The sequence below is a fragment of the Trachypithecus francoisi genome, unplaced genomic scaffold (genome assembly GCF_009764315.1).
Source record: "Trachypithecus francoisi isolate TF-2019V2 unplaced genomic scaffold, Tfra_2.0 Lachesis_group1, whole genome shotgun sequence".
NCBI lineage: Eukaryota > Metazoa > Chordata > Mammalia > Primates > Cercopithecidae > Trachypithecus > Trachypithecus francoisi.
In genome coordinates this window covers 159912322-160056500 of record NW_022681454.1, presented here as the reverse complement: position 1 = coordinate 160056500, position 144179 = coordinate 159912322, and the positions used below count along the sequence as shown (strand labels likewise).

Genomic DNA, 144179 nt, shown 5'->3' with positions numbered 1-144179 from the left:
ACTATTCATCTGACAATGGTCTAATATCCAACATCTATAAGGAACTTAAACAAATTTACAAGAAAAAAAAACAGCCCTGTTCAAAAGTGGTCAAAGGACACAAACTGACACTTCTCAAAAGAAGATAGATATGTGGCCAACAAGTATATGAAAAAAAGCTCAACATCGCTGACATTAGGAAAATGCAAATCAAAACCACAATGAGATATCATCTCACACCAGTCGGAATGGTTGTTATTAAAAAGTCAAAAATAACAGATGCTGGCAAGGTTGTGAAGAAAAAGTAACGCTTTTACATTGTTGGTGGGAGTATAAATTAGTTCAACCATTGTGGAAGACAATGTGGAGATTCCTCATAGACCTAAAAGCAGAAATACTATTCAACCCAGCAATCCCATCACTGAGTATATACCCAAAGGAATATAAATTGTTCTATTATAAAGACATATGCATGTTTATGTTCATTGCAGCACTATTCACAATAGCAAAGACATGGGATCAACCTGAATGTCCATCAATGATAGACTAGAAAAAGAAAATGTGGTACATATACACCATGGAATACTATGGAGCTATAAAAAGAAACAAGATAATTTCCTTTTTCAGGACATAGATAGAGCTGGAGGCCATCATCTTTAGCAAACTAATGCAGGAACAGAAAACCAAATACCGCATGCGCTCACTTATCAGTGGGAGCTGAATGATGAGAATACATGGGCACATGATGAGAACAACACACACTAGGGCCTATCAGAGGGTGGGGAGTGGGAGGAGGGAGAGCATCAGGAAGAATAGCTAATAGATGCTGGGCTTAATACCTGGGTGATGGGATGATGTGTGCAGCAAACCACCATGGCACACATTTATCTATGTAACAAACATGTACATCCTGCACATGTACCCCTCAACTTAAAATATAAGCTGGAAATAAAAATATATAAAATAAAAAATCCTGAAGATTAATACCCCCAGAGAGAAAAGAGATATATTTGATCCACTGAAAAAGAATCCTATTTAAAAGGTAGTATCAAAGAACAAGATAGAACTCTTGGAAGTTAAATATCTGATAACTTTTCTTAAACATTTAATATCAGGATTGGAAGAGAAATAGAGAAAAAAAATGAAGAAAAGGAAAGATAATTAGAAAATCAATCAGGAGACCCAACTGTCTCATATGGGGTTCCAGACACAAAGAACAGAGAAAATAAAGGTAAGAAAATTACCAGAGGAAGATTGTCAAAGACATACCCCAGAATTGAAGGATATTCTGTTCTATTGTTATTTTAAAAGATCACCAAATTGCAGAGAGAAAAAGAAAGAAAGTAAAAAATGAATAGAAAATGAAAGAAAAGAAAAATAGTTAACATTAAATTGTATGAGTCATTAAAAAAAGATTGTAAATTATTCTCAAGAGAAAGAACAAAAGTTCACATATAAAGAATCAAGTATCTATGTTCTAGTTTTGTTGCTTTATAAACCCACTTAGTGGCTTAAATTACCAACAATTTATTCATCTTATGAGGTGGCTGGAGGATTCACTTCCAAGATGGTTCCCCTACATGGCTGGCAAGTTGATGTTAGTTGTCAGGTGGTGGCTCAGCTGGAATTGAGGACCAGAGACCTGGATTCCTCTCCTTGTGGGTCTCTTCATGAGCCTGCTTGGGCTGCCTCACAGCATGGTTGTGTTTCCAAAGCAAGTATCCCAACAGATATGAAGTGGGAGCTGGAATTTTCGTCTAACATAATTGTCAATTCTGCCATATTCTAGTAGTCAAGAAATCAGTGACCAGATTTAAGGGGAGGAGACAGAAATTTTACCTCTCATTAGGAATGCTGGTGAGGAATTTAGGGGCTATGTTTTAATGTTGCCAAAAGGTTCTATGTCCACATCTATGAACAATGGGTCCCATTCATTGTCACATGAGAAATGGTAATATGGTTTGGGTGTGTGTCCCTGCCAAATCTCATGTTGATATATGACTCCCAATATTGGAGATGGGGACTAGTGGAAGGTGATTGGATCATGGGGATGGATCCCTCACGAATGGTTTAGCATCATCCTCTTGGTGATAAGTGAGTTTTTGCTCATTCAGTTCACATGAAATCTGGTTGTTTAAAACTCTAGGATGGCCCTCTTCTTCTTATTCCCTCTCCTACCATGTGATATGTCTGCTTCTTCCTAACCCTCCACCATGACTGTAAGCTTCCTGAGGCCCACACTAGAAGCTGAGCAGATGTTGGTGCCATGCTTGTATGGCCTAGAACCATGAGCCAATGAAACCTCTTAGCTTTATGAAAGAGAGAGAGAGAGAGAGAAAAGAAAAGAAAAGAAAAGAAAAGAAAAGAAAAAAAAAGAAAAGAAAGAAAAAGAAAGAGAAAAAAGGTATCCTTGTTTGCAGATGATATGATCCTATATTTGGAAAAACCTAAAACTCCGTCACAAAATGATCAGAACTAGCCAAGTCAGTAAAGTTGCAGGATATAATATCAATATACAAAAATTAGCAGTATTTCTATATGCCAACAGCAAACAATCTGAAAAAGAAATCAAGAAACTAATTTCATACACAATAGCTACAAATAAAACAAATTACCTAGGAATTAACTCAACCAAAGAAGTGAAAGTTCTCTACAAAGAAAATTATAAAACATTGATAAAAGAAATTGAAAAGGGCACAATAAAATGGAAAGATATTCCATGTTCATGTATTGGAAGGATAAATATAAAATGTCCATAGTGTGTAAAGCAATCCACAGATTCAGTGCAATTTCTATCAAAATACCAATGACATGCTTCAAGTAAATGCTAAAAAAAATCAAAAATTATATGGAACCACAAAAGACCCAGAGTAGCCAAAGCTATTCTAAGCAAAAATAGTAAAACTGGAGGAATCACATTACCTGACTTCAAATTATACTACAAATATGTAGTAACCAAAACAGCATGGTACAGGCATAATATCAGATACATAGACCAATGGAACTGAATAGTAAATCAAGAAGCAAATCCATAATTTTACAGTGAGCTCATTTTAAAAAAATTTACCAAGAACATATATTGGAAAATGGACAGTGTCTTCTATAAATGGGGCTAGGAAAACTGGATATCCACCAGGCATGGTGACTCACACCTGTAATCCCAGAACTTTGGGAGGCTGAGGCGGGCACATCATGAGGTCAGGAGATTGAGACCATCCTGGCTAACACGGTGAAATCCCGTCTCTACTGAAAAAAAAAAAAATACAAAAAATTAGCCAGGCATGGTGGCAGGTGCCTATAGTCCCAGCTACTTGGGAGGCTGAGGCAGGAGAATGGTATGAACCTGGGAGATTGAGCTTGCAGTGAGCCGAGATGTGCCACTGCACTACAGCCTGGGAGACAGAGCGAGACTCCATCTCAAAAAAAAAAAAAAGACCTGGATATCTACACACAGATAAATGAAACTAGACCCACATCTCTCACCATATACAAAAATCAAATCAGGATGGAATGGAATAAAGACTTTAACATAGACCTCAAACTATGAAACTACTAAAATAAAACATTGAGGAAACTCTTCAGTACATTAGACTGGGCAAAGTTGTTTTGGGTAATACCCCACAATCCCAGTCAATCAATGGATCACATCAAGTTAAAAAGCTTTTATATAGCAAAGGAAACAATCAACAAAGTGAAGAGAAAACCTACAGAATGGAGAAAATATTTGCAAACTATCCATCTGGCAAAAGATTAGTAAGGAGAATACATAAGGAACTCAAACAACTCTATAGGAAAAAATCTAATCATCGATTAAAAAAATATACAAAACATCTGAGTAGACATTTCTCAACAGAAGACATACCATTAGTCTACCTTTTTCTTAATTACATGCCCTTAACATTAATAACAGCTTGCAGTTTAGAGCATAGACATTTATTTAATTTTTTAATTGGGAGAAGGACAATCTCTTCTATAAATGGTGCTGGGAAAACTGGATATCCATATGCAGAAGAATGACACTAGACCCCTACCTCCCACCATATAAAAATCAAACAAGAATGGATTGAAGACAAATCTGCCACATTTTTTAATTGCTAGTGTCCCTGTGTTAGTCTTCTAAGACTGCAATAACAAAATATTATAGACTAGATGGCTTAAACCACAGAAATTTATTTCCTCAGTTCTCAAGGCTAGAAGGTTAAGATCAAGGTGTCCATCTATTTGATACCTGGTGAGGACTCCATCCTGGCTTGTAGACCATGTGCACAGGGAAAAAGAGAGCAAGCTCTTTGGCATTTCTTCTGATAAGGACATCAATCCTATTGGATCAAGTCCCACTCCTATGAGCTCATTTCAACTTAACTTCTTCCTTAGGAGCCCCATCTTCAAATGTAGCCACAGCTAGGAGATTAGGATATCAAGGCATAAATTTGAAGGGGACACAAACATTCAATTCATAACAATTCTGTGTAAGAGTTTGTTTCATTCAATGTGTTCTGCATAATTGGAGTTATCCGCTTCATTTTCTAAAATAATTTATTTTATTTTATTGCTCTGGTCTTTACTAAGGATTTGCTATTCAGCCCCTTTGCAGATGCTCTATGTCTAGGATCAAAGTTTTCATGCATTTATAGCAATAGAAAATCCATCTGAAACATTCATAAGCAAGAATAAGTCTTGCCTGAAGTATAGGCCGAAAACAGATATCCCACCGAAAAACACTATGTCACTTCCTGGGTGTATTATAAAAGCCCCTATTGGAATCACTGTCTTAGCTTACTAGTGAAAGAATCAGATGAGAAAATAAGTAATTTTTAAGTGTTCATCCTGGTCACCAGAAAACAGTGCTGTGTGACTGAGAAGATGAAAACAGTGCTTTTACATTTCTAAGGTCAAATTGCACATGGCTCCAATGAAGGATCTCAAAGACCTTCAATTGCATAAGTGGCACTGCGATTGAAAAACAGTAGTCAATTCCATGACTATCTGAAGAATTTTGTACAAATCATTTGACCTAAGCCATATTGTCACCTGAAAAAGTAGGAATAATAATGTCTAACTTAAGGTGGTATAAGTAAAGGCAAATAAGTAATGTCTAAGCATATTGTGAATTGTAAAGCTCTAAGAAACTCTAAATGAACTCATATTATTAATATTCTCTGAATCAAAATAAATATTAAGTAGCTTCTAATCTCTTGGCCGTAATTCACAGTAAGAGGAATTGTTATTCTTTCCTTTAAATCTGTCAATTGGTTGTTAACCTAGGGAACAAGAACTTCCTTGAATAATATTCTCTTATTTTAGATAAGAAAATGAAAAGGAACTAAAATTTTAGATTGATTTCTCAATTAAAATAGAGGAAATGAATTAGAGTATACATTTTCAAGCATGAGAATCTCTTCCAAACCACATATAAAGATTGACTTCTTATGCTTTGAAATACACATTTTTTCAGAAAGAATAAGAAACTAAGAAAAATGTGCTTTTTATTCTTTTTGTAAATATTCAACTTTGTAAGCTAAGATGCAAACATGTGAAAGTTGAATTAAAAGTGAGCCTAGAATTAAATACAGTTGAAAGTAATTCTGCTCAACAGGCGAAACATACTTAACCTCGGGGACAAATATGTCAGTTAAATGTGTATTCTCAGATTTGTGAATCAAAAGACACATCCAAATTTGTATGATGATTGCAGAATTAGCTCATTTTGATACTCTAATTTGAGGTTAAGAAAAGAGAAAAACTGTATTCTTATTAAAAGTAGGAATTATTTCCTGTTTACTAGCCTAATAGTTATTTTGACTGATTTTCACCCAGGAAATCTAAAGGGAGTTAGAGAATTTTTACAAATTCAAAGTAAACTGTATTTCAGGGAAAGGGAAATGAGGAAATATGTGAATAAACTTCAAATAATAAAAAACTTAATAGTTATAATTTTTTTCATGATTCATTTGCCATAAATTGTATAAGAAATACTAAATGTACTAGTGGAAAAAACACATCATCTACATATTTTATGCATAGAGAGTCTGTGGAGAAACACCAAGAACATCTATTTCTATGAGAAACATCAAAGAAACAATGTTAAGCATTAAAAAATATTCTTAGAGGCACTTTACGCTGTTTTTATACAATAGCCAAAATGTGAATTAAGTCAACACAGTAGGACATTGACTTGTAACTTTTAGCTTTTTTTTTTTTTTTTTTTTTGAGACGTAGCCGCTCTGTCACCCAGGCTGGAGTTCAGTGGCACGATCTCGGCTCACTGCAAACTCTGCCTCCCAGGTTCAAGCAATTCTTCTGCAAGTAGCTGGGATTACAGGCATGCACCACCATGCCTGGCTAAGTTTTGCATATTTAGTATAGACGGGATTTCACCATGTTGGTCAGGCTGGTCTCTAACTCCTGACCTCGTGATCTGCCTGCCTCGGCCTCCCGAAGTGCTGGGATTACATGCCCCGCTCCCAGCCAACCTTTAACTATTTTAAGTGTTCAAGTAGTGAGTTTATAAAAAAAATTGTATAGTTAATTTAGTTTTTTTGTTAAATTAACATTTCAAAAAACTTCCCATGAGGATAATTTAGAAATTTAGTATGAAAAATCTTTTTACTTACTCTCACCTTTCATTACCATGTTTTGTGAAGAAATATGTGACTCTGTCCATAGTAAAATGGTTACTTTTGAAGCCATCAATGAATCATAGTAAAAATAAACATTTTAAAATTGCCCTCTTTATGAAGGGAAGAAAATGGAAGAGTACAATTCATGTTCACTTTCCTTTGAAGTTTGCTATGTGCTATATATTGAACATATGTGTGTAGAATGCTCTGGGGTAAATCTGAAAGCAGAAACAAATCATGACATTTATAACCATTTGCTAACACTTGGCTAGATTATTTTAGGCTGTCATAAATTTGTAGTGGGTTACCATCTGTGTCTCTTTAAAATTTATAACAAGGAAGGAAGGAGACTATGTCTCAAGACTTTGAGAGTTTACTCTCTGGGCATGAATTTAAACCATCTATTTTTTGCCCTAAATCAAGGGACTGTGTGTACTAGTGATTTTTCTTACATTCATGGCAATTACTACTGAATACTAATGCAGCTATGTTTTATACTGCAGAATCCATTTTTACATATAGTCTCTATTAGACAATCAAGAAATTCTCCTACTTGTTATTTTATTGTTCTGTTCATGTGAATATAGTTCTTGCTCCTCTCCTAAACTGTATGATTATTACTAAAATTAATTGCAACTAGTTAGTAAAATGTACTCTGTGGGTGTTATAACCCATCTGATGTGACTAATATACTTTTTAGTTCTCACTTCTTTAAAACATTTGTTCTATCGTATATGAAAGTTTTAAGTCACCCAAATTAGAAATGACAGTGATAATAACTTGACATTTAATTCAATTTTAGCCATCAACTTCAGTACATGAATTAAAAATATAGACACAGAGAAGGAAATGAAAATTTTTATTTCCTTTTAAACAGCATATCCTTCTTAGATTGCTTTTTGAATACTCCTATTACATGTGAAGTACTTGTGAAGTGAAAATATCTCCTCTGAAATGGGCAAAGTGATTATGTACTGATTTCTGTGCTACAGTAATTAGCTTTTCAAAGGTTAGCAATTTTAGTTTAGCATTTGAGGGCTCAATGCTTTATCCTGTATTTTTGTATTTCTGTATACTTTTATTACTGGCATAATTTAAGGGCAGTCACATTCTACAATGCCTATGAACATGGCACTTTACTTCCATCTTATGGATCAGTTGCTTAGCAACTGTGTGGAGGATGATCAGATCTAATATCTCTCTCCAGAAAATGTCAACAACTAAATGGAATAAGTTAGAAGTTTCACAATATTTTAGCAGTTTACCATATATGAAGGATTAGTAAGTAGATTCATTTTCCAATATATTTTATTTTTGTTCCTAAAAACTAAGGCTCTTTTTGAATTACATTATTTGGAAGTTAAATATAACTTTTTACTCGATCTTCAAGTTACTCCTGATAGTTGAAGATTTGTGTCACGTGTTAGTTCTTAGATTAATCAAAGTTTTGTAACTAACCAAAAATATTATTTTAACTGAACACCTGTTACTTTCAAAATCGATTTTTACCTCCACTCAATGTTTTTACTCCATCAAACATTGACAATCCTAGTCAATGTTACATAAGTGACCAAAGCTTTAGAAGGTAAAGGAGTTAAGGGAAAGAGATAACAATAATATCCTTTGGTGTGATTTAAGAAAGGAAAATAATGATAGATTTATTGGATACTATGGATAGATAAGACAATGAAAAACTTTCTAGAATAGTTAAGCTTCCCTGAATGCCTCTTAAATATATAGAGTAAATAAAAATAACATTTGTAAAGGCACTTAACATTTTTTTCTTAAATCATTTTAATGCAATTAGTATATAATTTAAAATGGAACCGCTACCTCTAGCAATAGCTGCTATGAATGGTTTACCACATCAAATAATACATGAAAGAGACATCTCCAGGGAAAAAAACTGACTGTGTTACATTTGGAGATGTAGATTTGTTCTACAAAGACATTGTGACAATTTACATTTTGATTTAAACTATTGTATTCATTCATTTAACAAATATTTATTGAGTATGTACCAGATACAAAAATCGATTCAGGTTATGAAGAAGTGGGAAGTCAGGAAGTACAACAATGTGTACAATATATTTTAATACTCTCAAGTAGTTAATTACATGAGTTATGAATTTAGCTTTAAGATTGTCACTGAGTTCATCAGCAAAGGTAATAGCTTATCTAAATAAAGTGATTTTACGTAATAGCTCAAATTAAATTATCTACAGGAATATTTAGAGAATTTTTAGAAATAATTCCACACGTAAATTATAATAGACTCATAATGCACTGTATATATAGACAATAGTGAAATTAATAGCTTTTTTAAAATTAGGTATTTTAAAAGACACCAAAGAGAAAACATAAAGGATACCAACACAAATTTTGGCCACGAATTGTAATTCCGGTAGATTTTTAGAATAGGTATTATGTGGATGAATAAATTTTCTATATAGCGAAGAAGCAGAAGTAGTTTTTTCATTGAAAAGTACTGATTGCAATACAGATCAAAATCACATGAGCAAAGATTATTAATATTTTTTTGGCAAGAATTAAAATGTGAGACTAGTCAAACCCAGGGCCTGTGTGCTTGTTGCAGTATTCCCACGTTCCTAAACAGTCTGTGTTCTATTAGTCAATTAGTATATTGATCAAATAGTGACAGCTGGTGCCAAGAGCCTTTGAAGTTCAAGAGAATTATAAAATTATACACTAGTTTCTAAATGTTAGTGAATATGTTAAATCCTTTTACAACACAATGACTAAAATCAATCTGTCAATATATCTTTATTATCGTAGTGAACCATAAGCATTGACTCATTCAATGGTTTTGTTTTACATTTTTGAAATTATTCTATTTAAAACAAATTTTAGACTTATTAAAATGATGATTTGTCATAATGTGCTAAGATGTGATTTGCTTTGAATTAAATACTTTTCTAACTTTATTTGCCCTTATGTTAGTTATGTATTCTATGGGTTAATTCTGGAATTAAACATGCTTTCTTCCCTTATTAGAATCTAATGAAGATTATTATTTTTAAAACCTTAACTCTATTTGTTCCATGTCATTTTTGCATTATTGTTTTCACGAATTTTTTTTTTTTTTTTGAGACGGAGTCTGGCTCTGTCGCCCAGGCAGGAGTGCAGTGGCCGGATCTCAGCTCACTGCAAGCTCCGCCTCCCGGGTTCACGCCATTCTCCTGCCTCAGCCTCCCGAGTAGCTGGGACTACAGGCGCCCGCCACCTCGCCCAGCTAGTTTTTTTTGTATTTTTAGTAGAGACGGGGTTTCACCGTGTTAGCCAGGATGGTCTCGATCTCCTGACCTCATGATCTGCCCGTCTCGGCCTCCCAAAGTGCTGGGATTACAGGCTTGAGCCACCGCGCCCGGCCACGAATTTTAATTATCTCTTATTTTAACTCCATAAGACATTACTATCATTGCATTGTCAGTAAATAATAATTTATAAATATTCACATTTTTACTCTTTCTAGCACTCTTTATTCCTACTTACATTTACATATTTCCTTCATGATCATTTTTCTTCTTCCTGTTTAACTCCATTTAGCACTTAGAGCTTCTTTTACAGGAGGTCTTCTGATCGTAAATGGACAGGTTTATTTGTCTGAAAACATGTTTCTGCCTTCTTCATTTCTAAAGAACATTTTTACTAGGTTAATAGTTATTTGCTTTTAGTACTTACAATATTTTATTCCATTTTCTTCTTAGGAAGTCCACTTTAAAGTCAATATATATGTTCTCTTTGGCATTAGAACTGCTTTAAGAATCTGACTGGGTGCATGCAGTGGCTCATGACTGTAATCCCAACACTTTGGGAGGCTGAAGTGGGTGGATCACCTGAGGTTGGGAGTTTGAGTCCAGCCTGGCCAACATGGTGAAACCCCATCTTTACTAAATATACAAAAATTAGTCTGTTGTAGTGGCACATCCCTGTAATCCCAACTACTCAGGAGGCTGAGGCATGAGAATTGCTTGAACCCGGGAGGCGGAAATTGCTGTGAGTCGAGATGCCACCACTGCACTCCAGCCTGGATGACAGAGCAAGACTCTGTTTAAAAAAAAAGAAAGAAAAAGAAAAAAAGAAAACTTCTCTTGCTTCTCATTTTCCACAGTATGACTGATATTTACTGGGATGTTTGTTTGTTTGTTTTGTTTATTACTTATTTATTTTTTCTGTTGGAATTATCTGAGCTTCTTAAATCTGTAGATCTATAGGTTAACATCCTTCATCAGCTAAGGAAAACCTTTGGCCAGTGTCTCTGAGTATTCCTAACCCGGTCTCTCCTGCCATGTTGGAGATACAGATACAGATAAACAGACATATATAAATATGAAAAGAGAAACTAGATCGATAGATATGGACATCTGAGCATGGCTTGCATAATTTTTATAGCTTATTTTTTCCTGTTTGTTTTAAATACCTTAGTAAGTACAGAGGAACCTTGCAGAAGGAGTGGGGAAACTGTGGTATTTTCTGGGAACACCTGGAAGACTGGTACCGACCCTTGAGTAATGTAAGAATGAGAAATGCTAGCTAGTGATTTATAATGTATTGGTAAAGTTTTACATTTCCTTCGAGGCATCTAAAACTGCATATCAACATCATTTAGGAATACATGGATCATTGGTTTGCATGTTCCATAAACAGTTATATAGCCTGATTTTAGTAGTAGGACTAGCAGAACAAAAAAGATCTCTCAGTAAATACAGTTACATAACCTGATTTTAGTAGTAGGACTAGCAGAACTAAAAAGATCTCTAAGTAAAATTGTGACTGCACTTCTCTGACACAAAGTTACCATCCACATTTCTTGATAATTCATAATCCAATAGAGTAAATCCTGTGCCATTTAGAAAGGAGCATTTAAGGGCTTCACTTGTAAATTTGCAAAATGATCAATGGCTGTCTGTCATTTAATTATCCTGCTGTACTATCGGCGTTACCTTTATGTGAGTACACCACGTAGAAAATTTTGAGTTCTTTTAATCATCCAACCCTAAGTAATTGTGGTAATCTCTGCTTCAATTTGCATGTTTTCTATTTACTTGCTTTAAAGTTTAATTAACTAATCCTACATTCTCTTCTGTCTGATCTACTTTTAAGCCTAGCCATTGTATTTTTGATTTCGGATCGTATATATTTTAGATTTTGAATGACTTTTAATTATTTACAAAGATTCCATTTTTCATTTTGTATGTCTTATCTTCTACTTGCCTAGACATGTTAATTGTTTTAAAATTCTTGCCTTCTAAGACCAATATGTGTATTACTGGGGAGTTTGTTCCCTTTTTATGTTTTCTTTCTTTTAGTCATATCATGTTGCTGCTTCACGTGTCTAGACATTTTGATTGAATGCCAGATGCTTTGTAAACACACACACACTCTCTCTCTCTCATTTAGAGTCCTCCAATGACATTTCTTCCTCCAGAGTTGGTTGCCTCTTGCCTGTATTTGGCATGCAGAGCAATCACAGATCCCGATGCCCTTCAGCAGATCAGTACAATCAGGGACTGAGCTGAGACCTAGCTTGCAGTTGGGTAAGACTTATTCTATATCAATCTTGACCCTATTCCTAGGGAGTGGCCCTCCAGTGTTTCTTCTCCTCTGCTTTCTCTGAACTTATACTGCTACTTCTGGACTTTTTATTGTTTTATTGCCCTGTCAAGCTAGTTGTTTACCGATATTGCAGTGTTTTAATTGTAAATGCTGAAGAGTATATTTGAACATCTGATCGGACTAGGTGCTCCCCATTTCTCTCCTTTGCAGGAGATGCATTCTTTACCATTTACCCTTAATATAACTTTAGAAATAATTGTTTAGCACCTCCACAAAATGGTGCTACTATTCCATTTAGTTAATATATTAACAAGAAAATAAAGGCACATTTATGATGTTGATTTTTCCTTTCAAAGAGGTGATGTTCTATTTGTTCTATTATAACTTTTGCTTGGGAGTGTTTAAGTATTTGTCATATACATTTCCCACATCTCTTGCTTATATTTATGCTTATGTATTTTATTTTAGTGTTACTAACACAAGAAATTTTAGTTTCAATTGTATCTTATGAATTGTTGCTGTTTGTAGGTATGAAGACTATTAAAATTTATTTATTTGATGTTAATTTTATGTCTTAACTTCCTGAGTTTTGTTGTTATTTAGATTTGCATTTTGTTTTTCTAATATAGTATATTATTATCTATAATAATCTTACATTTTCTTTCAAATTGTTGTACATCTCTTTTCCTTTGACTGATTGCATCATTAGACTGGCTAATAAAACATTAACTAGCAGGTGAAAAATAATAATTATTCTCTTTTTCCTGTCCCAAGGATTTTACCATGCTAACAGTATACTCTTCAATTTCTATTTCAAGTGATTTTTATCAGTAAAGTGTGTTGGTTTTGTCATATGGCTTTTTAGCATTGTAAAGAGATAATCATTTGATATTTTTCTCCTAAGAAATATCAATTGTATTAATCATTGTATTAATATTGGCTTCATTACTGTTTATTTAAAATAATTAAAACTTTACAATATGCTAAAATAGTAAAATAACATATTAAAATACCATATAACATATTGAAAATATCAATACCAAAAATATCATAGCATGCTACATTATTTTTGGATGAGCTGCTGGATTTTTTGCTAACAGTTTTACTTAGAATCACTCAATCAATAATCATAAGTGAGACTTTTTTCTTATGATTTCTTTATCTGATTTAGAAATCAATATTACGCTTCCTTAATAAAAACAATTTGGAAATTTTCTTACTTTATCTATAATCTGGAATCATTTAAGAAGTATTAAGATCTCTGGAGTTTTAAATTTTGGTATAACTCTTCTGTGAAAGCATCCGTACATGACACCTTTATTGGTGTGGGGGATAAGAAAAAGGCAGTGAGAAATTTCATGATTTTATTTTAGTTCTATGGCGATTTTTCTGTTTGCAGTTTCTATGTTTTTGTTATTTGTTTAATATATATTATAAAGTTTATTTGAATTTAGTTGCACAAATTTCTGTTTCAAGAGTTATTTCTTCTCTTTGAGATTATTTTGTATACTTGTGTTATTTTATTCTTTTGAGATTTCTTAACTTCCATATTTGTGCTATGTCTTTTTTATGTTTTACTGGGCAAATAGTTTATTTTGTCTATTTTCTTTTTTAAGATCTGACCTTTTGTAAAATTTTAATATTAGCTCTATTAGTCCTACATTTATTCATTTAATTTTTTAACCATATTTAAATATGTTTTTGTATTTTCCATTACAGTACTTTTAGTCCTTTTTGGGAGTGGGGGAAGTAGTGTTGCCATGTTTTTATTTATTTTTCTAGTTTCACGAGTTAATAATTTATCATCCTTTTTTCATTTTAATTGATATAACTAAGCTTTGCATTTTTCAATGATCATTGCTGTAATTATGTTTCATAGATTATGATATTGGCATGTTTATTATCATTTTTCATTAAACAGGCTACAATTTTGCTTCTTCTCCAGGGCCAAGCATTATTTAGTGTAATAACACTAATTTTCTCTAGGAGAAATATTTTAGTTTTTATTTTGCTATTATTTTTAGTTTTTATTAAATTCTAATTAAAGTACTATTTGTCTTACTGCTACCTTATGTAGCTTATAGTGTTTTTACCTAAGGCATAATGAACTTTTATAAATGCACTATGATTACTTAAGAATATGGTACATTTTCCTTTATCAAGCTCTAAATAGCAAACTATACCCTGTAGCTCTATATTAATAATTACACTAACAAGTAATGTTCTTACATTTGCTATTTTATTTTAAAATTTTGTCCATTTGACCTCGTCTTTGACTGAGAATAGTTTTTTATCACTTAATTTTTATAATTTCTATTTCTACTTATTTATTCCCCAATTTTCTGTAGTTCCTGCTTTACAAAGGAGATTTCTACCTTATTTCACTTGACAAATATAACTTCTTGCATGTTTTTCCTGTGATCTATGGTCTTTAGATTATATAATGTACTGCTCTTCTCTGTGTCAGTAGAACATGTTTTCTTGAATTCTATTATGTCTTTTATTAGAGTTATACCTTGTGTGAACAAAAATGGTTGAATTCTTGAATGAAACACACACAAATAACAAATCTTACCATAATCAGACATTTCTAATGATTCAAACAATACAGGTAATCACAGGCTGCAGGCTAAGCATTCTTTTCTTGGAGAAGTCCTATAGTATCCATTAATTCCCTTTTTTCCCCTCTAATAGGATGTATCATGGCTTCAGCTTTCACAGAGATTTGCTATGATTGATGAATGTGGAAAATTGCATACAGGGAGCCACTTTATTCTGGAGCCTCCCCATTTTAATACAAATATAATTAGTGTCAATTATACTCTGTGTGTGTCTATATCCTTTCTCCAGACAAAGGTGCCTCATGCATCCACAAAATTCAGTTCTGTTAACTATAAACAATACAGACAGACTAGAAATATCCACTCTAATAATTATGCACAGCAGTTTAAGCTCTTATATCACAAATGAATAATAAAATCTGTTGAGTATTTCAATTAGGAAGGATGATCATTTTTAGACTGCATAAGTGCTCAAGAAGTTCTGAAATAATTTATCTATGAAGACATTGATTGAGAACAGAATCTTATTAGGGCTTTTTAAAATACAGAATTCAGACATGCTTAAAAATATAAGCACATTGTTGGACACCAAAGATAATAATAATTAATGTAGACAGGGAAATTGAACTTTAGAGAACATAGATATTTTTATTGGTACCAAATTTTGTATCTGAATGTAGCTAAGAGCAATTCACACATTTATGTATTTTAAAAATGTGAGCTTAACTTTATTCTGTGCTACAACCTTGTTGTCTTTTAAGGGGAGGGAATATTTACCATCTTTCACTTTTCGGGTACTACAACACACACAACAAGTTTCAAAACAGCAATGAGTATTTAACATATATTATTTAAAAAATGTATTCCAGGGAAAGTTAATGGTATATAAGTTTGTAAAACTATAAGAAGCCTAATATAAACTCACTCCAAAACTCTTAGATTCTTTTTCTGATGTACAAGTCATTAAATTTTAAATTAAAACCCATCTCTTCATTTTTTCTTATTAATACTAATATTACAAAATATAATATTTTGAGTACTATATTTTTCTCATGAGGGGGAACAGTTTTATTTTTCCTCACATATACTAAATATATAATTTCCTTAGAATATTAGGAATTCAATATCAATTAAAAGTTTGTGATCATATTGCTATTTAAAAATTTTTAATTGCGATAAAATACACAGAACATAAAATTTACCACCTTAACTATCTTCAAAGTAAATTTTGGTGACATTAAGTACATTCACATTGTTTTGCTATCATCACTACCATTCATCCACAGAACTCTTTACCTTGAAAAAATATAACTTTGTACCTATTAAACAACAACTTCCCATCCTTCTGTCTCTCTAACCCCTGGCCACCAACATTCTACTTTTTGCCTCTATTAATTTAACTACTGAGGTACTGCATATAAGTGGAATTATACAGCATTTATGTCTTTATGACCGGCTTATTTCACTTAGCATAATGTCTTTAAAATTCACGCATATTGTAGTATGTGTCAAAATTTCTTTTATTTTTAAGACTGAATAATATCCCCCATTGAACATATATGCCAAATTTTGTTTACCTACACCTATTGATGGACACTTGGATTGTGAATAATGTTATCATGAACAAGTGTTGACAAATCTCTTTCTGTCCTTATTTTCACCCCTTTTGGATATATATCCAGAAGTGAAATTGCCTGAACATACAGTAATTCTATTTTTAATTATTTAAGGAACTTCCTTTTACTTTTCCTATAGTGACTACACAGTTTTTCATTCCCACCAACAGTGCACAAAGGGTCCAATTTCTCCACTTCTCACCAACAATTATTTTCTGGGCTTTTTTGTTTGTTTGCTTACTTGATTTCCTTTCGGTGTTTTTTGTTGGTTCCTCTGTTTAGAGTAACTATTCTAATGGGTGTGAGGTCGTATCTCATTTTGGTTTCAATTAGCATTGTGCTAATGATTAGTGATATTGAGCATCTTCTCATGTGTTTATTGGTGATTTGCTTATCTTCTTTAGACAAATATCTATTCAAGTTCTTTACCCATTTTTTAAAAATTGTGTTGTTCGTTCATTTTTATTGTTTTTAAATTGCAGCTCATTATATACTCTCAATATTAACCCATTGTCAGATGTATCATTTACAAATATTTTCTCCCATTCTTTGAGTTGCTTTTTCACTCTGTTGACGGTGCCCTTAGATGTATGGAAATTTTAAGTTTTCTGTAGTTCAATTTGTTAATTTTCTTGCTTTGTTGCTTGTGTTTTGGTGTCAAGTTTAAGACATTATTGTTAAATTCAGTGTCCTAAACTTTTATCTTACGTTTTCTTCTAAGAGTTTATAGTCTTAGCTTTTACATTTACCCTTTAATTTTGATTTAATTTTGAGTGTGGGATAAATAAAGGTCCAACTTTATTCGTTTACATGTAGCTATTCAGTTTTCCAGCACCACTTGTTACAAAGACTGTCTTTTCCTTCATTGAATGGTCTTGGCACCCAAGGTTAAAATCACTTGACCATGTATGTCACGGTATATTTCTGGAATATCTATTCTATTTCATTGGTCTATATGGCTGCCTTTATGCCTGCCCCACTACTCTGTTTTGATTGCTGTAGATTTGCAATAAATTTTGAAATCAGGAAATGTGAAACCTCCAAATTTATTCTTATTTTTCATAATTGTGTGTGTGATACCTCCAGCTTAATTCTTCTTTCTCAAGATTGTTTTAGGTATTTGGTGTTTCTTGAGATTTCAGGTGAATTTTAGGACACATTTTTCTGTTTCTGCAGACACACATATACACACATTATTTGGTAGAGATTATATTGAATATGTAGATCACTTTGATTAGTATTGACATCTTAACAATATTCACTTTTCTAAATCATGAAGGTGAAATGTCTTTATTTATTGGTGTCTTCTTTAATTACTTTGGCCAAAATTTTGGAATTTTCAGCATATGTCTTTCCCTTTCTGGGTTAGATTTATTCCTAAGAATTTGTATTATCTATCTATCTATGTATCTATCTATCTATCTATCTATCTATCTTAGAGACGTAGTCTTGCTCTGTCACCCAGGCTGCAGTGCAGTGGCCTGATCGCGGCTCCCTGCAAGGTCCGCCTCCCGGGTTCACGCCATTCTTTCACCTCAGCCTCCAAAATAGTTGGGACTACAGGCACCCGCCACCACGCCAGGCTATTTTTTTTGTTTTTTCGGTGTGTGTTTTTAGTAGAGACGGAGTTTCACCGTGTTAGCGAGGGTGGTCTTAATCTCCTGACATCGTGATCTGCCTGCCTCGGCTTCCAAGGTGCTGGGATTACAGGCCTGAGCCACCGCGCCCGGCCAGAATTTTTATTATTTTTGATGTTACTGTAAATGAAATTGTTTTCTTAGCTTCTTAATTTTATTTTTGAAATGTTCATGTTAGTTTATAGAAACACAACTGATTTCTATGCACTGATTTTGTATTCTGTGACTTAGCTAAATTTACCAAATAGTAATTTAATTTACTAAATTATTTAGTTTTTGTATGGAATCTTTAAAATTTTTTACATATAAGATCATGTTATCTATGAGCAGATTTAATTGTATTTCTCCCTTTCCAATTTGAATGTTTTGATGAAATTCTTTTAATTTAAATATCATTAAAGTAGCAAGTCCTTTAATTTCTCTTTAGAAGTTATATTGAATTTAAAATAACCACAAGGCAACAAAACAGAAGAATCTTTTATCCAGACTTAACATCCACTTTGAAAAAATTATCATAATCCCATGAGTTTAGTTCCTAAAATCATTAATTTATCATTTAAAAAATCTCTGCTTTTACTAGTATATATGAAATGTTCATAGCTGCCCTCTGGCCCACACACAAACATTGAAACTGAAACATCACTCAATATTTATGATGGTTTATACTCTAAATGAGTTACCTAGCCTAAGTTACGTTAACTTTCTTTATGTATTTTTTAAAGACGTGGAAAAGACTATGAGTGCAATACTTTGCAAAGTCGATGATTTTCTTCCTGCTCCAATTTGGGTCAGGTTTTCTCCAAAAAAATAAATATTTAGGACTCAAGCAAGGCAATTATCACTTCTCAGCCTTTTGCCCAAGATCAAGTAAAGTAAAGCACTTGCCAATGATGACCCCCGAATGAACTTACATTTTCTACATTTGCTTCATCAAGGAATACAGTAGTGCTTCTCTGTCATCTCTAAAAATACATACTATTTTTATGAAGGATATTTTATGGTAATTTTATCAAATAATATACATTTGTATATAAGATGTATGCCTTTGAAGTGTGAGAAGGACATGGTAAACAGTGAATTTATACCTGCAAACAGTTTGCATGAATCCTTTTTAATATGTGTGAACAACTGATACATAGAACAGGATGAATTAACTATATGAATTAATTCAATCCATATTTATTTTACTTTTTCACTAATATGACTATCAAGAATTTTTCCTACAGATGCATTAGCACGAGCATGCAAAGATATATGTAATGCACATCTATGTGCATGAGGAATATTTCTGCAGTTCTGTTTAAGATACCAATGCTTCGAAACAGCCCAATAAGTAAATAATAATCATCAATAAATTAATAAATCTCTATAAAAAGGAAAATGTGTGAGATAACTATTCATTTCAGAAAATATACATTGAATGATTGCATTTTCTAAAAATGTTTATGTGTTCTTGTCCGTCTAAATGTTACCTATTTGTGTATGAGCATCAATATGATATTGCTTTAAGAAACAAAAGTCTTAGATGCATAAAAGCTTTTGATATTGCTACCTCTAAGGAAGAGTTTTGGTGTGAAAATATTTAGAAAAAGTTATTATAATTTAGATAAATTATCTAAAACTTTAACAATTTAAAATATAGCATTGTTATATATTTTCTTTCTGCTGTTGCTGATACTACGTATGAGGATAAGACCTACATATACACAGATATGAGTGTAAATCCACTTGACATGAATTTTAAAGCATTTATTATACAATTCTGGTAAAGTCTATGAATAAGCTTAACGTAAAAAATACATTCTCAGGCAAATAGTCATGACATTTTTAAAAAAGAAAACATTACAAAAACAAATGTACCATGAGTAAGTTTGTATCAGGTATCCGTTCTATCCTGGATTTAAAAGGATCATTAACTTCACTGCAGAATTTAAGCAGGTGGTATGTAGAAAGAAACCCATCTATCAAGAATAAACATTTTAAAATATATGAGTCCATTGAGGTTCCTTGTGTAAACATTGTGTTCAAGGAGCTAGAAAAGTAAATTCAGTTATTTGATTTGTGTTTGCAGCTAACCAGGTGGTTGCAGCTAGACTTTTGTCCTGCAAGAACAGTTTTCTGCTTCTGTCTCATTGCAACAAAGTAACAGACAGACTGAAGATTTCTGCCTGTGGTTCAGCCCTGAGGAGCTTCAGATCCTCACTCCTTCATGGCTCTAAGAAAACTTCTAACCCCTGTACTCTACTTTGAGGACTATCATTTAGCTGTATTGCTACATTTAAGCAGTGGTGTACTACAGGGAAAAAGAGACCCCAGCCAGCCCTGATTTGTAGTGTTGCAGTGTAAGTGCTCCCACCCTGGCTGGTTTCAAGCTACCAATGTGCTGTCTCTGGATAAATATGGAGTTGGGTAGAGGTGTCAATAATCAGCTCTCATAAGCCATTGCAAGCTGGCTCCAGCACATCACTGATTTAAGATGCATTTAGTCTCTGTTCACTTATTTATACAACATAAAACTATAATTTTGTTACATTCTTAAAATGACTTTTTATTACATACATTACACATGCACACACACCCATAGAAGTTTGTGTATCTGTATTTGTATATGTGTGTGTATCTGTCTCTCCACATATATATATATACACACACACACATATATACGTATGTATAGATGCATTTTTCTATCCTTTTCTTATTCCACAATGATATGATGTCTGGTAATATTCTAGCAAGAGGTTGATGAGAAAAGCTTGGTCCCAAAATGAAGATGACCTGCAGCAGGGCCACAGCTGAGTTACAGTGGACTGTGTTCTGTGGTACGAGCAGTACAAGCCTTTGTTGTTGTAAGCAACTGGTTTTGGGGAGTCATATGTTACCCCTCCATAATTTACCACACCATATGTAAGATACGGCCTCTATGACCTAATGGAGTGGCCTGGGGAAGCATGACAGCCTGGCAATGAAAGAAATTCAGGTTAAAATATACTAGTTGGAGGAAATAATCTTTTCAAAATTGGTTCAGTAAATGTCCGGCAATGTAGTCCCTTGTATTTTGAATTATACCTTTCTCCTAGTTACGTAACTGGGAATTCAAAATAACAGTGACAGCTTACAATGCATTTTTAGGTATGTAAGAAGTTATTCTCACAAACGACTTTACGTTGCAATCCCAGCTCAAGTAAACATTTATGAACAAATCATCTAACCTTGGTCTTCTTTTTAAAGCACCTCTGAATGAGGTATGATATGCAATCTTTACTTAAGTCATCATAATCCCTTTTACAATGAGAAGTCTAATGCACACAACAGACTTAAATGTACTGCTGATGTTTCATCAAGATGAGCTTTAAAATAATTACCCTCATGTCAATGCTTTCTCTTATAAAAACCTAAGATCAGTCTTCCATTGCCTGCCATTCCTTCTTTTAGCCTAGCCCTTTGCACTTTTTAAATGATTGGGGTAGGAAGGGTATTGTAGACCTTGCTACATTTCAAAAGGAATCACCAAAGCTTCCTAAAGTGCCTCACAATTCCTGTCGTAAATATGACATGATACATACAGGCATATTGAACGTGGCTCTCCTCCCAGCTTCCCCCATTTGGCTCCCGTCTTAGAGTCTTTGTCAGTCCTTATGCTATCTCCCCATTTTGGTTTCACTAATGTCTAGTGCATTTAAAACAAACAAACAAACAAACAAAAACTTCATTAAAACATTTTTTAAAGGATTTTCTCCTTAGTTCTACCAAATCTGTAGTTCAATTGTTGTAAAAGCAGTGAGGGACAGTGAAACTTACCTGGGGATCTTTATCCAATTACACAAATCTTTAAATTCTTCCCAAATTTCTGAAGTGATATCACTATATTACACAGAGAGTTACTAGGTGTAGATGAATAATCAGATGAAATTAGGAAAAAACTTCCCAGGTGATTTTGGTAGGCCCATTTTTCACATCACTCCACCCCTCACTGTCATCGTCCTTTAGGAATCACGAGTGTTTTAATTCTGTATTTCCCAAACTTGGTTGCATCGAAATCACATGAAGAGATGAAAAACAACAGCAACAAGAAAATCAAAAACTCAAAACAATGTTTAGGCTTACTGTGATGTACTAAATTTCGGTCTCTGGAGTTGAGGCTGGAAACCTGGACTGTGAATAGCTTACAACTAATTCTGATGTAGATTCACTACTTTTAATTAGGCCTGTCCCCCCAGGAAAACAACTGGGTAAAATTCTCACTCTGCCATCTTTGGCTGAAGGTCCTGAGGTCTCAATTTCAGAGCTGTGGTGGGAATCATTTCTAACTAAGTCTTTTATCACATCTTCCTCGCTGACGGTGACTCTTTCACGTTTAAGAATTTGTGATTTCATTGAATCCTCTTGAAAAATCCATGATAATCTCACTGTCTTCAAGTCAGCCAATTAGCAAATTAATTTCCATCTGCAAGCTTAATTCTCCTTTGCCATGTAACCTATTTACAGGTTCTGGTGACTAGGACATGGAAAACTTTGATGTCCACTGTTCTTGCTATCACACTCCTTATAAAATGGATAAAAATTATTTTTAAAATTTTGTTATGGGTATGTGTTCCAATGTGTGTCTGTGTGTGTGTGTGTGTGTGGGGGTGTCCATGTCCTGATACAAAACATAATTTTTACTATGGGTACTAAACAAAACCAAACTACAGCAAATACGTCTATTGATCCACCTGCCTATCTGTCATTTACCTTTCTATTTTTCTGTCTATCTCTATATATAGAAAACCACTAGGGTATTATTTTAACCTTTTGCTTTCTTTCTTCACATCTAGAGTTTTTCTGAAGAAAAAAATATGTGAATTCAATTTCAGAAGTAGTCTGAAATAATACAGACAGTCTTCTTTAATATGATAGTCTCTATATAGTAAAACATGTCTATTATATGTAATTTACAAAACTCTATTTGTAAATAGAGTACAAATAGTTCTTAAACTGATTTACCCTTGAATTTGGAAATTAAAAGTGAAACAAATTTACTTTCAAATTGATTTGAGGTTGTATGTAATGTGAAATCGTTTGAAAACATCAGAATTAATATTTCAATGGGAAGAAATAAATACATGTAATACCACATATGTATTAGTTAATAAAAATGTGTTTTCCAGTGATGAAGACAAAATTAAAACCATCAAGATCATAAGTTTTATTATTTACTACAGGGAAACATTCCATTTTTATTTTATTATGTATCACTAGATTCAAAAGAAAGTTACTATGTGGATAAACACAAAGGGAAAAATAATTTGTGTAACATGATGAACAAATTTTCGGCACTTATCAAAAAATACCCAAATTTGATATTTTCAAGTAAATATTATTTTGTAAACTCTGAATAAAATTAAAGTTATAAACAATGGAATATTGACATTCAACTTGTATGCCAGGTTGCTCTGGTAAACCTCAAACCCTTCACAGGTTTCTTTTCAAAGAGATCCATATGTGAAAGTTAGTTTTGATATAACTAAGTTTATATACTCTTAGTGTTTAATTGATCATACAAAATATGAACCATGCTGTGTAAAATGTGTACAATTTGCTACTGACAAGTGTTGGCAGAACTTATATCTTAAAATGATTGAGCACTTACTGAAAGCTTAAGAACGCTTGTCATTCATGTGCTTAAACCTTAAGCATTTTCTCACAAAGGACAACAAAAAGGCAAACAATGTTTAAAGAAAAACTGTAAACTGAACACAAATTAATATAGATTTAATTTAATCATAATTGCTAACTTGTTTAACTTGTTTAACTCTGTTTCTTCCTTGAATTCTCTTCAGGGTGCCACCAGAGAGTCTTACTTATTTGGGAAAAAGAATGTGTTGCAGATGGCTAGTGGTGGGAAATCGAAGGCAGAAATGCTAACATTCAATTCAGAGAATGGGGAAATGTCATATATAGAAGTATGTTTCTATCTACGATCTGTAAGTCCTATCATTGACTTAAATATAAGGCCAGCAATTAGGACAGTAATAAAATTCTCTTTTTCTTTCTGGCTGAGATTTAACTATTTTAGTTAACTTTGGAAGCACAGCCATTCCGTGGCTGAAATATCTGTTGAATTACCAGTGTTGTTGCTTTATGCTGTTGAGTCTAATAAACCCATAAGCGAAAGTGAAACTGTGCACAAATGCCAATTTGACATCTATAGCAAGAATTTAGGACCAAATACGTTAAAGGTTGCCCATTTAGTAGTAGCTCGCGTTTATTCGGAAATTGCTTTGCCAAGATCTATGTAAGGTGATTAATGTACGTTGTCATTTAATTTTCACAGAACTATTTTTACTAGCATTTCGGAGATGAGAGAAAAGAAAAAAATATATATTTTTTTCTTTTTATATACTCGTAATAAAGGCTGGACCAAGATTTGAAAACAAGAACTGAAAAAAAATTGTTACATTTTGATCATTATGCGATTCTAAAAGTGTAAAGCAAGTATACTAAAAATAGAGTACAAATAGTTCTTAAATCTGGTTTACCTTTGAATTCAGATATTGAATGGATGTAATTGTCTTTCTTTTTTTATTTTCCAGCTTTATGGAAATATAATTCACAAATAAAATTGTGTATTTTATAGTGCATGACATAATCTTTTGTTATACATATACATTTTGAAATAATTACAATCAAGCTCGTTAACATAACTATCATCTCACATTATTACCTTGTGTGTGTGGTGAGAGTACTTAAAATGGACTCTCTCACCAACTTCCAAGTATACAATACAGTATTATTAACTGAAGTCATCATGCTGTACTTACTCCTGAACTTACTCATCATTTTTTTTTCAATTCAACTTTTATTTAGATACATATGCAGGTTTATTACATGAGTATATCACATCCAGGTAGTGAGCATAGTAGCCAATAGGTAATTTTTCAACCTATACCCTCTGCTCTCCCTTCCCCCTCTAACAGTCTGCAATATTTGTTGTCCCCAAGTTTATGTCCATGTGTGCTCAATGTTTTGTCTCTACTTGTAAGATAGACCTGCATGTTGAACATAAGTCAATACAGTATTTGATTTTCTGTTCTTGCATTAGTTCACTTAGGATTATGGCCTCCAGTTCCATCCATGTTACTGCAAATGATATGTTATCATTCTTTTTAATTGCTGCATGGTGTTCTGTGGTGTACATGTACCACATTTTCTTTATTCAATCCACCATTAATGGGTACCAAGGTTGATTCCATGTCTTTTCTATTGTAAACAGCATGGCAATAAACTTACTTGTTACTGCAACTTTCTACCCTTTGGCCAATATCTCCCCATTCCCTCTAATGTAGTCCCTGGTTGCCACGCGTGTACACACAGAAAGAGAGAGAGAAAAACCCTCATATATATGTAAGGAGTCTATGCAAATGATTAGCTGGCTGCTGATCTGTCCATATTGTAAGGAAACTATATGGAAGACATAAAACAAAAAAGTTACTGCCAGAAAGTAGGTGGAAAATTCCCAAGAGCTCCCACAGGCCTATTGACTCTTTATGTTCTCATCAGTAAGATGGAAAGACCTCCTACTACATGGAGTGTCAAGTAGAAGTAGGGTCCTCAGAGTATTGCCTTCATAGTGAGGGGAAATTAGCCTCAAGCTAAAGACCACTCTGGATTCACTCTAACAAAGTTTAAAAGTAAGCTTTAAGGTTCCAAACTGAGTCCAAGTAACTCAAATACATTGCAGTAAAAGCCTAATACTCTTTGAAGAAATACAAATATATCATCTAAAAATATAAATCACAAAATCTGACATCTAAAAAAAGTGATCAGGCATGCAAATATACTAAATATAATCCATAATCAAGGTAATATTAATTAGTAGATACATAAGAACAAGTGACAGAATTGTCAGATAAAGACATTGAAAGAGCAATTATAAATACATACCACATATTCAAAATATAGCGAAAAGCATGAACATAATTAAGCAAGTAAGGGAAGTTGCAGAAAGATCCAAATTAAACTCCTGGAGATGAAAAACATAATATCTGATAAAAATACACTGGGTGGAGTTAGCTGCAGATTTAGCATCAATGAAGAAAAGATTTAAAAAATATATATTTGAAGACATACAATAAACCAGTCCAAATTAAAACGCAGAGAGAAACATGTCTGAAGAAAAAATGAACAAAGTATTATGTGAGAAAAAAATGAAGCAGTTTACTTTAGATGTATCTGGAGTCCCAAAAGGAGAGGAGAAATGGGGTTGGGTAAGGAAGGGGAAGCAAAATATTTGAAAAGCTAGTAGCTGAAAAGTTTCCAAATTTGATGAAAATTATGAATTTATAGTTTCATGAAATATAATGGACCACAAGCAAATATGCATAAAAAACACCATAAAAGTGCACCATAATCACAGCAGCTGAGCCAAAGAAGTATACCCAAATGTGGTATTTGGTTCTTTCATATACGGAGCACAGTATATCTTTCATAATGGTAGAGTGTACAGGGGACCACCCAAATTATCTTTCATATTTGAATTAGTATTTCAGGTATCAGAACACTGAATCCTAAGAAACTCTATTCAAGCAAGAGGCCGCTTTTTGCCATATACGTACCCCATCTAGATACGTACAGATATCTGCTGTTTTCTATTCGCTAAGTTCAGTAAACATGATATCACCAATGCATTGAACCAACATGATATTCTATGGCATGATGAAATGATCAGTTTCTCTCAGGAGAGTTGATATATGCTTAAGAAAAACGGAAACGTGTTCTGCTGTCCCCATCCAGTGAAAGCAGAATTCTTCTATTCATTTGTTTGAAGTAAAAATTATTCTCCAATTAATACCTGTGTACCATTTTGTCCTGTGTAAATACCATATTCAATTGGAGGTATTATCTAATGTTTAACTAACTTACATTAATTTTTCAAGGAATAAATATCTTTTTTCACAGACAAAACAACTGAATGAAAGGACCTTGTAATACGTTTCACCAACTTTTCTTTTATTTAAGATTTTATTTATGCAGTAATCTTTGTGATATACCTGGAGATTTGGTATTGTTTCAGGCAAGCCTCTTTAAACAGAAAATTAGGAACTATTTCTGTTGGCATAGAAATGAGATATTTGGTTTGCAGTATAGTGAGAATTATTGAAAATTTTGTAAAATTTTACAATTAAAATTGTAAAACGTCAGCTTTACAATTCACAAGTGAATGTCTTAACTATTTCATTAAATGCTTTGAAGTCATTCTACATTTACTTCAGAAACTTGTTGGATCAAACTCTAGGTCTTAATTTTGGCTGTATGAGCCCTGGAGCTTAAAAGTTTAAGAGATTCTCTTCAAGAAATTGTAACAAATCTCTGGATCAGTCACTATCCCTGGAGATAATTTGAAGTGTATAACCTGGTATTTTATTTCTGCTTTGCACAGGACAGCCTACCTTGTATCTATCATACCTATCATATTTTACTATGTCATTTTTCACTCTACCTATTCAAGTTGTTTTCAAAGGACAATTTATTCCAGCTGAACACAAATGATAATGTCAGTAATCAGGGTTCAGCTCTATGCAGCATATGGAACAACAGCTTCCTGTCCTATAACGTCAATCAGATTCTCACTGACTTCAATAAAACAGATTACATTCCCATCCAAAAACATCTATTACATAGACCTACTTTTGGTACCAAACACAATATGAGTTACAGGCAACAAAAACCACACTTTAGCTATTTTAAATAAAATGGCTTTAATATAAGGTGTCAGATACTTACAAATAATGAGAAGGGCTGCCACAGCAAGACCTGAACTGAAACCAGCAATGACTCCCCCACAAATATGCACTTTGGCCCCTAAGAACACTGCTATATCTGTTAATAAATCATGATGCTCATTTTTAAACTGTTAGTTCCAAAGTTAGCCACTTTCATCAAAACCTGGGAATGACGAATGGATCTCTACAACAGCTGGTTGTGGGAACATAATGCCCTACATGGAATCTGGGAATTGGGAAGTTGTGTCTGTTAACTTCAGTTATAGGAAAATGCTACTTTAGCTATGATACGGCAACAGAAACTTCCTACCAAAACAATCTGCTTCAGTAGATCCTTCATTGCTCCAATAAATTCTGTTAATACAACACCGCCTAGTGTACTTAAACAATACTGCTTCTCAACTCTAGGAAAAGTACCCAAATCTACCATGGGTACTTCTGATTGAATGATTTCAGTGAAATCCTGGATTTTATTTCTAGGATTTTATTTTTAATTCTGTTGTTTTACATGTTTATATAAATAGAAATAATTTAGCCACAGCAGTTTTTAAAAAATATGTCCATCCATAGAGAGCATTTATGAAGAGTCTGGATGCAAATAACTAGATTGTCTTCTCCATCAGTGAAGACAGCTTTGTACATATTTATGTTCTGTAGTTTATACCATTTAATATATTTTTGTTTGCTTTCCAAATATATTGTTCATAAAGTACTTTAACAATACTAAATGTTCTCTTATAAATCACATAATAATCTTACACCATGCACTCGCCAGGTTTAGATATACATACCTCAAGGTGGAATGGTCCTTCTAGTTGACAGTCACCATCACATTTACTTCGACTCAATTCTGTCCACTCTCCTCAAATGAGCCATATTTTTATTATTCCTAAATCCTTACCTCTTTTCACAATCCCTTTCACTAATTCCAGATAAACGCTTAAAGCTTCTTATTATAAATATCTGTTAGAAAAATCACAGTAGCTCATCAAAATCAATGTGTCATCTGAATGTGTCTTATTTTAAAAAGTCAGCTACTGTTGTAGCATTCTTTCATCTTAATTCATGAAATAACTATAGATTATATTTAAACAACATCCTGACAACCATATTTGCCTTTAATTCTCCTTGTCTCTTTATTCTTCTATTAGATTTTAAAGTCCTTATTTAAAAAGATATATTTATTTATTATATGCCATATTCACTACATTTTATTGTGATTATATGTTGCTGTGTCTCTATTTCCAACTGGACTGTGACAGTTGATTTTTTCCAAACAGAAGCATTGGTTCAATATTATGGTTTATTTATATTTATATCACCAGGATTCATTTATTGAGTGCCCAACATAATGTTCTAAATAAATAAACAAACCAATACAAACACACATTTTTCTTATATACATACACCTGCATAAATGGAGTCAGAATAAAGTAGGTGGAAAACAGAATTTCATGCAGCACATTGAATTTAAGTAGAAAGTGAATACATTTCACATGTGTTTTAAGTTAATTCTGCCATTTTTTAAAAAAGAAATTGAATAAGACATTAAATAACAACAAAAATTTTAGGAATTATAACATAAAACTTTCTGTGTTTTGTTCACTACAGGTTTTGTCACTAAAGAACTAAATGTAAGTAGGTATATGTACACAGTACAATGATAGTATCTACTCAAAACTGTATTTGGTAATGGGCATATTGCTCTCTTGAACAAAAATTTTAGCCATGCCTAACAACACTAATTTGCCAGAACCATACTAAAGATCGATTAAAAGTATCAAAGCATTTGGAGTCTAGTTGATATATGTGATTATGAGTCAATTTAAACTATCATAGAATAACAACACTGTTTTTTAACAATACAAATAAAGCAAAAATGTACACAACAACATTTTATAAACCAAAATCAAAGTGATGATCTAATTTGGTGTGGCCTATGTCAAAGTTTCACTCAGAACTCCAAAGAGGGAAAGTATTTGATATCATTCTAAGAAACCAGGCACTATATACTTGAGAGGAATAAAACCTGGAAAGCAGACAGACCACCAACTTATTTATTCAATTATTTATCCAATAAATGCCTATCAAATAACTTCTTCGTGCTTGGGAAACATTTAAATATCAAACTGAACAATAAGACACACAAAAACTCCTATTCTTTGGAGTGTAAATGCTACTGAGGTGACTGCCCAAAAACTGGGAACATAATTAATATTAAATTAAATAGTATCATAGAAGGTGATGTGAGCAATGCAAAAACTAGAGAAAAGTCACAGGGATTAAAAGTGTCAGGTAAGTGTGTGCAGAAATTTTTGCAATGTGGCAATTTAAATAGAAGTTCCAGAGAACAGTTCACTGGGAGGGCAACATTTGAGTAAAGATTTGAAGCCACTACAATGGTTAACCGTGTGAATATATGGAGGAATGGTATTCCAGGGAGAGGGAGAATGGAATATAGAAGTCATTAAAACAAAATTACATAAGAAAGAACTGTAAAGAGGACACTAGCTAGAAAAAGACGGACAGGTGGGAGTAGTAGAGGAGGTCAGAGGAAACAGAAGGGATAGTATGAAATAATTGTCTAAATAAGGAAGTATAGGCTGTGCAGTGGCTCACACCTATAATCCCAGCACTTTGGGAGGCTGAGGCAGGCAGATCACTTGAGGCCAGGAGTTCGAGACCAGCCTGGACAACATGGCAAAACCCCATCTCTACTAAAAATACAAAAACTAGCCAGGCGCAGTGGCACGTGCCTGTAGTCTAAGCTACTTGGGAAGCTGAGGCAGGAGAATCGCTGGAATCTGGGAGGTGGAAGCTGTAGTGAGCTGAGATTGTGCCATTGCAATCCAGCCTGGGCGATAAAGCAGGACTCTATTTCAAAAAAAGAAAAAAAAAGAAAAAAAGGAAGTAGCAGTATTGTCAGACAATATTAATGCTCAGTCAATATTCATAGTCATAAATTTAGAATGTGGCTAATCAGTATCCTCTTGTATTTGTCCCAAGCCACATTCAGCCGGGCAGGTGAAGATGTGCAATAGATGAAGAGCTAAATTTCATCAGGGTTGCAGTTACTACACAGTCAGATCCATAATACATAGAATACAGCCTACTCAGTGGCATTCCCCTTTCTGACCCAATTTTATAACTTACTTATTTGAGCACAAGACAAATGAAAATCTATTTGAGAATAGCAAGTGCCTTCAATATAGCAAGAAACAAATATCTTAGAAGCAATAAAAAAGGTATTTCCCTTTGAGCTAAGCTACATACTTTCTGTTAGTTATTCAAAATTCACTGAGCTGAAAGTTACAGAAATTGGATTACTATTGAAAATTGAGAAAATAATATAGTATTCCAAAGGAATTATACAGTTCAGAATTATATAATTTCAACAAAGTGTTTGAGACGAATAGAACTTTCCCCCAAGAGTTTATTTTGCTGCATTGAAATTTTATTAAACAGATGATCAGCCATAACATAAAGCTATAGAATATATTCTATGAAGTAAAAATACATAGCACTTCCTTGTGAATTTTCTTTAAATGGTCAAATAATTTATTATTATTAGTTCAAGTGATGAGGGATTGTATCAAATGTTACAGAAGTGGATAACACAAAATCTATAACTTTTCTTTCCCTACCTTTCCTTACTAATAATTTATCATATGTTTGAGTCCTATTTTCTTCCCATTATGTCTATAGTTAAAAAGAAACCCTCTTCTGTAAATGAGCATTATGATTCTCTTCTGAACTTCTTAAACTTAAGCCCATCTATGATGCTTCCAAGTTAACAGCACCATGCCCTTCCAAAGGCATAGAAACAGTGGGTAGTTACAGCCACCCAACCCCATTTTTGCATAGAAGATATTGTTACCATGGCAACACAGGACAACAGCAAGCAGCAGCACACTGGTAAGTTCCCTGAACTTTAATAAATGGCTCTCTTTTATTTAGTGCTACATTCATTGCCTATACAAGATTTAAAAATCAACAGGATGCTAAAATCTGCAATGCCCATATAAAATTATTTAGAAAGGCCATTTCTTGCTTCCACAATTTTTATGTGCCTTGTAAATTAGTGCTTTTCAGTATTTACATGACTTATCACTCTACAAAAACATGACTGGTTGAAATAGAAGAGTAGTAAATAGAAAGCAATTTAACATGAGTTAGTGTCTCACTATTTCATATTTAGTTTTGTTAAGTATATATGTGTGGGCACACCTCTCTCTCTGTCCGTAATTCTTATCTCTAGGATCTGACTCCATCAGATAAAATTGTTTTTTTTCTTTTAAACTCATTTTTAATGAGATTTCTACCTCCATTGAAAATGAAACCACATTACGTAAGGCAAGTGCTCAATATAACTGTGCTTGATTAGTCATCAAAGTCATATAGTTTGTATTTATAAAACCAGTAATTAACACTTAAAATAACTCATTTCACTCATGGAAGATATGAGTTATTCACATTTTTAGTGAAAACATCAAAATAAAAGACTCTCATTCTCTCAGACTTCAGTGTTTTAAAATTCTGTCATTTAAAATTGTCTAACAACTCTTTTTTCTACCCCTCACATCCCTCTAGTCTTTATCAGGATGTTTTTATTTATTTATGTATTTATTTATTGATGTGTTCCACTTCTAATTTTAACCAATAATTGGCTTTATTTGTGCTGGAATAATGACTTCCTGCCTTGACATGGTAGGTCTTGATCTTTGATTCTCAGGAACAAGTTGACAAGCCTGGTATGATTTTGTATCTCCTCTTTGTTCTCTAACTCCTGGCTGTCCAAAACACATGACACGTATTATTTTAGACTGTGATGAGTCTGTAATCATGTTTTATTTTTCTGGCTTTAAAAAAGGCAGAACTTGAAGTTCACAAAAATATTTTTTAAATAAGAAGTTTTATAGGCTGGGCGTGGTGGCTCAAGCCTGTAATCCGAGCACTTTGAGAGGTCGAGGCGGATGAGTTCAGGAGTTTGAGACCAGCCTGATCAACATGGCGAAACCCCTTCTCTACTAAAAATACAAAAATTACCTGGGTGTGGTGGCGTGCGACTGTAGTCCCAGCTACTCAGGAAGCTGAGGCAAGAGAATCACTTGAACCCGGGAGGCAGAAGTTGCAGTGAGCTGAGATCACACCACTGCACTCCAGCCTGGGCAACAGAGGGAGACTCCATCTTAAAAATAAAAATAAAAAGTTTTGTCAAGATAATAATTTACATACCATGCAATTTACCCACTTATATGTACAATTCACTGATTTTAGTATATTTACAGGTTTGTGCAACTGTCACCATAGTCAGTTTTAGAACATACTTATCATCTTAAAAATAAATATGAATATAAATCCATATTTAGGAAGTTACGGGTGGTTGGCCACTATGAATGATCTTTAACTTTGTTGTAATAGCTGCTTTGCAACATGACTCTGCAGAAGTGTACTTTATATAATCAATTTTCAATTGAACTATATTATTTATAATTGTATTTACTCTCATTGTTAATTAGATGTGTCAAAATTGCAGATTTTAATCTATTTTTTCTTTTGATTTCCTAAAGACTAGTTTCAAACTAAATTTTATTAATCAATTTTACTTCCTTTTTTTATTTTTTATTTTTTGAGAGGGAGTTTCCCTCTTGTTGCCCAGATTGATGTGCAATGGCGTGATCTCTTCAACTTCCACCTCCTGGGTTCAAGTGATTCTCCTGCCTCAGCCCCCTGAGTAGCTGGGATGACAGGCGCCCACCACCATGCCTGGCTGTTTTTTGTATTTTTAGTAGAGACCAGGTTTCGCCATGTTGGCCAGGCTGCTGTCGAACTCCTGACCTCAGGTGATCCAACTACCTCAACCTCCCAAAGTGTTGGGATTACAGACGTGAGCCACCACACCCAGCCAATTTTGTTATTCTTTATATTCAACTTCTTAAGTTGAATCAGTCTATTTATTTTCTTCTTTCCATAATAATCTACTTTATAATATTTAATTCTAAATTGTCACACAGTGTTCAACCAAATTGCTATAATTACTCTCATTTCTTAATGTAGGCCATTTATGCATCATTCCTGGAAACCGTATATTCCAGAGGGCTTAGCTACAAGATGGATAAGGAATATCTGACCCACATTCGCATTCATTATGGTGCATTTACCCCCATAATCCAGTTTTAGAGCATTTTCCATCACCAAATAAAATCATATGGGCCCATTTACAATCCCCATTCCCACTCACAGCCCCAGGTAGCCAGTAGTATATTTTGTATCTCTTTTGGGCATTTCTCATAAATAGAGCTATACAACAAGTATTTTTATGTGTTTGAGTTCCTTAATTTAGCATTATCTGTTCATGTTTGAAAAGAAACACCTCCATTTGGTTGGGAAAGGGGATCATTTTAAGTTTAGTAAGACAAATCAAAGGCTCTATTTTGAGGATCTAGACAGCTCCCATTAACATATAAAATATTTCTATTGTCATAGAGTTATATTTCTGCAGATTATGTTTCTTTTTAGAGTGAGTGTGTGTTTGGTGGTTTTTGTTTTGTTTTGCCCCTATGGGGAAGGTCTATCAGTCTCTGGATTGCCTCCTATTATGCCCTTCCTGAACCATGTGTACTTAGGTAATTTGATTAAAACTTTACATGTTTAGTGAAAACTCCAGCATCCTACCCAATTACTACAGATATCCTGGGGAAGACATACTTAATTTTCTTGTTTCATTTAAATATACATATTGCACTCTTTTGGTGTTGGTCAAACTCCCTTTTTTTTTTTTTTTTTTTTTTTTTAGGTGAAGTTTCCCTCTTGTTCCCCAGGCTGGAGTGCAATGGCACTATTTCGGCTCACTACAACCTCTGCCTCTCAGGTTCAAGTGATTCTCCTGCTTCAGCCCCCTGAGTAGCTGGGATTACAGGTGCCCACCAACACAGCCAGTTAATTTTTGTATTTTTAGTAGAGATGGGGTTTCACTGTGTTGGCCAAGCTAGTCTCAAACTCCTGACTTCAGGTGATCCACCCGCCTCAGCCTCCCAAAGTGCTGGGATTACAGGCGTGAGTACTGCACCCAGCCCAAACTCTGTTTCTTCAAGTTAAAATGAATTAACCACTAGAGGTGAGGTAGCTTTATCTAATTGGAGAGAAAAACTAAAAGTGGTTCCATGGCTATGCATCACATCCGAAAACTAAATGTTAAATGTTGTATATCCAACTTATTAAAATACATTGGTCCTTATCTCCTCCAGAGAATATTGCCTTTAACCATGTTAATGGGACTATTCTGCCTCAATAAATTATTTTCATCTCTGCTTCTTTTAAGGTTTTATTTTGTTGTGCTAAGAAGAGCTAGTTACATATTAAGTGCTGAATTTATATTCGCATTTGCCATAGTTCTTTGATGGTTTTTACTCATTCCTGTCATGATTTGTTGCAATTATGTCGATAACAAAGAGATGTCTTACCATGAGAGAAATTCTGATGTCATCTCTTAAGACACTTGTCTCCTACTTCCTGGCCCTCTCCTTCACACTCACTCGCTCCCTCTTGCTCTCCCTTTCCCTGCTCACAAGTCCGATGATAACTTAGACTATCGTTGTTTGCTATGTGGATTAAACCCATATTCAGAATTTTCTGTAGTGAAATGTGTTGCTTTTAGAATCAGAATGCTATGTTTACCTACTTGTGTCAAATGAGGACATATAAAATAAAAATTTCTAAAAGTCACCAATTTAAAAATGTTCAGTTAAAAAAAAAATGACATGAACCTCTCCTGCCTCTTCAAAACAGATATTCTTGAGTCAGTTTCCATCTGAATGGAGTAAGCACAGAAGATCTCGGTCTACTTTCTCGCTGGTCGTAACAATATCATCTTGCAGACTAATTGCCTCTGGTCAGAGGAAATTAGGTTGAGGCCCTTAGGATCCTTCCCCACATCATTCTTGTTCGAAAATTCTGCTGAATCCTCTCTTGTTTCACAGGAGCTACTGACATTCATTCTTGACCTTATTTCACAGGTTTAAACAACTTACATGAAGCTTCAGTTCATGCAAATACAAAAGATGTTTCAGAATTAATGTGGCTTGTAAAAGGTTTGAAAATTATTATGACTTAGATTTGAATGAAGCAATCTAATGTAAAAAATAAAGCAGAAAACAGGTCAAAGAGGCCATGTGAGTGTAACGTTACTAACATACATTACAATGGGGAAATAATCACTTTGAGTTGATGCTGAAGTACTGTAGAAGCACAGATCCACTGAGAAACACAATTGATTTGGATCATGATGTTTTAAATTATAACGTTTTTATTTTCATCAAGGAAGATTTTGGATTAGAAACAAAAATTTTATATAACATTAATTGTTGTTGGAGGAAAGTAGTGAGATGAATATTTTTGTCATATTGGTAAGTTTCACCATTATAGCAAATATTATATATTAACATAATACTAACATACAACGTTTGTGAATATATGTGAGATACTAATGAACATGCATGCCTTTTTTGTCATTCCACAGTTATTTCAAACACCATGTTAAAGTCAAGTGATGCCAAAATCTGTTTCCCTACATGTGTAATCATTTTTCTATGTCCTTTGAAAAGTTTGGCAATTCTCATTTTCAAGAAGAAAATTTAAATATAAATTACCAAATATAAATTAGGTATTCTATTTTCTCTGAAAAATTACTTCAGAAAGTTTCTCAACGTAATTAAATGAATTCTAGAAGTCAGGTTATGTTATTCAAGACTTTTAAAAATATCTCTTATGTAAATACATAAAATGGACTCTTTAAAATACAGTTGGCCCTCCGTATCCCTAGATGACTGTTTCTAGGATCCCCTGTAAATACCGAAATCCAGGAATGATCAAGTTTCTTATGTAAGGTGGCATAGGATTTACATATAATCTCGCATTCTCACATATACTTTAAATATCTTTAAATTACTCATAATACCTATAACAATATAAATGTTGTATAAATAGTTGTTATGCTATATTGCTTAGGGAATGATGACAAGAAAAAAAATCCTCGTATTTGTTCAATGTAGACACAGTCATCCAATTTGTTTTCCAAATATTTTTGATCTGCAATTGACTGAATTCACAGATGTGGAATCTGTGAATATGTGGCACCGACTGTACATAATTGCATTACCCTTTTAAAAGTGTGAAATATGGGTAAAACAATTAGCTATTTCTTGTGTTTACATGAAGATCAATACTTCAAAAGTTATTACAGTTTATAATAGTAATTTGAGAATATTTGACTTGAATTTAGGAAAAGTGTTATGTTAAGCTTAGATCTGAAAGTCTTATTTTAATTTCAAAATTAAAACATTATCCTCTTCCAAAGTAATGAAATCATAGCCTTTCATCATCAGCAAAGACCTGAGAGATTTTCTCGGAGAAAATGTAGCTACCAAATGTCCTTACAGAGTTGGCATTCATGGTGATAATCTCTGTATTACAGTTGCATTCTTGGTACTGCCTTCCTTTAGGTTTAGATATTAACCATATACTTATTTCATAATTAAGCTACTTTTATTTTCCATGATCTGGAGTAATCTATGGAATGTTTGAAAAATCTGATATTTGATAGTTTTGCAGAGTTCCTCATTCCTTCACTCTATGTTTTCTTGAGCTAAATTTATGGTTCCTTACTCTGTTAATTCTGTCAAGAAAATATTATACCTGTAATCCCAGCACTTTGGGAGGCCGAGACGGGCGGATCACGAGGTCAGGAGATCAAGACCATCCTGGCTAATACGGTGAAACCCTGTCTCTACTAAAAATACAAAAACTAGCCGGGCGAGATGGCGGGCGCCTGTAGTCCCAGCTACTCGGGAGGCTGAGGCAGGAGAATGGCGGAAACCCGGGAGGCGGAGCTTGCAGTGAGCTGAGATCTGGCCACTGCACTCCAGTCCGGGCGACAGAGCGAGACTCCGCCTCAAAAAAAAAAAAAAAAAAAAAAAAAAAAAAAAAAAAGAAAATATTATATTAATTTGCCATTTGGATTTACTCTTTCTCTATTCATTACTTAAGAAGTTTTTATGTTCATTTTTGTTGTTTTCTTTATTATGTTATTTATATTTCCCTAGTTTTTGAGCTAGGCATTTAGTTAACTTATGTTAATTCTTTCGTTTTATTGATAAAATTGTTTAGGCATATAAATTTTCTCAGATTACTGTTTTAAATGCATCTCATAAGATTATATACATATGTGTGTGTATACATATATACATATATTTACTTATCTATAGTTTCTATTAACATATTTTATAAATGCTGACATTTTAGTTTATAATTAATCTGCCACCCAAGACTTACTTAATGGGAAGTTTTGAATTTTCAGGTGGATGAACTTTTTTCTATATTAGTGTGTGTGTGTGTGTGTGTGTGTGTGTGAGAGAGAGAGAGAGAGAGAGGGAGAGAGAGATAGAGAGAGAGATGTGCTTCAGAGAGGAGGTAAAATGTTAAAAGAAAACAATTCAAATAAAAATACAATTTAAAATATCATTGACTGTGTTATTTAATTTTACTAACAATATATTGTTTAAAGACCATGACAATGTTCTTAAGAATTCCACAATAAATACTTCATAATATCATTCTAGTTTCCACTGTTACAAAATATTTTGAATAAAACTTCTCATAGCATCAGGAAATTTAATAAATACTCTACTACAACAAAGAGATGGCATCACAGAATCAGAAGTATTAGAATACAAATGTTACTGAATTTAATTTCTGGCAGGATGTCACACTTAAATACTTGAACAAACTTTTTGGTATACCCAGAATAACTGAACAAAAACATTGTATGGATTATTGAGGCCAAAAATGTCAAGAAAATGCTCATTTGTCAGGATAAGCCACTCTTGCAGACAGCAGTTACCTGTGGTATCATTGTCACCTGATACTCCACAGCCAGAATGTTAACATGCCGTATGCCAGAAGGAAGAGTAGAGTGGAAAATCATACTAGAGATGTCTTCATTAAGCTCCAATTTGTGACAGGTTACATTTTAATGGTTAAACTAAGAGGAATGTAATTCCTGTTCTGAAGACAAAAATAATTGACAATAATTGTCATTTTCTTCCTTGAATCTGCAAAATAAAAAAAAATAAAGAAGATAAGAAAGATAAGACTATTCCTTGAGGCTTTCTTATCATGAACTTATATTTGCATTTATGTTGGGCTATAATTCACACTACTCGTATGTATTGGAAAACCACATGCCTCTATATGGTCTTTGAAATAATAAAAATAATAATAAATATTTGTTTGAGACATCCCTGAGTTAGTAATGACTGCACCTGCCAGCAGAAGCAAAGGAAATACTACCAGAAGAAATGCACTTAAATCCAGTCATCGAAGTATGTGCTTAACAAATACTCTCAATAATTCTGAACTTATAATTAAATAAAAAAATGAAAAAAGCATAAGAGAAAACAAGTCACCAGGAGAAAGAGTCAGAAGAAACATATAACAAGACAAGCAATTATCTAATATTTTGAAAAGATAATAGATATCAGCATAAACTTACAAGGAATGTAAAACAAGAAAGTGTAATGCAATTAAATAAATAAAGGAAAAATAAAAAGTATAATGAAGGAACAAAATATTAATACTACCAATATTCACCAGGCAAAGACTTTCCCCTGTGGTTCTAGTCATCAGACTGGCACACGAGTACCAAGCCTCTAGGCCAACCCCGGTGCCAACCTGCAAACCCAGGCTTTAGATCTCTGCAGGGACCAGGAATGCCTCACCACCAGCCTGGCCCCACTAGTCTCATCCTCCACACCACCCTCAACACAATTTTGGCCTCTACGGACTCAGCCTCCAGCCCCTCCCAGTGTCAGGCTTGTACCCATCAACCCCAGCTCCAGAATGGTCCTTGCTCACTCAGGACCCAATCTGCCCCAGTGTCAGGCCAGGTTGCACAGCCTCAAACTTGAAAGCAACACCTACAGCCAGCTCCAGATTCACTCCAGCACCAGGCCAGCCTCAGTGGCTTCAAGCTTCAGAAGAATCCTAACACTAGACTGAACCCGGGGCCCCAGGTTGGAGCCCACAGACCCAGAATTCTGGCCTGTCCAACACCAGGCCAGCCTCTGCAGCCCCATGCTCCAACAGATCCAGGATCTGAAGACCAAGGGCTCACACTCATTGCAGTAGACCCCAGCATAAGGCCAGCAGACATAGATGCAGACTCCACGGCTGTCTCTGAGACCCAGGTTCCTAGTTGGTCCTCAAAGTCCCAGGACCCAAGCCTCTCTCCAAATATTCAGCATTATAGATCCAACTCAGAGCCATTCCAGCTCCTGGGGCACCAGGCTCCAGGACTGTCTCTGTGTACTCAGTCACCGGGCCCATCCCTGCAAATGGCTGGCACTTGCACATTCAGGCTTATGAAATAACCTAGTACTACGAAATCCCTTGTCAATCCGGGATTTAGGATGGCCCCAATGAATACAGGATCCAAACCTGCTTCTGCAGACCCCGTCAAAAGGTCCACCCCAGTGGCTCCTGGGATGAGACTAGACTCTATGAACCAATAATCTATGTCCATCATGGCAGGCTCAAGTTTTATGTCCACCTGCAATAAACCCAGGGTCCAGGGCCAAAACAGCAGATCTAGGAGCTAAGTCTGCCCACCTGTTAACCCAGGCTCCGGGCTAGCCTGCATAAGAATTCTAGCAGCAAATTTCCCATAGACCGTGACAGATAGGCTGCCCAGAATCTTGGAATGAGCTGACTGGTAAGTGGCTTTCCCAGCTAAAGTCAGTATGCAAAGACTGGAATAAGTCCCTATTTATTCAAATGCATAGACAACAACACCATAGCCACAAAGAACATGAACAATCAGGAAGTCATGGCACAATTAAAAGAACAAAATAAAGTATGAGTCACCAATCCAAAATAAACAAATATTGATGATCTGCTTGAAAAAATTGATGTAGTCATCTTAAAGAGGATCCCTGAGTTACAAGAGAATATAGCTAGACAATTAAATGAAATCAGAAAACAAATAGCCAAACAAATGCGTTCAGCAAAGAGATAGACAAGATTTTTTAAAAAACAGAACAAAACAAATGGAAACTCTGGAGTTAAAGAACACCATAACCAAACCTAAAGTTTCCACAGAGAGCTTCTAAAGAGGACTTGATCAAACAGATGAAACAATCAGGGAGATCATAAACAGGTCATTTGATATTACCCAGTCAGCGTAACAAAGAAAAGAAAAGAAAAGAAAAGAGAAAAGTGAAGAAAGCCCATGAAAATAATGGGATACAATCAAATAATCCAATTTACACATTATGGATATCTAATAAGAAGCAAAGAAAGAGAAAGGGGAAGGAAACTGACTTTTAAAAAGTTTTAGAAAGCTTTCCAAATTTGGGGAAAGAGTTAAATATCCAGGTACAGGAAGCTTAAAAGCTTCCATAAGACTCAATCCAAACAAGACTGCACCAAAACATTTTAAAATCAAACTGTAAAAATCATGAAAGGAGATCCTGGTAGCTGTAAAAGAAAAGAAGCATATTACACACAAGGGAATTCTAATATGGCTATCAGTAGATTTCTCATCAGAAACCACACAAACCAGGAGATAATACAATGACATATTTAAAGTGCTGAAAGAAAACAAACAAACGAACAAAAAATCTGTCACCCAGAATCCTTTATCAGCAAAGATTTTCAAAAATTAAGAAGAGATGAAGACTTTATCAGACTAACAAAAGTTGAGGGAGTTTATCACAAAAGCCCTACTTTACAAGAAATGCTAAAATGAGTTAGCTGAAAGAAAATGATACTAAGTAGTAACATGAAAACACATGGATGTATACAACTCACTGGGAAAAATGAAAACATAGTCAAATTCAGAATACTATAATGATACTGTGTGAAAAACTTACATATTTAGTATGAAGATTAAATTTAAAACTATTAAAAATAAAAATAGCAATAATAATTTGTTAACGGATAGATCATATAAAAATGTGGATTGTGACAACAACATAAAGTTGAGGAATTGAAAAGTATAGGGATTTTGTATACAATTGAAGTTAAGTCTTTATGAACTTTAGCATATAACCTAGTATGACAAAAAAAGAAAAAAATTATAATAGATACACAAAAGATAAAGAGAAAGAAAACAAAGCATACCACTGGAGAAAACCATCAAATCACAAAGACAGCAAGGGAGATAGAAAGGAACAAAGGACCTACAAAATAGTGAGAAAACAATTAACAAAATGTCAGTAGTAAGTCCTTTCCTGTTGCTAATTACCTTGAGTGCAAATGAATTAAATTATACAATCAAAAGACACAGAATGGCTGAATAAATAAAAGCAAAACAAACGAAATCAAGGCCCAACTATATGCTGCTCACAAGAAAAGATTCACTTCGCCTTTAAGAACACACAGAGACTTAAAGTGAAGGAATGGAAAAGGATTCGTGTGAATAGAATGCAAAAGAGAGTATAGGTAGCTATATATTTATCAGATAAAACAGACTTTAAGCCAATAACTATAAAAACAGACACAGAAGAACATTATATGACTAAAACAAATATGTTTTAGTCATATAATGACTAAATATAGCAATTATAAATTAGCAATTATAAATATATACGTACCCAACATTAGAATGCCAAATATATACGTAAAGTAAATATTAATGGATCTGAAGAGAAAAATTGACTGATAAATAGTAACAGTAGGGGACTTTAATACCTTACTTACAGCAATGGATATATCATTCAGACAGAAAATCAATAAGGAAACACTGCACTTTCTCACAAAATACTTTAATATAGTTGTGTCAGTAACCATTTTGAGGCCTGACATAACTTGATGGAAACCCAGTGTACTGTGTCACTTTTGCCCTGGTTATATCAACATCCCTCCTTGTGTGTTGTCTACGATATAACTCACTTGTTCCCCATCTCATTGACCCCAAAGCCAACACAACCTACAGCTATGGACAACAATAAAACCTAATGGTCAACACCAGTTGATGTAAAAAATTTCCTCTCTTTGTGTGTGTTTTCTTTAAACTAGCCAATCCACAACCCCCATGGAAAAAGCTAAGGGATAATGCCCATGAACCTTAATAAAGGTATAGTTCCATGGGGCCTCTCTTGCACTCCCCACTTGCTGGTTGAACTTCTTGCCACCTTCAGAGTACCCATTGTCCTCCCTTTAGCACCCCAACTTCTCTTGTACGTGTGCATAATAAATTCCTTTTGTTCATGCATTTTGGATTTACTTCCTATTTGTGTTTTACCTGACACACCTGAACCCAATTTTCTCTCTGGTGAGTTCTTCTAAAGAACGACTATTTTGGCTTACAGTCACTCTGAAGAAAGAAACCTGAAGACCAAAATAGAGAAAAATATCCTAATAGAATTACAACAAACTTGAACTACACATTAGACAAAATAGGCCTAACAGAAACACATCCAACAGTAGTAGAATATACATTTTCCTCAAGAACACACAGAACAGTCTCCAGAATAGATCATATCTTAGGCTACAAAACAAACATTAACAAATTTAAGAAAATTGAAACATATCAAGTATCTTTTCAATCACAATGATCTTAAACTAGAAACAAATAACACAAAAATATTAGAAAATGCACAAACATATAAAAATTAAATAATATCAGAAGTCCATTCCAAGATGGCCGAATAGGAACAGCTCTGTTCTGCAGCTCCCAGCATGATCGATGCAGAAGTCACGTGATTTCTGCATTTCCAACTGAGGTACCTGGTTCATATCACTGGGACTGGTCGGAAAGTGGGTGCAGCCCATGGAGGGAAATCCGAAGCAGGGTGGGGCATCGCCTCACCTGGGAAGTGCAGGGATTGGGGAATTTCCCTTTCCTAAAAAGATTATGATTCACTGACGTATCAGATGACTGTTAGCATTTTTTAGCAATAAGATATTTTTAAATTAAGGTTTGTACACTTTTTATAGACACAATGCTATTGCAGACTTAAAAGATTACAACATAGTGTAAATATAAATTTTATAGCTGCCAGGAAACTAAAAAGTCTGTGTGACTTACTCTATTGCAGTATGTGCTTTATTATAGTGGTCTGGAATTGAACCCACAGTATCTATGAGGTATAGCTGTACCATATAGGTCTCATAATATGCATTTTAACACATGGTAACATTCCTCACATACCAAACGCAAGGCCGGGTGTGGTGACATGCACCTATAGTACCAGCTGCTCAGGAGGCTGAGGTGGGAGGATCACTTGAGGCCAGGAGTTCAAAGCTATAATGTGCACTGATCATGTCTGTGAATACCCACCACATTCCAGCCTGGACAACACAGCAAGACCCTGTCTTAAAAAATACAAAAGTATATTTTTGACAAAGCTAATAGCCCAGTTAAATGGTGTAATATATACATGGTGAGATGGGTTCTTTTTCTTTTTTTCTTTTTTTTTGCTTTTGAGACAGAGTCTCACTCTGTCACCAAGGCTAAAGTGTAGTGGCATGATCTTGGCTCACTGCAACCTCCACCTCCCGGATTCAAGCAATTCTCCTGCCTCAGCCTCTCTAGTAGCTGGGATTACAGGCACCTGTCACCGTGCCCAACTAACGTTTGCATTTTTAGTAGAGACAGGATTTCACCATGCTGGTCAGGTTGGTCTCGAACTCCTGATCTCAAATGATCCACCTGCTTTGGCCTCCCAAAGTGCTGGGATTACAGGTGTGAGCCACCATGCTTGGCTGACAGGTTCATTTGCTATGCAGAGTCATTTCTGTAATGATAGTTATACTACATACTTTTGGATTTATCCCACTGAAATGGATTTTTCTTTGAAGTTGCACTGGGTTACATGATTTGTTTTCAAAAATGCTTCCTGATAGAAGATAAAAAGATATTGTTCTTCACTATAGATTTTCTTGGTGAACAGCTATTTTTCTCTTGCTGCATTTATTTTTAAAGAACTTGGAAAGCTCAACTGTGACATCCCTTTAAAAATGAAATATGTTAAAGACACAGATTCTTCTAAGTACATATATGCTTTTAATGTCTAGGTAAAATGTTATCAATCCATTAGCAAAGCTAGAGTGTGTCTTCATCATTAGGTAAAGGCAAATTGTTTTTCTCATACCTGATAGATCTATTTAATAAGGTATATTTGACAAAGTGGTAAGAAAATTTTTAACTGTGGACTACTGAGTTGGTAAATGCTTTACTAACTACTAACATTTATATGTGCATATACCAATAAACATGTATACATAGATGAATACACATATAAGTGAACTCACTCCATCCTACACATACTTATACAGCAGTATTTTTTCTTTTTTAAAAATATTTACATTCATTAAAAGCATACTTTGTTTAAAGTTCAGTTTATATTAATAAAATAAAGCCCTTTAGAAATAAAATATAATCATAGACTAAAAATCACTTTTACTGATACACGATTTTATCAAATAATTTTGAACACCGTGATGCAATGTATAACTCCCTAGGGCAATATGTGTTACCCAATTTGACTGAGTTGGTGGTTCAGGTTATGGCAAGAGAATGCAGAAGTTTCATTTTCAACCTTTCTTCCTCCTTCTTCTACTAAATACCAGATAAAACAACTAGGACAACTAAATTAAAACAAACAGCAAACTTGGATGACATCTTCAAATGTTGTCAAAGAAACTCCACCTGAAAACATAGCTTGAAAGTAGCAAGACACTCCCAAAGATGGTAGGAGCAGAGGGTTTTTAAATCAAGGGAACAGGAGTGGTAATGACGGATCCTACAATCACAGAATTCAGAAATAACAAACATGCCTGGCAGAAACATTATGGCTCTACCCTGAATACAGTGATTGGGTCTGCAGTAGAGCAGTGAAACTGAGTCATTAAGAGGAAAATTCTTTGCAGACTCCAGTTTGAGTGTAAGTGTCATCAAAGGCACCACGAAAGGACAGACCTCACAGGGAGTAGCTAACGACCTCAGGAAGACCAAAAAGTTCTGAGGTGGTATACACAAAGATTTCAGAAATATCCAGCAAATATTTGTAGGTAGTGCATTCAGACTGCTCAGGGCAGCAGAGCTAAGATAACATGGAGAGAATGGGATTGGGTAGTAGAGAGAAAGTGTTCCAGAGAAAGGAAATCTCAACAAGTATCAATAAAATTCAGTTTTAAAGGTCAGAGTTTGGCCGGGTGCAGTGGTTCACACCTGTAATCCCAGCACTTTGGCAGACCGAGGTGGGTGGATCATTTGAGGTCAGGAGTTTGAGACCAGTCTGGCTAACATGGTGAAACCCTGTCTCTACCAAAAAAAAAATATATATATATATATATTAAAAAAAAGAACTTGGCATGGTAGCTCATGACTGTAGTACCAGCTGCTCGGGAGGCTGAGACAGGAGAATTGCTTGAACAAGGGAGGCAAGGTTGCAGTGAGCTGACATCATGCCACTGCACTCCAGCCTAGGCAACAGAGTGAGACTCTGTCTCAAAAAAAAAAATGCAGAGCTTATCTGTGAAAGGCAGGTTTGGGTTGCCCTGAAACCAAGATATCTCACACATATTTTGGTGTGTAACAATCTAAAGACAAAGTTATTCTATGTGATGAGAAAGATCCCTGGGATCGGCACCTGAAAGTTTGCAGACATTGCTATGGTTGACTACAATTCTTTTTCCTGCTATACTGTATCTTTACCTTTCTCAAAGCTTTATCATAGAATTTTCTGTGGAGTTTTGTGAGTTCTCTTTTAATCTCCTGAGCCCTTTCAATAATCTGGCTATGTGTTATTGCCACAAGAACTTTCATGAAGAATAAGATTGCATTGATTGCTAGGACTTCATTGAGTTTACAGATCAGATTGTATCAACTGGATTGTGTCTGCTAAAATCTGTATTACGCTTGCTAATATACTACTCGTTAATCTACTGATGACCTGTCAAACCTATATCCAAATCCCAAATCACTTTCTGGGGATAAAATAGTTTTACCTAACACCTACATTAGGATGGCTTAAGTGAATCTCCCTTTCAATATATCTAAAATTGAACTTATAAACTCTTCCCTTGGATACACACTCCTGTGACTCTCAGTTTCTATTGTTGTTTCCTTGAAGTGGGATCTAGAAGTGTCCAGGTTTGGCCCATAATTTTACCCAGAGATTCAACTACTTTTCAATTCTCCATTCCCTCTCCACATTCAGGCACCCTCATTTCAGGTCCTTAAACACAGAAGAACTGATTACTTCGTCTGCCTAGACTATTGTTCAGTTTGATTGCTTCCAAGTGAGCTAAGGCCACAGAAGCAAGGGGCATTTTTTATATAAAGAGTTCTGGTAGCTTTTTAAAAATAACCCATAAACACTGGAGCAGTGATTACCATCCAACTCTGACAAAGAAGCATGATTACTTATGAAGCATTCACAATATAAATTCCTTCCATGTCTCTGGGGAGGTTTGTCCTCTCTGGTACACATCTCCCTAGATCAGGAAAAAAACAACAACTTTAATCTCTAGTAGAGTATCTCTTCTTTTTAGGGAAATAAGGCTCTAGAGTCAGACCAACTGGCTCCACCACTTTATCTCTGACAATTTACATCATCTTTAAAGGCCTGTTTCTCATTCATAAAAGTGAATAAAATGATAGAAAATGTCTAATAAAGTTATTGTGAAGATAAAATGATTTTCTAAGGATAAATAAATGGATAATAGTAATTTCATGATAAATTACATATGAATGTATTCTAATTATTATTTTTAAAAATATTCATTTCCACTTGAATAGGCTACTCAAAGTTTTCTAAATATATGAGTCTCATATATATATGAATATATATGTTTGGTTATATATAGGATATAAAATGATTTTCTAAGAATAAATAAATGGATAATGGTAATTCCATGAAAATTATATATGAATGTATTGTAACTATTATTTCAAAAAATATTTGGCCAGGCATGGTGGCTCACGCTTGTAATCCCAGCACTTTGAGAGGCCAAGGTGGGCGCATCACCTGAGGTCAGGAGTTCAAGACCAGCCTGGCCAACATGGCAAAACCCTGTCTCTACTAAAAATACAAAAAAAAAAAAAAAATTAGCTGGGTACAGTGGCGGGCACCTGTAATCTTAGCTACTCAGGAGGCTGAGGCAGGAGAATTTCTTGAACCCAGGAGGTAGGGATTGCAGTGAGCTGAGATCGTGCCATTGCACTCCAGTCTGGATGACAAGAATGAAATTCCGCCTCAAAAAAAAAAAAAAAAAATTCATACCTGAACAGACTACTGAAAGTTTTCTAAATATGTCTGAGTCTCTAATGTGATCTTCCAAACCATCTTATCTTGCATTCAGATTTAGGATAACTTCAATCCTACTCAGGAAAAGCAATTTGAACTTGATGCTCTCCTCAAATATTAGAGTGTAACAACCTCTTCTTCCCCTCTAAACCAAAAAGCACTTATTCATATATTACATGTGGCATCATATTGTAATTTAACTTTTCAAAAATTATATATTTACATACACACACACACACACACACACACATACATATATATTCAGGGGCTCTGTCACCCAGGCTGGAGTACCATAGCATGATCACAAATATAGCTCATTGCAAACTTAAACTCACTTAGCTTCCCCAAATATTAATACTTTATAAAATCATAATGCAATTGTGAAAACACAAAATTAATGTTGGGACAGTAGTATTAACTAATCTGCAAACTTTATTCAACCTACAAGTTATACTACTAACGTCCTTTTTCAGGTGCAGTCCCACAGTGCGTTTTGCTTCATGTCTCCTTAATCGCCTCCAATCCGGAAGAGATTTGTCTTTCATGATTTTGACAAGTTTAAACGATACTGTCCAGTTATTCTGTAAATGTCTCTAAATTTGGGTTTGGTTTTTTTTGTGAATAAATTCCGATTGTGCAGATACCACACGTATAACATCATGTCCTTCTCAGTGGATAATATCAAGCAAGGTATCATATTAATATTTCCGCAGTAAATTTAACATCGATCACTTGGTTAAGGTGGAATCTGACAAGTTTCTCCAGTATGATTTTTTCCTTTGTAATTAATACATATTTTCTTGGGAGATTATTTGAAACTATGCAATTAACCTATTTTTAATCATACTTCTATTCATTAAGTTTAGCATCTACTGATAATTCTTGCCTACAGCAAATAAGAGGGTAATGTTCACAAAGTGTTGATTTTATATTTTCATTCTTTTTTCTTCATTTATTGATTGGAATTCTACTGCAGGGAAGAACAATTCTTTCACTCCCATTTATTTATTCATTCAATTATTTATGTATATCAGCACAGACTTATGAATATTTATTTTTCCCATGGTTACAATCTTCAAACTAGCTCCACATAATTTTGACACGCCCCTATCATGTATTGAGCATTTTATTTATTACTAATAAGTTTGAATAATTTTATGTATGTATGCTTCACAGTTTTATTTCTCATTTTACATAGTATGCATTTATATTGTTAATACAATCTGCCTAAAAATGAACAATTTTTTAAATACTGTATACACATATAGTATATTATGAGATGATTCATGGTTAATTTTTTAATCTTGAATCTGTGTTTCCAAAATTTCAAGAACGCTATAATTTCAAATACTAATAGTTCTGTTATTCTACTTTCTTCTGAGGATTGTCTTTGTATGCTTGGTGCACGAAAATAATCAGATATACCGCATTTTCTGCAATGCTCATAATGTAATTAGAATAAATAATGATTCAATATATTGTAATTTGGCTTCCTCATCTATATATTCTAAACTAATGCTGCCTCAATAATTTTTTACTTTGAAAAATTTTTCTCTAATGTACAATTTTTAAAAGATTAGCTATTTGAAATAATTAGATGTATTCCTCTATGGTGCTAAACAAATTTTGTTCAAAAATATTTTTTATTAAAATGTTTATATAATAATCTTAATAGGCTAAAGCTATTATAAAATATAATCAATAGAAGGATGGAGGAAATTACCACAAGTAAACACATAAAAAAGGAAAATATCTGTATATCTTAATTTTCAATACTTTTGAAGAATATGTAGAGACCTAATTCATATATTATTTTTATTCTACTTTTCCTTTACCTCAAATATTTTATGTTTTCTTGAAGCAAATTATTTTAGGTGTTTCTGTCATCCTCTTCATATCCTTTATTGAACAATCTGGTGAGAGGACAAAATTAATAAATGTAGTGCCAGATGGATATTGAATGTTTGCTATTCTTTCACCAATCTATTTTCTTTATATAAGAATATTTTGATATGTCATAAATTTTTCACAGTTATAACATGACTTAGAAAACAATTTGTATTAAAATCCTGGCTGGTGCAGATTTTGATTTATAATTAAAAATATATAATATTTTAAACAAATTATTGCAATAAGTTTTCTACCATGTTTTTATATAAGGATAATTACTAATCATCAATTAAATATAGTAAATGACAGTAAGTAGAAATAAGCTGTAAAATAGTTCACTTTCTGTGTTTTCCTTTTGTTTTTGTTTTGTTTTGTTTTCTGAGACAGAGTTTCGCTCTTGTCACCCAGGCTTGAGTGTAATGACGTGATCACTGCAACCTCTGCCTCCTGAGTTCAAGGAATTCTCGTGCCTCAGCCTCCCAAGTCGCTGGGATCACAGGCGACCACCATCACATCCGGCTAATTTTTTTGTATTTTTAGTAGAGATGAGGTTTCACCGTGTTTGTCAGGCTGGTCTCAAACTCCTGACCTCAGGGGATGCCCGCTTCCTTGGCCTCATGCAGTGCTGGGATTACATGCATGAGCCACTGTGTCTAGCCACCTTCTGTGTGATCTTATTTCTCTTCATTATCTGCCAGCAATGGGAAAGGTTTGCATTTTGCCCTTCCTCCAGTCACCATTTCTGGATTCCCTGTCTGAGATTTGACACACTCTTCTTCTTTCTCATCCGGAAGTAAATATTTTTTACACCCAACATTTCCTGTCCACTTTTTCTGTCATTTTTATAACTCTACAATAGATCTAATATATTTTTAAAAGTATTTTTTAATTTCCTCTTTTTCACTTTAATACATTTTATTTTTTTAAAGCACTTTTAGGTTCACAAGAAAACTGAGCAGAAGGTACAAAGATTTCTTACATACATATAGACTCCCCTGTATCAGTGTCATCCACCAGAGTGGCACATTTTTTTCAACTGATGAACCTACATTGACAGACACATCATTATCATTCCATCATTTACATTAGGGCTCACTCTTGGTGGTGTACTTTCTATGAGTTTGGACAAATTGATAATGACATTTATCTACTATTGCAATATTATACATTTTCACTGCTCTAAAAAATTTTCTGTTCTCTGCCCATTCCTCCCCTTCTCCCCCAATCTCTGGTAACCCTTGATCATTTTAATGTAACCCTGGTTTTGCCTTTTCTAGAATGTCATATAACCGGAAGCATATAGCATGTAGCCTTTGCAGATTAGCTTATTTTACATAATAATATGCATTTATAATCCCTCCATATCACTTAATGGCTTGATAGCTCATTTCTTTTTAGCACTGAAAAATAACCATTGTCTGGCTGTACCACAGTTTATTTACCATTCACTTACTGAAGGACATGAGCATTGCTTCCGAGATAGACAATGATGAATAAAGCTGCTGTAAACATTCATGTGCAGGCTCTGGGTGGACATAAATTTTCAACTCCTTTGGGTAAATACCAAGAAGCATGACTGCTGTTATTATATGGTAGGAATATGTTTAGTTTTGTAAGAAACCACCAAACCATCTTTCAAAGTGGCTCTACCATTTTGCATTCCCAACAGTAATGGTTGAAATTTCTGTTGTTCCACATCCTCACCAGCACTGGTGTCAGTGTTCTGGGTTTTGGCCTTTCTAAGAGGTGTGTAGTGATGCCTCAGTGTGTTTTAAATTGCATTTCCCAGAAGAAAGAGGATGCGGAACACTGTCATACATACTTATTTGACATCTGTATATCTTGTTTGGTGAGGTGTCTATTAAGGTTTTGGCTAATTATTTAAGCATATTTTTTCATTAATGAAAAGTAGCAATTTATGTTAAGAAACAATTATATTTAGAGCAGAAAAATATTTTAGAAATATCTATATTTGAGTTCAAAGCATAGCTAAGCAAAGTGATTGAATTCACATTCTATAAATTAGCTCAAGATGTGAAAAACAAAACTAAAATTTAAATCTTCATTTGAATCTATTTCCAGCACCTGAAGAATTTTCCCATGTTATCTGCATTAAGTTAATTTTTTAATGTAATATGGAGGAATTTCAGAGAAAGACATGATTGTGGAACAAAACTAGAAAATGAGAAGCTCCACTTAAAATCTCAAAGATCCAACCAAGGCATTGTTAAATTGAACTTACTCTTTAACTACAATTAAAAAAAAAACAAAATCAAGGCCGGGCACAGTGGCTCACACCTATAATCCCAGCAATTTGGGAGGCCGAGGCAGGTGGATCACCTGAAGTTGGGAGTTTGAGATGAGCTTGACCAACATGGAGAAACCCCTTCTCTACTAAAAATATAAAATTAGCTGGGTGTGGTGGTGCATGCCTGTAATCCCAGCTACTTGGGAGGCTGAGGCAAGAGAATCACTTGAACCCAGGAGGCAGAGGTTGCGGTGAGCTGCGAGTGTGACATTGCACTCCAGCCTAGGCAACAAGAGCAAAACTCCATCTGAAAAAATAAAAAAAGAAGAAAACAAAGACATGAGGGGATTTAATGAAAGTAAAATAATATACATATAATAACTGTATAGTCTGAACTTAACATTGTTGCCATTTCTCTGCAGTTTTCAAAGTTTTCATTTACCTGTTTCAAAATATACTTGAATATCTGTTTCATAAAAGATGATAAATTAGAAAACATTTATAAAAAATACAATAAGAAAATTGCCATTAATAATAAATAACTTAGCATATTTATTATAAGCATGCTATAGTGATTAGGCACTCAGATCTTGAGTGAGACAGACTGTTGCGGGAAGTCAGGGACCCTGAACTGAGGGACCAGCTGGAACCAAGGCAGAAGGACATAAATTGTGAAGATTTCATGAACATCTATCAGTTCCCAAAATAAATACTTCTATAATTTCTTACGCCTGTCTTTACTGCAATCTCTGAACAAAAATTGTGAATATTTCATGGACATTTATCACTTCCCTAATAATACTCTTATGATTTCTTATGCCTGTCTTTACTTTAATCTCTTAATCCCATTATCTTCGTAAGCTGAGAATGTACGTCACCTCAGGACCACTATTGTACAAACTGATTGTAAAACATGTGTGTTTGAACAATATGAAATCAGTGCACCTTGAAAAGAACACAATAACAGTGATTTTCAGGGAATAAGGGAAGATAACCATAAGGTCTCACTGCCTGCGGGTTCAGGCAGAATAGAGCCATATTTTTCTTCTTGCAGAGAGCCTATAAATGGATGTGCAAGTAGGAGAGATATTGCTGAATTCTTTCCCCAGCAAGGAACACCCTGGGGAAGGAACGCATTCCTGGGGGGAGGTCTATAAATGGCTGCTCTGAGATTGTCTGTCTTATGCGGTTGAAATAAGAAACGAAATATACCCTGGTCTCCTGCAGTACCCTCAGGCTTACTAGCATTGGGAAATTCCAGCCTGGTAAATTTTGGTCAGACTGGTTCTCTGCTCTCCAATCTTGTTTTCTGTTAAGATGTCTATGAAGACAATATGTGCACAGTGGGACATAGACCCTCATTGGCAATTCTAATTTTGTCCTTTGCCTTGTGATCTTTATTACCCTTTGAATCATGTGGTCTTTGTGACTTACTCCCTGTTCATACACCCCACCTCCCTTTTAAAATCCCTAATAAAAACTTGCTGGTTTTGTGGCTCAGGGAGCATTATGGACCTACTGATATGTGATGTCATCCCTGGCAGCCCAGCTGTAAAATACCTCTCTTTGTACTTTTTCTCTTTATTTCTCAGACAGGCCGACAGGGTAAATAGAAAGAACCTATGTTGAAATATTGGGAGCTTGTTCCCCCCATAACAGACTCACTCAAAACCTTTTCTACCACTTAGCTGTGAAACGTTGAGTGTGTTTTTAAATTCTCTGTCCCTCTTCCTTGTCTACAAAACTGGGATAATACCAATACCAAATTGATAGATTTGCTAGGAAGATTAAAGGACATAATACATATTGTTGTAATTATTTGTCATTATTATAACCAAGCATGTTAAAATGCAGCCATAAATGTCTAACAGACCTCTCTCTCTTTAAGAAAGTGACTTAAGTAAGACAAAAGTTTAACCTTTCCTTCAGCTCCCAAAATAAATATGGATAAAGTAATCATCAGTTTGACCGGAATAAAAAGCTGTGTCAAAAGCATATATATATGTATACATATTTCAAAACCAAGGTGAACAGATAAATGACCCTCGAGTCACACCCATTTCTGGCACAGAAACTTACGGTAAGCACTTGGATCTAGTGTGCCACTGAGTGGAAGACCCATGTTGGAACTTAATAAATGTTTGATTAAAGGACCTATTTTTCATTTCAAACATTTATATCTAGAATTTTATGTTCTTTCATTTCAGTTTTAGGCACTTATTTCTACCTTCTGCATAGATATGAAGTTTTAAAAATGCAAGAATTGGCAGTAGCTAGTTCAAGAATGGTATGATCAAAACGCTTTAAAGGAAATACAGATATAAAGAAAATTTCAACACATGAAAAAGCCACACAACACATGTGGATGACATTCAAGCATGGGGAATATTGCAGACATTTTGTGTTGTGAAATAAAGACTTTAAAAGAAATATCAACACCCAGGTTAATATTTATGATTTATATGTTATTATTAAGGATTACATATGGAATTTTCATCCTATCCTAGTCAAGCTGTTTGTGTTTTAAAGGAAAATGTAAAACTTCCTATATCTAAGCCTCTAATAAATTTTATACCTAAGGGTAGTTCCAGAACTGAAGAAAATAGCTGGCACAGGTTATACCCAAATAACTTGTTCTAATTTCTTTTTGGTGACTTCAAAATGAGAGCCTTCACTCACCAATTTATTCATTAAAGGTAACTGTTATTTGACTGGTTATTTTGTGCTAAGATATGGACCTAACTTAGTATATAACAGTTACAAACCTAACTTTTCAAACCTCCAATAGGTCCTGCTTTCCCCCAGATTGATGCTGAAATCTCATCTACAATAGGGTCCATGGATGTTCTACTTCTGCTTGAACACTTTTAGTGATGAAAATTTAGTTTTGACTGGAAATTAGTGACCACAGATTTTGGTCAAAACTAACTCATTTGAAATGAAAGCTTTTTGAGACATTTTGAAAGTATGTAGAACGAAACTTAAAAAAACTAGAAACCTAATTTAACCTAAATCAGACCATTTTAATTACTTTAATCTCTGTAATAATTAGAAGTAATATATTTTTTTCTCCTTTTTATTTTAACAGGGCAGAAGCTCAGACACATCTGGACTGAGTAACAATAACAAAAAAATAGAAAATGTAGCAATTATTTTTAATTGCTAGGTTTAGTGTAGAACAATCTAAAATTACTAAAGCTTCCATTTTTTTCTGGCACTTTAATTTGGAACTCAGTCAAGTAATTGTCTGCTATGGCAATCTAAATTATATTAAGTCAACTTACAAATGGACTATTTTACGAATCATAGATGAGGGAAAAAGCCATTAAAGTAAATAAAAATGGATGTAGAAGAATATTAAAGGATAACTACTCTGAACTGAGACCAAGATTGTAATCACATTTTTCAACATATGAGATAGAAGGAGAAAAATCTTATATAAACTCTAACCTTTAGTAGTTAAACCATATTCTGATACTCATGTTCATATTAGGTGTTGTAATTTAAGGGTTTTTGCCAATCTAAAGCACATAAAAAGGAAAATATGTTGGATCATTAAAAAGATTCAGAGTGGTTCACATGTAAAATAGCTGATGTGACTGGAGTAATTTAGATAAGAAAATGTCAAGAAAGAAATGGCAACTTTGTAAAAAGCTCTAGAATACCTGATATAGAATAGGAATTCTTGTAAATTTCTGTGGGAATGTAGACTAAACTAGAACTGAAGAATGAATGTGACCAAAGGGTGCATTTGTAATTAATTTGAAAAATAATTTTCTGTCAATTCAATATAGAAAAACATAATTAAAATTAGTGATTTTCATCACCAAAATGTCACTTGTGAAGTGTAGAAGATTAAGTTTTAGGGAGGATGTAAAGAGAATACATGTGTCAAGTAGAATGTTAGATTAGATATATGACAATATTATAACTTACCTAATATAAGAGCCATAAATGTAACCACCCAATGGGTTCTTCTTGCCTGCTGCCCACCTAGAGATGAATTATCAAGACAATGGAATTGCAATAGAGAATTTAATACATGTGGAGCCAGCTAAACAGGAGACCAGGGTTTTATTGCTGAAATCCGTCTTTCAGAAAATTTGGAGTCCAGGGTTTTTCTAGTCTTTTTTTTTTTTGAAATGGTGTCTCACTCTGTCACCCAGGCTGGAGTGCAATGGTGCGATCTCAGCTCACTGCAACCTGCACCTCCCAGGTTCAAGCGATTCTCCTGCCTCAGCTTCCCAAGTAGCTGGGATTACAGGCATGCACAACCACACCTGGCTAATTGTTGTATTTTTGGTAGAGAAGGGATTTCTCCATGTTGGTCAGACTGGTCTCGAGGTCCCAACCTCAGGTAATCCTCCTGCCTCGGTCTCCCAAAGAACTGGGATTACAGGCATGAGTCACTGTGCCCGGCCTGAGTCTAAGGTTTTAAAGATAGTTTGGCACTGGTCCATCAGAAGGCAGGGCCTGAAAAATACCTCAAACACCAATCTTAGGTTTTACAATAGTGATGTTATCCATAGGAGCAACTGGGGAGGTTAGGAATCTTGTAGCCTCTGGCTGCTTGATTCCTGAACCATAATTGTTAACCTTTTGGCTTAGTTGTTAGTTTTACAAAGGCGGTCAGGTCCTTAGGAAAGGAGGGGGTTTGTTTCAGGAAAGGGTTGTTAACTTTGTTTCAGTTACACTATAAACTAAATTCCTCCTATAGTTAGGTCAGCCTATGCCCTACCTAAGGACAATTTGAAGGTCAAAGGCAAGATGGAGTCAGTTACGTAATAACTATTTCTATGTCATAATTTTTCTCACTGTTACAATTTTTGCAAAGGTAGTTTCATAAATGGAGGCTCAGATGCCAGAAATTCAATTTATTTTGTCTTCTTATAATAGATTGACCTGTAGTCTTTTCTTTTACAGAAAGTTACAATTAATATGTGTGATCATTTTCTCAAAATTCAAAGCCAAATCTGAAATTTGAGTCAAATATTAGAAAAACAATCCCTTATTTCTTATCACTGCATATTCCTCCATAAAAAAGCATAAAATTAAACTTACCAACATGCCTGAGCAAAGACTAAAATAATTTCTCTATAGCAAACTGTCTTTCTGAAATATTTTCAATTGAAATAAGCTCAATATCAGAAGTAAGTCAATATTTGCCTCATGTCTTGGTGTATGGTTTGAAATGTCCAATGTAAGTAAGAAATATCTTTTAAATGGCAGGACACGGTGGCTCATGCCTATATCAGCACTTTGGGAGGCCAAGGTGGGTGGATAGCAAGGTCAGGAGTTCCAGACCAGCCTTGCCAACATTGTGAAACTCTGTTTCTATTAAAAATATAAAAATTAGCCAGGCGTGGTGTCATGCTCCTGTTGTCCCAGCTACTTGGGAGGCGGAGGCAGGAGAATCACTTGAATCTGGGAGGCAGAGGTTGCAGTGAGCCAAGATCACACCACTGTACTCCAGTCTAAGCGACAGAGTAAGACTCTGTCTCAAAAAAAAAAAAAAAAAAATTATTTTAAAGTCACTATGGGTTTTTAAAATGCATTTGAATGTTTTATTCTAGTAAAGTAAAATTGAGAAACATTTAATATAAACTTTTTGCAAATTTTTTTGTGTAAAATTGATGCTTTCAGAAAATGTACCACATTTATCCAGTAACTTGGTACACCTAAACTTGAAGGAAATCCTAGTCCTCAGGTGGAGAAAGACAACATTAAAATGTCACATATATAGTATAAGAAATCTGTGCTTATTTAAAATTAAAATGCATTATCGATATTCCAATGAACTGTTGCCATATTTCAAAATAATTATAAGCACAACAATCTTTATTCAGCTAACAAATAAAAATTTAAAAATACATAATTGTAGGAGAGTTATGAACATGAAAGAATATTTGCAAGCTTCTTTATTAAAGGAATAGTTAAAATCATTTTGTATAAAGCAGTTTTACCATTTATTTGCATTTGGAAAATGTAAAACACTTCCATTGCAATTACATTAAATTAGTATAAAAGCTTTATAAAATTAAGCCATTATAGTTTAGACCATTGGTCGAAAGAGCTACTTGAAGATATGAAATGAAAAGTAAGACTATGACAAATATATTTCATAACTGCTCACTGCCTGAGCAACCAAGTGGAAGATGTACTTTCAATACAATATGATTAGATTATATGAGGGACAGAGGGACAGAGTTCTCCATCAAGTAGACTGAACCCTAACAGTTGCCTCACAGTCATCACGCTTAAATATTAAATTAAATCACTGATTTAAAAACTAGAAAATTGTAGAGAGGATAAGCACTCTGTTTCTGAAACATGACAAAGAGAATAGAAGGAGGATGATCCTGAAGAGCTTTGTGTTGTCATCCTTAACAATTTTTTTCTTAATATACTAAAGAATTTTAAAAATGAGATTAACATGATCAATTGTTTATTTTAGAAAAATTAACTTACTAGATATTTCAAATAAGAACAGGGTGGAAGGATTGGACATAGACAATATGAAAGTTTTTAGGTAAAAGATAATGAAAACTTAAAGTCAGGCAGTGACATATAGATAGTAGGAATGGTATTTACTTGACATTAAATAAAATATAAGTGAAAAGATCTGGTACTCATTTTAATGCAGGGAGGTCAAAGAGATGAAGAAATTCATGAAAAATTTTGGGTGGCTAGCATGACCACATGAAAGGGGAATCATTTTTTTTTTTTGAGATAGATACTGTAGGGGAAAGACCAGTGCATCATACTGCAGAGAAGGGGAGATTAAATAAATAATGCAATTGGATATGACCCTATTGAATTGAAGTGTATATGGGATATTGATGGAAGTTGTTTAGGACAGGATTATAAATAGGAATCTGAAGCTCACTAAAGAGATTTGAGTTGGAGATGAGAATTTGTATATACATCATGAGTTTTAGATGAGATCTGAGTCAAGATACCTGGAAAATATTGTGCAGGTTAGTATGTAGACTAGTAGTCCAAGGATAAAAAATATATTTAAAAAACCCTCCACCATTAAAGAACATCTCACAAAGAGGATAGGAAAGTCTGTTAGAAAAGAGTATTAAGTGAAAGCACTATAATCAAAACAAGGAATGAGAAAGCTTTAAAAATACTGATGTCTTTTTACACTAGTAAAAACAGTCAGATAAGTTTTCTGTAGGACTCGGTAACTAGAAGACTTTTGGGTTATGAATCTGCATTGGAGAATGAAAACCAGATTTCTTAAAATGATGTAGTATTGAATTCCATGTTGACTCCTCTTTCAAAACATTTAGTGATAAAATGAAATATTAAGATAGGACCACATTATTTCAAGAGAAATATAGAATGTACAGAGGACTTCATTAGAAAGAAGAGCCTGTAAGATGTTTATAGCTATAGGAGAGTCATTTTATATGTACAAATTAAAACACAGAAAATAAAATGTAAAGATCATAGATAAGACCTTTATAAGATTTGAAGAAGCTAATAGGGAGTAAGTGGAGAAATTAGGAGGAAAGAAAATCTTTCTCAATATCACAAGAATGCCAACAAAATTATTTATAATCTGGCATGATCTGGTATCAATTAATTAACCCTTTTGTCTTCTGTTATGGGAGCTGAAGGCCTCAGATGTTTCTTTGCATTTCTCTGAGTTTCTACTGTTAGATGTATCTATGTACAGGGAGATGCCAATACAATGTTCGTACTCCTCCTTTAAGTGTGGTATAAGAAGGAAACCAGAGGCAGACCACAAACCCTGGTATTAAAAGATAGAATTGGACCTGCCCATTTTCAGATCTTAAGTCCACTGTGGGCCAGGCATGGTGGCTCGCGCCTGTAATCCCAGCACTTTGGGAGGCTGAGGCAGGCAGATCACGAGGTCAGAGGATCGAGACCATCCTGGCCAACATGGTGAAAGCCCATCTCTACTAAAAAAAATACAAAAAATTAGCCAGACGTGGTGGCAGGCACCTGTAGTCCCAGGTACTTGGGAGGCAGAGGCAGGAGAATGGCATGAACCTGGGAGGCGGAGCCTGCAGTGAGCAGAGATAGCACCACAGACCTCCAGCATGGGCAACAAAGCGAGACTCTGTCTCAAAAAAAAAAAAAGAAAGAAAGAAAAAAGAAAAAACAAAGAAAGAAAGAAAAAATAAGAAAAGTCCATTGTGGAGGAGAGAATGCTCAGCTCGGCAAAACTATTGGTCTCCCTAAAACTCTCCCTAAAACTGATATTTATTCACCCTGTTTATTCACAGAGTCACCTTGATTTTGTTTCCACACTCTGTCAGCACCAGGGTACTGATTGCTATTTCACGGTTTTTCGCCAAAACAGCAGGCAAATGATGTTTCAGCAGGCAATGCTTTTCCCAATGCATGCTTGGGAAAATGCTTTCACTAAAATCTTCTGGTACACAATGTTTTTCACTGTGACATTTCACCCTCTTTTCCTTTTTGACTCAATTTCTTCCCTTACGTGTGACCCAACTACTTCTTGTTAACCGAGTAATTCTCGGAGATCATATGCCAGGTTTTTCAGCCCTTGTCAGGTTTCAACATGACCTGGGGTAGAACAAATGCTGGTGGATGGTGGCAAGTAGGTGAAAGAACACTCAGGGTACCATAGGCAGTTGCAACATGGCTTTATTCTCTTCCACCACTACAGAGTCAGCAGTGAAGTTATATCACTCACAGACAATAATGGCTCAAAGCCAGATATGAGCTCACATAAGCAGTTTACATTAAATGGCTACATAAATATGATTACATAATGCATGGGGTTGTGCACCTGCACTCCAAACCTGCTGTGTCTTGCTGTACTGGATGTCAGCCTCGGTATACTCCTGACTGAAACACAATCATTTTCCTTACACTCTACCCACTAACTCAAGGGAGTCCTCCTAGTGGGGAGATGTGCCCACAGGGCAGAACCCTGGACCCATAGGCTGTAGCAGCAACACAGAGAGCAGCAATTCACTACTAATATTCCCTGCTATGCTGCCCATAATTATTAGGCTCTGGCCTATACTCTTCAGTAAGGTTCTCAATTGTCTTGATTTCCTGGGAAACTTCCTGCAAAGCTGCTGTTAATGTTTTGTTGATTGTCAGAGATGAAGGTACAACATTGCATCCCCAAAAGAGCACAGATGCCACCTTGGGCAGCAGTTAATATGTCTAGGACCATCTGGGTCTGCAGTACCACCCTCCTGGTTTGATCAACCTCATCTGCAAATAGAAGGAGGGCAACTCAGGTGTAATTCAGCGCTCAAGCAGTATGCTCCCCAAGTGCATAACTTGCATTTCTACAGTGATGACATCTGTTGCAGAGATGTTTAATGCTAAGGGGTAGAGCCACCAGGGGGCTCATTGCACTCGCAGAAACAAGGAAGGTAGCACCTCCCAGTTATGTATGCTTATATGCAACGTGGGTATAACAGTGGCAGGAACATAAGGCCATCCCCAGGTACAGCAGCCAGTCCAGTTAGCTGGCAAATATGGCCATCCCATGTCTCCACTGACCCATATACTCCCAGGGGACACAAAGTCCATTGGGGTCCAGCTTGATGAGGCTGCCTATTTCATCATACATTTGGTGTGGTGACATATGTTATATTTATGCAGGCTATGACAGGCAACCACCACACAGTGATGTTACCCTAGTGATGTTCTATACATTGTGGTACCTGTAGTGGGGGCATCATGTGTTTTCCCACCAACCAGTACATCCATTATAGAGTTATGAGTTAGCCAGGGAGCGGGCATGCCATGGGTTTTGTGGCAACCCCTATGCAAAGTTTGCCATGTCATTTTCCATACTTCAGCCATGGGACCCCAAGTCTCTAACCATGTCTAGTTTTCCACAGAAGCTGGATATATGTGCCAGGGTACACTGTCTGCAGCTGCTACTGAAAGAATGGTGCAGATCCAACAGGTGGAAACATTGGTCATCTCAACATAGGTGTGGGCTCATTCCACAGTGCCACTGGAGCATGTCAACCTATGGTCAAAACTGCAAAGCAGGCACAGGTACTATCAAGGGTAAATCATGCCCTTCGGGCAAAATACAAGCCATATCTTCACCTCTGGATAACAATGCAGCCCCCAAGGGCTTCTGCACTGGGCAATGGTACCACACCTTCTCAACTCCCATGGTTCCTTTGGGTCTTGTATCCATGCCAAAGTCACTGAGGAACTTACAATAGGTCACACAGACAATACATATGTCCCCAGAAGGAACGTATCACAGAGGCCATATATTAAATATCCAAGGAGTGATATGTAAATCACACTGGAGGTCCTCTTCCCAGGGGGTTACAATAGGCAGCCATCAGCAATGGGGAACTTGAAGGATCCACAGCCAAAACCAGCTTTTTTGCTCCCTGTCTATAGTGGCATAGGGGCAGGCAACAACAGATTACCATTCATCCACATACCTGGTCAGAGGACGTCATCTTTGGTGTGTATCTGTAACTGGATGGGGGCAATGGCTTGGTTTAGCAATGCCTCCACTGGGGCCACGCCACCTTTCTGTGGCTGTTCATTCAGTTTGGAGCATCAGGTCCAACCTTGAACTCTACCCTGCAAAGACAGGGAAGTAACAGGAAAGCATAACTTGTTTTCAGGAGTTCATTATATCGCTCAATCATACCAGCAGCTTGTGGGTTATATGGAACATGGAACTTCCACTGTATGTTGATCCATTGTGCCCACTGTTGTACCTGCTGTCCAGCAAACTGTGTTCCCCTATCACTTTCAACGGTCAGGGGATGACCGTATAGAGCACACAAGTTTTGCGGGGCCCGAATGGTATGTCGTTAGTCAGTGATCCTGCAAGGGTAGGCAAACAACAGACCAGTGGCTCTGTCTACAGCCGTCAGCACATGCGTATGCCCCTGTGACCTTGACAGCAGCCCCATGTAGTTTGTTTGCCATCTAGTCAAGAGCATCTGCCCTACCATCACTTGTGTAACACTGGGCAGCTGTCTCCATCTGGAGTATGCCTGTGCGCAGGCTGGGCACTTCTGGTAGGCCTCCTAGATATCTTGCATGGGCAAGGAGAGACCCCAGCTCTTACTGACATGTTGCATTAATTTACTCCTTGCATGACCCAATTTTCGATGCAGCCATAGGGCTACATCTTATGTAGGTGCTGACTCCGTCCATCAAACCTTGGCCAAAGCATCTGCCTCATCATTGCTGGGGGCAGCCAAAGGCACACGGCCTGACACATGATAAATAGTTACATCTTTTTGGAGGCCCATTTCCCATAGGTCTTGCACATGACCTGGCCCCAAATGGGCGGGTGGACAACTAGCCAATTTTGAAACTTCCAGGTAGTTAACCACAAGGTCAGGCCTCTATAATCAGTGCAGATTACCATAGGTGTTTCCTCCTTGGTGATCACTGTCCACACTTCCCTGAGTTCAGCCCACTGACTACTTTGTCCACACCCAGTATCAAACCATATGGTATCAGTACTAGGTTGGACCGTAACAGTGGCCCAGGCAGCAGTAACACCTCGGGTGGACCCTTCCATATACCATGCCTCATAGGGAATATGGGGGCACCCCTCTTTGGATGTTGATAGCTCAGGATTTAAGAGTACCTCAGGCTGACTCATGGCCTTATCTTACATCAGAACTACAGGTCCCAAGACTTCTCATAATTCTGCTGCTAAGGAGCTCGTACTCACGGCACTCCGCTGTTCTAAGTAGGCACCCAACTTTGCTAACGTGGATGTCTGTGCCATCCCAGTTCAGGGGGTCGTTATCCATGAATGTACCCCCTCCGTTGGGTAAGTCGTCCACACAACTACCGTAGCCCATCCCGTCACACTCTCACTCACAAGCCTGAAGGGTGGCATATGTCCCTGCTAATTGCTTCTCTATCAATGAATACCAGAGCTCAGCTCCCTTCCAAACTTGGGACCTAAAGCCTACTGGTGTTCTAAAGTGCTCCGTGTGCTTCCATAGGCCCCAGCCAAAACCATCTGCAGTTACATGCACACTGATTTCAAATGGGCATCCTGGGTCAAAGACTCATAGGACCGGCACTTGCTGTGTGGCCCACATGGCTGTAGAAAAGCCATCTCAGCCTCATTGTCTCAATCCTAGGTAGTTCCCTTTTTTGTCAACTGATAAAATAGTTTTATCATCTGAGCCAAATGGGGCACAAATGCCCACCAATATCCCAAGAGGCCCACAAAAGTATGTAGCTGCCTCACCATGGTTGGGCCAGAAACATGCCTGAATTTTGTGGATGATGGCCTCTGATATGGCCTTAGTCTTACCTGATCAGATAACTTCCTATAATTTAACAGATTATCCAGGCCCTTGGACCTTGGATTCATTGACAGCCCCTACATGCTGCCAAATGTTGTCACAAGAGGGGTGCTGCCGCTTCTAAATTTTCAAGAGAATCAGAAGTTAACATAATATCAATATAATGGAATACACGGACCCCTTTTGGACATTTCCAGGTGGCTAAATCCATGGCAACAAGACGATGACATATGGTGGGACTATGCATATAGCCCTATGACACGACTGTGAAAGTCCACTGTTGCCCTCCCCATGCAAAGGCAAATTGTTCGTGGCTCTCTGGAGCAATGTTGATTGAGAAGTATGCACTGGCAAAGTCCACCACATAGTGATACTGTCACAATTCCATCATCAATCAGTCCATCAAATCCATAATAGACAGTACAGCTGCATGTAAAGAAAGTATTGCTTTACTTAGTTCTTGATAATCCACCATCATTCACCAAGTTACAGCAGGCTTCCTGACTGGCCATACTGGAGAATTGTAGGGGCTGTGGGAGCTACACACTATCTGCACCTCCTGTAACTTCTTAATAGTCTCAGTTCTCTCCATATGCCCACCTGGGAAGCAGTATTGACGAGTGGAAGTAACCCATTGGGGTGGTGGGAGGACCTGGGCCAGGGATGCATACGTCCACCCACAGAATGTGTTCAGGTATAGGAGAGACATACACAGTGTATAAGCAGGAAGCCAAGCAGCCAATGCCAAGGTGCAAAGATACAGGTTTCACTTTCACTGACCATTTTCCATATCTGTCTATGCATGCAGCCCTGCCTGGAAACTTATCCACTTTCCCACAGATGAGGCTACAATCTATGCCAGTGTCTACCAGTGCCAGCAGCCACTGTACATTGGTGGGGGACCAGTGGATTGCCAATTCCACAAGTGGCCTCCAGTAGTCTGGTGTCCCCCAAAGCCGGGGACCTTGGCCAGTTCCCTAATCAAGCAGAAAAGGCTCTGTAACTCCACCTGTCTGCAAGTAGTACTTGAGCTGGAGCATCCAGGCGGGACGGGGTCGAGCAGCATCGCCCTTCTCCCTCTTGGGCATTTTGCAGAATTGTTGCTCCAGGGACAATTGCCTCCACAAAGCTAACAGCACTTCATTGGGTTGCTTAACAATTTTCTCTCAGTCAACCCCAGCCAAAATCAAATCAATCCACATCTGCCCACATCTCTGCTGGGGTCCCTTTTTGTCCCATTGGGTCGTCTGCTGTTGAAGGGGTACCTTCCTCTTTTTTGTGACACAGGCTCCTTTTTCCTGCCTATGGCCCTCTGCTTCCCCAAGGGCCACCATGGCAGTAGTCACCTCATGTATGTGGTGCCCCACATATAGAGTGACGACAGCAGCCAGAGAGCCAAAGGCGCTTGTCAGCACAGAGCCCAATACAAGGTCCCTCATGTGGGAGGTAAAGCAATCATCATCTGGCCCTCAGGTACTCAGATTAAACATAGCCTGCTGCATACCCATCTCTTGAATTACTTGCACCAAATCTGTATACAATTGCCATTTATTCACAGTTTTTGGTATTTCTCTGGCATCATTCCATACTGTTTGTATGGCTGCCATCAGCCGTTCAATTAGCATGTAGTTGCCTTGTCCCTGTGCTAACCTCCTGCTCACCTGTAATCATTGATGGAGGAAGGAATGGATCATAATGGAGGCCAACTTTTCCATTTCGGAGGCATACAATACTGTTGCTCCCTCATCCCAAAGATGAAGCGTCGAATCTGGTAGGGCTTCCCCTGAGCACTGCCAACACTGTTTACCCAATTCCTGCAACTCAACTGGGGTATAGGCAGTGTATGACGTGTGCCCTGTCATAGCAGAGGGTCCCTGAGCCTGCCCCTGGGTCCCCAATGGCTGTCCATGCTCTATTTTCTGATGGTCCACTGGGCAAACCCACAACAGAGGTTCTTCTTCCTAGGTATCAGACAGAGCAGGGGTCTCTGACCAGGATGGTGGTCCTGCCTGCACTAATGGCAGCCCCTAATTCACATTCCAAGCTGTGTAGCTGGGCTTCCAGGTGCTCTGCTTACATCTAGAGGTCCCTTAACTATGCTTCATTCTGCATGAACTCAGCATGCACTTCCTATAGCATAGCCAAAAATGCCTATCCAACTCTTCCAGCAAAGGTGCGCTCCTTCTCAGTGCTCTGTGCTTCCAGGTACTTAAGCGCCTTCCCCATGCTCATCGGGGACCCATTCACCAGTACCCATGTTTCTACCATGGCCCATCCTAGCAGAATGGCAGCCACTGGGTGTCATAACCCATGCTGGGGCCACATGGCTGACCTGGGATAATCAGGGGCCGAGGGCTCACTCACCTCAGGGTCCTGCCAGCTACATCAACTGTCAGGTTCCAATGCAAGCTGGGGTCCAAGGGGAGCTGGTAGACAGTGGTGGGTAGCTGAAAGAACACTCAAGGGATTGTGGGCAGTTGGGACATGGCTTTAATCTCTCTGCCATCTACAGAGTCAGCAATACAGTCATATTACCCATAGATAATAATGGCTCAAAGCCAGATATGAGATCACACAAACAGGTTACGTTAAATGGCTACATAAATGTGATTACCTTATGCACAGGGTTGTGCACCTGCACTCCAAACTTGCTGTGTCATCTGTACCAGATGTCTACCTTGGCCTACTCCTGACTGAAACACAATCATTTTCCTCAAAGCCCTGTCAACTTCTTGTATGGGTCTGTGGCATCTCTAGTGTTTAGAAGAAGGAGAAGAAGGAGGCAGCAGTTCATCCCTTCTTATCAGGAACCAGTAGACAAATGTCTTTTTTTCTCAATGGATGTTGTTGTAAAGATGGGAATATTGCTTATGTTAATGCACTCTATAATGTTTTCTTGCTTTCTCTTAACTATAATTACTCTCTCTTTTAGAGAGCATTTTGCTAGTCCCAAATTTGATTCCTGAATAACAAATATGTTCCAAACAGACTTTGTTACGAAGTCTAATTCAAGATGGCTCTGTTCATTGTTTTGTATTTACAAACAAAAATAAATGTCCCAAAATATGGAGTCACATTCTTTTGGAAATTGCATTCAATAGCATGAGAAAGTTATCCTGGTTCTTTAAGCCAATTTGATCTATACATTTTAAGTCCTATACCTCTTAGCATTGAAAATACTATACTTTTATCAGATATATAGTTTTATAATAATTCGGTGATATTTGCTGCTTGTGCACTATCATATCTGTGTCTATGTGCACATTCTTAGGCTCAACTCTAGACCAGTAAATCAGAATCTTTACCTTAACAAAATTAACTTTGAAGAAACATTTCTCTAGACCATAATTAAGATGCAACAAATAATTGGGATTAAATAAACCATGTAGTGTAACCAGTCTTCCAACTAAGTTACAAATAAAAACTAAAAGATAACTCACAAGAATCTATAAGTTTGTGAGTTTTAAATGAGGTCAAAATAATTGATGAAGGAAAGAGGAAGTTGACATGGAAATTTAAAATGCTTACAAATGGATAATTAACATACTACCTATGACACTTAAGAAACCAGCTAAAATATTTAGACAAAAATGTACAACCATTAATGCTAATACTTACAAAAGAAAAATGTGGAAAATCAAATTTAATATTTAACCTAACAAATGAGTAAACTATAAGCAGAATAAATTCAGGAAAATTACATGGTAAGAAGTAGTAAAGATACACATGGAGGCTGGGTGTGGTGGCTCATGCCTGTAATCCCAGCACTTTGGGAGGCTGAGGCAGGTGGATCACAAGGTCAGGAGTTTGATGCCAGCCTGTCTAACATAAGGAAACTCCGTCTCTACTAAAAATACAAAAAAATTAGCTGGATGTGGTGATAGGCGACAGTAATCCCAGCTACTTGGGAAACTTAGCGGGGGAATCACTTGAACCCAGGAAGTGGAGGTTGCATTGAGCCGAGGTTGCACCACTGTATTCCAGCCCAGAAGACAGTGCAAGACTTTGTCTCAAAAAGAAAAAAAAAAAAAGATACTTATACTTACGGAATAAATGAAAAAAGGAAACATATGATAACAAAGATTAAGAAAGCAAGTATTCATTTTTAAAAAATACTGAAAAATAGATTAATAGATTAACATATAGCCAGATTGATTCAATATATAGAGAAGGAAAACTAAACAGTATAATGAAATAAAAAGAAATAACATTTTAAAAACCAAGGAGTTACCATTTGGTTCCTAATGTTACAAATAAGAAAATGTAGGCTTTGGGATACATCCTACCCTAAAGAATGGAACTTGTAAGTAGAAGTTCTAAAATTTGAGCACAGGTCAGTACAACTCCAGAGTCAGTGCATTTAAATTCTAGGCAGTGCATCACCCCTTTTATTATGGCAAACAAAACTTTAAAAATTCAGCTCATCAATTCTCCTAATTAAACTTGCATAATTCACCCTTTCACATCTTGAGTACTGTTCAGCTAACCTTCTCTCATTTTGTCAAATCATTCTGTGCTCTCGAAACTGAATACGTACCATTTTGTCTGACATAAAAAAATTGAGTTAATCAGACATTAATTCCATCTCTTTGCATGAATGTCTTATAAACTTATCATTATGCGTGCACTCATTTCCTTTTCATTCATATGTTTATATACATACATGCATACATACATACATTTGCTCAAACAGAAATAACAAGACAATATTCTTTATCCTTCCTCTGCCCTCTGGTCAATCTTAGCAAGTAGAAGGGGTAGGTGACCAAAGCTGTTAAATTAAGAGTATTGCCAATAATTATCTGTTAAGTTAATTTAAAAGGCCAGACTCTAAGCTACTTAAGAACAAAGGTCAGGTCTTCTTTTTCCCTTATGTCCTTAGTACTCAGTATAATAAGTGACTAAATTTGCACACTTGAGGCCATTTCATGTAGGTAAATAATTCTACACATCAATGTTACTTAAAATAGTACTGTCTCATTAAGAAACATTTAGATTTTGCTCTACTTACTCTGTTTATGATGGAGAGGAGTGAAAAATATGCTTTAGAACACAACTCATCCCACATAGTCATACAGAAGGAAAGAATGCAGGGCAACATGTGCACACACACACCCTTTGTTTCCTTTCTAGTATTGGCTCTCCAAACCCTTAATCAAATTTTAATGAAATAAAATACATCAAATAAGAATACAGAAACATTCACGATGGAGTTATTTATTTTGCAGCATATATAATTTGCATCAATACACTGCTAGAAAGCAATGTGTACAGTAAATGGTGTTTATTGAGCTTCCTGGATCTGTGACTTGGCTTCTGTCACTACTTTAGAAAAAAATTATGGTCATTATTCATTCAAATATTTCTTCTGCTCCTTCTCTATTTCTTTGACTTCTGGTATTCCTAATATATGTGTCATATTTAATATCTTTGGAAATTGTCTACTATTCTTGCATGTTCTCTTGTTTTTATTATATTATTATTATTATTTTTTAAATTGTCTTTGTATTTTAGTTAGAGAAGTTTCTATGGGAGTATCCTCAGGTTTACTGATACTGTGCTCAGACATGTTCAGTCTACTGATGAGCCAATCAGAGACATTCTTGATTTCTGTTAAACTGCTTTTGATTTGTGGTTTGTTTTTATAGCCCTTTCCACTGTAATCTGTTACACCAGTGCCCTCTGTTGGTTTGGCACTGAGGTGTGGGTGACATAAGTGTTTTACTACTTTGTGATAAAATGTCAGTATTTTTGTTTGCCCGTGTCTGTACTGTGACTTTCACAAGTGTTTTCTCTAGAGGTTTGGCTTCCTCTCTCCTCCCTACCTTTGGCAAGACAGGAATGCTAGAGAAGGCTAGAGCTGGAACAGTGCCCTACCTCTAGCTGGGAGAAGACGCTGGTAAGTCTTTTTACTAGAGAGAGAATAGGTTTTTGTTTTAACGAATGCTCAGTATGACTCCAGTTACTGTTCCAGATAAGGTCTCAGCTATGGCTGTCTGGATTTGCCCATCAGTCTAGATTTCAGAATGGTGGTTTGCCTTGGAATCTCAGTTCTCAGATGGGTCCAAGAAAAATAATTAATTTTCATTGTTTCACCTTTTACTTATTGTAAGGTTGTGAATGATGGCTTTCCATTTTTTACAGGCCAGAACTGTATTTTGTTGTTGAATGTTTTGTCTCTTTATAATGCTAAAAACTAAATGCTTGAGATCAAACCAGAAAAAAAATGAATTAAAATTACAACAACAACAGAAAATATTGGTTATTCTCAATGCACATGCTATCCTATTTTCCTTTCTCTTTTGGCAAGTCATATTTTGTTCCTGAATTAATCATACTGTTTCCGATTCATGCTTCTCCAGAGGCTACCAAGTACCTCATAGAAATATATTTGTGAGGAAGCCATCCTTGCCTCCCCTCACACATCTGAAGCACTTTAGACTAAGGCAGGATACATATATGTAGATTGGCTAATAAAAAATTGATAATCACACTTGTTATGAAAAAATAGAAAATATTTGAAACTTTGTTTTAAAACTTAGTTTAAATTATGTATATTCTATTATGTGATGTGTTAAAGCAGTTTTTCAAATTTTGTACATTTAAACAACAGTAATGTCCAAAGAATGAGATTTGAAAATAGGAGATTAAATGCCAGCAAAACTAAACATCTCCCAACAGAGCTATGATATTTGACAGTTGTGAAATCTCTGAAGACATTTCAGTTTTATTTATTAGGTAAAGCTGTCACAGTTTATACACACCATGAAACTCCAAAGCGACTATTATCAAATGACAGTACAGCTTGACATACCTGAAGGTAGTTACAAGAGCATATAAGAATTGATCAATAGTATTTAAAAGAAGAAAAATGAATATGAAATTATGGTCAGAATATGAATTATGGTCAGTAAGAAACTCTGAAAACACTGGGAAGAGTAATTGTATTTTTGGGGCACAATGTGGAAACATTCTCATTATCATATCATATTAAATAAACTGCCTACTAAACAATTGTCTCACCCTCTATATATTGATAAGGGAGTCAATTGTTGAAAAGATGGCATAGTAAGTTTCCACTAATTAGATATTTTTTAAAAAAACAGCCTATTTTTTAAAATTCTCTCTGCATGAATGCCGCTGTAAAGGGTAAAGCCAGGGTTAGGAGTACAGAGAGCTTTTCTTAAGGGTACTATCCATCTCCTCTTGTTTATCTGTGATCACTGCGCTCCAAGGTCCTCAAACTGCCAGGTATTCCTATCAATTTCAGTTCCTGAAACGTGCATACATTCACTTCCTTAAACATGAATACATTCACTTCCTTTGCTTTGCTTATTCACGAAGCTTCCTTCATTAAATAAAATTTCTGCCATTTTTTACCTGACCAACTCCTAGTCTTTTCTAAAATTCAACTCATATACCATCTTTTGTAGAACATCTTCTCTCCTGACTTCATTGTTCACTTAATAATTCCCTCACCATACTTTTTGTTATCTTACTATCTATGAAGCTATGTAAAAAATAGTAACTGCTCAAATGTAAGAGTATATGATGGGACAGCTGGGTATTCACATGCAAAAAAGAATAAAGTTGTACCTCATGATGGTTAATACTGAGGTCAACTTGATCAGATTGTAGCATACAAAGTATTGATCCTGGCTGTGTCTGTGAGGGTGCTGCCAAAGGAGATTAACATTTAAATTAGTGGGCTGGGAAAGGCAACCCACCCCTTAATCTGGGTGGGCACCATCTAATCAGCTGCCAGTGTGGCTAGAATATAAGCAGGAGGCAGAAAAATGTGAAAAGAGAGAGTGACCTAGCCTCCCAGCCTTCATCTTTCTCCCGTGCTGGGTGCTTCCTGCCCTCGAATATCGGACTCCAAATTCTCCAGTTTGGGAACTTGGACTGGCTCTCCTTGCTCCTCAGCCTACAGATGGCCTATTGTGGAACTTTGTGATCATGTGAGTTAATACTTAATAAACTCTCTTTATACATAAATATATGTTCTACTAGTTCTGTCCCTCTAGAGAATCCTAATACATACTTTTACCTCACACTGTATACAAAATTAACTCAAAAAGGACCAAAGAACCAAACGCAAGACCTAAAGTATGGACCTCTTAGGAAAAAACACAGAAGTACATCTTTGTATCTTTGGATTTTCCAATGGTTGCTTAGTTAATGCACAAAAGCACAAGCAACAAAAGAAAAAATAGAAACATTAGGCTTCATCAAATAAAAAAATTATTTTGTGTTGAAAATTATACCATCAAGAAAGTGAAAAAACAGACCTAGAATCAGAGAAAATATTTGCAAATCAAATGTATGATAAATCTCTAGGTTAAATAAAGAGCTATTACAACTCCTTAATTTAAAATTTCAATTATAAAATGGACAAAAGTTTCTAATACACATTTCTGTAAAGTAAGCATATGAAAAGATGTTCAACATCTGTATTAGTTTCCTATTGCTGCTGTGGCAAACTGTCACTAATTTAGTGGTTTAAAACTACATGAATTAATTAGCTTATAGGTCTAAAGTTAAGCAGTCCAAAATAGTTCTCATAAGGCTATGCTTCTTCTGGAGTAACGCTTCTGGAAAAACATCTATTTTATTGATTTTCAGCTTCTAGAGGCTGCCGCATTCCTTGGCTCATGTCCCTTTCTTCTGTCTCCAAAGAGAGTCTCATACTATTAATGTTGGTGCAAAAGTCATTACTGTTTTTGCCATTAAAAGTCATGGCAAAAATTACGTAAATATGTAACAGTTTATACACACCATGAAAAGAAATGGCAAAAACAGAAATTACTTTTGCACCAAGCTAATATGTTCAAATTTCTCTCTCTCTCTCCCTCTCTTTTGACTTTCATGTGACTCCCTCTTTCACATTTATAGGACCCATGTGATTACATTAGGTCCATCCAGGTAATCTAGCATAACCTCCTTACTGTAAGGTCAACTGATTAGCAATACTGATTCTTTCTGCAACCTTAATTCTCCCTTGCCATGTAAAATAACACATTCATAGATTCCAGGGATTAGGACCTGGGCTTCATTGAGGGCCATTTTCTGTCTATCACATCATCATTAGTTTTTAGGGACATGTGAATTAAAACCACAATGAGATATCACATTATACCCATTAGGATGCCATTATCAGAGAGCCAGACAATAACAAGTAATTACAGTGATTTGGAGAAATTAGAACCTAAATGTTTTGCTGATGGAAATGTAAAATGGTACAGCCACTTCCAATTTGACAGTTTCTCAAATGTCTAAATACAGATTTACTACAGGACCTCAAAAACTACACTCCTAGGTGTTTATCCAAGAGAGTTGAAATATACATTCACCCCCCAAAAAAGTGTACACAATTCATCATAGAATAATTATTCCTGATATATGAAAAGTGAAAATATATCAAATGCCTGTTCGTTACTGAATGGATAAGTAACATAGGATACATTTATACATTGGAATGTTACTCAACCACGAAAAGGAATGAAGTACTGATACATACCATAACATGGATGAACTTTTGAAACTTGCCAAGTGCAATTAATTAGACATAAAAGACCACATATGATATAATTCCATTTGTATGTAATGTCTAGAAAATACAAATCTATAGATAAAGAAAGTAGATTAGTGGTTGCCAGAGGCCAGAGGTAGAAGGGATTGGGGGTGACTACTGAAAGATACAGGGTTTTTGGGGGCAGAATGATGAAAATATTCTGAAATTTGAAAGTAATAATGATTGCACAACTTTGTGACTATATTAAAACCACTGAATTTTACACTTTCAAATGATACATTTTATGGTATGTGAATTTTATCTTAATTTGAAAAATGTTGAAAAGCTCATGACACACATACCAAGCCCTGTGCTAAGGTGTTACGTACTTTTCTTATACCCTAGCTACTTATTTAACTCTGACAACTACCTTTTGATGTGATTGTTATTGTTATTGCTATCACTTTCAGGCAAGAAACCATGGGCAAAGTGAAAGTAAATGACTTTTCCAAGGGTGAATAGCAAATAGGTAGCAGAAGAAAGAGGTGAGCCCTGGGATCTGGCTCCACAGCTCACTCCCTGAGTTGCACAGCTGTCCAGCTTCACTGTCAGTGCACAAGGGTTGTCTTACCAAACAAACTTTAGGTTCCTTGTTGCCAAAAGTGTGATGAGATTTTGTGACCTCCAGTGTCCAGCATATGGACAGTGATGTAACATGGACTCTGAAAGGGAGGAGTAAGATAGTGTTATGACTATAATCGCGTGCCTGAGTTGATTACTAACTGTATGATTTTGAAAACCTGAGTCACATCTCTAACTAGCATAGTTATTTTGAATTGTTTTAACTGAGAAAGTAACAGTAACTAGCTCACAAAGCTGTTGTAAGTATTAAGTGAGGTATACATAAAGAACCTGTTACAGTGTTTGAGACTCATTCATATATTCATCTATTATTTCAGCAAATATTTATTGTGTGCCTACTCTTTGTTTCAGACACTCTTTTAAGTGCTAATGCACTTAAGCAAATATAAGAATCCTTTCTGCTATTGTACTTACATTCTGGATGGAGACATAAATAATATAATAAACATATAAACTATATTATATGCTACTATATGGCAGGAGATTAGAAGTTCTGTAGAAAAATAAAATAAAGCGAGCAATGAAGATGCAGCATGATGAGTATGCAGAAAGGCTGCGATTCAACTGAGAAGACATTTGAACAAAAACTTGAAAGAGATAAAGGGCACATACATCTGGGTAGAGGAACAGCAGTGCATAAGTTTTGAAGAGGGAATGTATCCAGCATGTTTGAAAATGTAAGGCTGGTATGGATGGAATTGGGTGAGTAAGAAAGAGATGAAGAGTAAATAGGAGATTCAGTCTGGAAGCTCACAGGGAGGTCAGAGCTTGTAGATGAGTGTAGGTTTATAGGCTAGGCTTTATGGATCAAGCAAATAATTTTGGATTTGATTTTGAGTTCGACAAAGAGCCATTGGAAAGTTTTGTTTTGTTTTTTATTAAAAGAGTGAATAACTTTCATTTTGGAAAGACTACCGTAACTGCTATGTTGAGAACAGACCATAGAGAGAGGACCGTAAGAATAGAAGAGAGGGTAGTTAGGAAACTACTGCTCATCCAGGAGAGTTAACGTGACTCAGCTGAGGAAGAGATTTGAGGAGGTGGTGACACATTGTCTGACGTTAGGCTATTTTCACAATACAGCCAACAGAATTGGCTGATATTTTGGATGGTTAGTGTGAGAATTATGAAAGGATCCAAGAATGCCTCTAGTGTTTTTAGCCTGAGATGGGGAAGGATAGTGTTGGAATTAAGTGAGAAAGAAGAACTAAGAATACATCCAGTTAGGAAGAGAGATTAGGAGTTCATTTTTTGAAAATCTTAATGAAATTTTACATTTTTGAACACATAAAGGAAGAATTTAAAAAGAACATCGAAGTCGTTAGAATTATCTATCTGATATTTTATAAACCTTAGGTAAATAAGTAAATATTTAACCATGATGTTTCTTCCACCTAAGTAACCACTTAGCTTGGTAATACTTTCATAAACAGAGAGTAGTCATTTCATTTGAAGATAGAAAGCTGAGTTTATTAAAGCTTCTGAAGATGCTTTATTGTTTTTCTCCTACAAATATTAAAGTTTAATCCCACATACAAGAAGTTATGTTGAAGATGGATAAATATGTTATGTATTATTCCTCAAGCTAACATATATTACTAGAACTTTTTCTTAGCACAAGTCATTTTGTAATGTAGCTATGGCAAGATTGCTGCAGCTTAAATTATATAACTTGAAAGTTACCTAAAAATTACTAATTTAATTGAAGCAGAACTATGTTTGTGAAAGAGAAAGACAGGAAAATTAATTGTTTTCATTTGTCTTAGTTTCTCATAACGTAATGACGAAGTTAGAGAAATGTTCTAGCAAGGGGCCACTCTTTCCTTGCCCAGGAAAATGCTATTATTAATTTAGCTTTCATGGAATGTGCAAATTAATGTAAAATGTCATTGCCAGAAACACCTGTACACTGTAATTGCTTCTATTATTTATAAACTACACAGTAAAAAATGAAGGAAATAAACTGGAAACCATAAAGCTATGGTATGTAATAGAAGACTAGCAGACAGAATTATTTGATAGGAGAGGCATTTATTCATTCAACAAATACTGATGAGTGTCTATTATTTGCCAGGTAATATTATAGATAAATGAAATTAAGGGCTGCAAAACAGTCCTACTGATAAAATGACATAGAGAAACAATTATTTTATCTCATGTTTTTGTTGTATCAGTAGCAGCTATAAATCATTTGCTGAGTCAGATTTCTCCAATAATTAAACAACTTAATGGAACAAATTCAGAAAGCAAATTCACCATCCTGATGTCTTCAACCTTTCTTAGAATAAGAGAGTTGAAAAATAACTCAAAGTTTCTTTGGGGATTAGCCTTTTGTCCGTTAACATTAACATCAAAACCCAAAGCAATTCCAATGTAATTGGCAAAACGACAAACATTTCCTAAACAGGCTTTCAGGGAACTGAATGATTCCTGAAATGATACCTGGTTTATTCTTCTAATGTCTCTAGGAGATTCTGATTAAAAATCAGTTGCAATAGTGAAATTATTATTAACATATTATGGTAATAAAAGCTCCATTTACTGAATTTCAGCTTCACATAGACAGTTGGAAGGATATCTGGCATGTATAAACATCTGGGCTTCAATGCTGTACTCTCGTACTTTTTTCTGTGACTGTTTTTGATCAAACAATTACTGTTGATTAAAGAGGCAAATCCAAAAACTCAATCTTTGAGAAGTGTTTTTATTCTATCTTAAGCTCTTCTTCCTAGCAAAATTTTATTTTCCTTTTTCATTTAAAAATTTAGTAAGCAAAATAATATTTTCCACATCTTTCTCCAAACTTCTCTTAGCCTCACATCTCTCTAACTTTATAATACATATGACTCTATACCAAAACATTTCTCTACTCTATTCTACAAAGCCAGTTTCTTATTTTTTTCTCTAGATCTCAATCCCCATATCTTAGATTTTGACCACTCCCTTTCCAGAGTTTTCCAGCATGATGCCCCTATTGGGCAATTCTCTTCTGCCTTTCCATGTGCATGAGTATCCTTAGTATTTCTTTCTTGCCAATTTGCCTTTGAAATATATGATGTAACTGCTGTTTTCATTTCCTTAGTATCCAATCTTCCTGTCTCTTTCTATTTAACATTGATCAAATACTAAACAGAGAAACCAGGTTTTGCTGTTCTGTTTTATCAAATTCTTGAATACTGTTCTCAACTTTTATTCAGATGGCACATATGACGGAGACTGTGAGTATAGGAGGACAGCCTTCATGTGGCTGAAACCCTGACGATAAGGATGGGGTTAACATTAGATGTAGAATTAGAAAACTCAAGATGAACTCATAATCTTGACAGTATACATCCTCCCACTTTATGATGGTAGAAGTGTCCCAAAAGTACCAGCACTACTACTAGTGTGTATCCACCAGTGCACATGTGTATCCACTATGCAGATCATGGTTTATATTACTATGCAGCCAAAGCCAACCGGACTCCTTGCAAGGTAGCCCTTTCCATGACTTGAGTCAGGAACCAGTTTTTATACGTGTTAATGAAATATAGTGTTCAATAGTGTATTTCAAGATAACACATTAGCTCACTGTCCTAATGAGTGGGAGTAAAGGCACAATATAGGCCCTTATCTCCCAGGACATGCTTGGTATTAACAAGGCATTGATAATTTTTTGAAATAATGGTAATAAATCAGGAAAGTACATTAGGTTGACAAGGAAATGAGTTATGCCCATTAAAAATAAAACATTTAGTGAGAGAAGGAGAGAGGGGGGGCAAGATCATGTGATAACCTGAGGTTTAAATGAAAGGATTAGGTTTAAGAGTCTTACTTATCAAACAAGTAATGTGTACTCTGGTGGTGCCCAACCTTTTTGGGACCGGTTTTGTGGAAGATAATTTTTTCCACAGATGGAGGGGAGGATGGTTTTGGGATGACATTGTTCCACCTCAGATCATCAGGCATTAGAATCTTATAAGGAGCACACAACTTAGATCCTTCACATGCACAGTTCACAATAGGGTTCGTGCTCCTGTGTCAATCGAATGCCACTGCTGATCTGACAGGAGGTGCAGCTCAGAGGTGCAGCTCAGGCATTAATGCTCACTCTCCCACCACTCACCACCTGCTGTGCAGCCCAGTTCCTAACAGGACACAGATCGCTACTGGTCCACGCCTGAGGGTTGGGGACCAGTGCTCTGGAAAGAAAGCTGATCTAGGAAACATGAATCAGTTATAAAATATTTAGGATCAGTGATAAAAATTTTTGATAATTCATATAAATAATATGATCTGACCTGAGAGGGTCTTTTTTCTCAGTGGAGGAGGGGTTATTTAAGATTACCTGGAAAGTGTCATAGTAAAAAGGTTCTAAGTTCCAAGGAGTTATAAAATTGAACAGAGAAAAAGACAACATGGATTAAACCAATAGTATTATAGTTTAGAACAAATTTTTGTTTAAATATTTTCACATAATGTGGATTTATTATTGTTCAAAATATTAGGGAAATTTAAGAATCAGACAAAATAAGTGTCATTGCAAAATTAAGTTTTAAGAAATTAAATTTGTGATTAGTATTAAATGTTAAAAATAGATTTATTAGAACAAGTTTTGGCAGTAAAATACATAAATTTAGCACATTAAGCATAAAAAATAGTAAGTAGAAAATGTGTATATGCACATTCAAAAGGCCCTGGTGCATTAACAAATATATTCAGCCTAATGATGCATAAAATATACTGATTTATTTTTATCCTTTTTATTTTATTTATATTGGCATTTTCTTTTACTGTAACTCATTTTTTTTTTACTTTTCACATATGTTCAGCTAACTACAGAACATTTCCATTTCAACTCAGTGTGCATAAAAATAAACACACCATTTTCTCCAAGAAAAAATGTTATCTCTGCATATATGCTTTTGGTAACCAATTTCTAGGCCCTAAAAATGCAAATCTTTAGGCGATTTTAGCTCATGTCTGTACTTTAGTCTTAATGCCCTATCAGGCATGACATATTTCTTAAAAATAACTCTAGCATCTGTTCTTTCCTTAATATTTCCATTGTTCCCATCATATAAAAAGCTTCTACCACTGAAAATGGTTTCCTAACTTGTAGCTTTCATTTTAATTGTTCATATCTCATAATCTTTGTGCACACCTATGATACAGTTCATTTTTTCTTTCATGGATTTTATCATGTCTTAGCTTCAAACATATTGCCTACAAAGAAAACACTCATGTTTGCTGCTTGGTTTTCAAGAACACACACACACACACACACACACAGACTCACTTCCTCTCTCAAGCACACACACACACATGCATGCCATGACACTTTAGCAGACCTACTTCCTATCTTCCCACTCTCCATCTTGAATTAACCACACAAGTCAAAATGGTCTCACAACTAGCCTTTGGGTTTATCATTGTACTAACAGAGACTAACTCAAGCCCTAGAACATACTCTGGACTCAGTCCAAGTTTATTACACAGAGCCCCACGTGCTTCTCAAATACCATGCTTAGGGAACCTCTATCCATTTTCACCCTTAGGATGGACTTATTTTACATCCTGCTTGCCTAAATTCTACTCAGCTTTTAAAGCTCACTAATTTCCAACTTATCTCTAACACTTTTGCATACTGTTATACACAGCTATCTTTTCTTTTTTTCTACAATATTTTGGCATTTAGAATATAGTATCATGATCTTTAGTTATTTCTAGAAGTAGATTATAACCTTCCTAGAAAGGATAACTTCTCATTTTTTGATGTATTTACCATAATGTCTAGCAGAGTGTTAAGCATATAACAGGTAATTAATAAAACATGCAATTATATCCTAACAGATGATTTAATATACTCATTGTCAGGCCTCTGAGCCCAAGTCAAGCCATCGCATCCCTTGTGACTTGCACGTATAAGACCAGATGGCCTGAAGTAACTGAAGAATCACAAAAGAAGTGTAAATGCCCTGCCTCGCCTTAACTGATGACATTCCACCACAAAAGAAGTGAAAATGGCCGGTCCTTGTCTTAAGCCATGATATTATCTTGTGAAATTCCTTTTCCTGGCCCATCCTGGCTCAAAAATCTCTCCCACTGAGCACCCTGTGACCCCCACTCCTGCTCACCAGAGAACAACCCCCCTTTGACTGTAGTTTTCCTTTATCTACCCAAATCCTATAAAACGGCCTCACCCTTATCTCCCTTCACTGAGTCTCTTTTCGGACTCAGCCCACCTGCACCCAGGTGAAATAAGCAGCCATGTTGCTCACACAAAGCCTGTTTGGTGGTCTCTTCACACAGACGCGCATGACACTAATTACTTCAGCAAAAATGTATTGGGTAACTTTTCTATGATATATATGCTGGACATTGAACATACCGTGAAAAAATATCATCCTTTTATAGTTCCTTAAACATTTTGCAATGAGAAAAACAAATAAGAGTTATGTCAATAGAATAGGAGAAACACCACACGAAAAAGGAATGGAATTTTCGGGAAGGGGGTACTGTATTACAGAATATTAAGAAAATAATGTGATATATATATATATATATATACACACACACACACACACATATGGACTTGAGCACTGTAATCTTTTATTTTGTTTTACGTGGTTGATTACTTGGCTTATTACAAGTTTCCCAAAGTAAAATTAAGTTTTATGAGAAAACAAACCCTCTCTAGCTAACTCTTGATTACATACTCTCTGACTAGCATATTGTCTAGAATATATTAATAATATTAGAAATAAATTACTAAATAAAGTAATAAATATTTACTTAATTATGAATACAAGACATTTACAATGGCTTGGTTAATAGTCATTTAAGTTTGTCTGTTTGTGGTTTGGCAGAGGCTGGTGGGTGGGGGGTGAGGAGTTAGAAAGTTTTAAAAGAGTTACTTTAATACAAAGATTTTGTAAAAGATCCACAGAAAGAGAGAAAGCAAGACAAGATACCAGAATACGTGCTTTGCAATAATCACTCTGGCACTGGTATGGAAATGAATCTGAAGAGATAAGATAGCATATAGAAAACTAACTTGGAGGGTATTGCCTATGTAAATCAGGACCTAAACAAAGTTAACAGCAGTGGAATAAAAACAAGAGTATAGATTCTAGAAATATTTAAGTAATAGAAATATAAATTGATAGAGCCATTGTGAAGAATATTCTGGTACATTTGTAGACCAGAAAATGTACACTTAGGTATATATCACATAGAGAAGCTTAACTGCATAATGCATTCTAGTCAACATAGTCAACGTAGCTGCTCCTGTTTGGCAGAATAGATAGATTAAATTTGGTGCATGCACACTATGGAGTATTATACAAAAGTTACAAACAACACATTAGATGTATACAAATAATTATATGCCTTGAACTTAAAAATATAGTGCTTAGTTTAAAAAGTAAGATTAGGCTGGGCACCAGTGGCTCACGCCTGTAAACCCAGCACTTTGGGAGGCCAAGGCAGGCGGATCACGAGTTCAGCAGATCCAAACCATCCTGGCTAACACGGTGGAACCCTGTCTCCACTAAAAATACAAAACATTAGCTGGGCGTGGTAGCGGGCACCTGTAGTCCCAGCTACTCAGGAGGCTGAGGCAGGAGAATGGCGTGAACCCGGGAGGCTGAGGTTGCTGTGAGCCGAGATCGCGCCGCTGCACTCCAGCCTGGGTGACGAAGCGAGAGTTCGTCTCAAAAAAAAAAAAAAAAAAAAAAAAAGTCTGATTAAAAAATATAAGATTAAAAATATAATAGCTAAGATATTTATATTTACATAATAAAACAGATGCAGGCTGGTCCGAGGGCAGTGATATTTACAACAAATTGATCAGAAGTTAACAGATTTATTTGTTCCTCTTCCACTTCTACTATTTCACTTGACTAGCCTTTAAAAATAAATAATTACATGCATACGAAACAATAACATCCTCTTCTGCAATAAATAAAATATGCATACTAAATACAAGAAGATCAACCTCTTATTTCAGGAAAAAATGCTTTTTTTATTGGTATTACAGCAAATCTATAGATTTTCTTTAGTAGAATTAACATTATATTGAGCTTTCTTAATCAAAAACAGTAAAACATAATTCATTTATTCAAATCGTTTCATTTGTTCTAATCTTGTCTTAAAGGTAAAAATTTAAAGGCAACAAAAAAGGAGACATAGAAAAATGATGTTTCAGGGAGAGTTTATTTGAACAAACATGTTGCTGCCCTTATAGTGAGAACTACAGGAATACCTATATCCTGGCTTGCTAATTTGCTGTTATAAACTTTCCAAATAACTAACTAGAATGATGATGAATAAAATTGTTTCCACTTCTTGCTCTGTATTCCGAAAAGAAGAAAGGGTTTTGGGAAGGGCCTTCCCTGTGCCTTATGTATGCCTGCACTTAGATGTCTTTAAGTCTTGTTCCAAAAGTCATCTTTGAATAAATTCCTGTAGCCCACAATCAAAGACCATACCAGGCATTCCTGAGCAATCTCGTAGATCTTTGACATACAGTGGCAGCGTTACACACTAATAAAGTTTAAATAACTTAAATACATTAAGAGGACTAGGTCTCATTTTGAAGGAGTTTTTAAAACTATAATTTATGCCTAGAAATCTTTTTTTCCCAATTGTTAGCACTTCCCTAAGTGAAACTGCTGATGCAGATCTAGGCTCTTTGCTTCCCCCACATCATTGTCTCAGAGATGAAACTGACAATCACTGTAATCACTCAGGTTAAGTGTCTCCCATTGTGATTATGCTCCAACTCCCTGTCTCTATTGATTATTGATTGAGTCATCATTTTAAAGATGAAAATTTTTTCACTCAAAAGCCTTCTCCAACGATGAGTGTATCCTTCCGGTGACCCTTGAAGAAGTTAACCCCTGGCAGGATGTGGCATTGCACAAATAATTGCTAAAGTGTTGCACACTCTGGTCTTTATGGGACAACTCAACTCTCTAAGCCAAGTGAAAATGAGCTTCCCCTTACTGAATTATTCTTTGTTTTTAATTCGTTCTGAAAAGATTCATAGAAATTTGTTTTCAAAAGCCTAAAAGAATCGTCAAATTATTTCTCTGACAAAGTTTCCATTTGTTTTATTGCATGTCGGCATAAAGAAAAATTATAAAATTGGTCTGCTTCCTAAAATACTATCATTTTAATTTCTTTGAAAAATTAGAGAAAACTCTTCAAACATTAATTTCCCTGAGTTCAAGTTCCTGAGGGGCAAGATACAAGTTCCTAAAAGGCAAGTTCCTGAAAGGCAAGGCAATGAGTCAACCTAGCTGGATTTTAGCTCTGCCCCCTCTAGCTATGAGACGTGGGTCAAGTTAAATCCCACGAATATCCATTTTCTCCTACGTAAATGAGAATAATACTGTCCACCTCACAGAACCATTGTGTGAATTAGCAGCCGTAAGCAGAAGGTGTTTGGCCATGGTAGGCGTGTAATAATTGAGAGCGATGGTTATGATTATTTAGACATGCAAAGATGGAGTAAAAATAAAGGTCAGGGATTTCAGAGCCTGTCACAGATAGATTAAAATCTTAGCTTTCAGTTACATCGGCCAGAAGTTTCACTCTACTGAGACACATTTCCTTCTCAGTATTCCCTGATTTGTGTGTGTGCTTTGTTGAAAGAGATTTGTTTTCTATGTCTTTGCTAATAATTATGATTGGAAAAAAAGGGGAAAGTCCAAGTTAAGATGCATTGCTTTTCTAGTTTTTTTTTTAATATTTTAATTATTTAGGGGTACATAGCAGCTGTATGTATTTATGGGGTACATGTGATGTTGTGATACAGGCATACAATATGTAATAATCACATCAGGATAAATGGGGGATACATCACCTCAAGCGTTTAACATTTCTTTGTGTTAGGAACATTCTAATTCCATTCTTTTAGTTATTTTAAAATAACTAAATTATTGTTGACTGTTCTCACCCTGTCGTGCTATCAATTACTAGATTTTATTTATTCTATGTTTTTGTACCTTTTTCCAATCACAAATATTAAGACATAGAAATAAATCTCTTTTAACAAAGCACACACACAATATCTCATCATCTGACTGATTGACCACTAACGTTAATGACTAAGCTTGTTTATAATTTTTACCATCTCTTCTAAAAGGAGTAGATGGGGTGAAGGTCATTCTTAATTCCATTTTAACTTCTCATCTTGGAGATTCTTGCAGGTCTTATTCTAATAGACACTGCTCACAGATTATCAATATATGTTTCAGGTCTATCTAAGCACAAAAGTATCCATTATGCATCCTCTTTCAAGGTTATCAAAATCTTACCTCTGCTTGTGGCTGTGATGTTTTTAATTTCCCATTCCATTGCTTGTGAGTAGAAAGTCAACGGTACTTTGAAATACATACTTTAAAATTATTTTCAAAACTACTTACAATTTTCCAGATATGGTGGCCAAACCATTCTGATTGGCAGTACATTTACATCATATGTGATACATCATACAGAATAATAATATACCCAACAATTTTTACTAAGTATTACAAAAATTACTTAGTAAAAGAAGTATTGTAGCTGCTTTCTGCAACAACTAACACTGGCAAAAGATGGGCATATCAAATGATTTCTGAGTTATAATAAAGAAAAAGAAAATATGATTATCTCTAGGTTTCAGTCAGGTCATTTCAGCCAAGACGGATACCAATTTACTATTGTGAATGAATTTGATCAAATTTTGGAATTTCAGATTCAATCCTATTTTGCACTTGAAAAATACAGTACACATTACCTAATTGTTTAACATTAATTTAAAGTAAATTTTATGATAACAATATATAAAAAGGTCGTATTTGTGTAGTGAAAAATTTGTGGTTTAGAGCAGATATATGCATATCACATGGCTATAAATTAACGTATGTTACATGCAAATACATCAGAAGGAGGAAGTCAAGCAAGCTCTCTGCACCACCTACATTATAGTCTCAAAGGTAGACTTTACACCGATGTCCTCAACTTATCAGCTAGTGGCTCCTTTCTATATCTATCTAAATGTGTAGTCTTTTTTCCTTAACTTTTTTGCCCAGCTTTTTTCAATGTATATCTTCTACCTGGCTGAATCATGACTAACAAAGCCGGATTTTCTGACAGAGGCCAGCAAGTGTTAATGTGTTTATGGTAGCTGGGCACGTTAAACCTCGTAATGGCCAAAAGAAGTCTCTTTACCCAGCACTGTGCATTTCTATCCAAACGCATTCTCCAAGCGTTTAAGTGAATAAATTCACTCAGTGACCTTGTGGATATCGATGGTCATTTTGGACTTAAAATATTTGAAATTGCTTATTTAACTTCAGCTCAAACAACTCCTCAAGCTCAACAACCAATTAAAGCTCATCAAAAATTCTACTTCTATTAGTCACCTCCTGGTTGGGAATACTTTCAAGTCTCAGACCACTTAGTAAAATTATCCATGGTAATTATAATGTCGATAGGCTAAAGAAGATAAATTATTTTAAAGAATATTCTTTCTTTGCATCTAAGGTATACATTGGCTGGATGATACATTAGGGTATTTTACAGTTTATATAGTACTTGCCTACCCTAGGCTTTAGTGAAAGGAAAATTCCCCTATTAATATCTGCTTCAAATATAGAATGTACATTTTATTGACATTTTATTTAAAGAAAACTTGTAGCAACTCCATGAAGGACAAACATTTCGGCATAAACAGATTGACAGATATGACCTCTGACTCAACATCAACATTCAGTTCTCAGTTGCCCTGCTTATTAACAAACTATTCATTAACAAGCAATCTGTCACTAGACAGCTCCAGCGAGTTTATCTGTCATGATGATGATCTATGGTGTGTTTACCCGAAAGCCTTATTGCTTAGTGTTCCTCAGGGGCACTCCCATTGAAGGCTTTAGTTGCTTTATGGTTGATGCTCCCTTATGGACTGTCATTGCCCTTGTAATCACAGAGAGCTTTTCTTACTGAAGAATAAGCTTCTAGTGATCCTGCCATCACAAGCTCGGCAGGGCTCTCACATGTTCAGCTCGGCCTGTCAGCGTCATGCTCGTCCTGGTACTTTTTAATTAGTTTCTGACATGTCCAAGCAGCTGTCTTCTGGAAGCATTTCAACTACCTACAGTTTTCGCCTTGGCTGACTGAGAGTAATTCAATGCCATGATAAGTATTATAACATATATTAACTATGTCTGATGGTTCTAAGTCTTGCTCCAACCTCTGTAATATTTTTAGCAGCCATACAAATCTGAGCCAATCACATTTCTCTGGAGAGGATTTCCTAGACTTTGCTCATATTCATTAATTTAAATAATTGTCTTCACATATGTATAGCAACATTAATGTTTGCACAGAGTCAAAAGTTAATAGTTGTTCCTCAGTGACTTTTTATATTTGATTTTTTCAGTATTCAAAAATACTGCTATAAAGAAAATGATAAAACAAAATATAAGGGATCAAAACAACTAACTAGAATATAAAAATCAGTTATGAAATTGATCAATGTAGCCATTTCTTGCTATTCCTGTCATTAACTGTCCACTGTTTTTTTTCTTTATGGTTTTACTTGTGCTTATGGAGTGAAATGAGGTAAGGAGAAAGCCCAACTCCAAATCCCTTTTAGCTATATTATTAGATAACTTTATTCAGTTGGGAATGATGTTTAATAGATGGATACTCTAAAAGCCCTAACTTGACTACTATGCAATCTATGCATGTAGCAAAATTGTAGTTGTACCCTGTAAATTTATACAAAAATAAATACCTAAATAAATAAATAAGTAAATGGCATATTTTTTTAAAAAGTACTAAATCAGATAACATTAGAATTAAAAGGGAAATAGTTTGGCTCCTTGGGCATATCCTGCGAAAGAATTAGGAGAAATAATTTTTTCAATAAGGAAAGCAGAGCTCTGCAAGATTCCTCTTTTACTCAGGGTATTGGTATTTAGGAAGAAATGAAGGGTGTGTAATAGAAAAAGACAAGTGCACGTAGGCAGGAAAACTAATATGAACGAGTAAATATCTAGCTAAACAAGTTTTCTAGAGAAATTCAGTTGAAACTGTTGTCAATTTATATATTTGATGACATAGAAAGGTTACAAAGCTAAAGTATAAGCAGGAGAGAAATTTTTTCTATTAACATGTCAAGTTTAATTGTCCTTTCCCATTATGCAGCAAAACATTGTTTCTAAGAGTTCAGAGTCTTATCTCAGTAATATTCATGAATGTTTCTCACGTGTGGTGGTTTACATTATCACAAAAAATAAAATTCCTGCTCTCTAAAGCTAGAAAAAATATACTGTGGTTTAATACCAGAGGTATTCTTCTTAGCAAATATGCCTCTTCACTGGGAGTAGAAATCCATTTTCACTCTGGTTCAAAATGGTGAATTTCTTTCTGCACTGAGAAGAAAGTTCTATAACCATTCATGTGGTTCCAATATGGAAAAACACACTGGGAAGAACACAGAGGAAGTTGCCCAAGGATGTTCAGAGTAAGACACTGACCAGGAACAAATACAGAAGTCTCTCCAACGAAGGCTAGAACACACTATAACATTTTGGAGGGAACAAAACTTCCTTAATACTATAATTAGCAAATACTCTAGTTAAAGCAAATTTGAAGAAAATGTGGAAGTCAAGGCAACCCCCTCCCCAACACACACACACACACACACACACACACACACACACAATGTATTCAATTTATTCATTGACGAGGTTTAAGCACCTTGGACTCCTTTCTGATTTTTGAATGACAGTCTTATTTCTCCATAGTGCCTCATTTGTCTGGAATGACACCTCCCCAGTTTTTGCAAATCTGCCTCCTTCACATTACTCAGTCTCTGTGCAATACATCTGAAGTTTCTGCTCCCTCATCAGTCTTTCTAGGAATGCCTTTTTTCTGTTTTTGGATCCAATCCAGAATACTACATTGCATTTAGACCCAGTGTTTTAAATATTTTTTAAAACACGAGGCTCAGAAGACACATGCATCTTTTTTCAAAACGTGGACTTTGATGACTTGTCATATGGACAACATAATTTTTATTCTCTTTTAGTTTTATTCTACTCACTTGTATTTTATTCACATTTAAATGGGGGGAAATAACTATCTTCTTTGATTCTACAAGTACTTTTTTGTTATGCATCTCCAAAATTGAAGTAAGAAAACATTGGACTGTTGTGTGTATCATTCTTCGAGGCAGATATCATCAATGTAGGTGTCTAAAACCACTAAATCCTGTATCATAGTTCTATTTTTCTCTTCATCCTTATTAGTTTAATGGTTTCAATATCTCCCAACTATATGAACTTGGGAAAATAACCCTTTTTTGATTTATTTCAATAATTTTGAGGAACAGGTAGTTTTTGGTTACATGGAGAAGTTCTTTGGTGGTAATTACTGAGATTTGTTGCACCCATCAAGAGTAATATACACTGCACCCAATGTGTAGTCTTTTATCCCTCACCCTCCTCCCACCCTTACCCTCAAGTCTCCAAAATCCAATATATCATTCTTATTTACTTTTGTCTAGGTAACGTAGCTCCCACTTATAAAAGAGAACATACAATATTTGGTTTTCCATTTCTGAATTACTTCACTTAGAATAATCACCTCCAATTCCATCTGGGTTGCTGCGAATGCCATTATTTCATTTCTTTTTATGGCTGAGTAGTATTCCATGGTGTATATATACCACATTTGCTTTATCTACTTGGTCAATGGGCATTTAGGCTGGTTCCATATTTTTGCAATTACAAATTGTGCTCCTATAAATATGTGTGGGCAAGCATCTTTTTCATATAATGACTTATTTTCCTTTGGGTAAATACCCAGACATGGGATTGCTGGGTTAAATGGTAGTTTCGCTTTTAGCTCTTTAAGAAATCACCGTACTGTTTTTCATAGTGGTTGTACTAGTTTACATTCCCATCCGCAGCTTAAAAGTGCTCCCTTGTCACCACATCCATGCCAAAATCTATTATTTTTTAATTTTTTATTATTGCCATTCTTACAGGAGTATGTTGGTATCACATTGTTATTTTTATCTGCATTTCCCTGATAATTAATGATGTTGAGCAAGTCTTTTTTCATGATTAGTGGTCATTTGTATATCTTCTTTTGAGAATTGTCTGTGCATGTCCTTGCCAATTTTTGATGGTTTTTTTAATTGCTGATTTGTTTGAGTTCCTCGTAGATTCTGAATATTAGTACTTTGTCAGAAGCATAGTTTGAGAATATTTTCACCCCTTCTGTGTGTAGTCTGTTTTACTCTGCTGATTATTTTGCTGTGCACGAGCTTTTTACTTTAATTACATCCCAACTATTTATCTTTATTTTTGTTGCATTTGCTTTTAAGTTCTTGGTCATGAAGCCTTTGGTTAAGCCAGTGTCTATAAGGGTTTTTCCAATGTTATCTTCTAGAATTTTTGTGATTTCAGGTCCTAGATTTAAGTCTTTGATCCATCTTGAGTTGATTTTTGTATAAGGTGAAAGACGGGTGTCCAGTTTCATTCTTCTACATGTGTTTTGCCATTTATCCCAGCACCATTTGATGAATAGGGTGTTCTTTTCTCATTTTCTATTGCTTTGTCAAAAATCAATTGACTCCAAGCATTTGGCTTTATTCTGGGTTCTCTATTCTGTTCCATTGGCCTATGTTTATGTCAGTGTCATGTTGTGTTGGTAAATATAGCATTGTAGTATAGTTTAAAGTCAGGTAATGTGATGCCTCAAGATTGTTCTTTTTGCTTTGTCTTGCTTTGGCTGTGTAAGATCTTTTTTTGTTCCATATGAGTTTTAGGATTTTTTTTCTAGTTCTGTGAAAAATGATGTTGGTACTTTGATGGGAATTGCACTGAATCTGTAGATTGCATTTGGCAATATGGTCATTTTCACTACACTGATTCTACCCATCCATTTGCTTTCGTTTGAATCATTGATGATTTCTTTCAGCAGTGTTTTGTAGTGTTTTTTTTTTTTTTGTAGAGATATTTTACCTCCTTTGTTAGTAGATTCCTAAGTATAGCAGGGCTACTGATTTGTGTACATTGATTTTTTTAATCCAGAAACTTTACTGAACTCATTTATCAAATCTAGGAGCTTTATGAATGATTCCTTAGGGTTTTCTAGGTATACAGTCATAACTTTGGCAAACAGCAGCACTTTGACTTCTTCTTTACTGATTTGGATGTCCTTTATTTATTTCTCTTGTCTGATTGCTCTGGCTAGGACTTCCAGTACTACGTTGAACAGAAGCAGAGAAAGCAGAAACCTCCTCTTGTTCCAGTTCTCAGGGGGAATGCTTTCAATTTTTCCCTGTTCAATGTAGTATTGGCTGTGGGTTTTCCATATATGGCTTGTATTACCTTGAGGTATGATCCTTCTACGCCAATTTTGCTGAGAGTTTTGATCATACAGTGATACTGGATTTTGTCAAATGCTTTTTCTGTGTCTGTTGAGATGATCGTATGATTTTTTAAAAATCCTGTTTATGTGATGTATCACATTTATTGACTTGTGTGTGGTAAATCAACCCTGCATCCCTGGTATGAAACCCACTTGATCATGGTGTATTATCTTCTTGATGTGCTGTTGGATTTGGTTAGTTAGTATTTTGTTGAGGATTTTTGCATCTATGTTCATCAAGGATATTGGTCTGTTGTTTTGTTGTTGTTATGCCCTTTCCTGGTTTTAGAATTAGGGTTTTATTGACTTTATAGAACGATTTAGAGAGGATTCCTTCTTTCTCTATCTTTTGGAATAGTTTCAGTAAGATTGATAGCAATTCTTTTTTGAAAGTCTGATAAAATTGAGCTGTGAATCCATCTGGTCTTGGACTTTATTTGTTGGCAATTTTTTAATTACTGTTTCAATCTCACCACTTGTTACTTGTCTGTACAGAGTATCTATTTTTTCCTTATTTAATCTGGGAAGGTTGTATATTTACAGGACTTTTTTCATCTTATCCAGATTTTCTAGTTTGTGTGCATAAAGGTGTTCATAGTAGCCTTGGGTAATCTTTTGTATTCCTGGGGTATCAGTTGTAATAACTGCTGTTTCATTTCTAATTGAGCTTAACTGAATCTTCTCTCTTCTTTTCTTGGTTAATCTCACTAATCTCACTAATTATCTTTTCAAGAAAATAGGTTTCTGTTTCATCTATATTTTGTATTTTTTGTTGTTGTTTTCATTTCATTTAGTTCTGCTCTGATTTTGTTTAATTTCTTTTCTTCTGCTGGGTTTGGGTTGGCTTGTTCTTACTTCTCTAGTTCCTTGAGGTGTGACCTTAGATTTTCTATTTGTGCTCCTTCAGTCTTATTGATGTAGGCATTTAATGCTATGAACTCTCCTATTAGCACTACTTTTGCTGCATCCCATATGTTTTGATAAGTTTTATCTCTATTATCATCCAGCTCAAAAAATTTTTTAAATTTCAATTTTGATTTAATTCTTGGCCCAAAGACCATTCAAGGACAGATTATATAATTTCCATGTATTTGTGAAGTTTGGGGGGTTCCTATTAAATTTAATTTCCAGTTTCCTATTAAATTTATTTCACTGTTATCTGAGAGGATATTTGATATAATTTTTATTTTCTTAAATTTGAGACTTGTTTTGTGACCTATCATATGATCTATCTTGGAGAATGTTTCATGTACTGAAGAAAAGAATGTATATACTGCAGTTGTTTGGTAGAATGTTCTGTAAATATCTGTTAAGTTTTCTTGTTGTAAAGTATAGTTAAAGTCCATTGTTTCTTTTTTGAGTTTCTGTCTTGATTGACAGGTCTAGTGCTATCAGTGGAGCATTGAAGGTCCCCATGTCACCCAGGTTGGAGTGTGATGGTGCAATCTTGGCTCACTGAAAACTCCACTTTCTGAGTTCAAGCGATTTTCCTGCCTCAGCCTTCTGAGTAGCTGGGATTACAGGTGCCTGTCACCACGCCTGGCTAATATTTGTATTTTTAGTAGAGAAGGGGTTTCACCATGTTGGCCAGGCAGGTCTTGAACTCCTGACCTCAGGCAATCCACCCACCTCACCTTCCAAAGTGCTGGGATTACAGGCATAAACCACTATGCCTGGCCCATCCTTGTCTTTTCTTACTGTTGTTGCTTTAAAGTCTGTTTTGTCTGCTATAAGAATAGGTACTTCTGCTTGCTTTTGCTTTCCATTTGAAAAGAATATCTTTTTCCACCCCATTTCCTCAGGTTTATGTGAGTCCTATGTGTTAACTGAGTCTCTTAAAGACAGAAGATACTTGGTTGATGGATTTTTATCCATGCTGCCATTCTGTATCTTTTTAAGCAGAGTATTTATGCCACTTACATTCAAAGTTAGTATTGAGATGTGATGTATTGTTATATTCATCATGTTAGTTGTTGCCTTAATACTTTGTTTCCTTTTTCATTGTGTTATTGTTTTATGGGCTCTGTGAGATATATGATTTAAGGATGTTCTATTTTGGCGTACTTCAAGGTTTTGTGTCTGTATTTAGAACTCCTTGCAGCATTTCCTGTAGTGTTGGCTTAGTAGCAGTAACACTTGTTTGTCTGAAAAATACTTTATCTCTCTTTTGTTTATAGAAGCTTGGTTTTGTTGGATACAAAATCTTTGGCTGACAATTATTTTGTTTCAGGAGTCTAAAGATGAGACCCCAGTCCCTTCTGGCTTCTAAGGTGTCTGCTGAGAAGTCTGCTGTTAATCTGATAGGTTTTCCTTTACAGGTTACCTGATGCTTTGTCTCACAGCTCCTAAGACTCTTTCCTTTGTCTCAACTTTAAATAACCTCATGAATATATGCCTAGGTGATGATCTTTTTGCCATGAATTTTCCAGCTGCTCTTTGAGCTTCTCATATTTGGATATCTAGATCTCTAGCAAGGCCAGGGAAGTTTTCTTCAATTATTCACTCAAATAAGTTTTCCAAGAACAACAGTTATTCTTAGATTTGGCTGTTTCGCGTAATCCCTAATTTTTAACACAACCCCTAATTTCTTAGAGGCTTTGTTCATTTTATAAAATTATTTTTTGTCTTCATCTGATTAGTTTAATTCCAAAGCCTTGTCTTCAATCTCTGGAATTCTTTCTTTGACTTGTTTCAGTCTATTATTCAAACTGTTGGCTGGACACAGTGGTTAATGCCTGTAATCCTAGCACTCTGGGAGCCCACCAGGGGTGGAGGACTTGAGGCCAGGAGTTCAAGACCAGCCCAGGCAATATGGCAAAACCCCTTCGCTACTAAAAATACAAAAATTAGCCGAACATGATGGTGCACACCTGTGGTCTCAACTACTTGGGAGGCTGAGGCATGAGAATCTCTTTAACCCAGGAAGCGGAGGTTGCAGGGAGCAGAGATTGTGCCACTGGACTCCAGTCTGGGCAACAGAGGAAGACTTTGCCAAAAAAAAAAAAAAAAAAAAAAAAGAAACTGTTTACTAAACTTTGTATTTCTATAAGTTTGTCTTTCATTTCAAGATGATGTGATTTCTTTTTTTCTTTATGGTATCTATTTCTCTGAAGAATTTTAATCTATATCCTGTATTGTTTTTAAAATTTCTTTAAGTTGTTTTTTGCCTTTCTCTGCTATCTCCTTGAGTGGCTTAGTAATCAACCTTCTGAATTATTTATCTGGCAATTCAGGTATTTCTGCTTGATTTGGATCCATTGCTGGGGAGTTGGTGTGATCTTCTGGGGATGTTATAGAAATTTGTTTTGTCATATTACCAGAATTACTTTTCTGGTTGCTTCTAATTTGGGTAGACTAACTCAGTGGAGAGGTCTGAAACTCAAGGGATGCTATTGACGTTCTCATGTCCCATGAGGTGATCCCTTGATCCAGGCCATGAAGTATCCCTGCTGAGAAAGCAAGCATGGCTTTTGGCTTTTAGAACTCACCTTTTTCCATCTGCCCTCTCTGTCAGTGGCAACTTCTGAGCTCCTGTACTAGCTAGCTCATATCCATAGCAGCTCCCACTTGTCCCCCAGACTCTGCTCAAGAAAACTGATGCCTAGTCAAAAGCACTACCAGTTTTAGTTGGGAGCTTCCTTTGTCCAGCAACCCCTCCGCAATTCCACTGGCTGCCTTCCTCAAGGGCCCTTGGGAGATACGGTCAGAGGTTGCTTCCCACAGCTCAAGCTGGAGACTGGGAATGTATTCAAGGCACTTCCCACTGCTACTTTAACTTTTATATTTCTTAGGACTGCCTAAACCCATTTCATCTCTAGGCAAGGTTAAATCTTTCTTTTGTGATCTGGCTTTTCAGTTTCCCCAGTGCAGATGTATGTTCTGAGGTATGGTTTCCCCTTCTCACACTTCAGAAACTCGCAATTTTTTACCCGTCACACATGATTTGCAGCGGTGTGCTGCTTCTTTCAAAGGATCTGTGAATTCTTTCGGTTTTCCTGGTACGTTCTTGTAGTGGTTCTTGGAGCAAAATATCATGGTGTGAGTCTCCACGTGCTGTTCTGTTCATCCATGTGGGAGCTACAAGTGTGCCCTGTCTCCTATCCACCATCTCCCCTCATTCCTTTTAAACATTTTATATAGTACTAATAGCATTACATTATATATGAGTAACTAAGGGGTAAAGATATAAAATGAATTTAACATAGTATTCTAAGTGTTAAAAGCCAAAATAGGATTACAGTTGCTGGATTTCTCACTTTGCAAAATAGTAAAGGTTTTGCAGGTTACCAAGAAATATAGGGGTTAGCCCAGAGTTCTAAATATGAAGTCAAGTTAAACTTTCTGTTTCAAATACTGTTCAGCTCTGTCCTGCAGGGATTTCCTTTATTTAATTTTTGCTTTGTAATCAACACATTTTAACGTTTAGCCATATCTCACCTACCTACTATGTGCATTCTTAACAGGAAAAGATTGTTGTATATTAAATAATCAAGTTTTAACAGCTATTTGGAAAACTTAATATAAATTCATGTTTCACTTGAGGGTTTACAGTGAAACTAAAATTCATTTTGGCATTTTGGTAATTTCTATCCCAAAATTTGTGTATGGCATAGTAGTTTTCCTCCTGTATACAAAATTATTTAATATTTGGATTTTAATAAATTTATAATAAAGCATTAAGAAAATATAAAGCTCTATGACCCCAACAAAACATAAATACTACCATCAACTTCGTGACAGATATTGCACAAGTCTTTTTCTACACTCACCTGCCTTTATTATGATATGCATAACATATAGACACATCTCTACTTGTACTGAAGCATGATGAAATAACATTTTGTAATTATCTTCATATTTAACAGTTTGTCAACATACCATGCATATTTCCTTTGTTATTATTAATTATAATTACCTTATTATCATTCTCATTAATTACATTTATATTTTAATAAGCTATGTACAATATAGTTAAATGTTATTATATATTATGTATTAATCTACCATCAATATGTTTGTGGCTGCCAATTCCTTGTCACATGAATTTATTTATTCAATCTCCTAGTTAACATTTTTCACAATATACGCAACACTATTATAAGCAGTCTATATAAAGGAAAGAGTATGTAAGATTTTATTTTTCAATAATGAATTATTAGAAATGAAAGGTATGGGTCAAATTGCACACATTTTTAAATGGAATGGAATACATTTCTCCATTGAAATGATTTACAGATTTTTTATGCCACCAGCAGTGTAATAGGGGACCACTTTTCCCAGCATTTGTGATGGTAGCGACCAAACATTTTATTCCCTCTCCTTATTTCATAACCCAGAGAGCAGCTAATTCTCTTTTTGGGTGACAGTGAGAGAACCAAAAATAAATAAGTATTTATTCAGAACATTCCAATGTTATTGGATCCTGAGGCCACAGGTATATTGGAAATGATCAAAAACTTTATAATATTTAATTTTCAAAATATAATTTTATATATATACAGTTTTGATCATAGAAAAATAAGTGATATGACTGTATGTCATATTATTAACAAAAAAGGTTTGTGTCTTGTGTTTTGTTTTTGTTTTTTTTTCATTCATCCATTTGAAAGGCAGGGCACTCAGGTCACTGGGTTTTTGACATGTTTTACAAATAGTCATTGCATGCCTTGTTTATTCCGAGGGTTCCCTCAGGAAATATAAAATTCAACTTTTGGTCACTTCAGTTTCTGATTCCTTTACAGACTGAATGCAAACAATATTAGCATGCATATTACAGTTAAATTCATCTGAGCTGATTTATTTGTGTTTCATCAAATACATTGAAGTTATTAAATATAAAAGTCACAGAAAGAAAGCTAAACTCAGCTCTCTACTTTTATTAATATACTTTTATATATTCAGAAAACTGTACCAATATTTCAAGAACTCATATCTATTTAGTACATAAAAAACAATAACATGAGAGAAAGTAATGACTGATAAAGACAATTTTTTCATTACAAATTCTTGTTTTGAAATGGTATATTAAAAAGGATGAATCAGTAGGGAATTTGATTAATTCACTCTATTGTAAAGTTATATCTTAATTTTATTCCTTTTTTCTTTTCTCTATTTTTTTCCTTTCTTTTTAACATTTGACTTTTGCGATAGAATAATGATTAAATTAAGTATTCCTTGTAATAAATAGTAGCTCCTTCCTTCATCCAATAAGCTCATAATAAATATTGTTAAGTGAATGAATGAGTAATAAAATTGATATTTCCTTTATTTTATTTAATTCATGTCATTAATGACAGTTTACAGACAGGATTTAAATTACGTGAGAAAAAATAGAGTATTAATTTCATATAAAATAGAAGTAGGAAATGTAACTTCACGTGATAGAGAAAAATTGGTTTCCAAATTATTATATAAAATACTATCTTATTTCATAGAATCACAGGGGAACTTGTTTCTCAACAATATGACAGAAATGTTTCTACAAAATTAATCAAAGTAAAAGAAAGTGCCAAGGAAGAAATCAATACAGGTTAAAATAAAAGAATCGCAAATGATTGGAAAGTTGTAGCATGTAGATTATTATCAAAGATTTGCCAACAAATCAAATAATCTTTGAAGAAAGTAAAAATAACTTTTTTCACTTTCAGATTAAAAAAGACAGAATATTTACTAAGCAATCACTAATATTTAAGTTAAATATCTGATTAATGTCAACATTAAACATGTTTTATTTAAAAAGTCATTATTAACTAGATAAAGTAACTTTTTAAGCATAAGCATCCTTGAGTTACACAGAATAATAGATTAGTTAAAGATACAAGGTAAAATATTTATGACATAGGTTGAAAATGCAAAATTGCTGCCTTGCATAACATTTTAATATTGCAAGATAACTTCTTGATGTTTAGTTATAGAATGAACACTCTTTTATTTTCACTCTACAGTTCACAGTTTAGTGATTTTTACAGTCTGTGCGGAAAACAAAAAACCGTAAGTGAAAAATCCTAGGGCCAGAAGTGTACTAATTCACACAATACAGTAGCAGAAGAAACTGTATGCTTTGTAAACAGGGCTAGCTTCATAAGCATATGACAGGCTCAAAATAGCCAGTACCTGGCTCTATGTGCTTCTGTAGCTTTCTCGAGATCATTGTTTTATGTTTGAATCTGTGCCTTGTGTATGTGAAGTTTGGTGGGACAATTGAGTATGTACCCACGTGAGAAGAGGAGCTTTGTGTAATGTCCATGTATGCCATACTTTGCCACCCTTCTCACATAGGGTTTGCCGTGTCTCCCGAGCATAGAATCCCGATGGACCTATGATGTGTTCCCAACTGACTTCGACAAGACTCAAAGCAAGCACAAGGTAAATATCGTTCGGTCTATGACTGAAGTTCTGTTTGCTGATAGTCCCAAGGGGCCAAATTTTCCACTGGACTCAGAACTTGAACTCAGAAAAATGGTGGCATTTTGAGAAATATCAATGACCAAGGAACCCTATCATATGCTTTTTTACTTGTGATACTTCCCTGAAATAGCCAACCTCTTAAAACAAATTCATGACGTATATGGAATACCCCATAGTACCTTTACCTTTCGGTCCTTCATTACTCACCAGTAAGGTAAAGGTAGAAGATTTTGGAAAAATGTACACATATCAGGAAGTAGAACAAAATCAATTGAGTTAAATTTGTGTGAGACTTTTGCTCTTCTAATAAGAATGGAATACAACGGATACCTGAGCTACAAAATACGAATTATAATAATTTAGTAATTCCACAAATTAGGTAAATGACCTTATATTTGCATTAGACACTGACATTGCAAAAGAGAAAGCTGAGTGATCAAATTAACGTTAACAATTTAAAATTGTATGTTTTGAACTTACGTCATTAGTTTGAATATGTTACAAGTGCCATGACAAATAAGAGAGACAGCAGCCATGGAAAATAGAAAAAAGTCATTTTATATTTTAGTACACTTTAAAATATTTGATATCTGATTTTGAAACAAGGAGTCCACATTCTTTATTTTGCTGGATTTGAAGTAGTTAGCCAGTCATGCTCTTAGACTAAGACTTAAACTGATTATTCTACTTGTGTTAGTCATGGCATCTGAAATCCCATGTGTCATTCAAATTGATGGTTCTGTCAATGACACACACAGAAGGAAGATGCTGAAATAGTAAAGGCTATAATTATCAAGAATGGGGACCAAAATAAAAAGCAATAGATTTTGTTGTGAACAGACAAAATATCAAGAAATATGAGGGGAATCTGTAAAGTTACAAAGATTATGGAGCATCAAATGCAAGCAAAATTTTTAAAAAAACCACAACAAACAAACTTCAGAAAATAGTGGAATGGACTGGGCGCAGTGGCTCACACCTGTAATCCCAGAATTTTGGGAGCCTAGGCCGGTGGATTCCCTGAGGTCAGAAGTTTGAGACCAGCCTGGCCAACATAGTGAAACCCTGTCTCTACTAAAAATATTTTTTAAAGTAGCCGGATGTGGTGGCACATGCCTATAGTCCCAGCTACTAAGGAGCCTGAGGCAGGAGAATTGCTTGAACCAGGCAGGCAGAGGTTGCAGTGAGCTGAGATTGAGCCACTGCACTCCAGCCTGGGCGACAGAGTGAGAGTCTGTCTCAAAATAAATAAATAAATAGATGTAACGTACTATTCTTGAAAGATGCAACATTATAAATTGAGGACAAAATAAAAGTAAACTAATAAAAGTAAATTGATTTAAAACATTGGAAGTCAATAATTTACTTTGAATATTATAACATTGTTCAATGGATACAGGTTGGGGCTTTCAGACTCCAACAACAACCCCTATTGCATTGACTCCTCTCTGTCAATCCATGCATATGGTATTCTGGGGAGTTGCTTATAGCCAACTATCTGTCCGGAGGCAGAAAGCTTCAGCCTAATTTACATGAGTATACATGATATCATGGTGCTACCCAGAAGGGAAGAGGTAGAGCTTTGCAGTATGGGCCTTCCATAATCCTGAAGAACCCTAGTGAGGGAAAATACTCCAGTGTCTGGAGCTTCAAGCAGCGTATTTTGTGGTTCCCTTCATCTGGAGAAGAGATGGACAGAAGTTCAGAACTATACTGGTTCACGGGCAGCTGCTAACAGTTTGGGTGGATGTTCATGATTTGGGAGGAGCAGGATTGGAAGATTGGTGATGAGGAAATCTAGGCAAGAGTTATGTGGATGAACCTCTCAGATTGAAAGAGACTGGGAAGATATTTGTGTTACTGGTAAATGCAAACCTAAGGGTTTCCAGTGCAAAGAAGGCTCTTAATAATCAAGTAGAATAAATGATGCACTTTGTGGATGCTAGTCAGATTCTTTCCCGAGCCATAGCTCAGTGGGCCCATGAACAAAGTATCTGTTCTGGCAAGAATGGAAACTATGCCTGCTTTCAAAAAATTAAAAGATTTTAAGAGGGTGGATTTTAAAGATTCTCACTACAAAAAATTGAGGTAATAGATATTTTTATTAGCCTGGTTTAGCCATTCCACAATGTATACAAACATCAAAACATCATGATGTGTGCCATAAATATATTAAATTTTGTCAATTAAAAAATATATTTTTAAAAACAAGTAAATTTTTAAAAGACAGTATAGGCCAGCATCCACCTCATTTATGGATATTCAGTAAACTGGCAAAATAATTTCTCTTCAACTCCTAATTGTGAAACTGTTTTATCATGCCAAACTTTCTATTTTATTGAATGATGTCTTATGCGTGTACTATGAGAAATATGATTTTTAAATTAATCTGCTAGTGTGGGTAATTATATTAAATTTTTTTACATTTTATACTAGCTTGTATTTTGGGAAAATGCATACAAACGCATATGTGCTCAAGTATATTGTTCGAGAAGTTTGAGGAAATAAATATCACTACTCCACTCTATATATAGAACATTTTCATAACCACAAAACCTTTTTACATACTCCTCTATCAATACACCTTTTCACACAAAAGGTTCATGAGTTTTATCAGCATAGGGTAATTTTGTCTATGTGAGAAGTTCATTTAGATGGCATCATACAGTATACATATTTCATAAATGGCCTTTTTTCCCCCACTGCGTATAATAGTTTTGTTATTCATTCATGTTGTGGGTGTTAGAAGTAACTAGAAATGTGTTCCTCTTTATTGAAAAGCAGTATTCCATTGTGGAAAGGTACCACAGTTTGTCTATCTATTCTCTATTGATGAACATAGGATTGATTTTACTTTAGGATTTGTATGAATTAAACCACCATAAATGTTGGGGTCCGTGTGTTTCCTAAACAAAGGAATGAACACACAAGACAACACAAGACAAGACAAACATGGCGGCCACCCCAAATGGTGCGCTCTGCTTTATTTTATACAGTCATTTGTGGAATGTTGCCAAGTCACAAGACACATTGTTGCTTTTCTGACCTTTCCCTGACTTTCTGGATTTTCAAGATGTTTACACATAAACAAGCCCCCAGGGTCTGCTGTTTGCAGCTGGCTCCTTTGTCCTCCCTGCAAACAGGGAAGGAACACCCTGCTTCTTTTGCAAGAGCAGGACTTATTGGGAACATCTCATTTGTGGGCACGTAGTCCTCTACAATAAACATTTTTTATAAGTCTTCCTTGCTAACATGGTTGACTGAAAAAGAGTCACAACATCCATACATTTTAAAAAGAACTTTATTTCTAAGGAGGCTATGTCCTGCAGGCAGGAAGCCAGGCTCCAGCCAAGATCTTAAAGCTTCAAAGGAGAGAAAGAAGAGGTCAGTATATATACTAAAAGGAGAAGCAGGGTGTACATATTCAAAAGGATAGAGGAGGAGTTATGAATATTCATGAAGATGTGTGAGGCATACACATGAATCATAGAGAAACATCTGATCCATGTTCACTTTGGTGTACAAACTTACCATTTAAATACATTATAATTAAGTCCTACAAGTTAAAAGGTGAAATGTAGGGCACAAGTCCTGTGCATCCTCAGGAGAGTGGCCAAAACTAGTTCCAGGCCTGCAGTCAGTTATCAAGAAGAAAATCTTTGTGAGGTGCAGTGGCTAATGCTGGTAATCCCAGCACTTTGGGAGGCTGAGAATGGAGGATCACTTGAGAAAAGGAGTTTGAAACCAGCCTGGGTAACATAGTGAGACCTCATCTCAACAAAAAATACAAAAATAAGCTAAGCATGGTGGTGCACATCTGTAGTCTCAGTTACTTGTGAAACTAAGGCAGGAAGATCACATGATCCTAGAAGTTTGAGGCTGCCGTGATCATACCACTGTACTGCAGCCTGGGTAACAGAACAACAACCTGTCTCTTAAAACAAACAAACAAACAAATGTGGTCCAGAATAGCTGTCGTGTCAGAACCATAAAAACAGGCGGAAGTCACCAAGTGGTCCAGGTCTTGGGCCTTTTGTTCTTTCAAGCCAACCTTTTGACAAAATCTAATCACAATTATTAAAAGGAAAGAGGATGGCAGTAAATGTGATGTGGACACTCTCTGTCCTGCCGTGGCAGGGCGGTTTGCAGGGGCCATTGAAAATAATATGCTAAGAATAGATAAGGCTCAAGGACAGTATCTCTAGCTAGCTGCACTTTCAATGAACTCCAGTAGTCAAGGACAGTATCTCTAGTTGAACTTTTAATGAACTCTAGTAGGCGCCAAGAAGGCAGACAAAGTAAGAAAGAACTTAGAGACAAGGAACTAAGCAGAATGCATAGGTTGCATATATGCAACCTTCCTTCTTCTCCAATAAGCAGAAGGTTATATCTGGGTGCAGAAAGTTTGTTTGGCATTGTGTTATTTTTGCTGACGTGGAATTTATGGAGTATAAATAAAGTGAGGCGGAGGCTCTAGGCGCGGCCGCCATGTTCTCTGTTTGTCTTTGTCTCTTGTGTGTGTTCATTCTCCACCACCCCCGGCACGGTCCCCAATATGGTTAAAATTTTAGCTAAAGGAGAGTCTATTAGTTTGCTGGAAGGGGTTAGGACTTCTATTTCAGTGCTCAAAATATATTTTCATTTCTCTAGGGTATGTACCCAGGAGTTGATTTGCTGAATCCAAGAATAAGTGTACATTTTCATTGTGTAAATAAATTTGCCAAGCCCTAGTGATTGAGCCATTTTATACTACCACAAAATATATGACAGATCATTTTTCTTTATGCCAACATTTGTTTTCAGTCTTTAAACATTTTAATGGAAACTCATTATGGTTTTTATTTGCATTTCCCTTAATCACAATGATCACATTTTCATGTGCTTATTCATATTATCTCCCTTTGTGACCACTCATTTTTATTTATATTTATTGTGAATTTATACATTTAGTTATTTAAATAGTTTTATGTGCCAACTTGGCTAGACTATAATACTGAATTGTTTAGTCAAACACTAATCTAGGGGTTGCTGTGAAAGTATTTTGTAGACCTGGTAACATCTACAACTAGTTGACCTTTAAGTAAATTACCTTCAACAACATGGGTAGGCCTCATCTAGTCAGTTGAAGCTCTTAAGCTCAAAAAACCAAAGATTTTGTATGGTAGAAGACATTTTGCCTCAAGGCTGAAAAATCAACTCCTGCCTGAGTTTCTAGCCTGCCATGGCGCCTGCTCCACAGATTTTAAATTTGACACAATTGTGTGAACTAATTCCTCAAAACAAATCTCTCTTTCTCTCTCTATATATATGTATATATATAAACATGCACAATTTTCATATTTACATACATGTATACACATATATACATATGTACGCGTGTATATATATATAAAATACACAACATGCATATATGTATATATAAACATATGTAATAATTTTCTGACAATCTTTTTGTTTATGAAATTTTAAAAATATTTTATTTATCTTTTTATATAGAACCAATTTTTAACTACACTTACCCTACATTTGGATTCCTATTTTCTACTTCATTAGTTTCTGCTCTTATTTTTTATGCTTCCTATTACATTTTAGGTATGCTGTTTTACAAACTTTATGATTTGCCTGATTAGCTAAGATGCATCCTTCCTTCTTCTCCAATATATCTTCTTCAAGGCTGTATTTCCCCTAATGTTATGGATTCCGCACTCAAGTTTCTATTATTTTTAACAAACACAACACCAACTATTTTTATCTTAACATAATTTTTATTTAAATAGAATTTTAAGTATATATTCCCTCAGTGTGAATAACTTCACAAAATAGCCTATAGGTTATTTTGAAGGATGTTTCCAAACTTGCAAACTATTGGGTGTTCTTTATTTACAGTCAGTTCTACTTTAATTTCATTCTGAACAAATAATGTAGTTTATGTGATAATTGTTTTAATATGTTCTCAGAATTGCTTTATTAACTAATACATCGTCAACTTTGTAAACGTTTAATCAGTTATTGAAAATAATGTATATTCCTTTTATCTTGAGATTGAGGTGTTCACCAGAGTGTATCAGTTAGTTCGTTGTTATGTTGTTTAGTTAACTCTTCTCCCATCATGGTGGTGAGACGCAAAATTTGCCCTTGCAATTTTGCAGTACTTGCCTTATGTATTTTGAAGCTATGTTATCAGATGCACACAAATTCTAATTATTCTATTACACCGCTTTATTTTATCACTTTAGCAAATACATCATTGATAATATGAGGTGATTTTTCTTTTTCTCTTTTAGTCTACTTAATCTGATATTTGTATAGCTGCCATAATATACAGGTTTTTCTTTTGGTCTTTCTGCATCCTCAAGTTTTTTTTTTTTTTTTTTTTTTTTTGAAGCTCATATTATTTATTTTTTTAAATTTTTTTATTATTATTATACTTTAAGTTCTAGGGTACATGTGCATAACGTGCAGGTTTGTTACATAGGTATACTTGTGCCATGTTGGTGTGCTGCACCCATCAACTCGTCAGCACCCATCAATTCATCATTTATATCAGGTATAACTCCCAATGCAATCCCTCTCCCCTCCCCCTTCCCCATGATAGGCCCCAGTGTGTGATGTTCCCCTTCCCGAGTCCAGGTGATCTCATTGTTCAGTTCCCACCTATAAGTGAGAACATGCGGTGTTTGGTTTTCTGTTCTTGTGATAGTTTGCTAAGAATGATGGTTTCCAGCTGCATCCATGTCCCTACAAAGGACGCAAACTCATCCTTTTTTATGGCTGCATAGTATTCCATGGTGTATATGTGCCACATTTTCTTAATCCAGTCTGTCCCAGCATCCTCAAGTTTTTTAAATTGATTTTTATGTTATAGATTAAACCAAACTACAATTTAATAATGTCTCTCGTCAATGTTTGAACAGTACAAATAACTTTGTGAAGTTCTTTGGAATTCATAACTAGTTTCTGGTCTTTATTATCCAAAATTGTAGTACTCCTTGTTATTATGCTTCCAGAATGATTTATTAGTATTTCATTATCATTGTAACTATCATCACTCTTATTATCTGTTATACTATCGATCTTTGTTAGATTTACCCATATGCACATCAGTCCCTACACTGACTAAACCTTTTGGGATTTTACCCTTACTTTCTGGGTTGATTTTCATATTTTGTGAAGTTAGTGGTCTACTTTCTTTCAGCAAGGGATTTTTCCCCTTTCTATGTGTGTCTGTAAACATTTTTATTTCACCCTTTTTGCATGATGGCACATTTAGACATGCAATTCTATATTGACAGTTATTTTAACTCACCCCTTAGAAGATATTTTACTATCTTATAGTTTAGTCTTTTTCAGGTGAGAAATCAGGCCTAATTCTCATGATCATTAACTTCTAAGTAGTCCATCCTTTTCCCTCTTACTGCTTTTAAAATATTGACCTTGCTGTTGAGTTTTGTTATTTCAGTACAACATGCCAAGGTATGCATATCTTTTTTTATCTTGCTCAAGACTCATTATAACTCTTCATACCGAAGATCTATTTGTTTTATGAATTCATAAAAAAATTTAGTGACAGTTTTTTAAATTGTATTGCTTCCCTGTTCTCTATCTGCTTTTTCTGAAATACCTTGATGATTAATGCAATCCTTGATCCATGCTCAGTGACTTAAATTCTATTCCTTATTTTTCTTCTTTTTATTTCTCTGTGTTGTATTAGAGACATTGTTAAGACCTACTTTTTTTCCAATTGTGTGTAATTTACTTGTCAAGCTATTCATTGAGGGTTTTGTCTATTTTAAATGAATAATGATTTTTATTTATAAAAATTTGAGTTATTTCTCCTTCAAAGCTGCTTTTTTACTCTTCAGAGCCTCTAATACTTTTATGCACTCGAGTTCTTTATATCCTTAGCAATACCAAACATTTAATGTAGAGTCTAGATTATCTGGTATGTGAGGCTTGGGAGGAGGGGTGGATTTGAATATTGTGACTTTTTTGCTACTGACTCATTTGTGATGGATTTTCCTGTTTGTTATATTTTGTGATTTTGACTTATGAACTCATATTCAGCTGAGCTTTATGTATATAAATAGCATATGACCTGGATCAAGTCGCATCTATCCAGAGATAGACATGGTTTGCTAGTGATAACAAATCCAGTGGGATTTGCCATAAACAGACAAATTTTTTCATTAATACCTTTCACTGAAGATTCCTAATGTCATGAATAGTAAAAACTCAATCCAAAACATCAGCACATACAGGCCTATAGATATGGATAATAATGATTATTCTGATTTGGAATTCAAGCCAAGACAGACAAGCTTGTCTCATGTCTCTCTGTATTCATGAGTAGAATTTTTTACATTACAGCCTTTTCCTCAGAAGAGAGCCTTTTGAGATCTCATCTTTATTCATGAATCTTAATTCCATTATCCCGCTTCAAACGGAGCAAGGTTTCACCTTCTGTCTCTACCTGATGTTAATGCTTTGGGTTCCAAGTCCCTGTTCACTTTTTAGCACCTGAGGATTTCACTACTTTCCTGTAAATCAACCAAGCATTTTGATAATGGAGGTTCTTTTAATATTTCATTCTGGAAGTCTATAATACTGAAAACTTTTGAGATGATCTAGTGTATTGACAAAAATGGAAATCTGCAAATCAATTTTGGATCCAGGATATTAATTACCTATTCCTCAATAAAAACTTTATATTTATCAGAACACTTACATATATCTAGGTTTTTATCTTCCCCATATCACTAGAATATAAGTTATTTAGGGGTAACACATTGTGTCTCTGGTTCACTGTTGTACCCTCAGCTCATTCAAGAGCGACTGACACATACTAATAGATGCTTAATACTAATTTGTTGAGTAAATGCATAATGAATAAATGAATTCATAAAATTGTCATTAATCTAACAATTTCCACATTCTGAAATCATTATTAAATGATAGGCTATAGGTTAGCCTCATCTTTTACATCTGTGAGTTAAACACAAGTTTTATGATCTAGACTAGCGGTCATTTTTTTCCTACTTATTAATCCCACATTAACCTTTCTACAGATAGATAGATGTGCAATCATGCTTATGATCATTCTTCCTTTGATACTGATATTTAATACCAAAATGTATTAAATTTTTAAATATTCAATTATAAAACTCATGAAAGTTTGCCCCACAACCTCAGTAAAATAGCATTTCAATAATCTGTAGGACTATAAGGAAAGCATGGAGAGAGCACATTATCTTACTAGTTTAATGACTCATTTCCGCATGACAGAGGCGTATCCTGCTAGACATTCTTTTGGTACACTTTCACTTTCCTCCTCAATTATTGATTATTTACATCTGCCACAATCTATTTTCTCCATGGTAACTCTTTCTAATTAACTTAATTTTGCAACCTTGCCAAACATATGAAAATCTTATTCTTTGAGCCAAGTTCATAAACAGAAAAAGAAAAGCACTGATGATTATGCCCAACTTTTGAACTGGATTTTACATAAAGAATTTTACATAAACACTGGACTTTACATGAAGAATTCAGAGCTTTATTAATAAGAATATAGGAAAAATATAGATAGTAGAGAGATAGATGATTGATAGATATTCCACCTAAAGATGTAATCTTTATTGCTGGCATCTATTTTTCGCAACATTTAAATCTGATGAAATTTCCAATTGGCTCTCTTTGATTTAGGTTACAACGGAAATGCTAGATATGTAATTTCCCCAGTAGTCATATTCCTCTCTAAAAAAACAAGCGGAAAGTCCCCTAAATGACCCTACCAGGGTATCTGGAAGGTATTTTAAATCTTTCATATTAAGGTGGCTGAGTACAATACAGCAACAAACTGCCAAGTCTCGATCTGCAAACCAGCTCTCTGTGTGCTTTATACCTGTGTATCTAACTGCCTACTGTGCATCTCTGATAACATGCACAGTAGGCTACAATATGCTCAACAGGCTCACTGTTTATTACTCTTCCTCTTTCCCACAAAATACAAAATACCTGATCTTCCTCTTATATTCCCCATCTCACTTTCCTTCCTTGCCACTATATATTGGATGCATCTGATTCCCAAGTTCCTAACCCCTATATATCCTATTATCTCTTGATTACTTCAATTCATTGCGATCCCTGATGCCACGCTTGGTTTAACTGGGTCTTGCCTGGTTTAACTGGGTTCCAGCCTCTAGTTTGTTTTCCCATATTTCTTTCCCTATATGTAGGCAGAGTGATTTCTTAAAGCCAAAAGATCAATGTCATTCCCCTGCTTAACACTTCACTATCAGATTCTGAAGGTCCTTCTTGCTCCAGACCTAATTGGATCATTTACTATATGCATTAAGCTCCAACAATACTGAACCCTGTTCAGATGGCCAGAACTGGCATACACCAAATTATTATCTTGATATAGTCTTCTTCCTGCAACTCGAGGCTTTTTCTTCAATCTATAGAAAGACAGTTCTGATTTCCCTCAAACCAAGACCAGGTCATACATTCTTCCTAAGTACTTTCATCAATTTCTGAAATTAAACCCATAGTAGTTATTACCACATTGCTGCAATTGACTACTGTTTCTCCTACTTTGCTTCCTCTTTAGCAATCAACAACAAAACTGGGACTTTATTAGCAACGTCAATTCTGTTATATTATCTGGAAATTACAATAATTGTTTAAAGGAGCTATATGTATATTTCTGAAACTTCTTAGAAGAAATGACTAGAAAATATTTTCTATTATGGTATCCCTTCATGGGGATTGACACTAAGAATGGCTGCCATTTTCTGGTATGATAAATAAATTAATATATATATATGTGTGTGTGTGTGTGTATCTCTATATATATATGTCTATATCTATATCTTATCTCTTATAGAAAGCAAGTTGATTGCCCACTGTATTAATATTTATCAACTAGAGCTCTATTGAAATTTTGGTTGGGACAATACTTTGTTGTATGGGACTGGCTTTATTTCAAGATGTTTAAAATTTATGGGTACTCCATCCTGATTATATGCCAGTAACACTGCCAGTGATTGTGAAAACCCAATCACACAGATTTCCAAATGCCCACTAGAGAGAAAAGAGGCAGTAGCACTCTTAGTTAAGAAGCACTGCTTTGTAAATGCATGCTATTCTTTTGCTCAGTAGCTTGAGGCTGTATTTGCATTTACATCAGCTTTGGATCTTCAACTTGGATAGAAATGCAAAAGGATTACATAAATCAATTTTAACACCAAGGACATATTTTGTTGCTGTTTTTATTGGTAACATTCTATTACAGCCCTTATTTCAAGGTACTACTTTAATGGGTCTCCATACAATTTATCTCTTGGTTTTCTTTTTTTGTTTGTTTGTTTGTATTTCTAGGTCAAACTACCTGCAGTGAGCAGGGCATATGACTTTAATTGCCCAGCACTGTGAGAGAATGTTGGGACCTCTGCCTCAATATTAGACTCAGGAACTAAAAACCCAAATTCATCAGAAATACTATTGCTATAGCACATTCATATTGATCCAGACTTACTGACTATATTTATTTTTAGAAAGTATTAACAAACTTTGGTAAGAACTAAACTCTAAACATGCTGGTCTCTGTTGTGGCTTTAAAACACAGCCATGCATTGATACCCTTCCCTTTGAGAAATGAAGTCCGTTTTGCTTGTCCTTGAATCTTGTGACTGTTTTGACAAGCAGAGCATGGCATAAACACTATTAGGTGACTTTTGTGGCTATGCTGTAAAGACCTCATTCACTGAAATATCCATTCATGGACCCCTGAACCTCTACGCAAAAAGTCCAGTAACCCAGAGATTGTCATGTTTGGAGAAAGCCTGATCTATATGGAGAAGCAATGAGAAGACAATCTGATCAACGAGTTGAAGTCCATCCCAGACATCATACATGTGAATTAAAAGTATCCAGATAACTCCAGCCCCCAGGTGTTCCAGTCACCCCAGGCATTTGAAACTGTCAATCCAAGATCCCATTCATTATGGAAAAAAGGCATACATTAATGAGGCCAGAATCTCTGAGCATAATACAATAATTTTTGTTTCATACCACTAGTTTTTGGGGTAGCTTTACACGTAGCATTAGCCAAATGAAGTGTGTGTGTATGCATATGTATATTGATATGATTTAGATCTGTGTTCCCGCCAAATCTCTTATTGAATTGTAATGTGCAATGTTGGAGGTGAGGCCTGGTGGGAAGTTATTGAATCATGAGGGCAGATTTATTATGAATGGCATAGCACCATCCCTTTGGTACTGTACTCCTTATAGTAATTCTCGTGAGATCTGGTTGTTTAAGTGCAGCACCTTCCCCATAGCTCTCTCTAGTTTCTGCCCCTGCTGTGTAAGACACCTGCTTCCTCTTTGTCTTCTGCCATGATTGGAAGCTTCCTGAGGCCTCCCCAAAAGCAGAAACTTCTATGCTCCCTTTACAGTCTGCAGAACCATGAGTAAATTAAACCTCTTTTCTTTATGAATTACCCAGTCTCAGGTATTTTTATGGCATTGTGAGAATGGGCTAATACATATATCAATACATAAATGCATTTATGTAAATAAATACATGTGTGTGTATATTTAAATATGGCTATATACACATATAAACAGCCAAGTATAAAGTAATATTAACAAGTGATATAAGGTAAGAGTAAGGTGATCTAGATGGTAGTTTTAGTAGCAGTTAGTCCTCATTTTGAGTCAACCTCTTAATATCAAGTTTCACATTTTTAAAGTAGGGAAAACAATGTTTTTGCAAAGGTCCTATGCTATCAGCATCAAAACAAATGATATATACGTAAGCACTTTGCACTTTGTAAATGGAAATATTGGTTTTAAGATAAACTGTTTCCATGCTAAGGAGACAAGTAATTTTTTTAAGTCTTGGTAATAATCAGACAGATGTAACATTAATGCCCAAGTGATAATCATTTCTATAGATTTGATATCATTATTTGCAATGTAGCTTTTGCAGATTAAGAAATGCATGTACTGTCATGGATTATGTTTACAGTTTGCCGCTCAAATTCACTGCCAGGCATTATAAAGCACTAACCAAGTTTATAAGTTTCTGGTGACTAAATGGAAACAATTGAGAACTAGAACTCTTTGAAACCTTTATAAAAAATACTATTGGGAAATATAAACACTCTGCTTTTTCCAAAATATTTTTTCGAGGGAAAGTCCTACATGCTTACTATAAACCTATCGCTACTCTATAGCTTCAATTCTCATCTACAGACATCAAGAGAGACTGAAATATCACCCCTTCTTATCTTAAAACGTCTTCTCACCACTATCTTTCTTAAGACCAACAACACAAAATCTCCCCCTAATTAATCTTCCTGCAGTCCTCCTTGTCTCACTTCATGGAAAAATTCTTCTTTCAATTTGCATGGGCCCCCATTTTGGAATCATCCATGAGTCTCTTCTTTCTCTCATAAATCACAACCCACATGTTTTCTTTCAGCAAATCCTATTGATACCACCTGCTAACAAATTCAGGGGCTGACCACATCTCACTAACTCCATTGATATCACTTTGCCCCAAGCCACCATCTTCTGCATTTTGAAATACCCAACTGACGAGTCTCAGGCATTTCATGCTTGTCTCTAGTGTTGTCTAAGCAACACAGCCATGATGATGCTTCTAAAATTCAAATTGGATTACCTTTTCTCTGCTGAACCTCTCCAATGACTTCCCATCTTACTCATGGTGAAATTCTTACCATGAGTCTGGCTCCTTTATGATGTCATCTCCTAATATTCTCAATTTCTCTCATTCCACTCTAGCAACACTTACCTTCTTACTATTTCTAGAACCTTCCAGGCATGCTATGATTTCAACAGCTTGTAACTGCTATTCCTGCACCTGAATCTTACACTGCTTCCCATCTGGTTCTTTAATGTTATCTTCCTGGGGAAATTATTGTGAACCCTGTTTTTATTAACTAAATATGAACACTCACAAACATTTTCAAAAGCAGAGAGAGCAGTATTATGAATTCTCATACATATATCATATATATATATATATTATATATATATATATATATACCATCTAGATAAAAAAAATCAACTCAGGGTTGAATTTCATCCATGGTCCTTTCTATTTATCTACACTGGACCATAGATTATTTTCAAGAAAATGCCAGACATGATATTATTTCATTCATAAATATGTTCACACTTATTGAATGTATACTTCTTACCTTGGGCAACACCCTTTTCCTTTACTTGGTTTATTTTTCTTCATACCACTTACTATTATCTAACATTTTGTACCAACTCCTTCTTTGATTTACTTTCTCTCTTCAACCTCCATTAGAATGTAATCTCCGTAAGAGTGAAGAGTTTTATATAGTTTGTTCACTGATACATTTACATTGATTATTATGACAGTATACTAGTACTGGTCACGTAAGTGTTCAATAAACATTTGGTGACTATGAAAACATATTACTTGGTGCTCAAAACTATAATATTTATGTCACTTGCCTTTACTAAATATGCACTGTTTCTCCTAGCTACATATGAAAAGAAGCATACTCCCAAATGCTGAATCTAGAGTTTCAGATGTAAAGCTATATGCTGGTGAGAAATGGCTTTTATTTTGCATTATCCTTGCAAAAGGGATGAATCACACAACGTTCACTTCCTAGCATTCTCAGAAGGTGAACTAAAATGCCTTTAAAACATTCAATTTACATTTCTGAAAAAGAAACAATCACATATTCAATCTAACAATATTTGCATGCACCTGCCAACAGACAAACACATTCATTAAGCCTATAGAGGAATGTATGCATGTAGAAACAATACTGCATTCACATGACAAGAAAAGGAAAATAACTGTATAAATGTGCCCACTGGTATTAGTGCTGAATACTAATAACGTGTCGGTACCCTGAAGTGACTAAATATATGCCAAAGCGTGCTTGCCGTTTCAATCATTTCAAATAATTTCAACAAATAAAAGTATTTTGGAATTCATCTTTCATCCAGAGAGCGATTCTGCACAATCTCCTCTGGGATTCATTTAAGGCCAGCTTTTCTCTATTATACTTTGTGCATAGCCTTGGGCTTATTGTGAATTTCCATGGTTGATTTTATTTTATATGAATGCCAGGATCATATACTTTCATTTCTATTCATTATTTCTGGCCTTAGCATGACCTTTAGTTTTATTTTTATTGCCCTTTTCTCAACCATCAACAATCCTGGTTTTATTGCAACAGAGCAATAATGTTACATACTTTGGAAAATAAGGTAATTGAGACTTACTTCAGTTTCAACATGTGTTCTTTGAACCACAAAGTCAGTGCATTTTTCAAAGCATTTAGACTGTCCAATCATCACGTATAAAAATGAGCATGTGAAATGACATAGGTTTGCAATATAAAAGTATAGATATTTCCCTTGGCCTCTGTTTCTGTTGGAAACAGAAGGCATCTTTGACTCTCTCCATTCTGTAATCAACAGCATTTTGGGGTCCTGGAACTCCATGGTCCCAAAGCAGAAGATGTGAATCAAAACTTTGAGCATCTTTTTATAAATATTTATATGTAGTGGTTGAATTACCTTTCGATCTTGGTCATAGATATTATTATTGCTCTGGAAAATAGCTGCATTTAATAACTTTTTTTCATTTTCCACCATAAGGAATTAACAGAAGCAAAACCCTTGGAGAGAGAGAGAGAATAATAATCTCAAAAGGCATCTTGGCCAGGCGTGGCAGCTCACACCTGTAATCCTAGCCCTTTGGGAGGCCGAGGCAGGTGGATCACAAGATCAGGAGATCGAGACCATCCTGGCCAACACAGTGAAACCCTGTCTCTACTAAAAAAAAAAAAATAAATAAATCCAAAAAAAATTAGCTGCGAGTGGTGGTGAGTGCCTGTAGTCCCAGCTACTTGGGAGGCTGAGGCAGGAAAGTCGCTTGAACCCGGGATGCGGAGGTTGCAATGAGCCAAGATCACACCACTGTACTCCAGCCTGGTGACAGAGCGAGACTCAGTATCAAAAAAAAAAAAAAAAAAAAGTCATTTTAGTACAATTTGCAAAGAGATTAATCAGGAGAACTCAAAAATAAATTAAATAAAAATATACATTTGGATTGCAATATAAAATTTCATTGTTTTAAAACAATACATTGTCTAAATGATCTAAAAGCCAACAAAAAGTTGACTATTTTTAGTCTTAGGCATTTGTGTAGATATCAGGCAAAACCCTAAATGATAAATGGAAGAGATACAATTTTGTCAAATAGATAACATTAATATTTTATCAAGTTATGTATCCAATATTTAGCATACTGTTACTCAAATAATAGATTTTAATTTATTACATATACTTCATGCATATGAATTCAACCCATGTAGCAAAGCAGAAACTTGAAAAAAACATAGCTAAACGAACAAAAGTAGAATCCATCAATATCTGTAACAGCAACATTTGAATTAAAACTTTTCACTGAATGGTACTCAGCTAAATAAATTGCAATGTATTCATTCAACAAGTATTTGTTAAGCATATTAAAATAAGCCCAAGATAGTAGTAAGTGGTAGGAATCCAGTAAATTAGAAATAAAGTCACTTTTTTCCACATTCTTCCAATGGGAGAACATAACTGAAACTAAGAATTTGCAATAAAATGTGGTAAGAGAAGTAATGGAAGAACACCAGAAATGGTGAATGAAATTGGTGAAAACAGTTAAAATCTTCAAGAAAACATAAAAGATTTAAAATGTAAATTTAAGCAGAGTCCATTATGCTGTTTGAAAGCACAGGAGCATTCACTTCATAGAGAGACGCATGAATAGAAAGTCCAGAAGAATTAATGTAACGCGAACATTTAGATTTTAACTTTTTCCTTTTATGAATAATACAGCCAAAAAGTCTTTGCGACTCCATTGTATTATTGGCTAAAAACAGAATACTGATTTAAAGACTACAAGCTTCCTAAAAATAAGGCTTATTACCATTATACTTATTACCACTGGTAGTTCGTATTGTTTTTCATAACCATTGAATTATAGTCCTTTGTGCAATAATATGTAGGTGACAATTTTTCATGTAGCTGTCAGTATTACAAATGAAGCATTGTTAACATAATTATTTTTCCTTTTCCAGAAGTCTGCTCTTTTTATGTGGAAACTTGTAAAACTTTCTGCTTATCTTTTATGGTTAGTCATACATGTTGATTTATGTATTTTCTTTGTATTCCTCAAGACTTGGGAGATAGTTTATACAAAGATTTACATGTTGCAGTTCAAAGAAATTTTGAAATTATTTGTTGAATTATTACTTCTCCATTCTTTAATTTGTATCTTTTTAAGACTTCTTATACTTAAGTTACTGTTTTCTGAGGTTTGTCCTTGAAATCAGTAGTTGTTTTCTCACTTTTAATTTAGATTACATTCCATTTTTTCTCCCAGCTATGACACATTTCTTTCAAAAGACTGTTTGCTTTTGTTTCGCTATTTTTGTCTTATGTAACCTTTTGGGCTATAATCAAAAATCCTTGGAAATCTGTTTTGTTTCTTGTTAAAATTTTCTTCTTTGAGTTTCATCGTTGCTGATTCCACAGGATCTTTCTCTACTAATTTTTAATTTGTTTCTACTCATCCCCTTACTGAATCTCTACTTTTTACATGTCCATGCATGCTTTTCCTCAAACATCATCAAACACCCATTCAAGTCTCACTTTTGGCATCTCTTGTTCTGTGACAGATTAGCTACATAGAAATGTATTGCTATTTCTGATTTTGTGGACACAAAATTTTAATCAGTTACTACTATCTGATGGAGATTGAGTTTGAGGTTTCTATTTCTAGAGTTCTCAATGCAAAACTAAAGCCCTCTGCCACTGTAAAATAGGGGAGCATCTTGATCTGCCAATGGAGATTCCTATGCTCTTCCTAACTTGACAAGATTTAAATTCACTCCCGTTGCTCACCTGGAGTAAAGAGTCTTTTTCTATGGCTTCTCTTTTGCAGGGGTTTCTCTCATCATTTGGTGTCAGCAATAATGACTTTTTACACCCATTATTGGATTTAAAGATTCTGTGAGACCTAGCCTTCTCAGATGTATGTTCAAGCTCCATTATTATCACTTTTATTTGTTACACTATTGCAAAGGGTGAGTTGGGAAGCACCAAAGCAAAGACTAGAGTTTTTAAATGGTAGAATACACATTTAGTTATTACAGGTTTTAATTCATTTTGTTTTCCCCTTTGCTATGGGATTAAGAACAATTAAGCATGCAGTGAGTTCTCCTGAGGAAGCATTCTTACATAGTGGGTCTAAAAGCTTAGATAAAATGAATCACTCCATCAGTGGTTATTCCCTGGAGAGTTCAGTTGCTATAATGATAAGTAAGGTGTTTAGAGCTAAGTCATCAAATAACTTCCTGAGTTTTGTAAGAGAATTGCTCATTAATATAATTAATGGCAGCTGTTATAAAACAAATTAAACCAAAATGTCAATTTTAATTTGCAGTAATGACAACAAATGAAATCTAATATGAATCCAATATTTTTATTTCCCATTGCTGCAAGTTATTGCTTGTTACAATTTGTCCTCAAGTTATTACTTGTTGCAATTTGTTGGTTATTAGTATTATAACCATCTTTTATGTTTAGATTCGACAATAAGAATTCATATAGGAATGCACAATTACTTCATTTAGCTAGAAATAAAACTAAAATGATTTCATAACTAGAATAATAGTTGAAATGAAAACTACCACTAAAATGAGAATGACGTATTAGAACAAATACAAACTAAAATGTAAACTAGTTTACTACAACTTACAACACTCTGGTTATAATCAGTCATGAAAGGAAAATAATCATGGGTCCTTATTTCAACAAGATTGATTAACTTCCAAATCTTTGTTTCCACTTGTCGAGCAGCATAAACATTCACATACATATCTGTTAGTATTTTGATAATTTAATCCTTACAAAATCCATAAGACAAATGTACTAACATTATCTTCATTTTGCAGACGAAGAAATCAAAGCAATTGGAAGTTAAGTAACTTTTTCTGAGTCATGTAGCTATGATTTGAATATAGACATCTGACTCCAGAACCTGGGCTCTTACTCTGATGCTGTCTAGACAGAGTGAAATAGATGTCAACTGTATATTGTAGAAGAAAAAGATTTATATATAATACTTCTTACTGAAAAGTGGGGAAAATTTACAGACAGAATTCCCTGCTCTGTGGAAATAAAAACATATTTCATTATATAGTCTACCTATTATATATATATTCTACATTACGCATATATGTGTGTGTATATATATATAATATATAAATTCTATAAGTTATTTTTGGTTTACAATGGTATTAAATTTAAACTATAATTCCTTTAAATGTGCTCTTAAATTGGGCACTATGAAATGAGGTCTTAAAAAGTGGTAAATGTTACTAAGCAACAAAATACATGATTAAAAATAAAAGAGATAAAGAACTCTTACCTACCTATCTCCAACTCTTCCAGCTTTGAGATCATTTCTTCCTTTAATACACAAAGGAAATACTGTAGGAGTTGTGGGAATTTAAGTCTGCATGCTCCTGCATTCTTATTCCCTCAATAACTACCTTCTGCTTGTCTGTCTGTCAAGAAACAGCTTTTCTCTGGTTTACCTCTGAGCCAGCCTACATTGCAGTCAATTTCTTGATGATTGCCTAGTAACAAACCATTTTTTCTTTCCTGGAACGCTTGCCCTCTTTCTATACCACTGTCTCAACACTGGATACCAAACCACTTCTTTTACTCTTTACACTTTCGGTAATGAGATTACCGTGTGTGGTAGACTTTAACTGAAGGTTTCATCTAAATGAGAATAATTTGAAACAGGAAAATGTGATAAAACTGGATGCTACTTCTACCTTGCTTTTCACTCTGAAAATCTACCCTCTCTGGAGATCTCATTTTTGCTAGTTGTCAGATGTCTCATCTGATTTTACTCAGACTACCAGTCCCAAATTCTCAAACCCCAAATTCCTGTTACGTATTATACACAGTAAGTTATTTTGTCTAAACTTCTCTAGACTACTATGCTTACTTTTCCCCCTTCCTGTATAACCCAAAAAGATTAATCATATATATGGTTTAGAATGCAGAAACAGAAATTTCTATGTTGAATGAGCTATATTTTTCCTACCTAATACAATTACTTGGGGAAAGACAGAGTATGATAATGGGGTGTACTTCTGTGTGCTTTGGACAAAAAAAGGATCAAATAAGATTGCTGAATGTTGAAAAATAAACTTTATTATGAAAAAGAAAGTATGGTGCTACCTAACCCCAAACACGTTAATATTAGGAAATAACACAGAAGCACATAATTTTCTTAATTATTAATTAATGTGCTTGTATTCATTAAGTTAAGGTGAGCTATGCCAGAGAATCAACCTGGAATCTTATTAAACTCAGATTTATGGCTGGCCCACTTAAGATTCCATTGTGGGTCAGGAGACCCTCCTTTACAGCTTTCCAGTCACTCCGAAGTCCACACTGCATTTCTACAGAAACTGTAGCACCTCAGAACACTTCACTTCAAGCCACAAGAGAGAAAGGGTATGCTAAAATCTCACACCAACTCTTAACTGACAAGGACCTGGTCACATGATCCCATCTTAGCCAAAGGGAGGCTGGTAAAAATCTTGTGTGTGTACCCAGGACACGAGCCAGAAAGTGGCACCAGCTCTGCAACAATTCCTATTCCTAACAAATGAATGTCCTCCCTGAATATGAAGTGTCATGGTATTTCAATTGTTTAACTCTTTGACACTTTACTTAACATGAACTTTTGAAGTACTAAAGTGCAAGATTTAAGCAAAATCTCTTCTATAGCTAAGAAACAAAATTTGAGTTGATCTCAAACCTGAAAGGTATTGTTAATTCTGACTAGTGAGTGTGAGACTCTATAAACAGAACATTACTCCATAACTGGACATTTCACGGTATTTAAAGTACTTATCAAAGATATCCATACTAACTATAAATTTCAGAGTTGATAAAAGTTGATGCAATTATTCTTTTTACTCATCAGCAATTTGTATACATCTGATATTAAAGCCAACTGCAGCATATTGCATTTATATAGGTTTCAGCAGCTCAATCATCTCATTAAATTAATCTTCCTAAGCATTTTTATATTTGATTATCCTGTGTAGTATACAAAAATTTTCTTTGCCTACCAGACTTTTTACATTATTTATGATAACTAGAATAGTCCTACTTTCAGGGAATTTTCTTTTTCAAAAACAGCCAATTATTTTGCTGTTGTTTGATCTACCATAGCTTTTTGTCTTTAGAAAATGATATGCATTCCCTCTATAACAAAATATAATTCATGCTCCCTATAGAAAACACAGACCAGGAGAAGAAAACAATCATTAACTAAGATTTCTCACACCAGAAATATTCAGTATTATCACTTTATCCATATACTTTACCAGTCACATAAACGTGTGGGTCTAGGAATACATACACATTCCTGGAATACACACATATTCTTTGTCATTCATTTTTGGTTTTGCAAAAATTTGATAGCATACTTCCAAAGGCCTTTCTTTAAAAGCTTAACTTTCAAAGCACAAAATACCCAATGAAAAAGGAAGAAGAAGCATGAAGACAGTGATTAATTTAAATAGCATTCAGGTAAACCTACCCTCAGTCCAACATATGCAGACAATATTCTTTAGGAAAAAATCATGTAACACAGGAAACATTTAAATTTAGTTATGCATTTTATACAATAGAGATTGAAGGCAATACTCAAAATCTAGGAATTGAAAACCACTTGCAATTTTCAATGAATGTATTAATTTTTATCAGAAAATGTTTACCTAACTTAATTTGCAAACATCAAGACCTCTTTGGGTTCTTGTCACCACAATCAGCACTCTGTAAAACACTTGGCAGAAAAAAAATAATAATAATGTATTCTTTATTAATGAACGTTCCAGGAAATGACAGAAAAAACAGTATCGTAATCTTATTTGTACCTCTTTGACTTTATGGGTATGTTAATTGAAATTTGAAATGTTTTGAAATTCTTAAGGAATTGCTTCAAATATATAGTGAGAATTTTGTTTTCAAAGTCCATTGTTACTCAAATATTGTCACAAACTTACAAAATTATAGCCTATTGTATTCTTCATTTTGTTGTACACATGTGATGACTATATAACAATGTATTATATATGTCATATGTTATCTGTTTTATGTTACATGTGCATGTATGTATATATCTAAATAGACATATATACAAATGCATGTCTTATACAGTTACTATCTATCCAACTAATAGTGAAGGTGTCTAAATAAAGCATAAAAAGTCAGAATACTTGGAAGTCAAATTCTAGTTCCTCAACCAACACGCTTTGTATACCTACACAAATCACTTTTGATTTTGCCAAAGTTTTAACTAATTTACATTTCTGAGATATTGTCTTGAGCTACAAGAGATATTTTTATTTTATTCTTTGGATTTGTAAGTTAATACTTTGTGTAATCTTGATATTGTTTACAATGCAGTTGGATTGAAGACTATGGAAATTTATGCATTTTCTATCTCTACTTGCTGTGAGAAATGTCTGCTCCAAATAAGACTATCATAAATTCTACCATGAATTGAAATCATTCTGCTTTATTCATGCCCCTCTGAGATAGTAATTATTCACAAATTGTATCACCCACTGTGTTTTACAAGATTCTCATTTCTGTTATATAAGTTCAAGTGTGTCCATGTAAGTCATATTGTCACCTATTTTATTATTTCAGTAATCTCAATTCATCATTTGATATTTTCAGGATCTCTTTATGGTAACCAATTAAGAAAACAGTGCAATCATCTTCATAAATGAATGTTTAGTATTTTTCAATTCTTACTTCATATAAATTGCTTTGATTCAAGAGACACTCCTCTTTTTGCAGAAGAAAAAATGTGGGCATTGGTTATCTGAAAGCCATTGTGAAGAATATTATTAACATAGAGTTTATTTTCCTCTCTATCATTCTTATTACTCTCTAAATGTGCAAAACTTATTTTTTCTTATGTTTCTATAACTTTTCTAAAAGAAAAAAGGTAAGACATTCTCACTTTGGTTGTGTTTACAACGTATTCAACACAGAACATAAGAAATAGAAAGCTTTAAAGTAGGATAATTTCTATATAAACAGATTATATTAAAATCTTGAAAGTTGATTTGTTTCAGATCTAAATGGAATTAACATATTATGAGTTTTTATTGACTGAAAATGTCAGTCAGTCATCACAGATAACCTAAGCCATTCATTCATTTATCTTCACTTAATTAGTAGACAATTATTGTTTATGTTCAAAAACTATTTTGAGTGTTATCACTGAGTATTTTAGAGTAATTGATCTGAAAATTTCCCAGAATAGGAAAAGGATATGTGAATATTTATATTACATTTTAATTTCTCAACCTTGCCAATTATTTACTTATTCTTCCTGTAATTTTATTATTAGACCTCTATCATTTCAGTGTACAAGTGGCAATACATTGGAAATATTTTAAGATTAATAAGTTGTAGATATCTGATATATTTAATTAGACAAAATTATCTTAGAAAGAATCAACTAAATACTTCTTTACTAATAAAAATAACAGATGGTCCAGAAACAAAGTAAAGTACACATATGTTTGATCACTCAAACATTCTCAGGTAAGCATTTCCATATTCAAATTGTAGCACAATTTTAACCTTGAATTTTTAGCAACAAGAACCTTACTTTAGAGATCAATTTTTTTCAACCCACTAACTCATTACTGAAGAGATAAGAAGATTAATAATCAATCATCTGTATAACTTTTATTGTAAAACACTGTGACGTCCAATCATTTTTCTCTTCAATTCCTTATTTTTATCTCCTAAATTCACTCAGAAACTATTTTGTCCTCCTTCTCTCAATTCCAGCAGCATCCTCTCTCTTTGTTGACTTTTAAATATCAGTTAATTTAATGCACTAGAGAACCAAATCTCTCTCTTTTACTCCGGAATAACGCCTGACTCTGATGACATACAATCTTTCTGATATTTTATGTCTTTTCTATTTTCATACCTGCATCCGTAGCCCCTAGTTACACTGACTATGCATCTATTGCATCACCATGTCTGTTTTCCTAACAAAGTCTCCTTCAAAGTCCATTTATCCCGTGTATAAAGCAAGATGATCAGGTTTTATTTGCGAAATATTGCAATTAATTGGATCACTCTTTTGAAAATAATATTAAATATAACAATTTGAGTAGACTTTCTAAGAAGGAATTATCATCTCTAATGATTTACCTGGTGGCTAATTCCATATTTTTAAAAAGACGCTGCTCCTAAGCCTCTGAGGTCTTTCTTTCACATCTTAGAATCTATGCCAAGCCCCTCCACCACACACACATTATGCTTCAGGCTGTGTGACGCTCTTTGTATGTTCTTCAATGTACCTGCTGCTTTGCACAAACCTGTTGGGGAAACCAGCCCCGCACCACCCAGCGGATACCCCGAGTCCGGCGGAGACAAAGCAGTTAGAAAGAGACAGAATAAGCGTTTAAAAGGCGAGTCCGGGCCGGGCGCGGTGACTCAAGCCTGTAATCTCAGCACTTTGCGAGGCCGAGACGGGCGGATCACGAGGTCAGGAGATCGAGACCATCCTGGCTAACACGGTGAGACCCCGTCTCTCCTAAAAAAAATACAAAAAAAAAAAAAAACTAGCCGGGCGAGGTGGCGGGCGCCTGTAGTCCCAGCTACTCGGGAGGCTGAGGCAGGAGAATGGCGTGAACCCGGGAGGCGGAGCTTGCAGTGAGCTGAGATCTGGCCACTGCACTCCAGCCTGGGCGACAGAGCGAGACTCCGTCTCAAATGAAAAAAAAAAAAAAAGCGGGTCCGGAGGGGTCGGGAGCGTCGGAGACTTGCTCAGGGACCAGAGCTCTCCGTCTCCGCCCAATTTATTGGTTTACAAGCTCTTTGTTCTTAGGGCACTTGGGAGGGAGAGGAAGGGATGAGGAAAATGATTAATCAGTGAAGGAGAATTCGTGAGTCATTCGGTAAGATGTATAGCAGGGGCGGTTTCTGTGAATTTCCTTGAGTAAAGGCATGTGTCTAAACTACTTAAAACGGGTGGGAGCGAGTTTCAAGAGGAGCCAAGATGTTTGATTATACTCCACTGCTTCAAGAGAGTGTTACCTCCCTGAGCAACCTGTGGAAGGCCGCTGAGCGGTTATGCTTTCGGGGCATAAAGACATGAAGGCAATAAGGAGACTTTTCTCCTCAGAGGCTGCCCATGGATCCGGATGGGTATCTCACACAGGGGAGACCAACTCAGCTGGCACCCCAGAAATTCTCTTTCCCACAGAAACCACTTCTCTTTTGGATCCTTTCTTCCTCCTCCTTGTCTTGACTGACTCCTATGCATCCTTGAAGACCCAGTTTACATCACCTGGGACTCTTCCCTGACTCCTGGATTCTGTGTTCTAGACTTCTTTTAATTCCCCACAAAGCAGCAATTCTCCATCTGCCTCCTCCAGTAGACATGGGGCTTAACTTTCTTCACGACCATTTTTTCAAAGACTGCATAACAGAGTGCATGATACATATTTGATACTCAATGTGTTTAAATATATTATAACAAATGAATTATTATTCAGAATAAGCTACTCCCGCCTTAACAGTGAACCCCTCTGAACTTTTTCACCAGTACCCAAACTTTGCCAGATTCTGGATCAATTTATTGCATTTTATCAGTGCTCATAAAGCAATCTTCCTTCTCCACACTGCTTAGTTTCTTCCTAGACTGGTTTTGTGTGCTTTGCTTTTGTATTCATATGAAAACATTTTCACTCATTAAAACAAGTTTCTTCTCCTATGTTCAAAATAAACCCAATTTAATCAACCAACAAGATCATGATAACCAAATCTTAGCACCTGATGTAACTTAAATTTTTCTCAGCGGGAGCTTAGAAAACTATATTGCAGAACCCACAGTGAGACACTTTAAATGAGGATAGGGCTCTTAAAGAGGAATGGGGAATGCACACGATGGGTTTTCATTATTTTAGTAGTTTTCTTGTGTGTTCCAAGTCATTTTTATGGTCATACTATGAAGTTTTCTATGCAAATAAAATTGATTTGGTTTTAAAGAAAGAACTTTTAATACAAAAACAACTAAGTAAATAATCACAGACATGCAGACATGCAGACGTGGTGAAAGTTGTGTCAATATTATATTAATGATGTTTGAACACTTATTTTTTGAGACGAAGTCTCACACTGTCGCCCAGGCTGGAGTGCAGTGGTGTGATCTCGGTTCACTGCAACCTCTGCCTCGAGGGTTCAAGTGATTCTCACGCTTCAGCCTCCCAAGCGGCTGGAATTACAGGCGCCCGTCACCACACCCAGGTAATTTTTAAATTTTTAATGGAGATGGGATTTCACCATGTTGGCCAGGATGATATCAACCTGCCTTGCCCTCTCAAAATGCTGGGATTACAGGCATAAGCTACCACACCTGGCCTGAATACTTTTATAATAAAAAGACTAGTAGGTTTTACAGTAAATATATTGATCCCAAAAAGAGAAACTATTTTTACATATGAGCAAATCAGCAAAGTTTTGGTGAGTAAAACACACTGTTTTATCACTTACACTTCTATTTGCAAGGACTCTAGATGATGGTGTGTTCCATTTATCAAAAACTGTTTCCGTTTTCTTCATCACTATAATAGAGAATTTGATTTACTTTGTTGACAAATTTGAAAAAGCATGCCATAACATGCTTCCAAATTGGGATTTATTGTAATTTTTAAATTTTTTTGAAAGGATAATGATAAGCATTCTTGATTAGAAGAAATGTTTCAGCCTGGCATAGTGGCTCATGCCTGTAATCCTAGCACTTTGGGAGGCTGAGGCAGGTGGATCACCTGAGGTCAGGAGTTGGAGACCAGCCTGGCCAACATGGTGAAACCCCATCTCTATTAAAAATACAAAAAATTAACTGCGCATGGTGGTGGGTGCCTGCAATCCCAGTTACTTTGGAGGTTGAGGCAGGAGAATCGTGTGAACCCAGGAGGCAGAGGTTGCAGTGAGCCAAGATCACACCATTGCACTCCAACCTGGGCAATAGGATGAAATTCTGTCTCAAAAAAAAAAAAAAACAAAAAGAAGAAGAAGAAGAAATATTTCACTTTTGTAAATCATAATTTGCTCATGACTAAGATCTTAATTCTTTGAAATAGTAAAGGAAATGGAGATTATAAAAAACTGGATTTTTAATGCTTTAAGTTGATGTAAAAAGACATTTTCTACATCAACATATTCATCTATTTAAAAAAAAAAACATGACCTGCAGCTAGAATTAAGCTTTAAGACTCTACTTGCTCTGCCTGACTGCAATTTTTAGAAATAATCCAGTCCATCATGTGAAAATATATGACTTATGGCCAAGAAATTAGTAATTTAGAAAAGATCTAGTAATTATCAAATGAGAACTTAAAAATATATATTTATGTTAATCAACAAATAACTGAAGCTAAAGGAAATGAGTCATAATGTTATTTTTGGAAAAACTAATATGTGCTATAGGGAATGTATTACGCCTTGTTTTAATGGTGCTGGCTTTTTTTGTTTAAAAATTTGCTCATTTACAATTCAGACGTCCTCAAGGACAAGTTCTTTTGCTATTATTTTTCTTTCAGAATTAAAAGTCTTAGCAATAAGTCTTAAATAAATTGGCATACAAATATCCAGATAGGAACATCGCACTGCAATAAAGGAGGATTTCCTAAAAAGTATTTTTACGTTATATTAAATCAAATGATTTTGTCCATTATATTGCCAGTAGATTTTATAAAGAATAAGTTATAAAGAAGAATAATAAGAAGAAAACGGAAACGGTTTTTGATAAATGGAACACGCCATCATCTAGAGTCCTTGCAAATAGAAGTGTATGTGATAAAACAGTGTGTTTTACTCACCAAAACTTTGCTGATTTGCTCATATGTAAAAATGGTTTCTCTTTTTGGGATCAATATATTTACTGTAAAACCTAGTAGTCTTTTTATTATGTTATAAAGAATAAGTCAGCAAAAGATGTTATGTGAAACAGTTTAAATAAATTAGTTCTTATTCATAGTGCTTCTTTCATACCTGGAAATTGATAACTCTGTTTCTTCATCTTGCTCCCACACTCTCAACTTTAGAAATCTCTGTATACAAAGGAGTAGAGATTATTAATGTAAATAACAGACATGAAAGAACAAGAATGATGTGTATACAGAAATTAGAAATTATAAAAACGGTTCCATAATGAATGAATAAAGCAAATGTGGTGTATATTTACACTATGGAAAGCTATTCATCCATAAAAAGAATGAAAGCAAGTCATGTGCAGCAACATGGATGAACCTGGAGGGTATTACACTGAGTAAAATAAGCCAGGTACAGAATACAAATACTGCACGTTCTCACTCATTTCTGAGAGCTAAAAAAAGAAAAAAGAAAAAAATGCATCTCATGTGGAAGTAGAAAGTAGAATAGTAGTTACCAGAAACTGGAGATGGTAGGGAGGAGAGTAAGATGGGAACAAGTTGTTAATAGGTGCAAAGTTACAATTAGAACTAAGAAAGAATAAGTTCTGGTGTCCTATCGCACAGTAGGGTGACTGTCAACAATAAATTATTGCATATCTCAAAACTGCTAGAAGAGAGAATTTTCCATCCTCCCAACACAAAGAAAATGATTTGCAGTAATGGATATTCTACTTACCTTGAATTCAACGTTACACATTGTATACATTTATCAAAACATCATTTAGTGCCCCATAAATATGTACAATTATTATGTGACAATAAGAAAAAGATTACAGATCTAAAAGAATGAAAGGAGTCAGTATTTATTCATTGATTGTTCTGAGTTAACTGATGAGTAGGTGATTTAAAGTGACATTATCTAATATGATATTTGCAATAACTCATAGGGATGGTTACAAATGCTGACATTTTACATTTATGGAAAGATATTATTAATAGGTACTATTGTCTTGATAATGTTGCATAACTAGTAAGTGGTAAATCAGAAATTTGAGATTGAATCATATGGTTCTGATTTCTGTGTACATTTTGTTAGTTATATTTCTTTATTTTGCATTCCTATTTTTTTTCTGTTTATATGTTGACTATGATGTTCTTCCTTGGAGGGTGTTATGTACTACTAATCAAACAACATAAAAAGTATCCTTTAGCACAGTTCTAGCTGAAGGAAGACTGAATGCAGAATAAGAAAATAATAAATCAACAATCAAGGAGAAGTCAAGGTGAGTGGTTTCAAAAACCATTTCATCATATTGTTGAGTTGAAATTAGAACTTGAAGTAAACAATATTCTCATATCAGAAGGCTAAATATGTAGGAGAAACATCTGACTTCTGTTATATTTGAACGGAGAACCTATCTTGAGGCTCAGATTCTACAGTTCTTCCCAGAGGGTCTCAGGATAGGCTTATGCAAATAGCTGTTGAAATTCCTTGGCTTTAGTGGACTGAAGTTGCTCCCACAAAACTTGTTTTCCATTGACCCCTGAACCGTAAATACCTGGTCTCACTGAATTGTTTTATATTTCCTAACAGGTATGAAGATCATGGATATGAAATAGATATTTCAAGCTAATGCAGTAATTTGCATGCACATGAGTTTTCCATTTTTTTTTTACAACAGGTTAGAAACCGTCCTTGTTTGAGGCACCAAAAAGCACTCTAGTAAGTCCTCATCAAGCAGTTTATATTTCGATTGCCTGAGACTCTCTTATTATCTAACCTTTCTCCCATACAATGAACAAATGAAATAGAAGACCTAGAATCTAAACACAACACAAAATTCCACTTTTATTGAAGTGAAGCTAGAAGTTTCCCTATCAAGATCTGATTCAGAGTGCACAAGTGGAGTCTGGAAGACGCTAAGAAAATGTAGCAGGGAGGCATAGAAGTAAGTCCTCAACTAGATAACTGGGCCTCTACATTAGCTCAATCAGAGGTTGCAGATTGTCTCTATGAGCCCCAGCATTCCTCCAAATTCTACTTTCCATTCCTGTTCATACCCAGTGGGCCTTGCAATTCTGCTTCCTTCCCTTTGATCTCATTGGAATGGTCTAGTTCAAATCAGATTTTTGATCATCACCTCAAATTCACAATGTTCACTCCAACATTCACCAGGTAACACCAGCATGGTATCTCCATTAATGTTTCCTCTCTCTGTACTTTGTAATTTTCAGGAAGTGCCTCTGGATAATCTGGTATCTTAGCTTGTTACAGCTGAAGGCCATCTGCTACATTCACCAAGTTTTATATTAAATTAACATTATTTTATAATATATTTTCTCTGTGTATTGGTAATGACCCATTTCTACTGATTTACTTTCAATCATCAAACATGATTTCCCATTTGCCTCTAAAATGCATTTTGGAGGGAACAAACTCATGCTCAGAAGTTGGACTCTTTTTCAATTCAGAGTATTATCCTCTTTTGCCATTGATCTAGAAAAGTTTAGTTTTTACCATTACCATAATTGTCCCCAAATTAACAGCCTTACACAGTGAACTCTTCTCAACCTCAGGAGTTGTATATCTAAAAATATTGCATAGTTGAGAAAAAGCCCTGGCAAAGGATATAAAAGTATCATAAAAATTATGTTTAGAAGATAATGTAGTCATTAAAGATAATGTAGTAAGGGACTTCCTTTAAATAATGTCAGTGGTTCATACATGTGTTTATAACCAATCTCTTCCAAAGCCCAACCCAACATGGTGTGCACATTGTCAGCCAAAGAAGTAAGGAAAGAGGACAGTAGCATCAATATTTTGGAAGCTGAAAGCAGTCATACCTAACTTAGCATGGAGAGAGCACTAAAACATGTGCTGGCGTTGCATGAAATCCAGAAGCAAGTTGGTTGGTGCTGAGATCACCTAAGGCCTCAGAATCCAGAAGCCTCAAGTGCTTCTCCAAAACAGAGACAGCTGGGGCTGACCCGCCTTCCTCCAAAATCCTCTTTTCTTTCTCATGCACCTGGACAACTCCCACTCCAACAATCCTGGGAGAAGAATCAAAGCTTTACCTTCGAGAGAGTTTGAACCACAGTCCCTCTAAACTCTGCAAAATAGTGAGTGTCGTTCCAAGTGGTGGCACTCTGGCTGAAGTTGGGAATTAAGTGAAAAGTCTGCGCATGGAACAGTGTGGTTTCCACCCTCAAACCTTCACTTGGCTCAAAAAAAATTTGGCAGCCATTTTTATAACTTATGTCCAGGAATTAGAAACTTTCTCACTAGTAAAATTTGCTAATGCAAGAGAGGAAACTCAGAGACATTGATAATGAGATTTCCCACACACATACACACAAAATATTTCAACCTGGGCACATTGCAGTGCAGTCCACCGACAGACATGTGGCACATATAAAATCTGAGGTGATGATAGTTAATGTGTTTGCAAGTAAGTGTAGTTCCTAGGAAAAGAAAATGTTGTCAACTATTGTTTCTTTTCCACCTTGAGTGAAACACAAATAGAGACTATAAAGGGTAATGTAAAAAGAGAAGAAAAATAAAATATAATCAGATATTTTATTTTTGTATGTATGTATAAAGCATGGTATTTGAAGTTCACATTTGGCAAAACTGGCATGAGAGTTTAACTCTCTATGTTAAGTGCAAGTAGTTTTTCTTTCCATGATTTTGTTTTTCTTAACCACTAATCTCTGTATGTTGATAGTCATTTCAAAATGATAGGAAACTTTTCTTGGGATAAATATTAGCATCATCAGGAAAGTTCACTAATATTCAAATTAGTATAAACCAACCATTTTAACAAGTCACACAAAACTAATGTCTCAAAACTGCAGGATTGTTACAAGTAAATTCAATAATTAGATTCCTTTGATAAAAATCAAGGGTTTGACCCAGAAAGTAAAGAACAATTTTGACTTTGCGTATCTCTACAGATATCATTGTGTTCTTAGGATCCAATCCTGAATATTTATTAATAAATTTTGATTTCAAAAATGAAGTATCATGTTTCCTCCCTCTCTTACCATGTATGAATCAACTATACCATTTTATAAGTTGTTGATTTGGAATATTTCTGAAATTCTTAGCTGCACATTTATGATTTGATTCACAGACTTACTTTCTTTGAAAGTGGTTTTGTTACTGAGAACATTTAATATTCTTTTATAGCTAAGGTAAAAGAAAAAAGAGAATAACTCTACTTCTGAAATGGAAACACAAATGAGCACAATAAGTGAAACTTTAAGCACTTTTCAGTGAAAAGACATTTTACAAAAACTATAAAAGTTAAATTCCTTCTTTTTGGTGACATGTTTTTTTTCCTGATACAAAATTCATATTTGCAAATAGTTGTCTGGACACCATTATACTTTTCTAACCCACCATATCTTTTCCTTCCTCCACACTAAACTTTGTTCATCCTAATAACTAAAATGAGACTTTAATTTTCAGGTGATCACCAACTGTAATACTTAACGACAAAAATTTTTAAAAATTGCAAACTTTTGCCATGAAATAATTAATTCCAATAAATCCTATACGACTTAATATATATATGTGTGTGTGTATATACATATACATACACACACATATACACACACATATATATATGCACGCGCACACACACACACACCTATATATATATTGTATCTATACATATATATATGTATCTATCTGTATTTTCTGGTTCCTTTAAACAACAGAATTTGGATTCCAGAAATAATATCATCATTCTGAGGTGAACAGACAATTGTTCAGTGTTTTATTCCTTAGGAGAATTTCTTAGGATCAGGATTAGCCCAGCAGAGGGATTTTGCTAGGAGGAAAGAAAACCAGCATATATTTTTGCAGTTATATTTAGCAGGACTGGCATTATGAATTAGAAAGTTGAAGACTCACAAACATACAGCTGATCTTCCCCATGGGCTATTTACTGAATTCTAAGATGACATATGAAGCTGGGGTGCTGAGCCGAAGCTGAAGAGGAAGGTGAACAACCTTCACATTTTATGGAACCTAGGAGAACCATTAGAGGGACGGAGTCTAACATAAACACAAGGCTAGAATCACCCTCAAAGCATTTGCCATATTATGAAGCAATGCGAGATTTTGCTCTTTGAGTTTTTCTTTAGACAGAAACTCCAAGCTTCTGAAGGATATAACTGAATCTGCCACATCATAGCCTAACAGGACAGAAGGAACACATGCTTGACAGATCACCCAGCAAGCTCAGGAGATGAATAGAGGAACTCTCCCTCCCCTCCCCGCCACGTGTCCTTGATTAACAGTACCTATTTTGGCTCCCAAAACAAATTTTGCCAGCCCGTTTTTCAACTTACATTCAGGAACTGGAAACTATTGCTCCTGCAAAATTCATTAACCCAAGAAGAGAAGCTGAGAGACATTGAAAGTGAGATAGCCACAAAGAAAGCAGTTCAGCCCGGGCACACTGCAGAGCAGCCCACCAAGAGACGTGCAGTATTGATTAAATGGTACCCACAACTAGAATAAGACAGGGTGCTGCATGAATTGTATATTTTTTATTTTATAAGATGTAATTGCTGGGGTACACTGTCCATAAAGATAAGTGGAACAGAATGGAAACTTATTTTATGCTAATGTCACACAATTATTTGATCCCTTTAATTTGAAAATAAAAATAGGAATTTGATACCAAGTGACAGTTTTGTGATCTGTCAACTGCCAACTTTTTTACAGTCCCTTTTCACCTACTGAAAAAAACATTGAAAGTCACTAAGTTTCTTAGTGTTTAATATGTAGTTATTAAAGTTAGACATTTCTGAATTCCTATAGCAATATTTCATACTGTTGCTCCATAAGGGAACTCAGATGTATTTCTACCCAGGTAACATGGTATATAGTAAAATTAGCACTGGGTACTAGGGATGCCATTTCTTGTAAAACATGGAAAGAAACTATGAAGGATTACACTAGCTCAGAGGGTAGTTCTCATGAATATAAATTTTAGATACTAGTGTCATGGAAATCTAAAATCTGCAAATTGAGTCATTAAAACTATACTTGTCCCACTGTCCTTGTAAAATCTTTCTGTGCTCCTAGATGGTATCTGCACAGCATTTTCAATTTGCTCATAAAGGACACCAGCATTTGGAAAATGGGCAGATGAGGAGGAACTGAGAAAGTAAAGCTGGAAGGAAAATCACTAAAGTGCAGTCACGGAATGAAAGGTTGATGATAAAATAATGTGATGAAGAAGTCAAGTAAAATAAGGAGCAAAATGTCCCTTCCCAAGCCCCCACCTGCTGTGGTTCTCTTCCCCTGTTGGCAGCTCTCCCTCTGCTCACTGAGCTCCAGTCCTGAATCCAAGAAAACATCAGGTTCCTGGTCTCAGGATCTGTTCACTGGCTCAACTCCCTGCCAGGAATGATATTTCCTGGCCCTGTTCAGTCTCTCAGCTCTTTCTTGCCCAATTTGCAATCAGGCTTCAAGTCTCAATATCACATCCTTGTGACAGCTTCCCAAACTCACATATTTGGTTACATCCTTCCATTCTGGAGTTTACCACTAATCACAATTATTGTGTGTTGGTTTAATGGCTCTGTCTCTTGCTGAACTTTGTAAGTTCGGAAGCTGTAGAGGCTACTATCAAACTTGGACACTGGTATATCACTAACAGCTGCTGTGAAATTCTCCATTAATTCGTTTTTATCATAAATATGTAACGTAAAAATTACACATATATCTATATATATGCATATAAACATGATAAAATTTTTAAAAAGTGAACACTTGTGTTCACCTTGCAACCTTCAAGTGTAAGTAATAAAACATTAATCAATTAGAAAATCAAAAACATATTTGTAAAGGGTATATGGTTGACCACATTCAAATTCTCACAGGATGGGGCAACAGTGGGTAAGAGAAAACAAGAAAGAAAAAAGTAAACATCAAGAAAACATGTAAGACAGAATTGGCCTCAAACACAAGGAATCTGCCTCTTCTAAAGTAGTAAGAGAGAGGGTAGATATAGGTGGGTGGAAAATGTGTAGGTCTTGTGGCTGGAAGTTGATGAATTTTTCTACAATGGCCTCTATTATTATTATTATTATTATTATTATTATTATTATTATTTTTAGTGAAGTGTGAGTAAAAATAGTTTTTTGTTTTTTGGTTTTTTTTAGGACAAGAATCACATTGTCTTGTTCATAGGGTAAATGTTCAAGAAATGTACTTTGAAGTAATGAAAGATTATTGGAGATGTTTAGAGATCATGCACTTTTACAAGCATCAACATGGGAGTTATATGTATACCTACAATGCTTCTAAACCTTTCTGCTATCAAAAAAAACCAATGAATCCCGCATAAGTATATTCCTCCCCGTTTATATGTCATATGTTTATGTTGGAAAGAATTTGGTGTCTGGTCCTATTTGCTCCCGTCATTGCACTTCAGGAAACTCAAAAGCCAGCCCTCTGGGACTCCAGAACACACACCACAACCATCGTGAAAATGCTGCCTCGGGGTGGGCAATTTGTCATCAGACGTCTACACTGAATCATTGGTGGCCCAGGAGAGCTGCCTTTGGAATAAAACTGTCTGCAGTGTCTAACACTGCCTCCAAGAATGAGGTCAGTACCTGCAACTTGGTAGCTGGGGCCAGGTTGTTTGCACATGTTGCTTGTATAGAGCTGGGCCTTAGCATCACACTTCTCTCAGAAAGGAGGGTGCCTTCCCTCAACGTAGTGCTCTTATTGCACTGAGAGGGAGCTGTGGGAAAGGAGGTGCTCATGAACCAGAACTCCTTGAGAGGCACACACAGCGCTGCCCTAGTGCAGACAAGAGCCTCTGGAATTTGAGAGGTTACAGGTTCTGAACCCTAAGCTGCCATTTTCCTTCCTCAATAATCTTTAAAATTCTTTACAAGTGACTGAATGTTTAATTGGTTTCAACACGAAGAACAAGATTTCTTATACTACAACTTGCCCATCCCTAAAGTATTAATTTTAAGGCATGTGGTGGTTAGTTGGAATGTGTTTCTAAGAAGAGTATGAGGATCTTTTTCAGAGAATCATGCTTTGTCATTGGTGTCTTATTTCAGAGAATTATGCTTTGTAATTGATGTCTAATTAAAGTTTCATATATATGCAGAAAAATGCATGCATCATAGTGGTACAGTGAAATGAATTTTCACAGTGATCGTATCTGTGTACATGCCACCCAGAGCATTGCCAAACACCCAGAAGCAACCAGTCGAGTAAATACTATTGTTACTACTTACACCATAAGTATGTTTTGCTTGGTTTTGAAATTTCTATAAATAAAATCAGTAGTCCATACTCCTGTGTATTTGATCCTTTTATTTAACTCAGTCTTTGTGAAAATTACAAGTTGCAGCAATACTTCATTAATTTTCATTACTTTGTGGTATCCTGTTATACGGATATTCTATATTTATCCAATGTGTCCTTGACAAATTTGGTGGCTTCCGTTTAAGGATTACTGACAAGTTATTATGCTTTCAATTCTTTTTTACGTATCTTTTGTTGTACATAGGTAAATATTTCTTTTGGGTAGACACCTAGCAGTGGATATGTTTCAACTTTAGTAGATACTGCCAAATGATTATTCAAAGCATCTATCTATTCAAAACTCCTACAAGCAATAGATGAAATTTCCAAAGTATGGACACCCTCTCATTGTGTTTGTTATACTTGAACCAGTGCTAATTAGTCAATATCAAAGGAGCAGAGACTGACCCTGAAGTTTTGATAGGGCAAGTTTTCTTAAGAAAACCAGGCAGCCACTAAGTTCCAATTCAATTCAGCAGACTGCTTCTATCCTGGGTGATGAGCAATTTGCCTTTATTAGAATCAACACTTAGTCCAGATATTGGACGGTCACCCTAGAAACTAACCAAGGGCTTATGGTAATCTAATGGCTTGCATATGATACTGTGATGACTGACCGCACTTACCAACGCTCACTTTCCCCTACCTATAAAATGTATCCTGTGTGAGCCTGCATACTTAAACTCTGCTGGTTCTCAGGGAAACGTCATTCTACCAGAGATCACAATAAGATTTCCACTGGACGTGAAGATGCAATTATCAGTCACTTTCATCTCCTCTACTCAAGAGACCACCAGGCAAATGAAGAAGCCGCAGTATAGGCAGAGGTAATCAAGTCTGATTTCCAGGAGAAGCTGCAGTTGCTGCTCTGTTATCAGAAAAGAATAGAGCTTGTTTAAAAGCCTGGAGATTCATTGAGCCATCTTTGGTATTCGAGATCCAGTGATAATAATAGTATTAATTGCTACAATAATATTATAGAATTGTTTTATTAGTTGTGAGACAACTTACTTCCCAATTAGTCTAGAGTGTTGCTTTGGGCCTGGAGGTTGGCCGTGTTCACGATTTGGGTTCTAAGCCCGCCCTCCCGTGGGGTGCAAGGCTAGAGAGGTTTTTCGTTTGTTGTTGTTGTTGTTGTTGTTTTAAGTTTTGTTGTTATTGTTTCCTAAGTAAAATCAAGATCCTTCAGGATAGGAACTGGATTTAGTGAAACTAACTTCTGACCAGTGTTTAGTATGAATGATCCTAGGGTTGTGTTTTGAAGAAACTCTCTCTGTATTTCTGGAGAACATTCAGGGAAATTTGCAAATGAACAGGAATTAGATGGATTATTATTTTGTTAATGCAATTTTTGGCTTTTTGTGTCCACCTAGGAGTTATGCTTGTTTAGTCTCTTTCAACTAGAACAGCCCTTGGTCTTTCAATTGTTCTTTTTACTGTTGTCTTTCATGACATGAACTCTCGTTAAAGAGTTTGGCCAGTCATATTGTACAATGTCTCATTCTCTGGATTAGTCTTATTTTTCCCACATGTATTTGGGTCTAGTTAAACATTTTTAATAAGAAATCTTCATAACTGAAAAAAAAGAATACTGCATAAGTGGTTTTGAAAGTTATCTTTGCTTGCTTCTAGAGACAAATTGTACATATTCTGAAAATTAATTGAGTTAGTATTTTGATTACTCTATGAAATAATATTCATTATTACATATTAAATAACAGGTCTTAAAAATTGTACCTCATTCTCCAAAAAAAGGCTCAGGGCATTCAAAGGAAACAATGGAGTCAGGTTCTGTATCAGTTACTAAGATAAAATGAGGAGGAAAGACCACAGTCAAATAGATAGGATAAGCCTTTATAAAAGTCTTCATATCAAGACTTTTAAACCAAGACAGGAAGTGTTTTAAAAGGGATTCAAAAGCAAATCTAGAGAATTATATAAATCTGTATAAACCAATAGTCCTAATCATTATGTGTCCTTTACTAATTGAAATTGTTGTATTAAATTGGTTTTGAAAGACATCTACATGTATCTTCTTTCTGATCTTATTATGGTGTGGCATGTAATGTAAACATAACATTTTGTTCATTTAGGACTTCTGTTCATTATTGACAAGGATCTTAATGAATTAAAATTCATTAAGAATTTCTTAGATTCCTTATAATTGTCTTAAGTCAGATAAATGATCACTTACACCAAAAATTATGAGATTGCACAAATATAAAATTCATATATAACAAAATATAATGTGTAATGATATAGTGTAAAATATACTAACTTTGACCCACATTTAAAAGCAAAATTTGTTCATATATTTATTACATAATGCTACAAACTGTGGTCTAAAGTTCTCTACTAAGTCACCTGAGAAAGATGGTGTCATGAAAAGGACAAAGGTGTTTTACACACCAGAACCAGCTTTGGTGCTGCTTAGATGACCACCAGGTGGCATCAAGGGCTTGCTTCCTTATATCTTTAATTAAGACTTTCCACTGAAATCGGGGGATATAGGGATGCTGCAGTAATTAGGCATTATTGCTATGTCCCATGTTTTCTTAATTAGCTTAAAAATAAGGTACTCTGTTTATTAGGTTTACCATCTGGGGATATTTCACGGGGGTGTTGTCAAAATAAAAAGAAAGGATTCAATCTGTCATGAAACTGACTTACTTTCCTATAATGAAGACACACTGTACACCTTTAAGGAATGCATAGAATCACATTCACGTTTATTATAAATGCTGACACTATCAAAAATATTTCTCCTAAAATGACTTTTTTTCCACATTTAAAATATCCTTGACAATTAGAGGTGTTATGACACAAAGTTTACCAGATAAATGTTAATACCCTATTATAGTTACACCAATCCCTTCCATGTCCACAATGCAGTCTTCATGTCAATCATTGACCAAATCCATATTAAGTAATTATGGGTGGGTTCATTTGCTTATGTATTGCATTCTGATAGGAAATTCCACTCTCCTCCATTTTGGTATTTTTAAATAATTTAGCCAAAGCCATTTAGTTTTGTCAACATGTGGCTTGCTTTGCTTTACAATTTGCTTGAAGACCCCCTTCTAAAAACCACATTTTTGTATATGAAGTACTAAGAGGTCACTTTCAGAATCTCAGTGAAAACAAATTTATCAGGTACAATTGATACAGGTTGGAACTGTGTGCCCCCGCCACTCCTTATATGCAGGAATTTTTTCACACCAACCTAGTCAAAAATACAGTATTCACGGATTCAATATCCGTATTTGGAGGGCCGACTTTTCCTGTTTTCCAGTTCTGCAAAGGAGACTGCAGAACTTGAGTACAGGCAGATTTCAGGGTATGCCGGGTCCTGGAACCAATCCCCCATGTATACGGAAGGAGAACTGTACTTTTTTCTGTTGATACTACCAGTTAATTCAGTTCTAAGGATTCTATTTTAAGTTGACATTATTACTGTGAGATTTCACCAAAGCTTTTAAAATTTAAGATTCCTTGGAATATTTTAGTCCAAAAATAAATGCATTATAGAAATAGACTTTAATTCAAGATCAGCAGAATAAGAAGCTAATTAAGTGAAAAGTAATTATGATTATTAATCATGAAATTATTTTTAAGGATCTATTTTTAGACAAAGAGCCTTTTTCTTCCTTCTGCCTCTACTTAAAACTCTAACTTGAGAAGGAATGAACTCCTTCTCTAAACATCTATTAAGAAACTATCAGCCTAAATTTCCATAATTGCCAAGTTAAAATCAAATCTTTCCTGAATTTTTTTACTGTTAAGCTCTTATCTCAAAAGTAATGATAATATTAATAACACTGGGTAATCATCTGATGCGATCAGGGAGTGAGAGAATGAACTCTTCAGAATACTTTGCCCAATGAGTCGATGCCATCCAAACCCACAAATGCATGAAATTTCTTGTATTGTCTGACTAAGAAAACAGAACGTTTTCATGTGGAATACTTCCTTATAATGAATAATGAATTTCCGTGTACTTTTAAAGGGCAATTAATTCTCATTGAATTTCAAAGAGAGATTTAAAATGTGTAATCCCTCAAAAAAATCATAGCTACCTTTTTTAATGGACATGAAGTTAAATTTTACTAATTCTAACTCTCTTAAACAAATGAACAATCAAAATATGAATAATGTTGTGGCAGAGACTATGTACATTTTGTTAAAAAAGTGACGTATATGAGTTGTCCTAAGCTGCAAAATTATTGAAAATGGTCACATACTATGTAAAATTCCTTTATTGAGACTTCATTTTTTCTTTACTTTTTTTTTTTTTTTTTTTTTTTTACTTTAAGTTCTGGGATACAAGTACAGAACATGCAGGTTTGTTACATGGGTATACATGCTATGGTGGTTTGCTGCACCTATCAACCCATCATGTAGATTTTAAGCCCCGCATGCCTGCCCCCACCACCTCCCACCAACAGGCCCCAGTGAGTGATGTTCCCCTCCCTGTGTCCCTGTGTTCTCTGTGTTCAACTCCAGCTTATGAGTGAGAACATGCAGTATTTTAAGACAATGTATCTGTTTGGATAAGCTCATTACAATTGTGTCTCCTTCATAGAAGAATGTGTTTGGGTGAGAAACCATGATCACATTTTTTACTTAAAGATACATTTTAATTAATTTGATATCATAAGTTCATTATGAGGAACCAATATGTTGTAGAAACAGAGCATACAAAAGCCTACAAAGAAATTAGCACAGTATCTGTTCTATGTCCTACAACAGCCCAGTTTCATAGGCATTTAAGAATATCTCTCCCTGGCAGACCAAGAAATTGAAGCAACTCAGAGATTCTCAGAAAGAGAAATGCCACATGGCTAAAGGTACTGCAGATGAAATCAACTGAAATAAAGTGAATCAAGGTTGGTTCCTGCTCTCCAGGTAGGTGTGGGCAGTTAAAAATATTTCTGGTATGGCAGAAGTGATAGAATAAATGATCCTTAAGGGCATGTAATTAAATTCTCTGATCTTAGTGGTTCAGTTATATCATGTTACACTGAGTTTGTTGGCTATATAACCAGAAAGTTTAAGAGTGTATAAATAATATCTGTTCTTATCCTAACGTCAAAAACTATCTAAAATTTTTTGTCTATCTCAAATGTATGGTGTAATTCCACTAGTAGACTCACTCAAATTTTTACTAGTTTTAAAAAAATTTAATAGGAAAAGATTAACAGTTTTGTAGACAAAAGAAAATATTTGGCTAAAAGATACCTGACCCTTGACCTGCAGGCTGCAATAATCAATTGGTGGGGTGGGTAGCATGTTTCTCAAATTACGTCTTGCTTGAGCATTTTATCAGCAATATTTCTCCCTCAAAAATGAGGTTGTGAATTATATAATTTAGTAAGATTTCATCCTCAACCAGATTTGGGACAATAGTACTTTTAAAATCTCTCCTTTAGAGCAATGCAGTCTTTCAAGATCTGTGTTAGGAAAATATACTTCTCCTTGGGTATTTGTGCCCTCCACTCAAATTAAATTGTCTTAAAATTTTTAACATCCAATCCATTTTCAAGGGAGGCCGAGATGGGCGGATCACGAGGTCAGGAGATGGAGACCATCCTTGCTAACACGTTGACACCCCGTCTCTACTAAAAAAAAAAATACAAAAAACTAGCCGGACGACGTGGTGGGCGCCTGTAGTCCCAGCTACTCGGGAGGCTGAGGCAGGAGAATGGCGTAAACCCGGGAGGCGGAGCTTGCAGTGAGCTGAGATCCGGCCACTGCACTCCAGCCTGGGCGACAGAGCCAGACTCTGTCTCAAAAAAAAAAAAAAAGAAAGAAAGACGTTAGATAACATTTATTATGGAATGAAAATAGACATTTAAGAAACCTTCAGTAGACTGAAGAATGATGTATAGCATCTGACTTGAAAAAAATTACTTATGTGTTTTACACACGAATGTTGGCAAATATAGCTATGATACGTAATATTCATTTTAGTTTATTTAAATGTTTAGGTTAATATTTATAATATCTGGTAATTTCATTATTTGCAACTGAATCTGGGATAACAAATGTTTAGATAAATTAAATATAAAATGTGTGAAATATTCAAAATTATTGTAGAGTAATTTTTAACATTTTTTCTGCTCGTTACACACGTTTACTGTAGATGAGCTTGTCTTATCTATGGATTAAAGTAGCCCTCTGCTCATGATTCCTAAAAACCTGGCCCAGGTTTTTTTCCTGAATTTTACATTCATTCATTTAATAATTCAAAAAATGTTTTGTGCTTACTAAAGTTACTTCTTTAGGTTATGTATGTTAGTTCTCATATAATTGAGGAAGAACGAACACACGCGTAGAGGAAGCAGTCAATAATTAAAGGATAGTTTAGTACTTTATTCTGCACTATCCAATGTGTCGGCCACTAACCAGAGATGACAACTAAGAAATGGAAATATAGCTCATCTAAATTGAGATTTCGCACGAAAAGCAAAAAGTAAAATATCTTATTAATAATTTTACATGTATATCTTGAAATATTTTAGACAGATTAGATCAGATGACATATTAATAAGATTAGTATTGTCGACATCTTTTAGCTTTTCATGGGTCTATTAGAAAATTAAAAATTACATATGTGTGTCACATTATATTCTGTTAGACAACACTGATGAATAATATAATAAATATAATATGATATGATATAAGTGCTATTGAGAAAATGAGGCTGTGGCCCACTGTTTTACAGCGGGCTGTCAGAAAAAGCCTCTCTAAGGATTTGGAAATCTGCAGGACATGAGAAAGCAAGCACTGTGACTATCTGGAGGAAACTTGTTCCAGGCTGAGGAAACGGCAAGAACAAATCCCAGAGATAAGCGTGTAGGTTCAACAGCATGACTTAGGGCATCTTTCTTGCCATTGTTCTAGTCCTTCTGCTTTGTTCCAAAATTGTGGATCTTCTATTGCCCGCCTGTTTTTTTCTTTTAATCCATAAGTGTGTCAGCCTTCCTTCACTCTTTCACATTCTGACAATTACAAATCCTATTTATTCACTTCCTATCTGCCAAACCTGTTTATTTCTCTTCACTCCCATCTCTACTCCCCGAGTCCAGGTCATCAACATTCTATGCCTTGGTTACTATAATAGTCTTTTAACAGATCTCCAAGCATCTTGTCCACCTCTATTTTAGTGGGGTCTTACGTCTTACTAACTTAGGTGTCGCAACTGCCCTGTATCTTAGTGTCTTACAAGTAAGATTTATGTCTTTCTTACATTCTTCTCCCTCACAGGTCAGCTTTTTCTTTGTTTTATGACTTCTTCATTTGGTATCCAAGCTCAAAACGTGTCTTCTCTCTGAAATTGAGGTAAAAGAGATATAATATAACCCCTTAATGGCACATATAACTTCTGCTCGGAAGCCACACATTCACTGCTTCTCCTTAATTAAGTGGCTGAGTCCGATGTCACAGTTCATTAGGTTTAATTCTCCTCCGGGACCTGCACCAGAAGAGAGGGCTAGCACATATTTTGAAAATAAAATGATCTACGAAAATTCAACTGCCAATGTCACTGAAATTTATTCATAATGTTTCTAAAGTATACATCTAACTATTTTACTATTCTAAATCAAGTTTTGCTTTTCCATTATTATTATTGGAAAAATATTAAATTTCTTAAGATGATTAGAAATCTTTCCAAAATTGGTATCCTGTGTGCCATTCTACATCCATCTCTTTGTCATTTTTCCTCTCTCGATACTTCTAGCCTATATTCTCTGATAAAACTCTGTCTCTCCCAGAGTGGCTCCTGCTATTAAATAGTCTTCAATGCAGATGTGACTTTATGTAGAAAAAAATACCATTAGAGCCTTCCATAACCTCCTCCTATCTTAAGGAGGTTATAGATCTCATGTATGGATTTTTTGGCACTGAGGCTTATCCTTTTAAACTCTACTTAATATCTATTTTCAACTATTGTGTTACTTGTTCAATTATTTGTGTCTCAACCCTCATATTTAAATTTTAGTGAGAAAAGGAAAAGTTTCTGCGTAGGGTGTGACACATGGTAAATACTGTTTGTTGAATAAATGAAGTGATTTTATAACAAGAACATTTCAAAAAACTAAATTCATATAAATTATCAAGATATTTATTGTCCATTCAGCGTAGTGGAGAATATGAAGTAAATCCTATTTTTATTTAAATAAAGAGGAAAATTGCATAAAAACATCTCAATGTACTTCCTCAAAATTAACTCAACTAGCTGTAATACACGGAAGTTAGTTTAAAACAAACAAACCAAAAAAAAAAAACAACAAAAAAACCAATTTTGTTTGCTAGAAGTTACGGACTTTCAATTAACAAATCACAAAGTGCTTTGAAGCAGATGGTTAAGATTTTGTTACTTTCTCAGACAAAGATAATTGTATATAATTTAGATATTTGAACACTCCAGTCAATTATAAGAAACATGAGAGTTTTTTAGAATTATCTTTCACTGTTGCTCTTTGAAACCTGCTCTGATGTTGCCACATAAAAATCGTTCTTCTGTAAAGTCCACAGTGACAAAACCATTGATTACAGATTAATTGATAGTGTAGATTGCTCATTTGTGCTTCATGAGTCTAGCAATTTTTTTAAATACACAATTTAAAAAGACATCTAAGAACTTATTCCTAAGAGTGTGAAGAAAGACATATAGTTTAACCATGCTATTATTGGGTATTTTGTGGTAGAAATATTCTGAAATGCTTTTGATGTGCCTTAAACATCTTTATTACAGACTCAGTGAATTAACAGATTACGTTGTTGTGAAATGTATCTCCTTAAGTTTGTTTAGATTTGTTTTCTTGTTTGTTGTTTGCTTTGCTTATAAAATAAATGTATACTTTTTATGCCACCCGCCAGACTACCAGAAATACTTCTGAAGGGAAACAGAATTGCATATTGCTTGATTTGGTTGGGATCATTGCATTTTTAAATAGTTATAAGAATTTAAAATATTTAGGCTCAAAGTTAATCTTTCTTTCTCTTTCCCAAGTAGATACTCAGAGACACATATACACATATTTTCCCCATAATAGTGAATATGCTGTTTTTCCTTTAACACAGATCTATGCACAACTCACTGTTTGCACAGACTGGTGTATATCACTCAGACAATGAGCAGATTAACCCACTCTTTTTAAAGCAATTAGATTAACAGTTGAATAAACATGTTAAATATTAAAGTTAAATAGTTAACTTTATATTTAAATAGTATTATACAAACATTTTCAAAGCAGGTCTCATCATCAAAGTTATAGACCAT

General features: G+C 35.1%; 1 long non-coding RNA gene across 1 annotated transcript; it reads right to left on the bottom strand.

Moving 5' to 3' along the window:
• Positions 1 to 38460: 38460 nt before the first annotated feature.
• Positions 38461 to 112215, bottom strand: LOC117084844. The gene is made up of 5 exons (XR_004437703.1): positions 112152 to 112215; positions 74628 to 74718; positions 62635 to 62779; positions 49896 to 49973; positions 38461 to 38859 (listed from the first exon to the last, which is right to left on the bottom strand). It is a non-coding gene; the product is annotated as an uncharacterized LOC117084844 (long non-coding RNA).
• Between the last annotated feature and the right edge of the window lie 31964 nt (positions 112216 to 144179).